General features: G+C 38.5%; 11 protein-coding genes, 1 non-coding gene and 1 pseudogene across 15 annotated transcripts; 5 read left to right on the forward strand and 8 right to left on the reverse strand.

Annotated features, from left to right (window-relative positions):
- The first annotated feature begins 5,355 nt into the window (after positions 1-5,355).
- LOC121053928 (proline-rich protein 36-like) lies at positions 5,356-7,245 on the forward strand. Its single transcript, XM_040522510.1, has one exon. It carries the CDS (start codon positions 5,585-5,587, stop codon positions 6,437-6,439), a length of 855 nt encoding a protein of 284 aa, XP_040378444.1. The 5' UTR covers positions 5,356-5,584; the 3' UTR covers positions 6,440-7,245.
- A 22,745-nt stretch (positions 7,246-29,990) lies between these two features.
- LOC102708135 lies at positions 29,991-32,850 on the forward strand. The gene is made up of 5 exons (XM_040522169.1): positions 29,991-30,259; positions 30,379-30,452; positions 30,654-30,780; positions 31,865-32,137; positions 32,220-32,850. The coding sequence occupies exons 1-5, from the start codon at positions 30,125-30,127 to the stop codon at positions 32,487-32,489; spliced, it is 879 nt and encodes a 292-aa protein (XP_040378103.1). The 5' UTR covers positions 29,991-30,124; the 3' UTR covers positions 32,490-32,850.
- Positions 32,851-42,257: 9,407 nt separating this feature from the next.
- Positions 42,258-47,655, forward strand: LOC102708420 (protein LNK1-like). 3 transcript variants are annotated; one of them, XM_006650086.2, is made up of 12 exons: positions 42,259-42,472; positions 42,985-43,016; positions 43,317-43,429; positions 43,982-44,436; positions 44,544-44,823; positions 44,908-44,979; positions 45,450-45,519; positions 45,613-45,666; positions 45,771-46,042; positions 46,353-46,501; positions 47,002-47,128; positions 47,225-47,655. In XM_006650086.2, the coding sequence occupies exons 3-12, from the start codon at positions 43,406-43,408 to the stop codon at positions 47,336-47,338; spliced, it is 1,617 nt and encodes a 538-aa protein (XP_006650149.1). In that variant the 5' UTR covers positions 42,259-42,472; positions 42,985-43,016; positions 43,317-43,405; the 3' UTR covers positions 47,339-47,655. The 3 variants fall into 3 exon arrangements, with proteins under 3 accessions (XP_015690850.1, XP_006650149.1, XP_006650148.1); XM_015835364.1 differs by having other exon boundaries at positions 42,258-42,472; positions 44,547-44,823; positions 45,450-45,666; XM_006650085.2 differs by having other exon boundaries at positions 45,450-45,666.
- Positions 47,656-48,980: 1,325 nt separating this feature from the next.
- LOC102700418 lies at positions 48,981-52,323 on the reverse strand (annotated as a pseudogene).
- A 96-nt stretch (positions 52,324-52,419) lies between these two features.
- On the reverse strand, positions 52,420-54,288 carry LOC121053804 (copper-transporting ATPase PAA1, chloroplastic-like; the record flags this gene model as incomplete). The annotated part of the gene is made up of 4 exons (XM_040521623.1): positions 52,420-52,704; positions 52,978-53,131; positions 54,002-54,055; positions 54,166-54,288. Coding segments are annotated over 4 exons (366 nt in total), but the record flags the coding sequence as incomplete, so codon positions are not given.
- A 5,589-nt stretch (positions 54,289-59,877) lies between these two features.
- Positions 59,878-62,177, reverse strand: LOC102700697 (chloride channel protein CLC-f-like). The gene is made up of 3 exons (XM_006651391.3): positions 61,654-62,177; positions 60,575-60,972; positions 59,878-60,280 (listed from the first exon to the last, which is right to left on the reverse strand). Exons 1-3 carry the CDS (start codon positions 61,960-61,962, stop codon positions 60,274-60,276), a joined length of 714 nt encoding a protein of 237 aa, XP_006651454.2. The 5' UTR covers positions 61,963-62,177; the 3' UTR covers positions 59,878-60,273.
- A 5,995-nt stretch (positions 62,178-68,172) lies between these two features.
- LOC102708878 (calmodulin-binding transcription activator 3-like) lies at positions 68,173-76,731 on the forward strand. Of its 2 annotated transcripts, XM_015835367.2 has the most exons (14): positions 68,173-68,440; positions 68,932-69,051; positions 70,547-70,662; positions 71,049-71,137; positions 71,272-71,314; positions 71,799-71,970; positions 72,084-72,200; positions 72,277-72,548; positions 72,926-73,264; positions 73,428-74,110; positions 74,321-74,900; positions 75,587-75,910; positions 76,171-76,219; positions 76,371-76,731. In XM_015835367.2, exons 1-13 carry the CDS (start codon positions 68,398-68,400, stop codon positions 76,180-76,182), a joined length of 2,910 nt encoding a protein of 969 aa, XP_015690853.2. In that variant the 5' UTR covers positions 68,173-68,397; the 3' UTR covers positions 76,183-76,219; positions 76,371-76,731. The 2 variants fall into 2 exon arrangements, with proteins under 2 accessions (XP_015690853.2, XP_006650150.3); XM_006650087.3 differs by lacking the exon at positions 76,171-76,219 and having other exon boundaries at positions 68,174-68,440.
- A 5,745-nt stretch (positions 76,732-82,476) lies between these two features.
- On the reverse strand, positions 82,477-84,106 carry LOC102700977 (transcription factor MYB41-like). The gene is made up of 3 exons (XM_040522850.1): positions 83,948-84,106; positions 83,705-83,834; positions 82,477-83,382 (listed from the first exon to the last, which is right to left on the reverse strand). The coding sequence occupies exons 1-3, from the start codon at positions 84,084-84,086 to the stop codon at positions 82,683-82,685; spliced, it is 969 nt and encodes a 322-aa protein (XP_040378784.1). The 5' UTR covers positions 84,087-84,106; the 3' UTR covers positions 82,477-82,682.
- A 17,810-nt stretch (positions 84,107-101,916) lies between these two features.
- On the forward strand, positions 101,917-104,269 carry LOC102709158 (2-hydroxy-6-oxononadienedioate/2-hydroxy-6-oxononatrienedioate hydrolase). The gene is made up of 5 exons (XM_006650088.3): positions 101,917-102,691; positions 103,199-103,291; positions 103,389-103,456; positions 103,598-103,728; positions 104,006-104,269. The coding sequence occupies exons 1-5, from the start codon at positions 101,996-101,998 to the stop codon at positions 104,059-104,061; spliced, it is 1,044 nt and encodes a 347-aa protein (XP_006650151.2). The 5' UTR covers positions 101,917-101,995; the 3' UTR covers positions 104,062-104,269.
- A 1,092-nt stretch (positions 104,270-105,361) lies between these two features.
- Positions 105,362-107,061, reverse strand: LOC102701251 (metacaspase-1-like). The gene is made up of 4 exons (XM_040522157.1): positions 106,607-107,061; positions 106,058-106,506; positions 105,775-105,966; positions 105,362-105,689 (listed from the first exon to the last, which is right to left on the reverse strand). Exons 1-4 carry the CDS (start codon positions 106,959-106,961, stop codon positions 105,630-105,632), a joined length of 1,056 nt encoding a protein of 351 aa, XP_040378091.1. The 5' UTR covers positions 106,962-107,061; the 3' UTR covers positions 105,362-105,629.
- Positions 107,062-118,561: 11,500 nt separating this feature from the next.
- On the reverse strand, positions 118,562-120,177 carry LOC102701529 (metacaspase-1-like). Its single transcript, XM_006651393.3, has 4 exons — positions 119,860-120,177; positions 119,310-119,767; positions 118,999-119,211; positions 118,562-118,902 (listed from the first exon to the last, which is right to left on the reverse strand). The coding sequence occupies exons 1-4, from the start codon at positions 120,161-120,163 to the stop codon at positions 118,843-118,845; spliced, it is 1,035 nt and encodes a 344-aa protein (XP_006651456.2). The 5' UTR covers positions 120,164-120,177; the 3' UTR covers positions 118,562-118,842.
- Positions 120,178-122,677: 2,500 nt separating this feature from the next.
- On the reverse strand, positions 122,678-124,635 carry LOC102709444 (metacaspase-1-like). The gene is made up of 4 exons (XM_040522404.1): positions 124,056-124,635; positions 123,498-123,949; positions 123,218-123,412; positions 122,678-123,089 (listed from the first exon to the last, which is right to left on the reverse strand). Exons 1-4 carry the CDS (start codon positions 124,462-124,464, stop codon positions 123,030-123,032), a joined length of 1,116 nt encoding a protein of 371 aa, XP_040378338.1. The 5' UTR covers positions 124,465-124,635; the 3' UTR covers positions 122,678-123,029.
- A 5,083-nt stretch (positions 124,636-129,718) lies between these two features.
- Positions 129,719-129,805, reverse strand: TRNAM-CAU. Its single transcript is given in 2 exon segments — positions 129,719-129,754; positions 129,768-129,805. It is a non-coding gene; the product is annotated as a tRNA-Met (tRNA).
- Between the last annotated feature and the right edge of the window lie 14,374 nt (positions 129,806-144,179).

A 144,179-nucleotide genomic window follows, 5' to 3' on the forward strand; every position in this document is an offset into this window, starting at 1 on the left:
AAGCCCGACAAATGACTGCCAAAAACATGCATGATCGTTGGGTTCGGCATCGAAGTCGAAGAAGCCTTCACCACTAGCATCTACTCATGACATGTTCACTATGCTCCAAGGAAGATGGTTCCACATTTGTGTTCTTTTGTTGTACATACGCCAACGTTGGATTTCAAGTAGCATAATGAAAAAAATTGTTATGTGTTGAATACGTTAGTGATGTTATTACTTATGTTTTTAAGTAGTGGCTTTCACTATGAAAATCCATCAGTCCTTTTGTTGTACATACGCAACATGAACAGTGAGGTCAAGCAACAATCTAGCATGGGGAAATTGTAGTGGTCTCACTATAATAAATTAATGATGTTAGTGTTATGCGAATCAGGGTCCTCATATTGTGGCTTGTGACACCTAAGGACTCAAACTCGCCTCCCTCGGAAGGGGTCAGGCCTAGGACGGGATCCCTTCAGAGCCTGGGTGTGCCCCCTTCATGAGGGGTTGGGTTTTCCCTGACCTTTCCACCCTAAATAATCTGGGCAATCTAGTGCACAACGACTACCATCATAGCGCTATCCTTGGATCCCAATATGGGGCCCACCTTGAAGGCCCTCTAGGGCCTTCGATCTACTCATCTATCATGTTTAATGGTGTATGTGCATCATGTTAGGAACGAATAGTGTTTGACATGCTCTGTTCCACGCAACTACATTAAACGTGATTAAAAGATGCTTGTCATTTCCTTGAGCCGACATAAAAACAGGGAAACCCCGTCCAGTCACATCAACCTCGTCAATGTTACCACCCCACCCATGATGGATATAGACCCCATGGACCACCAGCCGACTATCGGCACTATCAATTGTGTCACCTATCTTTTCCTAGAAGACTAAGACATATTTATCAGTCTCCCGTGGCCATACTCCCTCTCAATGGTGTTGTGGTATCCACTTAAGATTTTAAGATTATAAAATGAGTGTTTGACTAACATGGGAACCCCTGATCCAAGCGAAAAATAGCAGACACACATCGAAAAGTGAGAACTTGAGCTCTGATCTCTATCTTGTGTTCCACCAAAAATCCATAAGAATTCCACATGAGTAGGGTATTACACCTACACGTGGTCCGAACTAGTATAACTGCTTTGTTCATAAGATCTCTTCCACATATCGACCTCCTTCTTCACCATCTCACTGAAGCCGCATCGCGGCTTCCCCATGCTCCCTAGGCCAAACACAACAAGGGATTATTTCAACCCCTAGAGAAGTTCATCCTCCGAAAAAATGGCTCCTGAATGGTATGAATTAACTGTCTCCTACCATAAATTCAATGTCTCTTAAGACTCAATATGATGCATTCAATTTTTTGTCAATACAAGTAGGCAAGTAATATGAAGAAATCTTCAGAAATTTTTCTGGCAACTGACTTCTTTTTATAACATTAATGAGTTAAACAAATTAATTCTACCATTGATACTCTCTAGTAGATTATTTCAATAATATATCATCATATATGTTCTTTTGACCGAAAATGTCACCGTATATTACTCCCGCCAACTTTGCATCCAAGATATATCTTCACGTCACCCTGAAAATCTGCAAAACCCCACATAAATCGTGTTGCACTTTGGAAAGAAAATCTAAACTATACAAAATCACGCAAATATGATCGGTACCACGTAAACCAGTGCCATACAGTACCTTTGGTATCACTTATAGTATTGGCACGGTTTCTTTTACAATTTCTAGGCTTACCCTTGCATACAATTATATTTTTACTCTTGACACCTAAGTACTCCTAATATATTTATATAATACATCTTATCGTGGATCGTCATATCTTTATCCTTTTTCAGAATGCAAACAACGAAAAAGATTTCTTTAATGATTTATCACTGTTTTACGAAATAGTTCATTTATTTTATTTATAGCGTGATATATCCTTTATTTTGTTTTTGCGAAAGAATTAACCTAACCTGCATCGAGCTAGCCAGTCCTTGTTGAATTAAAGCTATTAGCACAGTACACTATAAATATAACAGATACCATACGTGCACATCAAATGCCTAGCTTTATTCCATCAGAAAACCAAATACACATATTTTTTTGAAAGAATAAAACAGTAAAGTATTTAAGCAATTTTACAGTCCAACAAAAAGTACCTCGAGATACCAGTACCTCGCGGTACCAAATCGCTTCTGATCATTGGATCTAACAGCACGCATCCTGCTCAGATAGATCCAAAAGTGAGAAATGATTCGGTACCTCGAGGTAACAGTACCTCGAGGTACTTTTTGTTGTACTGTAGCAAATCTTAAATTATTTATATCTTTGCGCCATTCATGCATGCATGCATTGCTGGCTAAATAAATTCACTTTGTGTCGATCGTGTAGTACGCAGCACATTTCATTCGGACTTTATACTATACAACTATATATATTGTTACTAGTGATATCATGTACTGCCAGCTCACAAGACATACCACTATTCTTCACGAACCGTGACATATATGTCACCGGTGTATTGGGGTGTACGTACTATCTATATACGGTGTGTGATTAATTATGGACCGTATTCTTCTTCGTACTTGGCAGCAGCTGTTGCTGGACGTACTGAGCGTACATATACGCTCATTTTTGTTGACTAATCTGTTTGGACCGTACGTGTAAAAACTTGAATGTAATGTTGTCTACTCTTTTGCGCTGAATTGTTGAATGGTTGAATGATGCATATGGATGAATTAATCAACTATATATTGTAAAGTTGAAATGGATTTAAAATATTGTTTTTTCTAAGGAATCCATATATATATATATATAATGTTTTTTTGCGCAAAAATCACACTATTTGAGAGATCAACAACTGTGTCGAGGTTCCATCTCATTCCATTAGGAGGAAATGGAACTAGAGGAATTAGTTTAGTTCAATTAATTGCTTGAGATCTAATTTAAATGGGTCAACGTTACATCAGTTCGATCTGAATCTATTCCAAAATATAAAGGATATATATAAACACATCTAGAAATGTTTATATTATTTAAACAGGGGAGTAACGAATAAAACTTAGAAGGATAACCAAAGCAACTTATGCTTATAAGCTAAAATTTGAATTTTAAAATATAAATTTGGAATCTATTTTGGGGTATTTTTATTGTAATTTATTTTCTATCCTTTGGTTTTAAACGGCTAGGAGCACGTCCATAGATAGGTTACCCATAAATTATTTTTAAACGTTAATAAATTATTTTGTTTATGCTTATTAAAGGTAAAATGACAGGGCTGAAAATATATTCTAGCTGAAAGATACATTTTTATTGAAAAAAAAAAGTAAAAATGTACCGGGGAGCTAGCTGCCGAACATTTTTTTATATAATATCCATGGATATAGAGAGGCGGCTAGACCTATGCCGAGTTCGTTATGGAGAGAATATGATAACTTATCCCGCGCGAAAAACATAGTAATAGATTAATATGTGATTAATTAATTAATTATTAATTATTAATTATTAAAAAAATATGAAATAGACTAATATGATTTTTTAAAACAACTTTCCTATAGAAATTTTTTTAAAAAATACACCATTTAACAGTTTGGGAAGCATGCGCGCGGAAAACGAGAGAAATAAGATACCTTGTCTGGCTGCCGAACGCAGCCCTAATAAGCTAGCTAGAAGAAAATCACTGATGCTGTGCAGCAAATCAGCTACTCCCTCCGTCCCAAAATAAACCAATATTTCACTTTTTTCTACAATGTCTGACGCTTCATCTTATTCAAAACAATTTACGATTAATATTTTTGGGTTTATTAGATAATAAATCATAAATAATACTTTATGGATAATCAAACGCTAGACACAGGTGATGAAAAGTTTGTCTTGTTTTGGGACGGAGAGAGTAATGTGTGAGGGATAGAGGCAGAATTTATCTCTGCAAGCTAATTTAGCCATAGGTACTACCCTCGCCGTCCTAATCGTGCTATCCATCACCTTTTATTTTCTCGTATGATCGATCGGTTGTCATGAACTATGACATTTTGTTATTTTTCACATGCCTGAACACGTAACACACATGTTTTTTTTATTTATCAGTTAAGTAGGCAATATTAATTAATACAAGTCATGAAAAAAAATCATACATATCATATAGCACATAAATCAGACCATCCTGACCCTTTTTCAGCATAGCAAATAAATGAGTAAATTTAACACGACTACATATTTGATCAAACTATCAAAAACACAGATTTAAGGCTGCATATCCCAAAACTACTATTTAAAATCATAATTTTCACCGAAATATAAATTTAATATATTATTTCACAAACTACATATTTAACATTAATTTTATCACAAAACTATAACTTTTGTAACTTAAAAAATAATAATAGAACTCTCAAACTTCGATAACTTCGCCACTAAACCTGTAGTTTTGTAATATATACAAGATCTTAAATTTATGATTTTCTAACAAATTTGGTGTTCAATCTATATATAGTTTTGTGATATCCAAACTCCAATACGAAGTTTTGGGATAATTTGTTGAAATACACGTAGTTTGTAAAAAAAATTACTCCAAATTAATTGTTGGCTCCGTGTTGACATAGGATGTATGGATGTTAATATAGACGGATCATTTATTGACCACATTATATAAAATTATTTTTAATCGCGGGGATTAATTGCAACAGATTTTAAATACACGACTTCTTCAAATAACTTTCAGCATCAACATTATGTTTAGATCACTTATTGTGAGCTACTACGTCCGTGTTAGTTTTATTATTTATAATATTTAATGAATTTCTCCCTGTAAACAGTAGATCATTCATTAACATGTCATCCGAAAAGAACATCCAAGACGATTCATCCATAAATTTATTTCTAAAGAAATTATCTTTACTACCATAAATATTGCTAGTGGTAGTGATACTTATATACTCTATTTTAAAAGAAAAAATAATGGTGGATTCCATATATTAATTACTGTTCTCACTGACTCAACTTATTATGAGAAGAAAAAACAGTGACATTAATAGACTCATATGTCAATAACAAATATATATATATATATAACAATTAAAATATGAAACATAAAAAAATTAATGTTAATAGTATGTTATGATATTTTTTTAAATTAAATCTTGTTGCAACGAACAGGTAGGATGCACATAAAACATCAACCCGAGTTTTGTTTTTGAAAAAAAAGTGTTGATAGAGAAATTTAAAGAATAGTCTAGTACATGATTATTACTGCCCTAGGTAATTTGAATCCATACCACCGTAGCTAGATTCACCACAACTACTCTGAAAGGCAAAAGAAAAGTAGATGCAAAAGGAAAAGGAGAAGTTGGCAGCTTCTCCTCTCCCACATTTCTTCCAAGCCCTCATCAACCTCACCTCTCCCCCTCCCACCCTCTAGCTTCTTCATCAAATCACCAATCCACCCACACCAACATCAAGATCAACCCTAAAATATAGATACATAGATAGATCACCACCTCCTTCGCACACCAAACCCTATCTCTCACCTTTCTTTCTCCATTGTTGCACCTTCTTTTTCTTACTCTGTAGTTTAGCTGAGCAGCCGATACAACGTCATGGCGTCCACCAGCGACAGCCTCCCTAGCTCGCCGTCGCTCCCCGCCACGGCCGGCCTCGACTCCGGCGCCGACCAGGAATTCACCTCGCACCACCACGGCCACGGCCTCTTCCTGCCCTCCTCCTCTTCCTCCTACCTTGATTCCCCCTTCCACGGCCTCCTCCCCAGCTCGCCCTCCGCCGCCGTCATGTCCCCCTCGCAGGGGGCGGCGCCGCCGCCGCACCCTCCGCCTCCGGCTCCGTCGTCCAAGCCGCCCAAGAAACGCCCGAGGGCGTCGCGCCGCCCGCCCACCACGGTGCTCACCACCGACACCTCCAACTTCCGCGCCATGGTGCAGGAGTTCACCGGCTTCCCGGCCCCGCCCTTCGTCGCCGCGCCGCCGCCAAGCGTCCGCCCACGCCTCCTGGGCGGCGGCGTCGGTGGCACCTCCGCCGTCCTCCCGCCCTTCTTGCTCCGCCCCTCCCCACTCAAGTACACGCACAGCCCCGCGCCGCCGCTGCCCAGCGGCCTCCTCGGCAACGCGCCAGGCCCAGGCGCCGCCGCCGTCACCAGCACGAGCTCCCTGGTGGACGCGCTCGCGCTGTTCGCCAAGAGCAACGTCATGGCCGGCGGCGCGGCGCCACCAACCGCCGCCACCGCCTCGTCCGGCGCCGGATCAGGCGCCGCCGATCAGTACCACCACCACCACCACCACGGCGGCATGATGGGCGGGCTGTTCAACCCGTTCGACGACTACGATGCTGCGGCCGCCGCCGCCGAAGGCGACAAGGTGCACGGCGGGGCCGGCGCCACCGGCCATGGCGGCTTCTTCTCCCCCTTGGGCGCCGGCGACAAGTACGACGACCGGCACTAGCCCCACCACGACGCACGCCGCGTCGCCGCGTGTACGTATCTCCCCCTCTCTCTCTCCCACTATACCTCTGCGTCTGCGTGTGTGTAGAGAGAGAGAGAGAGAGAAGCATAGCTAAGCTAGCTCTAGCAAAATGAAGCTGATGACGAAGCTTCTACTACTTGGCCACTGCAACTGTTTGGCATTTGTTGTGAGATTCACTTAATTTTTCTTGTTTGGTTTTGAGATGATGATGATCCGACGCATGTACATAAATTTATTTAATTTGGATCTTCTTTGTTTTGCTTCCTCCAAACGCTTTGATTAATTTTTGTATGTTTTTTTTTCTAATTAAGTGGTCAAAAATGTTTGGTGCAATTATGTTCATTTGAATTAAACGGGATTAATTAAGCTAGCAAGCAAAGCAGGCTAGGTTCGATCGATGCATGCATTGCACTGATCTATCGAGCGTTTCAAAGATTACTCGTAGAAAATATTCAGACTTTGGAAAGGCACATATTGTGTTCGGTTTCCATCGCTAGCGAGAGCTTAGCTAGCTAACAAGAGTGTACGTCCTTTTCGAGATGAGATGAAACCATATCCAACTCCTCCTTTAGTTTCTTCCCTTCCATTTCTATCGGTTTTTTTTTTTTGGATGGATGTATGCACGCCGTACCTTCTGTGAAAGGTACGGTTATTGTTAGCCAAGATTAATTTGTGCTTTGTCTTGGCTATTATTCTAATTTTATCTCACACACAGTTCATTGGCTCATGAGACATGTGTATTTGTTGCTACGTGCAAGTTGCAATTAATTCATGTGTAAACTGTTGTGGAAGTGAGAAATGTATTGTGCATCTGAGTTGCTTTCTAACATTCTCTCATCTTCGCTGGTAAATGGTACAGCTGGTTAATTAATTATTGATCAATATGAATTTCATGCTTGTGTTCTATTGAAATTTCAGTTTGCGTGTGCCGATTGGTGATTTGGTGTTTATGATAGAAATGCGGATTGAATCAAGATTAATTTTGTTCAATATTGGAGGCTTGACCACAATATATAATATGTAAAACATGTCCGAGAAAAAATATTTTAAGACATTAACATGCAAACTTTATTTATTAAGTGTAAAACTCAAAATTAACCAATTGAGCGCATTAGAATTTGGGCCACAATGTTGTCTACAGAATTACTTGATCACTAGTTTCTGCAGATTCAGGTGATCTGCGTATTATCTATATTACAACTGATAATACGTACCTGAAAAAGCTGTTAATTTTTCAATGCACGCAGTATTAATTATCAATATAATCATTGGTCGTTATGTTGGTTTTAAAATTCTGTACGTGTCTCTGGCCTATTAGGACTAATATATTATATGAGTCTCATTAATTTTGACACAGCTCTTTGAGTTAGCTTTGCTTAATCGCATACATAAATTAGACATCAATAATCTTAGCTTCCAAAAGAACGAATTGAGCAAGGGGTGCATTCGGATTGGATATGGAGACCGGCTTTTAATCCATTTTTCTAAAAGGAGAATGAAGAAGAGAAAATTCAATTAGATAAAATGCAGCGGGATGATTATTTCCATTAATTTAATTATTAGGTGTATATTGGAGTTATTTTTGTTACTTCAATATATGCCTCACAAATCGGGCATTGTTACGGTACATTCGGTAGGAAGGATAGTAGTGTAGTAAAATTTAAATCTAACCATATATTTTTATAAGTATATTAAATATTTTATTTGAAATTTTGTTAAGATATACTTAGCAATTTATCTATTTTAATATAAAATATTATACATAAATTTATTGCAATGTTATATATTTTAATTCTAATTTTACCCCTATAAAATTTTTACTACACTATTACACAGCGTAGTATAAAAAAATTAGATCCGTTGGATCTAAAGTAACAGAGTACCTAAAAAAATCCCACAAATCAACCTTCATATATTTTCTCTTATTTTTTATTAGCTCTGACAGTGTTGTGATCCTAGCTTTATCTATCCACTGTTCTTATCTGATCTTCTTTATTCTCACTTACTGTCTTTGAATCGTGTCTTAACATTGATGAAACTAATAATTGCTCAATCTGATCTTGATTTGAGAGCTGTCCGTGTAAAACTAACTAGTTTAATTCAAAAGGAAATCAGTGGAAAACACTTGAAAACTCCCTTTGAAATAACCACCGGTACTGGAGCACATTTAATATATAAATTACTGTGATCATCTAGAAACTAACACAGCAAGTTATCATCATTTATTCATATATGTACTTGAAAGAAATTCAATACTAACATACTGTTCTCCTATTGAAATGTTTACTAGCTATACAATACAATGTACTTGTGCCATCACGTGTGCATACGCAAAATTATTTAAGAGTAGATGTACGCATACAGTACCATTACTAGCCTATCTCTTTCTCGTTGTTTATAACATATGTGTATATATATATATATATATATATATATATATATATAATACTAGAAATTAAAAGCTTTGCACGAAAAAACGCCTAAAAAATATTCCGCCTTCCTCCTTTTGTTAAATAAAATGTTTGGTATCCTGAAAAATTTTGTTTTTTTTAAATTTTCAGTGCCAACGTTAATGTACTAGCTAGCTAGCTCTGTTGCGATCGACGAGCCAAGTGAACGACATGATATTTGTAGTTTTGTACTCTGAAATGATGAAACTGTTGTCTTGAGCTGGAGAACACAAAGGAACAAATGGATGAAACGTGATGGCATCTTTTCTTTCTTTCTATATATATATATATATATATATATATATATATATATATATAATCGATCTAATTTTCATATATATATATACACACACATGTACACACAAGTTTATTTTAAATATTTTTTGTGTGCATGTGTATATATACACTCGCAAAAATCGAATTTTTCAAGACCAATATGCATATACTTTACTACTTTTGATTGATATATATCTGTTAAAACAGATATATCAGAATGCATGATCCACATATATATATATATATATATATACACACACACACATATATATATATACATATATAGATATACATATATACATATATATATATATATATATATATATATATATATATATGAACCTGATCAAACTAATTAACCAAGAGAATATACACAGGCCGGCCACGTCCATATATGCATGCCAAACATACATAACTTGAATACAAAGAAGCCGGTGATGTAACACGTACCCGCTGCCAAACAGGCCGCTGTTAATAATTAGTACTACCTCCAACTCTAAATATCATTAACTTTTCTATGCACATTTGACCATTCGTCTTATTCAAAAATTTATATAATTATTAATTATTTTTATATCATTTTATTTATTGTTAAGTATATTTTTATGTATATATATAACTTTACATATTTTATAAAAAATTTTAAATAAGACAAATGGTTAAACGTGTATAAAAAAATAAATGGCGTCAAATATTTAGGAACGAAGGGAGTATTATCTATCATCAATATTGACTTCAAACAAATTGAATGGCTTACTTTTTGTTTGCCTAGCTAGCTAGTCCCAGAACGATCAGCTGGTCGGTTACTTTTCATGAGCTATCAGTGCATACATATATACACTCATCATGCACATATATATCTATGCATGTTGCCATGGAACTGTGGGTCTGGAAAGGCTTTACCTGAAGATATGCATGATTGCACCATCTAACATTGTTTGCCATCCATTGTTGTCTGATGAGATATATATATATATATATATATATATATATATATATATATATATATATATATATATATATATATATATATATATATATATAGCTTGATACATACACACACATGCATGGAGATTAATTTATATGTGGTCTTCCCTACCCAATCTACTCTCATCCGGCCATGAGAGAAATGAAATATCCAAACTAAAGTACTGCATGCAGGACTCCTACCGTAGCTGCATTTTACCTACCGCAGAAAGGACCGATGTTCCATGGCTGAGCAGCTCCCCCTTTCATATGTAACACATAAAGTAAATGTTGAAACACTTCATGCACATATATACAATTCGTCATCACTTCAAGTGATGCTAAAATTTCAAGGGACCTTACGTAACTATATATTTTAATTATCATTTATAACTAAGTAGTGATCCAAGTAGCACCCAATTAGGTTCATGGGTTCAAATCTCATAGGAGTATGAATTTCATATTGGATTATTTGAGGGGCTAAGTTCTCTATTTGGGCTAAGCCCAAATTTTTAAAAAAAAATTGGTTACATATATCCAACTGAATAGAGGCTAGGTAAAATACTCTTCTCTAAAAAAAAGGCAGTTCACCAATTTAATCAGTCATTTCAGGGAATTGTGTAGCATTTAGTTTTTTATGATTTTGTTGGAATGCTGCAACGTTATACATCTAATTGGTTGGGGCCAATCATAAAAAAACACACATAATTACTCATGCCACTAAACTTGTATGCAGGGTGGAGCTACAGAGTATGCATGCCAAGCATGCCCTGGTATACCCTGCATTGTATACCTATAGTATATATCGATATATAATATATATATATATAGAGGCATTTAAAAAAACTCATGAATATATGTTAGTTAGTGCATATATATTAAATCATGTTATTAATTTTATAATTATTACCGATTTGCTAAATAGATTTGTCGTATTGTATATGACAATTTTTAGTTGAATCTAGGTCCGCCATTGTTTGTATGTCATACACATACCACAATTTTATGATAACTAGCAGCATACATGTGCATTAGAAAAGTCCATTCAACTAAGAATAGTCCATGTCCCATGAGTGGGCCATGTGATTGAGAATAGGCCAGAACCAGCAGTGTGGATCTAGTAGAAGGATATAATAATTTTTAACCACCGCTTAGTTTTCTATTTACTTGATTTTTGTTATGTTTTCTCCTGAAGGGCACAATTTTTTTCGGTTTTCTTCATAAGGTGCACTACACGAGCAAGGAGGCGAGACGGAGGATGGACGATTGTACTTTCAAGTAGTTACAAAACCATCCTTTATCATCATTGTTTGTGATTATACGAATGGTCTGACTAATGTTGCAAAAAAATAGAACTGATAGTTTGTTTAAGAAACAGTTGTAGTTTTAGGAAAATTTATCTAATGTTGTAGTAAGAAACCTAAACCTAGCATATGGAAGTTAATTTTAGTACCGAAGGATCTACTGATCTATCTAAGTACTTTCTTTGATTTTTAATGTTTAACTTCGTTGATTTTCAAGACATACGTTTGACCATTATTATCTTATTCAAAGCTTGGTAAAAATATAAAACATGCTTAAATTTGTATAATTTTACAAACAAATCATAATAAAATAAATAATAATTGTGTTTTTTTAAAGAAGACAAATGACCAAACAAAAGGCAATGACGTCAAAGTTAAAAAACCGAAGAGAGTACAACCATTCTACTAGCTAAAAACTCAAACCCTAATACATGTGCATGGCTAATGACGAGTCGGTAAGTAGCTAGCTAGTGCTAGAGGTACTTACTTATTAGAGAGGGATATATATATATAGAGAGAGAGAGAGATGTCTGAATGAGTACGTACATGCAGATCGACGGCCCATGGGTTTGCACGTACAGTGGTAATTAATATAATCAAGCCGAGATCGATATTAATTAGATTGAGGCCGGATAATATCGATGGATGGCATGCAGATGCAAGACAAGAAGATCCATCGATCTATCGGAAAAGCAGCGCACCTAATAAAAATCCCTGAGAAAAAGGCAGGCGCCTTTTCCACCACCTGGCCAAGTTGTTGCACCAACCAACCAGCCATCCACACACTCACACACACACACACCCATCGATCTGCAGTGCAGTTCAGGTTATAGTAAGCTAGTGGAGGAACAAATCGATTGCAAGGAGGAGCAAAGGAGAGTTTGGTGGGGGTCCATATACATATGCAAAAGATGCAGGCAGCTCTTCCTACTGGGTATAGAGCTGTACTACGTGCTTGTGTTTTCTGTGATGATGGCCTCGCCTACCACTACTGCTCTCTAGGGCCGGCCGGTGTGTCCTGAGACGAGTTCAATCATATAGGCAGCTACTTACTCTAATTTATCTATAGTAAATTTAATAGCTAATTTATATAATACTTATCTACAAAATATTAATACATGGTCTCACATATTATACCCACACAACGTCTTGGAGCCCGTGCTATAGTTGGCTACAAATTAGTAGCTCACTACTCTTTTCTCTCCTTTCTTATCTCTTTAAAATATGTTTATTGCTGGCTTATAACCTGCTATTGTACCTGCTCTGGACACCCCCGCTACCTAGATTAGAGGTTGTTTGGGGGAGATTTAAATTCTGGAAAGCAGCTGTTAGGTAGCTAGCTTCTGAGAATCTGAAAAGGCTCTGAAACTTAACTTCTCTAGCTTCTGGCTTCTTAGTTTATTTTTCAGAATCTGTAACTACAGATTCTCAAAACCTATGAACCATTTAGGACAGCTTCTTGCAGAAACAACTTTAGAAAAAAATTGTAGCGGGGAAAAGCTCCTCCAAACAAGCCCTAGCCCTAGAGAAGAGAGAAGAGAGATCCAAACTAGCTAGCATGCATGCACTGCTCACCGGCCGGGAGCATATGCAGCTAGCTGAGCTACAAGACGATCGATGATCATGATGATGGTGGTGGTGGTGCCTCTTTGCTTGGCATATATATTTGGGCCATCATTAGCCCATTTGGCGTTGCATGATTGTATTCTGCATATTTGTACATGCCACCAACAAATCACAGGCATGTATGGCATGCAATTGTGTGGCGTCCTAGGTTAAAAGAAAACAAACACCACTATTAGTGATGACCATATTTCATGTTTTGTGCTCGTGGATAGATAGGCGTCACGACGAGATAGAAAAAATGCTACATATACGATATTTTATTCTAATCTTGATACGATTAAAAATATTGGTGTGGATAACAAATGAGAAACGTAACGGTGCTTATGGACCATAAAAGTCCAATTAAGATTAAAAACGTTTTATCGTATAAAAATCATCGTCCGTACAGCAGCTCTGTGGTGAGATATATCCATGTTAGATTTTGCTTCCCTGATAGGCGGCCTACCGTATTGTTCACTCGTGGATCCTATTAATAACCGTGTAAAAATTAAATGTGTTTATTTAGTTTTTAAGGGGATTGATTGAGTTAAAAGTTATCCGTGACCAAGTCGGCGACAGCAAGAGTATATGGTGCAGTAGTGGCACTTTATCTGGTGTCCACCACTCACATGCACGCCTCCAAACCTCGATCCCCTCATGTCTGCTGCCTCCCACTCTCCACACCACTGTAAGAGCAAGTTACTGCTATCTCCAATTTATCTATAATCAATCTAATAGTTAATTTATACAATACTCCCTCTATATTTTTTTATATGACACCGTTGATTTTTAGGTCCATATTTGACCATTCGTCTTATTAAAAAAATATAATTATTAATTATTTTGTTATAATATAATTTATTATTATAGAAACTTTAATTATACATTATAATTTTACATATTTGGATATAAATTTTGAATAAGACGAATGGTCAAACATGATTCTAAAAGTCAACAGTGTCATACATAAAAATATGGAGGGAGTAGTTACCTACAAAGTATTAATCCATGGTTCCACGTATTATACACACTGTGTCTTGGAGTCCGTGCTGCAGCTGACTATAAATTAATAGCTCACTACTCTTCTCTCTACTCTTTAATCTCTAGCTTATAACCTACTATTATACCTGCTCTAGCTAGGGTGTGAATAACCACCAATACTCCATCTCAATAGATAACCCCAAAACTAAACCTACCATCATTCATGTTAGTCACAATTATTTCTCGTCCGACCTTTTCGGTCAAACTCAAACAAGCAAGATATTCGCATCCATATATGCATGCATAGATCATCTCCCTGACTAATCTATTGTCCTTCTAAAGTTCTTTTACTTGTTTTCAAGATATGGTAGTACCATGTTTGTTCTATGACAATGATTATGCATGCTCATGTTGGGGGTTAAAGAAACATGTATGCTTATATATACGCAGCACTCGCTAGGATAAAGAACGAGGATTGAGAGCTTCGCACCTTATATACTTACTCCCTATGTCACGTCGTTAACTTCTTAATACACGTTTAACTATTTGTCTTATTCAAAACTTTTATATAATTATTAATTATTTTTATATCATTTTATTTGTTGTTAAATATACTTTTATGTATATACATACCTTTACATATTTTACAAAATAATTTGAATAAAACGAACAGTCAAACATGGGTCGGCATCAAATATTTAGGGACGGAGGTAGTATATGTTTGCGGTAAAAAAATACGAAATTCTGGCAAGCCCATGCATGGGTAGGAAGCACATATACTAGTTCATGAATTTTTCTAATATATTTTAGCCCTTTCAGTAAATCTTGTTTTATGAATAAACTCTTAAAAACCTTATTTCAGGAATTAACATTTTCTTAGGTTGGTGCCAAATTTATCTACGCCGGGTAAGCCTGCCAGTGGATTGGTGCCAAATTTATCTACGCCGGGTAAGCCTGCCAGTGGATTGTAATCCAATCTAAATCCGCTTTAATCCATTTCTTTGCTAATTAGTCTAACAAACCAACCCACACCAATTATTCTTCATTGGAATCCAATCCAAATCAATCCAACTTTAAATTTAGCCCAACCCGCACCAACCCATTTGGTTAAAATATATTCAACCCACTCTTGTAAAATAGATGCACCATTTGATATGTATAAACTAGGACCTAAAATTTTAAAACTCGCGTTCACACTATAAAAGTTTATCAAATTTGACTGAAATTTAGTGGGATGATCTGTTATGTATAAAAGCAATTTTATGCAAATTTTGGTCGATTTCTACAGTGGGCCCCACGTATGTCTATTATCTTATCCATTAGCTATCCAATTAAAGGATCCATTTACCCTCCACGGGTTAAATCCATTTATAACCTAAAATAAACTAACCAAATCCAGTCCATACCAATCCATTTGTCTTTTTAACCCAATCCAATCCAGACCAATTGAAGTTACAATCCATTTGCACCCAACCAAACACAATCTAAATTAAAACCAACCCATTTAACCTATTTCCATCCAACCCATTAGCAGGCCTAACATCGGGATCCAACATCTCAACACCAATAATACTAGCATTGGTGCCCTCATCCCCATGACTGCTCACATGAAGGGGTGGTGTCAATTAGATTGGTGCTAACTACTGTACCTTTTTTAAATAACTTATTTTATTAAATAGGTCCTCTGCACCTATGGCACTACGCTGAGGATCTATTTGTCAGATAAGTAATTTATGTTTTGACCCTTTTAAGGCATATTTTTAAACAAATTTATTTACAAATAAGTCTTCGACACTAGTTTAATTCTTTAGCATTAACTGCTCCACGTCAGCAGCGAGCATGTGGCTTGGCTGATAGGGGGTCAGGAACTTTGGACGTTCGCATCAACGCTTTTGGCACTAAGACGTTAATTAGACTTCAGCGCCAATTACCCTTGCACAAGGAAAAAGATCCATTTTTTAACTATGTTTTTTTCTAAACTTTGTAAAATATTATCTATGTTTCATATTATAAGATGATTTTAGCCCTCCCTTGATTTATGTAGCTATTAATAAATCTATATATATATAACATATTATTAATCTATGGATAAATATAAAATATAGCTAAGGCTAACATATGTTACAGTATAAAATGGAGCGAGTAAGTTAATAGAACGAGTCAAAATATAAAAGATCAACCATATGTATATTACTAATGCTACCATATGTATGCATATACTTAATTTCTACCGTATGTAAATGGTTAAGGTACGATATAAAACTTTCTAGTCTTATCTATATCATATAGATACCAATTAATATAGATAAATATATAAATTAAATATATTTATCAATTAATTGATCTAGATAAAACTTAAATAGGCTTACGATATAAACGAAGGTTGCAATATAAACAAGAACAACCTATGCACGTATGCAACCTGAACTGTCAAAAGCTCAAGAAAAGTTTGCAGGTGTGTCTAGTCTAACACATCAGGTGTCCCTTCACAAGGTTTGGCGCCTCTGCTAATTACCTTGGTGCAGGATATATAGGTTATGGTTGACAGGTGGGCCCAGATGTATGTGCAATATTCGCTTGCCAGCCACTCCGGGCACACATGTTCGGTGACACATAAGCACATGGCTAACCCTAATCTAAGCTACCCCCAACACTCTTAGCTACTGGGGCCTCTCTTGGTGTTCTTCTCTTTTATTTTTCCCAGCAAAAAGGTGCAGTCCAAAAGATACGGTCGGTCAGATATATTCTTATGGTTTTGAAAGACATGGTGGGGTTGTCCATGAACCATATTGAACAGGAAATATATCACTCACATAGAAATTTGCTTAATTTTCACACCATTTACAAAGGCAAAATTGATTCTATAGTACTTGTAAGTTTTGTAGCATCGAACACTCTGCTCCCCTCCATATGGATATATAAAACTATGTTCAATTTATCCCTTTTGTGTCCACTTAGGCACCATTCATCCTCGAGTGAAAGAAAGTAAAAGAAGAAAAACTCCCGTGGTTTCGTTTGATCATGCTTACTGAACAGCTAAATGGTGTGTTTTTTCTATGCAATACATATATAAGTTGCTTTAAATGATCGTATCAATCTATTTGCGAAGTTTGCGATAGCTAATACTCCCTGTACTTTTACAATGTAAGACTTTCTAATCTTGTGGAGATTCATATCGATACTAATGATCTAGGCACATATACAAACCATATACATTGATTATGGATGAATCAATGGCTGCAGAGTTAGTAAGTCTTCTATTCCAATATATAACAAAGATAGTACTTAACGTATCATTCACTGGTGATATACCTTGTTTACGTATCATCTATTTCTTCATCTCTCTATGCTCTCAAATTCATCCTTAGACTGTAGTTATCCCTCCCTCCCTTTTAGTTTCAACCTTATCCTTCGTTACAAACTACATGGTCGGGATCATCACAGGCCGACGATGATGAGTAGACCAACACGAACAGGGAAGAACCAGGTGATAGCACCGAACATCCTCCACTAATGAGCACGGTGGCGGTAGCCAGTGGCTAGTGCATAGGACAAGTAAAATACGAGGAGGAATGAGGAAAGTAAATACGGATGGGCTAGTGGTGAGGACAACTAGGGATGCCAACAGAGGAGGTGTGGCAAGGTCACTGATTAGCAACCATCACGATGAGGACAGACGAGATGAGTCCAACATGAAGGGAGGCCGATAGAGGAGGTGTGGCAAGGTCACAGGTTAGCAACAATCACAGTGAGGAGGACGAGATGAGTTCAACATGGAGGTAGTGAAGGGCAAGATAGGAACTTAATTTGAGAGAGAGATGAGTCAATGACAATCAAGGTGGATGGAGAGATCAGGAGAAAGTTCATAAGAATAGCATATATATATATATGGAGGAGAAGGGAAGGATATTTTGTTCATACAAAAGTAAACCGCAAATTTTCAGTATAGAATACATGGAAAGAAATTTCAGATGCTCTAGAACCAAATTTGCTTGTATTAAAATACAATTTCAGTGACCTCTCTTTTTTTCCATGGCCTTTCTTTTTTGCTAACTCAGGCAGATAACCACCCCTTCCATCTTATATATGCTGATAGCCTCAAGTCAACTCCTCACATAACATTGGTCACCTTAGAATTCTCATGTAATTAAGTTGGTTCACCGTCTTCTCTGACTCTACCTTCATAGATTATGCGTATATAACATGCTTTCTTTTCTATGGCTTCATATCATCCTAACGACATCATCGGCAGTAAAAAGGAAAATAAGAGTCAATATAGATCATGGCAATTTTCTATGACACCACATAGGAATCAAACAATTTAACTTAAATTATGTTCCCGACAAATTAAAGTGAGTCGATTTTTTAATATAATCCAATGTTTCTATATAGTTACAACCGACCATATGCAATTATTCCTATAAAGGGGCACATTAGTGAGGCCACGTAATCGAGAAGCTGAGCCAATAGATTTTGGTATGTATGGTTCCTGTTCATTCCTGCCTACCGACGTCCGTAGATTTGATTTAAACGAGATTATTAATGTTTCGTTCTCTGTGTTCTACGCTGTACAAAATATTTGAATAAATCCATAGAATAATTAGCAAATATTTTAACAGGTTATTTAATACTATCTCTGTCCCTAAATGTTTGACGCAGATAACTTTTTTATACACGTTTGACCATTCGTTTTATTCAATTTTTTTAAAATAGATAAAGCCATATATATGCATAAAAGTATATTTAATAATAAATAAAATAATATAAAATAATTAATAATTATGTAAATTTTTAAATAAGATAAATGGTCAAATATGTATAAAAAATCAATAGCGTCAAACGTTTAGGACGGATGGAGTATTATTACAACAGCCATTCATGATATTGATTTATGAAAACATACTCACTACGTTTTGAAATGTATGTTCTGGTTATAAATATGAAGCAGGAAGTATTTCCTACATGCAATGAGATGTTTTTTTGTCGTTTGTTTGTCGGATCTTAATATTTGATATGTCAATTAATATACAGTGGCTGGAGATCAGCTTTCTAGCTTTGAGTGCGATCTCTCTTGCACAGATGATGATTAAGCCTACGCCTGCGGCCATAACACTTATGCCATCCATGCGTGTGTAGCCTCACTGTAGGAGTTTACCATGGTTTTGCTTGATAAGCCATATCGGGCGGCGACAGAACGTTCGAAACACCAGTGCCGTGTGGATGTGGCCCCTTGATGCTTCCAAAGGGTAAAGTTGCCACACCAACCTACTCCTATTTGGCAATGACTTGCATTATGCGCTTAGGTCATTTACAGTGCTTACTGTCTCAAATCTCAGCCTCATATTCCAATCATTTACGAGACCACAAGCTTCCCAGTACACTATAGTATCGACGCCCTCGATCCGGCGATGGTGATGGGAAGATGGGCTCGGCGGCATTGGATCCGACGGCGCAAAGCCCCGGTGGCGTGGACCTCGTGGATCCGGCGGCGCACTGTGAATGGCTTTAGCGATTACTTCCTCGGTTTATAAAATATAGATATTCCTAGCTATGAATTTAGACGGAAGACAAATATAAGCAATAGCAGAAGTCCAAATTCATGATCTAGATACTACTCGCTCTAGATATAGGAAGTTTTACGGTAGATGTACGGGTGTTAAGAAGGTAGAATTCAATGAGAAATATTGTGATTGGTTGATAATAGAAACTTGGCGAGAAGCTTTAATAGTGAAAGTTTATTATTGGTTAGAAAGAAAATGTATACGTAAAAGTTGTTTTATTTTGGCATCAATTTTGAATTGTAAAAATTGTTACTTTTTGGGATGGGGGAGCACATTAGATCATGTAATAATTTGGCTGAAAGATTCTTTTGTGTGTGACATTGGTTTTATAGCAATCATTATGTTAGTTATATATTACCAAAAACCACCGGTTCACTTCAGCGTACACCCAAATTTCATTTCGATTTGCCCTGTACTCCATTGCATTTCAGTCGCCCATAATTATATACGCGAGGTAATCTTTAATCAATTCTTCATGGGCCCAAGAACACTGGGTTTCCTTCTGGACAATGTTCATTTTCTTCATAGGCTGGAAGTTCTTTGGACCCACAATTTGCTTCATGGGCCTGAATTTAAGTTGAATATGATGATATGATGAAATTTGTCATTGTCGTTCTGCTTTTCACGGAGAGTTTGAGCCGCTATATACGTACAAGATTAATTACGAACACGATGCTTCCCTGTAAAGTCTTGAAGATCCAATATCAGCGTGTCATCCACGCAGTACCTACTGCACCTGCTACCTATCTAACCCTCTCGAACACAACTATGGTATACTTTAGTCGTGTATGGGTGATTATTTGGTTTATTCTACGAAAAAAAGCTAACCGGCATGTTTATAAATTTAAAAAAAATTATGTATAAAACTTCTATATACGTGTTCTTGGCAATCTAGGTACCCGTCTTTTTCCTCATAGCATAGAGTTATAAACGAAATAAATTGGTGAATAAAACTTTTATACGTGTTGTTGACGATCTAAAATCCAAGGTTAGGAAATAAGCTACGAGCCTATGATAAAGAAACTTAAAATCAACTCCAAATTTAAGGTTGAGAATTCAATTTTGATTTATAACTATAAGCAGAAGCGAAAATATAGGGTTGGTAGTGTATTTTCAATCTATTCATGTTTAGTTTAGGTATATACATGTCTTGATTTTACTCACATGAGATGGTTATGTCCACGATCTATTTATGAAATAAATTAAAATCTGTATACGTTCATATTTCAATAAGGTGGTTTGCTCGTATTGCATGGTTTAGTGTCCTTATTTCAAACGTCTCATAACTGTCTCAAAATAATAAATGAAAAAAGAATTTCAAAGGGAGTGAGGAAAATTGTTATTTTATTCTTTGAAGTTTCGGTAGCTAGCAAACCAAACATTTCATAAAAAGTTTTGCTAATCCTAGCATTACCTACTTCTTGTCTCCTATTGATTGAAATTGACTAAACCAAACGTGTCTTTCATCAATTCTATTCCAGGAATATAAGTTTTGCTAGTCTTTCATCAATTCTCTTCTCTTATTGGTTGAAATTGGCACTAAACCAATAATGTCTTTATCAATTATCTATCATTCCTAATTGATTTTAGTAATACGAAATCTTTCCTTCAAACCAAGAATAACTCGGTACAATGTTACAACTCGATCTTTCCTACCAGAACTATTGGTTTCCGATATACTACCTCTGCTTCAAAGCATAAGTATGTTGGTGTGTTTTTCAAAATATATCTAGACATCCCTTAGTCTATATCATTTCGAAAAACATGTAGAATTATATATTTTAGAATGGATGGAGTATGTTGGTATATCTTATTCGGATAGTTCCAATCCCAACGTCATGGTAATTCCAAACTTCCCTGTATCATTCTTATTTTCATCTCTATATTTTTCAATATTGTTTCATATTTTTTCCGAAACAAGAAGTAAATATATATTACCTTGGTTTCATATCATGAGATATTCATATTCGCTACGAATGTTAATAAATCATATAAGAATTAGGTGGAATCAAAGCATCTGAACTGAACGGGAAGCGTATCAATGTGGTTTATGCCCGAGGTAGCTTTCCGGACCGAGCCAGTTTTACGCCGTGGGCCTGCATGCCGGTGAGCCCAGCCGAGTCGCTACAGTAATGGGCCCATCAGTCAACGGGCCCGATGTGACGTGCCGAAAGGAAGCCACCCCTTTCTGCGGCCCGTGATCCAAAAGCTTGCTAGTCTTGGAATTACCTACTTGTTCTCTTATTGATTGAAATTGGCACTACCAATAATGTCTTTATCAATTGTCTATCCTTCCTAATTGATTTTAGTAATAGAAAATCTTTCCTTCTAATCAAGAATGACTCGGTACAATGTTACAACTCGATCTTTCCTACCAGAACTATTGGTTTTCGATATACTGTCTCCGTTCCAAACCATTAGTACTGCCTCCATATCAAAAAGAAACATTAATTTTTTTTTCTATGTCCAACGTTTGATCTTATGTCTTATTTAAATAATTTATTAAAAACTTTTTATAAAAATAGTCACATATAAAATAGTATTCATGTTTTATCATCTAATAATAATAAAAATATTAATCGTAAAAAATTCAAATAAAACGAAGAGTCAAATATTGTTTCTAAAAACTGAAAAATGTACTTATTTTGAGACAAAGAAAGTATGTTGGTGTGTTTTTCAAAATGTATCTAGACATCTCTTAGTCTAGATCATTTCGAAAAATGTGTGGAAATATATATATATTAGAACAGATGAAGTATGTTGGTATATTTTCTTCCCATAGTTCTAATCCCAACATCCCTATAATTCCAAACTTCCCAGTATCAGTCTTATTTTCATCTCTATATTTTTAATATTGTTCCCAAGAAGTAAACATATGTATTTTTTTGAAACAATAAGTAAATATGTATTACCTTTGTTTCATATCATGAGATATTCATATTCGCTACGAATGCTAATAAATATACCCTTATAGATAAAAACATATATTTTATTTGATAGGTGAATGAATTAGGTGGAATCAAAGCATGGGAAGAGTGTCAATGTGGTTTATACCCGAGGTAGCCTTCCGATCATTTTCTGGACCGAACCAGTTTTATGCCGTGGGCCTGCATGCCGGTGAGCCCATCCGGGTCGCTACAGTGGTGGGCCCATCAGTCAACGGGCCCGATGTGACGTGACGAAAGGAAGCCACCCCCTTTCTGCGGCCCATGATCTAAAAGCTTAGCTCCGTACGGTACGCGGCTGGACCACCGCATCGCACTCCGCGGCCGCGGGCCTGAATCTGGGCCTGGGCCTGTCTGGGTCCCCGGGGGGTTGGCTTCTCAACTGCTCCCGACCGGTCGGATCGGACGGACGGACGCTGTCGCTGAGGCGTCGCGCTCGCGTTTCCGCGGCGAATCCCGGCCGTCCGCGTCGTACGCGGAGCGATGCGATTGGAGTGGATGGATCCGTCCGTGCGTGAGTGGGATCCTCCACCTTCCGAGTCAAACTACGGGTACAGCCCATATTTCTTTTGGCTTAATATAATATATTATTACGAGACAATAGTAAATCTGATGATCCTACTTAAAAGACGAACTAGCTTTAAAAACAAATCAGCTGAGTGATCCTGCTGCGTGAAAGCCATTTAACAGAGGACGATTTGACTAATATGCCCTTGCTGTTTTGACCCTATTATTTGTTAACTTTTAGGAAATATATGTAAATATTTATTTAGAAACGTTAGAATAAAGATTGAAATATATTTGATAGATTTGATGTTAGTTTGATATATATTTGATAGATTTGAGGTTATTTATATATAATTCTAAATTTGATAAATTTGAATGTAAATTAATATACTTCAAAATTTCATTTTTATTTGATAGATTTGAGATTAATTTGATATATAATTTCAAATTCGATTATTTAAACTTAAATTAAAAAATTCGAAATTATTGATGATTTGAAATAGATGAATGTAAGATGATAGCACAAGAAGAAGCTCTGGCAGCGGGGCATCGACCTGGCCACCGACAAGCCGCTCAACGCCGACGGCCAGCAGCAGCAACACCCACCGGACGAGGAATGCTTCGCCATCGGCTTCGACGCACCGGCGCTGATCTGCACGACGAGAGGCAGCAGCAGCAGCAGCACCCGCCGGGAGCGACTCGCTCGCGCACCGCACTCCCCGCCTCCCCGGCCGTCAGCTTCGACCCGCTCTGCGGCTACGGCGGTAGCGGCATCGTCGACGTCGTCTCCGACGTGGGCACGTACAGCGCATACATCGGCGACAGCAACAACAACAACACGTCTCCGAAGCCGACGCTGACGCCTCCTCCCCACACTGCCCGACGCCGCCGGTGCCGCCTCCTCCCCCACGGACCGAAGCCGAAGCCGCCGCCTCCTTCCCCACAGCCGACGCCACCGCTGGCGCTGTCTCCCCCACAGCGCGACCGCCGCCTCCGCCCACGGCTCAGCTCGCTCGGCCGGCTTCCAGATCTGGTTGAAACAGTGAGTAGAGAGAGGATAGAATATATGACTGAGGGGTAAAATAGTCCCTTCATAATTTCAATTTAATTTTTTTTATTTCATTTACTCTGCACCTTAACGGCGAGTATCAACTAGGGTAAGACGGTTTGTTCGCTTTTGAAAACGAGAGTCAAATTTGCAAAGTTGAAAAAGAAGGGTCAGATCTATAGTTAGCATTCGAACTTGGGTCAAATATGCAATTATCTCTATTATTATAATGTAGATTATTGAGTTAGATTATAATAAGTTGTAAGTTGTTTCTTTTCTAGATTATTAAAGTCTAGATTATTGATTTGTAAGTCTAAAGAGAAAGTGGGATGGCACGGTGGATAATTTTTTATCCAATAATCTAGAAAAAGCTCACCTAAATGAACTTATCATATTATAATAAGGTAAGCTCCAGATTATAATAAGCTACTTTAACAAGTTGTATATTTTTTTAGCTTACTCTCAATAATCTGGATTATAATAATTCTAAGATGAAAAAAACATGTCTAAAACTAGCTGAGAATCCTTGCAAATGCAAAAAATAATAATAATTTTACTTTGAAATGCATTTGTTGTTAGATCGACATTGATGGGATAAGTGCCTCGTTTTAGACACTGGCCTGCAACCAACTAGGTGCCCAAAACTCATGTCACCAGCTACCAACAGTCCAGCCTCAGCAGATAATTCCATGCATACATTTTCGTTCCAATGAATATTTCCATAAAAGAATAAATTATTTTTAAATAAACATGGTAAACAATTCCACGCCGGATATATTAAAGAACAGAATATATTGCAATTCCTTTATTATGAGAATAAACCAGCGGAGACTGTGGGTCGAAACAAAACTCCACGTTATGTAATGTTGCACGAATACGAGCAAACGATAGAGCGCAGCCACGACATTGAGTCAATGACCAATTAAGTATGGCTTGGAAAAATAATGCATATCAAAAGAAGTGTTCACCACCATCATCGTTCAATAGCCATTTGATGCCATCGAACAAGTCGGTCACCTACTCCCTCTGGCCAAAAAAAATAATTCTCCGGTTTCCGTGTTCGACCGTCCGTTTTATTTGAAACTTTTTCAGGAAGCTAAAAAAAATTAGTCACATGTAAAATACTATTTATTTATGATTTATCGTCTAATAACAGTAAAAATATTAATTACAAAAAAATTTAAATAAGACAAAGAATCAAAATTATCTGTAAAAAATAAAAAATTGGTTTATTTTGGAACGCAGGGAGTAGATTACAAAGCTGGCACCGAAAATTTTATATCATCAATAACATAAGAGACCGACCTTTCTAGTACTAGGATATATCTGTTGAGAACCAGCTACCAATAGAGAGGTAGAAAATGCAAGGACTCGATCTACATAATTCTAACTCAATAACTATCATAGAAAATAGGAATAATCTCTTTATACCCCTAAAATTTTAGCTAATCTGTTCTGTGCCTTTGAATTTTGCTTACTTCCTGCTACACCTCCAAAATTTGATTTTTATTCCTTTCATGCCCCTCCCGTCAGTTGACCGTCTAATTTTTAGAAAATTGATCATTTTGCCATTTTGATGGACATAGAATTTATGAATTATATTATTAAAAATGTAAAAGTTTATCACGTAAGACTATTAATAGTTATGATTTTGTTGTGCGATACATTTTTGTGACAAAATTTATTTTTAGATAATAAAATAAAAGGTGTATTTATTTTATTTTTTAAAAGTCATAAAAATGAGGCGCGTATATACAAAGATAGGTTTACCATGCTCACGATTTTTTCTAAGTGATCTCGATAAAAAAATCCATTGTCCTATTAAATTTCAAAAAATAATAAATTATTATATTGTTTTATTTCTAAAATTTATGTCACAATTTTCTGCACTAATTATTTAGTCTCATTAGTTACATAAAATGCACATACTACGCACTCAAACAAAATTTTCAATCGTTTTTCAAACTTATATTCAAACCTAAATCATCAAGAACATTAAAGACATTTGTCACAAACTTAATAGTGAAATGAAGGAAAATGAAATGTCATGGGCATGGAAGAGATCAAGTTAAAATTTAGGGGTATAGAAGGGATCAGGTAAATTTTAGGGTATATAAGGGATTGAGCGTGTTTTTAGGGGTATATAGGGAATTCACCCTTGAATGAACCCTAAGCTCCACGATAACTTTAAAATTTTTTTATTAAATAAATCTTTCTAACAAGTAATTTTATTACTAAACCACCAGGCAAAATTTTTTTCAAAACTAAACCTTTTAGCCATGTCAGTGTTAGTGACGTGGCAAGACAACGCTACCATGCAACCTAGTTGGCGTAGCATGGTGTGACAGTCTTGCCACGCTAATGTCAGTGGTGTGACAAGACAATGCTGCCATGCCACCGACAATAGTGTGGCAAGTCGTTTCACCAAGCCAATGTTGGTGGCATGGCCAAAAGGTTCATGCAGTGAAAATATTTTCCCTAGAGGTTTAGTAATAAAATTGTTTGTTAAAAAGGTTTAAAAAATAAAAAAAATTCATAACTTTACATCTGAAAAATACTTTAGGAAGGAAACCTTAAAACCCTACTAGCTAGACACGGGCAAGAGGGGCCCTCTCCCTGCTCATCTCCAATGAGGATGCTAAAGATGGGGAGAAATTGGCTAGAAGGCGCGGCTGCTAGTGAGACCTATAGCTCAGCGCAATCCTACGATGAATACCTTTCTTTCCTTAGAGGAACAAACACTCCTATCTCCTTCAAAAGCTAGATGTGTGCCGACACATGGCCAAAGAGGACTAAGGAGAAGAGATGACATACTAATAAACTGGCTTGGTGACTTTCTGATCACGGGTTTCATTTGAAAAATCCCAACACAATCGCTTACACGAGTTGTTTAGAGCTTTGTCCCTACCGTAGTAGTTGCACTGGCTAGATTGGTGTCCTTCGTCTCAAAGAGTTGAGATTATATATTTAATATGTTCATCTTTTGATGTTGGAGGTGGCAGGAACACTTATTTGAGAGCATCGATTTCTCTTGGTGGAATAAAGAATTGAATGAGACGAGCAAGGAAACAAAATATAGAACATCCATCAGATAATAGAAACTCACTAGTCATTTTACAAAACCCTATCATTACACTAATAAATTTTTCAAGAGGTTCATGGAAATAAAGCCTCTTCTAGCTTCAAAACCATTCAAAAATTCTACGATGATTGTACTATAACTTGTAAACAAAAGAATACTATAGCTTAGGAAATTACTCCTTTATTTTTTTAATATATGGAGTTTGTTAATTTATTTTTAAAAGAACTAAAACTATTAGTGCGCCCACGTAAATAGGGATGAATTTGATTAGGACAGTTTTTGTGATTCAGACATTTGTTTCGGAAAACAAATAGCGTCAGATGTGTACTTTTTTAGTCAATTATCCATGTGCCGCTAAAATTTTATGTGATCCTTTCTATGACCCTAAGATATATGTGATCCCTGGTATACCCTAATTTTGTATTTAGATTCCTTACATGCTTATTCTATTAGTTGGCCATTAGTTGACTGCTAATTTTTTTTAGAAGGACCTCATTGCCCATGGCATATTTCTAAAGGTTAAAAATGTTTCACACATAAATTATTTGGGTTTTGAAAAATATTAAAGGATAAATTTCTAAAAAATTGTGTTTTATTTCAAAAAGTGTGAATATTGTTTCATTTAAATTATAAAAAAATCAAACTTTGTATCAAATTTGAAAATTGTTTTTAAACGAATATGCATTGGAAAAATATTTATTTGTATAAAACAAAAGGGAAATAAATTATTTGATAAAAAGTAAAAAAACTTAAATTTCTGTAATAAAGTTTAAATAAAATTTGATGAATTGTTTACAATATTTTCTCCAAGTTTGAAACCCAAATAACAAATAATGTTGAAATTAGTATATGTATTTAATCACAATTTAGTTAAAAATATAGTTTCTGAATTTGACATTGAATGGTCCTATTTTATTTTTATTATAAATTAATTGTTTTCACATTAGGATTTATGGAATAGGTAGCACGCAAGTATGAGATAGAGATAACATGGTCATCTTAGGAAAACTCAGGAGCATATAATAGATAAGTAAAAATTTAGGGGTATATAAGATATTGAGCAAATTTGCCGGGTTGCACATGGAATTCTATCATATGTTTTAAATATAATTTTAAAAACAAATTCAAATATTTTTCCTCGAAAACAAATACATTAAGTCTACACCTCTTATCGTTTCACAGTTGTTTTATAAGCCAAAATGTAAATTTTAAAACTTAATTTTTGTGTTTTTATTGTGGTTTAATTCACAACTTCTACTTTGAGTTGCTATGGACACATTTATAAAAACTTTACCCATAATTATTTTTTATTTATAAAAACGTGATTTCACTTTTTTTTCTTCCGGAAAGCGAAACGATAGGAGCCTAGTCTCCATCGAAAATAGGAATAGGTTAAAACTATCGAGATATTTTACCAGATGTTTATAGATGAAGCCATAGCCTAATCCTTGGTCCATATTCACTAAATTGGCCCAAATAGATGTGCGTAGCCCATGATCCATCATCCATCCAAGTTAATTAACCTATTTAACCTTGTTGTGTAAGTGGATGAACTACTATTGTAGTAATGAACTAAGTTTGTGTGCTTGTTATGTTATGTATTGTGCACTTGTACTTTACATGTGACAATCGTTGTCCTGGTCATGTGAATTTTGTCCTGATGATTAATGAGTAGTTGGCAATGGTACATGAATTTCCAGTGTTCCTAAAAAGTAAAGTGTACTAGTGGTACTAGTTGCTAAAATTTAAAAATTATTTTAGGAAAAAATAACGAACTACACTATAGCCCCGTTCGTTTGCCCCTCTTATTCGCAGTTTCTCTCGTTTTTTCGCGCACATGTATCCCGAACTGCTAAACGGTGGTTTATGTAAAAATTTTCTATAGGAATGTTGCTTTAAAAGTTCGGATTAGTCCTTTTTTATTTTTTATATTTAATAATTAATTAATCATGTACTAGTCTATTATCGTATTTTGCGCGCCAACTAATAAGCCAACTGCCGAACGCAACCTATGTCGTGTATGTTTATTTAGGAAGATGGTTTGAGGGATTTTCTATTCCATTAATATATCTTATTCTTGCCTACTGCTCCTCCCGTTTCAAACATCTTACATTATTAAACGGAGGTAGTATATATTTAATTTAATTATGCATCCATATCGAGGGTTTCAAAAGAAATGAGATAGAGATAACACGGTCATCTAATTCAGTGGTACACAAGATATTGAGCAAATTTGCAGGGTTGCACATGGAATTCTATCATATGTTCTAAATATAATTTTAAAAACAAAAATAAATTCAGACATTTTTCCTCGAAAACAAATACATTTAATTTAATTATGTATCCATATCGTGGATTTCAAAAGAAATGAAAACGAATAAGTTTTCATGTATTCCTGATTTATAGATCAGAAAGTTGTTAAGCTTAAGTAACTCAGTCTCGTTGACTCAATATGAAAAGTAAAAAAGAAATGTACAAATGCACTTATCAATTCATACGAAACGAATTTCTTCGAGAGGTTAGAGTGGAGTTAAATTCCCATGTGTTTTTTCCGATACAACTTGCAAAAAAAAGTAAAATTTTTGTTTGGTTCTCCTACGATTCATTCATGCCATCCAAATACTTTTCGTAGAAATTAATTCTTAAGAATTAATGAGTGAGTCTTTTGTTTTTTTCTCTCCGAATACCATCCAAATACATGTCAGCGGGCGACAGAATCCCCGCGTCCGGACGGCCATCAGCAGCACGCAGAGGAGAGACTGGGACACCTCACCCTCCTCTTCCTCCTCTTCTTCCTCCTCCTCTACTACTACTAGTACTGTGCTGCCTCTGCTCTCCACGAGCCCCACGCACGCCTCCCTCCCCTTTCCTAGAGAGAGAAACGCCACCTAGAGAGAGAGAGAGGGAGGGGGAGAGCACCGTGGGCCGGGGACGCTGCGATGGACAGGGCGGCGCCGGTGAGGAAGTCCCACACCTCCACGGCCGACCTGCTCGCCTGGCCGCAGCAGCAGCAGCACAACCCCGCCGCCGACGGCCCCGCCTCCACGCCTTCCCCCGCCCGCCGCCCCCACCAGGTGACCATCTTTTTTTTTTCCTTTTGCTTTTTCGAGTTTGCTGTTGCTGTTGCTGCTGCTGAGCTCACGCATCCTCGGCTGATTGATTCGCTTGGGGATCGGGGTCGCGCGGGCGCCAGCCGTCGGAGGCGCTCCGGAAGGTGGTGTTCGGGGGCCAGGTCACGGAGGAGGAGGCCGAGAGCCTCAACAAGAGGTGAGCGCCGCGCCGCCGTCTTGATCCGCCGGGGATGGGAATGGATGGGATTTCCCATCTCGTCTTGATGGACTCCCCCGTCGTCGTCTTGATCCAGATCAAGCGTGATCCCGACCCTCTTGCCCTTTTTTTTTCTCTAATTGTTGCTGCTGCTGCTGCTGCTGCCTGTCGCCGCGCCCCCGCGCGTGTGCGTTTTTCCAGGAAGCCATGCTCCGCGCCCAAGTGGAAGGAGATGACCGGGAGCGGCATTTTCGCTGCCGGGGCCAACGGGGAGGCAGAGGAGCCCGCCGCCGCGCCACCCGCCCGTGCCGCCCCGCGCAATTACCAGGTGATGGCTTAGGAAGTCAAATCCATCAGATTGGATCCAATATTGTTTGGTTTTACCATGCTCCGTAATCCTAGAGAGTATAGATTATGGTTGGGACGGGAGTTGCATAATTTGACATGCTGGCCGCGTTATTTTGCAATGTTGCTACTTCTTGTTAGCATCAATGCAATGAAAAAGAAAAAAAAAAAGAAAAGCTTCGGCATTGTTAATGCACATTTAGCTTTTCTATTGAACAATCCAATTTCGAAATTTATGGGTTTAGCAAAACCTATTGCTCCAAGTTGTGCTAATTGTGTGATCTGAGAGTTGCTTAGCCTTTCCTTTCCTATGTTGCTCTACCTACTTCAAATTCAGCAGTATGAGTGTATGACCAACATGTATTTGGTCTGATTATGAGGTAAAAGTTCCATCTGGCCTACCGTAGGGTTAACTTGTTGAAACAATGAACGTTGGTGCATTATACTTACTTTTTTTATGACGGATTGCTGTTGCTGCCATCATGTCTTGATTCTCGCTCCATTGTAAGGCACCCTTTGTTTGGAAGGGAAAGAAAGAAAACTACCCTCTTTGTGAGCATACTTTCCAAATTGCTAAACTGTGTGTGTGTTTTGCAAAAAAAGTATCTAAAGTTTCTCTAAAAATCATATTAATTAATTTTTCAAGTTTGAAATATCTAATACTTTATTTATCATTCACTAACAATATATCTTGTTTTGCGTGATCTTTTGCTCTCACTCTCAAACTCACCCTTAAGTCATTTTAGTTTTGTCATAAATCAAACTTCTCATCTTTTGACCGAGTTTATAGAAAATGTACCAACATCTGAATAGCAAATAAATACATTATCAAGACATATGTCATGATGTTTAATTTAATGTTATATATGTTGGTGCATTTTTCTATAAAGTCAGAAACTTACAATATGGAAAGGATGGAGTAGTTTTTTTTCCCAATAAAGGGGAACCAAGGAGGGGCAAGAGTAATGTATAACATGACTTAGGTTCACTGTTTTACTTCAGATGGACCCATAGTAATCAAAGTGAATGATATGCCAAGAGATTAAAACTGATTTTCATAACTGCAGCCGGTTACTGTGAGCCACATTTCATTTGCTGAGGATGGAAGTGATCCTCCCAAAAAGCCAACTTCGGTAGCTGAGGTGGCAAAGCAGCGTGAGCTTAGTGGTACTCTGCAGAGCGAAGCAGACAGTAAGATGAAGAAGCAGGTTTCAAATGCAAAATCAAAGGAACTCAGTGGGCATGGTCTATTTGCTGAGCCTCAAGATGTAAGGCCTAATGGGGCAAGGAGCACATCAAATGGCAGCGCTGCCACGCACACACCTGTGAGAAATGCAAATGTACTGCTACCTGCCTGTTCCTTCATTGAACTTATGTGTCCTGAAATGCTATCTAACAAATACCATTCTCCTCCTTAAACAGGCCAGCAGCTTCTCGTTTGGAGAGGCCAACACTGACAGTGTGACGAAAACTGCAAAGAAGATAACCGGGAAGAAATTCACTGATCTCACAGGCAACAACATATTCAAAGGAGACGAGGCCCCCGCGTCCGCAGAGAAGCATCTGAGCACTGCCAAACTGAAAGAGATGACTGGCAGCAACATATTTGCAGAAGGACAGGCACCAACCCGAGAGTACCACAGCGGGAACCGCAAGCCTCCTGGTGGCGAGAGCAGCATTGCGCTGATCTAGCATTCCGATGGGCACCGTTGTTGTGTTTTCCTCTCTTTAGGATGAAAAATCATAGGAGTCGTTCTATCAGCAGATTGAACTGTCAGTTTGCTTTCCTGTTTCGACGGTTAGGCATAAGTCTGCTTCCTGCTGATGTGGGTGCAACAGGCTATGCTTTCTCGTAGCAGCATAACATTGTTGTGTCCATGTAGTTTGGTTTGGTCAGTCACCTTGTTGTGACGTACTCAATGGAACAGCCTAATGGTGTGCACTCTCAGTGTCTGTGACTGAAGATGCCGTTGGTTGGTGTCTCTTTTTTTCGTCGTGTACGCCGGATCTGTACTGTTGACATATAATAAATTGGTTGGTATGTTGCCTAAAATGAAATTATCCTCAGTTTCATGATGTAGCGGTGAGCCCTCCCTAGATTCATACAAAACTATTTCTATTTGTTAATTATTTGATTGCTTGTAATATTTTCTTCGTCCAATCTGCATCGTTCATTGTCCATTCCTCTTCTCTTCGGCCATGGCCAACACTAGGCACGCTCTGCACTGCTCCGGTGTCAGGTCCGGCGCGCTGGACGTGGTGGTGGTGAGGGACGCCATAGCCAAGGGCGATTAGTATAATTTAATCACAGTTCGTCGATAAAAATAAATCAATATTACGGATCAAATTCTAGTGTCGGTAAAATATATCGAAGTCAGCCCAAAACTTATACATCGATCTATAGATTAATCTAGATAAGATCAAAATGTTTTTATAATATTAAAGATATAAACGGAAACATACATGCGACAAGCACAAGCGAGGCTTCCGGTGCGGAGTTAGCGCGGTCATGAATTTATCTGCCTTTGGTCACTTGAGGGCTTGTTTAAGCAAGTGTATTCGTGCAGTTAAAAGAGAATGCAACTACGAAATATAGGCCATGTTTAGTTCTAAAAATTTTCCCCTAAAACATCATATCAAATTTTTAGATACCTAAATAGAGCATTAAATATAGATAAAACGAAAAACTAATTATAAGTTATGTGAGAAACCGTGAGGCGAATCTTTTGAGCGTAATTAGTCCATAATTAGCCATAAATGATACGGTACCTACCTATGCTAATGATGGATTAATTAGGCTCAAAAGATTCGTCTCGCGGTTTATAGGCGAGCCATGAAATTAGTTTCTTTCATTTATGTCGAAAACCCCTTCCGACATCCGATCAAACGTCTGACGTGACATCTAAAATTTTTCATTTCCCCAACTAAACACTCCCTAACTTTTACACGACGATTTGGGTGAGCAGTAGGAAACAAGTCAACAACTCTTCTGTCTTTTAGGATTTGAGGTGCATGTTGTGATCACGGTTCCTCTTCTGGCTCTAACCGTAAAGAGGGCAGTTCGGCACTAAATCGTGCTGATGCATTAACTCGGCCCACCCTAATGGCCTATAATGGCAGCTTTATATATACTGCGAGTTTTATTTGAATTATTTCACGTTCAAAATCGAACCGGGCCAAACAAATCTACCGGAGAGGATAAATGATATGGAAAATCAAAACCCAAAAATCTTTTGTAGAATAAAAAATTACCTCTACCAAAAACCTTACCGAGGCTGCCGATCTCACTACTCCTATGCCATCGATACGTAGTCTGGCCGATCAGACTGCCCGTATACCTTCGGTCAGACCGCAGCTATCCCACTGGTTAGACTGTCCCCTTGCTTGCGATTAGACCGTCGGGATCATGTAAAAACACCAGTTGACGAAACTCAAAGATGTAGACTGAAACTCTCTATTTTATTACATTAACTAGAGTTTACAAAGTGCACCAACCGAACTCCTATTAAAACTTTCGATTTAAAATTCAAATCTAGTCTAAAACCGTAATGTCCTCTCATCTATGTCTCACAAAAGTACACCGGAGGTATATCCATCGGTATCTATTTATATCCTCAACGTGGTTATGTAAAGCCACGTACCTAGCACGAATTAGGACTCCCAGTCTTTTGGAAAATATTTTCTTATCCGTATCAAACATATCTTTATTCTCTAACGCAACTAATCTTCCCATATTCGAACTCCTTTCTGAATTTAACTTCTCATTACCATACACATAATCTCTCTCATATGCCATATGAAAACTTAATCTCCATATGCATTATCCTCTAGCCTTTAGTATTATGCATGATCTTGTGGTTTCTGACGTCAACTACTTCCTAGCCAACTCCAATCCATCACCGGTAATACTCTCTCGAGGCTTCAAGTGATACCTACCAGGGTTTGCAAAACCGTGAAAACCGCGGCGGTTACCGCGGTAACCGTGCTCTCCGCGGAGGCACGGTTTCGGTAAGCCGTGGTAACCGAGTTTAAATTTGAGGAGAATTTAAAAAATTTGAGAAAATTTAATGAAAAAAATATATGTGGTATATGTTGATATATAGTGAGTTTTGACAAAGAAATTAATGAAAAAATGTATTCCCAGCGTAATTAAAAATCATAAATGAGTATTTCGAGAAACAAAATTAAAAAATAGCCTATTGCAAGTAATATTTCATAGAAAGATGTCAAGAATATTTTGTGTTGAGTCATTATTAATTTACACTAGACACAAGGGCACTTAATGTTGAAATACAAATATACAACGATGGATATATGGAAAATATGTATAGAGAAAAATTATACATTACGTACATAATAGTTTTATTCGTAATAATGGTTAGTAGGTATAGTTGTGACGTAACAATAAAAATGAAGTTGTTATTACTTGTTATTGGAGTGAATTATTTGGTGAAGGGTGATATGCCGGTGTATATTTGTATGTTGCAATATTAAGAATTTAGAAAAGGTCATGTGAAAATTTTCTTGTTTTCCCTATAACATGTCCTATTGTCATAAATATAGTCACAAAATATTTTTCCTATTTTTCATGTATTTTTTTAGATTTTTTAAAGTTTTTTTTGCATTTGACATCATATCCGCAGTCTCTTTGCGGTAACCGCGGTTTTCTCGCGGTAACCGCGGTTTCGGCTACAAAAACCGCACGGTAAGTCGTGGTAACCGTCGTTCTTATGTGTTGTTCCAGCAAGTAGGTACCGCGGTTTTCGTGGCTTACCACGCGGTAACCGCGGCAAACCGCGCGGTAAGCCGTGAAAACTGCGGGAGTTTAAATTCAATTTTTTTGGATTCAAATTCATCCCGGTTTTCGCGGTTTTTGCGGTTACCGTGCGGGATCCGCGGGAGCGCGGTACCGCGGTTTTGGCGGCTTGCGCGGTAAAAGAAACCCTGATACCTACAAATGCAACAATAAAGAGATCATATTTCAAGCACAACTTTGTTCCAACTTGACTCTCATTAGCGTAACAACGGTACCCATATGTGTAGAAACCATATAGAAGTCAAAATTACAAATAACAAATCCGAAAACGACAAGATCATCCAAAACTGAAACCGTTGGTCAGGCCTGGTGGTTTAACCGCACACATACCTCTGGTCGCTCGAGTCCCAGCAGTGTGACTGCCCGATCAATTTATCAGAAAAATACTTATTCATAAACATAAGTTCATCATCAAAACTTATTGATCAACTCCTTAATCTTACCATCTCCCTCTTGATGTATATATTGGAAAACATTTCAAAATTTGTTTGTTGTTTTTATGAAGTAAATCCAAAGCATTCAAAAAGTTAGGTGGATTTGTTCAGAATATTTTAACAATGGTCGAATGTTTGTGCTATACTATAATTGGATTTGTGAACCATCCGTAACTATGCAGGGCCCAGACAAAAAATAATAACAATCATGCACGACCTTCTTAAGACTAGCACAAAATTGTGTATCCCTAGCTTCCCAAGAGACTTGGGAAAAAGATTGTGATCCCAAATAATTATTATGCAGCAATTGATGCCATAATCCACCGGCCGTAAGTAACTTAACAACATAATTTTTTTTTCATCCAACATATTTTTTTTTCATCTCCAAATTAAATCATGAATTCCTAGTTCCCCTTGGTCGTTGGGTGGCAAATGATATCCCATTTGGCTAGCTGATATTTCTTATGTCATCACCTTGCCAATAGAACCTAGACCGAAAATAATCAAATTTCTTGATAACTCTATTAGGAATGGCAAGAGAAGACATCATATAAATTAATCATTGTAAGATGTCCATCCAAAGAGAAGAAGTTCTCATTTCCAATTACTAAGTCTTAAAAAATGCTCTATGACTTGTTTCCGATCTCCATTTTTTTTTAATTTCCAATAATGAATATGAATGCCACAACTAAAAAGTTCAATATACTGATCTTTAAAAGCTTGAGCCTCACTATTTTTTTTTATGAAACTGATCTTGAGGCTAGACAGTTGCTCGAAAGCATTGAGCACAATTTTTAAATCTGTGACCTTTTCTTATATCATGATCCACAAAAAGAACTGCATTGTCTGCATATTAAAAATAGACAAACAATCATCAATCAGATACCGAACTACTCCATCCATTTGCCCTCGTGCTTTGTCCCTGTTGATCAATGTGGCTAGCATGTCAACTATGATATTGAAAGAGCGAAGTGCACCAGCGGTCTATAAACTTATGTGCATGTGTCATCTAGGTTCTCGAACTCTCCAAATGCATTTTTAGGTCCCTGAACTTGTCCGGAGGTGTCATATAGGTCCAAACGGGCTCCGACTCACTTCATCCGCTGACATGGCATGCCACGGTGGCGCCTACGTGTTGGTGGGACCATGTGGGTCTCACATGTCAGTATTTCTCTCCTCCTTATTCTTTTCTCTCCCTTCTCGTAGGTGCCACCGTGACATGACACGTCAGTGAATGGAGAGGAGCAGAGCTCGTTTGGACCTATATGACATCCCCGGACAAGTTCGGGGACCAAAAATGCATTTTGAGAGTTCAGGGAACTAGATGACACATGCACACAAGTTTAAGGACCGCTGGTACATTTCACTCATATTGAAAAGTACGGGAGAAAGCAAATCTCCTTATCGAAGGAAGTTCTTATGCCGTGTTCGGCATCTGGACAAGTTATTTAAATCTCTCAGTTTTTCGCGCGCACGCTTTCCAAACGGTTAAACGGTATATTTTTTAAAAAATTTTCTATAGAAAAGTTGTTTTAAAAATCATATTAATTTATTTTATAATTTTTTATAATTAATAATTAATTAATCATGTATTAATTTTTCGTGCCGGATAACTAACCAATTAAAGACGGCCTAGTCTGAAAAAACTACCCAACATTATCACTGACTTCACTTCTACACTACCACCCAAGATGAAACCTTGAATACAAGAAATCCATTTGGACGAGAATCCTTTCGTACGAAGATTAATACGGTTTATAGCCACCTTCGTAAAAGTCTTATATATAGCTAACAATTAACAGGGACATAACTAGGGCTGGATAACGAGCTAGCTCGGCTCGGCTCGGTTCAGCTCGTTAAGATAACGAGCTGGCTCGGCTCGACTAGTTATCGTAACGAGCTAAAAATCCAGCTCGGCTCGGCTCGTTATAAAGCTCGAGCTGGCTCGTTAGGCTCGTGAGTCATGCATAAAAAGTTAACATAAACAATTTTTCAATAGGTTATACAAGCAAATTTTCATTTTAAACATGCAAATCATATGAAATTGTATTTAAATATTAAAGTTTGAACCAACAAATCACATGGTGAACCTATTAAGTACTGAACACATGCATTCCAATGTAAAATCAATGAACACCGGTGAATCTTGTGTCTTTAGTCTAGCTCGTTAGGCTCGTGAGCAGCTCACGAGCCAGCTCGAGCTGACTCATTATCTCTAAGGAGCTAAAATGCTAGCTCGGCTCGTTAGAAAAATGAAACGAGCCGAGTTTGTCACGAGTCGAGCGAGCTAACGAGCCACGAGCTTTATAAAAGTGTCACGAGTTTGTCACGAGTCCACCCCTAGACATAACCCTCGAAAATATAAAAGTGGGCATTACATCTCTTAAGTATAAAAAAATGGTTTAAACAATATGGTTTCGTACGCAGTTCTGTTACATATATGACAATGTAACCATGAAATTGCTTAAGTTGTATGCACATTACAATACTTTATTCAAGCTGATCCAACATCTCCATTTTCTATAATAAGTAAACCATGATCCAAAAAATTATAATTCCGTTGACGATCTGATCGACAGTGAACTACGGGGTGACGAACGGGGCACATAAATCAATGGTAAGTAGTATGCAATGGGTTACGCAGGTTCAGGCTCTCGATATACGAGATATTAGCCTACTTGTGCTTAGATGTTGTATTTTGATGGAGACTAGATTAACAATCAACTCTCTAATCTACTATATCATGCCCCTTTGCTGACTCCCTACCTCTTATATATCGAAGTGATAGAGTTACGGTCCTAATTTGATAAGATTAAATCTATCCAGCCTGGATATGATATAACTTGACAATCCAAGGATACAATTCGAATGTTTGACAAACTCCTAACCAACCGGGTACAAGATTACATTGTCTTCCTTTATTCGGCACTCCTTCCCTATACGGATACGTACATGTTATGGATATCGCATATGCAGGTATCCCACAAATCTAAATACTAATTTTCTTATAAATTCAAAATGTCCCAATTGTTCGAAAAAGATATTGAACTCAGTACATCGCTGTACTGTTATCTTTTTTTTTAATGAACATGATATATCATTATCCGAGTAACCTCTGTGGTCAAAACATGGTAGAGAACTACTTTATGGGATTATTAGAACCGGCTGTCAGTTGGTCATACTTTAGAGTAGAATATCCTTTCATACTTCAAGTGTTAAGTACTCCCTCCGTTTCATAATATAAGATGTTTGATTTTTTGATTGCAATGTTTAACCATTTATCTTATTCAAAAAATTATGAAAATATCATTTATGACTTACTTTATTATCAAAAGAATTTTAATCACGACTTGTCATTTTTTATATTTGTACTAAATTTTTGAATAAGATGAATGGTCATACGTTATAACAAAAATAGTCAAACATCTTACTTATGAAACGGAGGTAGTAGCGTTTATCTTCGTTTATTACTAGCACAATAAAATGATCATAGTCATAGACATCACAATTTTTTTTAAGAAAAGATCAGGAAAAAAACAATGATAACTTTAAAACCCACAACAACAACTAATTGGCTACACGTATGGAATCATCTCTCCAGGTGTGTGAAGATTTATAAATTAGTTCATCGCTCGTTGTCAGGTCAATGTGGGCTATATCTTTCCAGCCTCATGTTTTCGCTTTTGTTGATATTTATAAGCCAAAATTTAAATTTTAACTTAAATTTTGAATAGATTTTAGGATTTTTCTTTGTAGTTTATTTTTCAGCCTTGATTTTTAGATCGCCGAGAACACTTATATAAAAGTTCATTTCTAAATTATTTTTATTTGCAAATATGACGTTTGATTTTTCCTAAAAAACCAAATAACCACCACTTTGTGAATAGATAGAGAAGAACACTAGGGGGTGATCGTTTGCCTTTTTCATGAAAAAATCAAACGATATATTTACAAAGAAAAAATAATTTGTGAATAAATATTTTATATACATGTTCTTAACGATTAAAAGCTAAGGCCGAACGATAAAAGCGCCAAAATCAACTCCAAATTAAAGGTTAATAATTCAAATTTTAAATTATATGTATAAGGAGAAGCAAAAAGATAAGAACACACGTAACTTGGTTTTATACTCCATTATAGTGCTATTTAGAATGGAGCCATGTGGAAAAAGAACATGAAATAAGTAAGAAAATACCCTTGATCATAATATCCTGACACTTGTGATCTTACTTGAATAAAAACCTAGGAATTTTTCAAATAAGTCGTTTAAATACTCTATGTAAATTAATAAGAACTTTTAAGACAAATTATTGTTAGAATATAGATGAGAGGAGACATGACTTCTGAAAGAAAATGAAAGCCTTGTAGTTTGAGCTCATGTCTGAAATCCTAAAAGAAAGGAAAGGAGCGATTTGTTATGAAAATTTTGAAGCCAAATTCTTTAAAACCAAAGGGTTTCAGTTGTAAATACTACTTGAATCCTACAAAGTTCATAAGAAAATCATTTGTTCCGAAGGAACTCCTGAACACACCGAGCGATCGAGATGTTTAATGTTTTATTTTTCATTCATGGTATGGTATAGACACATCAGCAAATAGATCTAAGTTTCCTTTGAATTAAAATGGAAAAAAACTGTAATTCGTATTTTAGTAGTATAGTTGTTATGAAAACCAAGAAAAAAAATTAAATACGTTTTGTGGTAGCCGATGTAAAAGTCACGTGAATAGCCGGTGTTGTGATAAAGATTTTTTAAAAAAATCGACAGTGTCAACCACAACTGCACATTTACACCAAACCAAAAAAGCAAAAAACCACACCACAGCAGAGCGGCATCGGCGAAGGGAGAAAAGTCGGCAGTGGACTGATGGCCACATCAACAAGCAAGCTTGGGCCTCCTTTCCTTTCAAATGAAAAATGAAGAAAATTGTAAGATGCTGCGACAGTAGTTGTTAAAATAGCATGAAAAATTTGAACGGGGGCACTATTGTGTCTGAGTAAAAGATCTCACAAAAACCATCCGGCTCAGGGCGAACGAAAAAGATTTCAAGGCAACTCGCGTTATCACGAAACCAAAATCCGCACCGCAGTATAGGGGGTTTGTGCGCGTACGTTCTTAGGGGAGAGTGTCTGTGCGTTGTGAGCGTCTACGTTATACTGTGTTCTCATAAAAAATCCGCACTGCAGCAGGGTGAACGAGGGGAAGGAAAGCTTGATTGAGGGGATGTTTGAATCCAGATATTTTTTTAAGTTCATGTCATATCATTTTAAGTTCATGTCATATCATATGTTTGGATGTTAATTAGGAGTATTGACTATAAACTGATAATAAAACTAATTGTATAAATAAAGACTATTTTATTAGACATATTTTTAAGCCTAATTAATCCACGGTTAACAAATATTTACAGTAGCATCACATTCGCTAATCATGGACTAATTAGCCTTAATGAATTCGTCTCCTAAAATAGTCCAGAGTATAGGGTGGATTTTATTAATAGCCTATATTTAATACTTCTAATTAGTATGCAAACATTCAACGTGACATGGACTAGAAATAAATTCGGTCCGAGTATTTTTTAAATATTTTTAAGAAATAATTTTATTACTAAATCTTCGGGAAAATATTTTCACTGTATGAACCTTTTGGTTATGCCACCAATATTGGCGTGGTCAAACGGCTTGCCCTCAATGTCAGTGGACATGAACTGCCACGTCGATTAGTGTTGTCTTGCTATGTCATCAGTATTGGCGTGGTCAAACGGCTTGCCACGCCAATGTCAGTGGACATGGACTACCACGTCGATTAGCGTTGTCTTGCTACGCCATCAGCATTGGCGTGGCCAAAAGGTTTAGTTTCGAAAAATTTTTGACGGTGATTCAGCAATAAAATTAGTTGCTGAAAATATTTATTTAATAAAAAAATTTCCTGAGTCGTAGGCAAGCGGGCCACGGCATCACAGGCCCCATCACGTGCGTTGCGTCCATCGGGTGGGGGTGGTTCGAGAACCATCCGACTGCCTGGCGGGCCCCACCACCCGGGGGGCCAATCGGCGGCGAGCAACTGATCGGATCGCGGGCGGCCGCCCGCGTCCACTACTTCCCCACCGCCTGGGCCCCACCTCGCCCCCTCCCAGCCGCTACTCCTCCCCCCAAATCCCCACCCCCACCCCCACCCAAAAATAAATAACAAAATCAATTTATTTATTTTCCTTCTTGCACTCCACGCCCTCATCCCCTACTGCCGCCACGCCCCACACCAGCGCTACCCAAAAATTAAAATCCGGCCAAAAACAAACCCAAAAAAAATTACTGCCCACGGCGAGGGAGGAGGAGATTCCTGGAAGCCTCTAGACACACCGCGAAGCGCAAGGGGGGAGGAGGAGCTGAGCTCAGCGGAGGCGCCGCCGCTTCTCTCGGGACTCCGGTTCGTCTGCTTCCCTTCCTCCTTCCCTCCCTCTTCGTCTTCTCCTCCCTTCCTCGCTCGTCCGGTGTTTTTCTTTCTTTTGTTTTTGTGTTTTGTTTTGTGGGTGCTGTTCGTTCCTGCTGCTTCTGTTCGGTGTGGTGTGGTGGTTTTCGTGTGGTTTGGTTGGTGTGGTTGGGGGGGGGGGGGGGGGGGTTAGTTCTTCGCCCTTGCTTGGATGGACCACAGATGCTTTACTTCTTCTTTCGGATTTGCTTGCCCGTTCTCATCTTCCGTTCTTCGAGATTGCGTTTGCTCCTTAATTTTTTGATGATGGATTTGAGCTGCTTCGGTACCTGTCTCTTTCTTAATTTTGGTGGATTTTTTTTTCGCGGTAGAGCATCTGGATCTTCCTTCCCCCTGAGTTGGGTTTTTGTTTCCACTTCCTTTCTGGCTGGAGTTCCGTCAGAAATTAGCTTCTAACTGGGCTTTGGAATTTGATTCTCTTGTGCTCTCCTCTCCTCCCTCTCTTGCAGGTTTCGATCCAGAGCGTTTGGGTTTGGAAAAGGTGAGTAATTTTCTCAGCTTCGCCTTTCTTCAACCTTGAGTAGTAGATTCATGCTGTTTTCATCCATGTCGCCAAGGCTACTTACCGTACCTCAGTACTCAATACAGAACAATTAAAGGTTTTTTTTACTTGTTCATCATGGTGTACGATGAGATGAGAAATTTGCCTTTTTTTTCCTTATTACTTTTTTCTTAATCTTTTTTTAACAGTTTGACCTAGTCCAACGTCCTCAGGGATTGTCTTTTCAGATTATTGTACCTAACCTCTCTCTCTCCCTCTCTCTGATTATCTGATTTGCAGGATTGATCAAGAACTGGCGATCCTGAGTTGAATATGATATCAAATCCGGCGGATTGGTACAGTTTCGGCCCTGGATAGAATTTGTAGTGATGCCAGATTGGAGGGTGGGCGAGGTAATCTATTGATTTTGATCATTTTCTTGTCTTCTTGATGTATATGGCCATATGGCATGGTGGCAGTTTTTGTATGCTTGATGGATAGCCACCGTACAGTGTCAAATGTGAAGCACCTGTGACACCGTCTATGTGATCTAGCTCAGGGAAAAAATTGAAACTAGTAAGGTAAACTATAGTGAATATTTCTGGCATGGGGTAAAAAGAAAGAAAACAGAATAAGTCTAGGGAATTATACTCGGTTTGCTTTTGAAGAATATGAACTTCCAAGTGGTACGTCTCAAGAAATTAATCGGAGTCTGCCGAGATTCTTTATTCCCCTTTTTAGTCTGCCAAAATGGGTGGTATTAATTTAATCGTGTAGAGTATGTGTATATATGGTACCATCTGTTGTGCAACGAATATACCAGTATATTCTGGGTTGGAGCTAATTTTGGATTCAACAGTAGCTAATGGTTTTACTTGAAGTCTTTTCCCTCTTCTTGGGTAACTTAAATTGCAGGCTAGCTTTGTTTACTCCTTACAAATACATAACATGTTGTGTTTCTACAGTTTCAAGGTAAGCTCAAGGATGAATTTGCTCTGAGCAATAACAAGGAACATGAAAATGGAGTCGGGACTGAGAGTATATCCAGCAAGAAGTTGAAGCATGGGGTTGCAATTGAAAAAAGCCCCCATGTTGACATCTCTGGAGTAAATGGTTCAGCTGCGCAGAAATGTAATTCAGAGCAAATCCATTCAGCCAATGGGACAGTACCCCAGGATCTCAATAATCATCACATAGGAAACTGCAAAGTTGAATCAAATGCTTTTCCTATGAATACTATATCTGAAACAAGATATCCAACAGACAATTGGAACAGTTGTCAGTTCACACTGAGCAATGGTTCACCTCTTCTCAATAATCAGAGTGCTCCACAAACTGGGCATGGCTATGGAGATAATGATCTAACCTACATTGATTGGCATGGTATTGATAATTTCGAGGATGTCGACAACTTATTCAGGTATTCAGAATGTGTTCCTTGCTAGATGCTAAAATCTTAAGACAGGAACTCTAGTCGGTAGTAAAACACAATCTAATCCCTTTTAATATACGTTGTTTTCATGGAAGGAGGTGTGATTCCACGTATGGTCAGCAGCAACTGCAGAACACAGATGAACTGTCATGGATACCTTCTTCGGATGCCATGTACTCTTCTGATGTTGCTCTTCAGCCAGGGTTTGAATCCTCATATTCGGATTATGGTATCCTGGATGACCTCTCAGCATTTAATTGTACCGAAGATAAATCCCTGCCAACAGCTGATCCTTCAGCCGCTGAATGTGACAATCAATTTGATGACACTTATCTGTTCAATGATCAAAAAGCCAAAGATGTTTATGGCGAACAGGCAAGTAGAATGATTGCTATGTTCAATTGACTGGCACAAAGAATTATACTTCCATTTCATTTTATCTTTCTTTTTCTACCACAGGGTTACCAAGGGGATGCAATGGAATTGTTGTCCAGTGACCAGATATGCAGTGGACATGAAAACCTAGATATGGTAATTTGAGCTTTTCAATTGAATTAAATAATTATCACAGTACAATCTGTATTTTGTAATTGTGCATTTTGAATAGTAGTGATTGACCTCTGTAGCTAATGTTTCATATTAAGTTCCAACTTCCTCTATCTGCAACCATTCTTCTTGCAAGATTGGAACCAAAAAGTGATTGACCTCTTTAGTTTAGCATTCACCTCTTCCCTTTTTTTTTTATTTATGTCCTAGTTTCACTTCTGTCCAGAAGCCACTTAAATAACTAGCTAACTGCATTAGTTGTCATAAATATTCATAATGCATTGGGATCGTTTCTATGGTGGTAAGCACTTCAGAGATACGAATAAGCCTGTAACATAACCTATTACTGTTAGTCAACTTTCTCTCTGTAGAATGGTGATCATTGGGACAGATTTTTTTTACCTGTTAATCATGAATTTTGTCTCTGCTGATTTACTGTCATGATCCTTATGCAGATTGGAAATCAATATTCATCAGAAAATGCCATGGAACAGCCTGAAGATCAGAAGTTTTCTACAGCTTCAGGTTCTCAACTAAGCTCTTCTCATAATTTATTGAAGCAAAAGAACCACTTGGATTCAACTTCACCAAGTAACATAACTTCCGAGTCCTATCCAGAAAGAAGTTGCCAGTTCATTCCATCCGGAGCTTCCTTTCCAGAGAAATTGAAGGGTACTATATGTGCAGAATTGTCATATGGGATGCTTTCTAGTATGTTGTCCTTCCTTGTGGTATAATTATCTTATTTAACGTTTAAAACTCTCTATTGAGTGCAGTCCAGCAGAAAATGGCCAGTTCGGCATCAGGACAGCTTATTAGCGATAATTTGGCTGAACATCCTGGTCATCAAACATTGACAAGAAGAGCTTCATATCCTTGTGAGAATTATGAAATTGGAAAGAGAGCCTTAGGAAAGAGAGGTTTGGGTCATTCTGATGTTACAGTGGGCACCTCAATGGTAGTTGATGGATCCTTTGTATCGTCTATTTCTTCTGATAACTCAGTTGAAGAGAACAGTTTTCGGCAGCTTCAGGATGCAGTTAGTCAGGTACAGCAGTTTATTTTCTGCTCTCTGATCCATTTTATAGTTGTGCATCAAGTAGATATTTGATATATCTTGCCTCCAGCTCGTATTTATTCCCGCAATCTTTTCTCCTTGATGTTCGCACTCCCACGGTCCCACCTCCTTATGTCTTCACATTCTAGTTCTCTTGAAAACAATAATAGCTTTGTGATCGCTTTAATTCATGGTCTGTCGTAGAGCCAACTAAAGATCATATTTGTACCTGCCTCATGAATACAAGCAATTCTTTTTCTTTTTTGCGTTATTGAGCTCTCCTCTTTCTTTGTTGTTTCAGTTGGACGTGAAAACAAAACTGTGCATTCGAGATGGGTTATATCGCCTGGCGAGAAGTGCACAAAATAGGCAAGTCTTCCCAAATACAATGAACAGCAATGGAGATAGCCATGATATTAAGGACATGCAAAATCCAGAGACTTCGGGAAAGTACGTTGATTTCTCAGAAATACACTCTTTGTACCTCAAGTATTAAAGATATTTGTGGCTTTAATTGCACTGGCATTTTCCAGTGATATACATTTCTCGTATCGTTTTTAACCTGCAAACTTATCTGTGATATCCAAATATTTCTACTTACCAATGTTTAACAACCAGCTGTCCCATTGAAAAAACCCAGCTAGCTTTATATATCATTCTGCAATGTTGAATCTTATTTAATTGGAATATATATTTGATTCATATTGAGGATTGATTGTTTCATGGTGTTTTTTTAAGAAAAAAAACTATTTTAATAATTCTACAGAAACGCAACCTTTGACCATTTAGGTGAGCTCTAGTTTTTCGAATTCACCTGTATTAGATGTTATTGTTCTTCTGTTATTCTGGTTGAAGATTATTCGTTGTTTACATTACTTCAAATTTAACCGAGGCAAGAAGGCTGCTTTGTCGATATGTTGCCTTTCCACTTTGATGTTCCTGTTCTGTAGGTTTGTTGTTGATCCTGAGAGCATCGAGACACAGACAAATCCAATTGATCGGTCTATAGCTCTGTTGCTTTTCCATCAACCATCAGAGCATGGAGCTGTCGATGACGCGGCATCACTAAAGTCTCATGTTAGTTTATGTTCCCTTTTTAACTCACTACTAGGATTTATTTACCTTTATACTTCGAATGGCTAACTAAGTTACGAGTTATTTGTAACCATGCAGAATGATAACCACCAGGCCGCCGCTAAAAACCAGAGAGTGATGCATGCTTCATCTGTACATTCACCAAGGGGGCAGGCAGACCCCATGGATGCAAAATCTCGCAGAAATAACTGAGTGGCATATCGTGAAGCTTCGACAACCGCGACTGTTAATATTATACTGTTGCTGCATACATTTTTCTCCGTTTTGATCTGGGCATGCAGTTAGCAGCTGATAAATGTAGTGTGTACTACTCTAGTCGATAGTCAGGTACAGGCAAAGAAACTTGTACACCAACAATTTAACAAGTTTTAGATTGGCTTTGACCATAGCTTTGTATCTTAATTATTGCGAAGGGCACATTTTGTGTAATCTCAGAACATAGATTTTTGTCTGTTTTACAGCTAACTATTTTTTTATTTTCTGGATGACACCATTCTCAGCTTTGTTCACAAGCTCAGCCTCTACTTTTGTACTGCTAGCAAGTGGCAACGTGCTGCCCTATTTTTTACGATTGTTGGGAGGGTGTGTGTGGGGGTAGTAGTACATGTCAGTGCCTGTGTGTCGGCTGGATGGGCTTGGATGATGGAAATGGTCGGTCCAATAATGTCGTCTCCAAGTTGGCCTTGATTAGCTTAGGAGGGGTACTGGTTGGGATATACATTGGATAAAGCATAGATTTCTCAGTTTATTATTAGCTCGACCAATTACATTGGACATCGTTGGCCAGTGTTACACAGTACGTCACACGTCTTCAACTTTTTCTTGAACTGTATGATACTATTAACGAAAGAAAGTAGAGATAAACCGACCGGTTTTTGGTCTTGTGGGGGTCTAACAACCAGTTTCTTTTATGTACTGTGTTTTTTCTGGTTTTTTGAGGAGATCTTCGTGAGCATGGCTGTCGTGTGGTGCCTGTGCAAGTGCAGCTAACAGATTGCCAATCAAGGCTAATCAGAACACTGCACCCTCCCTTCAAGATTACAATGTTGTGTCGTGTGTAATAATACTCGTTTCAAAAGAGATGAACTAATCTAGGTTATAGTACTATATCCAAATCATATTCCTATTGGTATTGCACTTGTTACATGCATGTTCTATAATCCCTCCGTTTCATAATGTAAAATGTTTAACTTTTTTGCTTAATCATTTATCTTATTTAAAAAATTATGAAAATATCATTTATTTTGCTTGTGACTTGCTTTATTATCAGAAGAACTTTAAGCATGACATGTCATTTTTTATATTTATACAAATTTTAAATAAGACGAATGGTCGAACGTTGTATTTAAAAAAGTTAAACATCTTACACTATATGTGCAAACCATCATTCAGATCAGGGCGCTGCTGGAAACGAGGCAACAATATCCTGAACATGTTCTAAGTAACATGGAACATGGAACAGGCACCACACGATGAATCTTTGGATATCTAAGTGAAGCATTAAACATAGATGAAAAAAAAACTAATTACAAGGTTAGAGGAAAATCGTGAGACAAATCTTTTGAGCCTAATTAGTCTATAATTAGCCATAAGAGCTACAGTAACCACATGTGCTAATAACAGATTAATTAGTCTCAAAAGATTCATCTCGCGATTTCCCGACGAGCTATGAAATTTATTTTATCATTCATGTCTCTATGTACTCCACTAGATCATCCATATATGACATTCTCTATATCTCTTTATAGGATGGAGAGAGATCATTCAAATATGAAGGTTCTCTTTTAATATAGATGACATCTAAAAATAGATGATAGGATAGTCGTTCTGTTGAAGCTCAATTTGTAGTTTTCATCCTCTATTTTCAGGATAGAGAATAAGATAGATGAGCTGTTGGGGATGCTCTAAGCAGGCTAATGCCATTACTGCTGTGTGACGATAATCTCTTTCTTGATACCTCTTACGTTCATACCTCTCTGCACTTCTGCTTCGGCTTCTCCTGTAGTCTGTGTCCCGATAAGTCACTTTGATACCTTCACAAACAACGAGCACCATCACAAAGCAGCAATAGCAACATAAAATATTTAAAAATTTGAAAAAGAACCCATCCAAATTCGATAACTTTGTCTAGTAACTCAAAGTATAGCACATGAGTTAATGTTCCAACTGAAGAGACACAGAACAACTGTAATTTTAATTACTGTATATATTCATGGGAATTGATAGAATGAATTCAGATTGTCGTGACTGTACGAATATATCCAAAGTCACCATGATCCCAGGGTTGATCAGGCCAAGGGGCAAGGACTTGGGATGCAGGACTTAAAGCATGAGAAATTAATGGATAGTGTCCTTCACAAGCGGTAGTTTGTACCCCATAGGACATAATACTGATAAATCTGGGTCAATTAACTAATTACAAAGATATATATTAGAGACGGTTTAACTATATCAAGCACGCATTTAGAAACCATGTGGCATGTGTCTAGCCCAATAGACAGGTCAACTACCTAAAAAAGAGCCCATCCTATTGACAATTTGTAAGATCCAGATAAACTGCTGTCTGCTTTATATAATTTACCTCCGTTTCAGACTAGGGCTTCTGGATCGGCCTCTTGCCTTTGGAATCTCTTCTACAATCCTCCCATTGTGACTGCAAAAACATAAAGGCAAATGGATTTAAGTGTCTCATACATTTGCACATTCTTGTGTAGAACTCTATACCAATAAGTTTGTAGGACTTCTTTTTGGAAGAAAGAAGTAACCATGGAAAATGGATTCTAATCCCTCCAGGAGCGGTCTCTTTATTTTTGCATGTCATCAAAATAGTTATAAAAAAATCAACAAGATAGATTAATACGTGATGTCAGTCCAGAAACATGAAATTTCAAATTCAACCTCTACAAGTTGTAACAAAACAAACAAATTAAACTCTGATACACACACACATAGAGAGAGAGAGAGTTATATTGTTTTTTTTTGTTGCGACTTGAAGAAGTTAAATTTAATCTTATATATATCACACATTAATCTATCTTACCATTTTTTTAAATTTTTTTATAACTATTTAGATGACATGCAAGAAACGAGAGATGTCCCCTCTCAAGGGTTTAAAAGAGTTTTCTGCATGCTTAATTTAGTGTAAGCTGTTATATATATTGCTCTGAACTGATCCTTCTTGACCAGATTGATATGTTGCAGGGCACCCCAATTTTCGTTGTACTATTTTTGTTTCAAGCAGAGACCAAGTATAAAATATAAAACTTGTCTTCCTGAAAAAATGGTAAAAAGAAAGTATTAAAGCTGATGAGAAATGACCAAAAGCTGAGAAAAGACTCCATAAGATAGGACCAGCAACTAAATCACACTAGGCATGAAGTTTAACATCTGACTATAGTCATAGAAACATCCAAATGCAGCAAACTTCTTACTTGCAACATTATATGCTATACATGCTTAAGCTACTTCTTTGATCAACTGCAGGAAATTAGGAAATCTGTTGCCATTGCTGAGCAACACTTGTCTATCCAACTAAAAACTACTAGTAACGACGCTTCACAAATAATAGTGATTGCTACTCTATGCAATTGAGAACTAATAACTGTCGCAGGATTAGAAGCACCAGCCAGGCAGCCAGCAAAACTGAAGCAACACAAAGGCTCACAGATTCAACAAGCAATAGCATAACTGACACACGGACAAAAAGGATGGGAAATTCCTACATTCTTTCAGCATTTGGGCCATATTTGGCGAACTGCACCACGATATCCCTCCCATCCGATGTCCTCCCTGAACGAAAAAAAGAAAAATTCGCGTTGAAACACCCTAGTACCAGAACGATCTCACGCACAGAAACCAAACATAGCGATGATTTCTCATTCTCTCACCACCCAGCCTGTCTCACAGCCTTCTTCTGAGCTTCGTCCTCATACTTGTACCTCACAAATGCGAACCCTCGTGAATCCCCAGTCCTGCAAACACAGATGCGAAGGAAAAAAGATGCGTAGGCCATCAGCAAAATTCATCACCAAAGGCCTCACAAAACGGTAGTCCCTCCATAGAAGATTATAGTTCTATTTTGTATTTGTATAAAAAGTCCTTAAGACAAAGACTTCGACCATTGATTACACATGAAAATAAATTTATGGTAACTATTGAACCGATGTTTCATGAAAGCTCCTTGAAAGATGATTATATTGTTGCAATTTCTATGCACTAAACAAACTTATAATTTGACTGATTATTGGTGAAAAATCTACAAAGATCGACTTTTCAATATATTATTATTAATAATTGTTTTTGTACGGATGGGGTACCTCCCATTCCCAACTGGAGAGGTCGAGGCGGTTGGTGTGTTCACCGGCGATCGCGGGGAATGTATATGTCGGTGACCTCGCCGCAGCTGTCGAATAGCGGGAGGAGGTCGTCGGCCGCCGTCCCTGCGGCATGGGCGCATACATGAGCAAAAGCTTTTTGGGGCAGGGAGGACGAGAAGGGAACAAACACAGTGCTGCCGCTTACGGAAGGAGACGTTGAGGACGAGGAGGGAGTCGGAGTTCGCGGATCGCCGGTGGGCCGGACGGAGCGCAGCATCTTCTCGGGCTCCGGTGCTGCGCCGCGGCGGCGGCGGACGGCAACCGGAAGCGGCGGCGCCGGGGGCAGCACGGCGGCTTTGCTGCGTGCTCCGGTTGGGCCTTGGGCCTGGTTGGTTGGCTCCTTTTCGATATTCTTGTTGGGCCTTGCTTTTTGTTGGGCCGGCTCCATTTCCTCTATGTTGTCTTTTTTTTTTCTCCTCAAATTTCGTCAGCAACTGTTGATCAAAAGTTAATCTAACCATTTTAACTTCTGATCTATAGGTCATACATCCTAACCATGTTAATAATGGAAATTTCGTATATCAAATCCAAAAATATTTTCTTTTGCCAGTCCGGTGCGTAACCTTGACTATCTAATTGAAATCCAAAAGTACCTGTTTTGTCTAATACATAGTTACTTTTGTCATGTGTTTAAGCACATGCATTGGTCAGTCATTATAAGCCTCTGGTCACTTAAAAGGTGGGGTAGGGAAAGCATTGTAAGAAAATATCATCACAAATTCACAACTTCTTAAAATTTTGGGACAGGTCAAAGGCTTTGTGGTGAAAGCAGCTCATCAGAAGAGTAAATATACTTTGTTTTTTTTCAGACATACCTCTAGCATCACACACATGCTACATGCTTACGCATGAAACGACTAGATGGATATCTTGTTGGATTTGAAAAGATGCGATATCTGATCGAAATTTCTACTGCTGTATTTGAACCTTAGATCCGAATGAAATTTCTCAATTTCCCATATGAGAATTTGAACATAATCTCTACGCTCTGTAGTTGTCCGTGGCTGTATTCAAGAACAAAAATGTGATTATGAGACCTATAAAACTCTCGAACAAAATGTACTCTTTTAGAGCCGATATACAACTTCCACAAGGGTAAGTAGGTACTGCTCTCAAGGACCCTCAGGTTGTAAAATTGCAAGGGTTCTCATTGTTGAGATCCAGAATCAGGTTCGTCTTCATCTGCAAACAGGAAACAGACCTACTTGAATTTGCAAGATCAAGCCATATTTTGTGTGTTTATATGAGCTGATATTTTTCAATGATATGTTTACATCTTCTGATGGTGTGGTTCCCTTTTTATATTTTTTCGGTGTAATAATGCAGCTATTCAGATCCACAAGGGAGTATACTGCAAAATAAAATTGCTACCTGTGGGCTGTGGCACCAGGACCTTGTAAAATTAAATTAGTATGCCTAGACTAAAACTTGAGAAATGAAAATGCAGTCGCTTACCAAGCAGATGAGACTGAAATCCGGAAGCGCTCAAGTGATGTGCAAGCTTTTCGCCCAGTTGCTTCTGCCAGTCTTTTGTTGCTTTGGCTTCAGGTGTTGCCCACACCGCAGCAGTTTTTCTCTCAAAGTCGACTGTGGCAGAGGTAACCTCAGGCTGCAAAAGTAAGTAATTAAATGTGAGTTACATACCAGGGTCAACTTTAGAGTGTTTAGAAGAAAATCCAAACGACATGATTACAAACAGAAAATAATTTGCGAATAAAATTTTTATATACGTATTCATAGCAATCTAAAAGCCAAAACTAGAAAATAAACTTCGGTGAGAAAACCTCAAAATCAACTCTAAATTTAAGGTTAAAAATTTAAATCTTGGGTTATAACCCAAAGCCAAAGCCAAAAGATGACCCTGATGTAACTGAAATATGTAATGGAGACAAGACAGGTTGTAAAAAAGTGAAGGGCGTGTCATGCATAATAGATATGAGTACAAATATGGAGTACACTAATAATACAAAGAGTTTAGTAACAAATATCTACTTCTGAGTTCCGAATTAAGCAAATTAAAAATCGACTCGTCCAAAGAGCATGTCTCTTCGTCAAGTACAGCAAACAGCGTGTGCAACTTGTTAATTCACAACAGCTAATATGCATTGCACAATCCAGAAGGACCAGAACCCAAGACAGGCAAGGCAACAGCTGCTCCGTTTTAAGCAAAGCACAGATTCCTGCAGCGATACATTTCATTGATCAATAGTTCAAAGATGGGTATGTACATAACTAACTTTGTTAAAGATTCCTGCAGTGTGCATGAACAATTTGCACAATTGCATTACACAAACGCTGAGTGTTGGTTCTTGTTACTGGGCTTCGATTAACCTGATGAACATATTCAATATTTTCGTTCATTTGGCCGGACAGTAATCTGCAATCGCTGTGCCACTAATCTGTTGAGACACAAAATCTGCATTCGTTGGTGTACTAGGAAACCCATGTGGGGAGATGAAGGATGAGGATCTCGTCGAACCTGGCTCTCGAGAATCCGCTTGACGGCGGCGGCGCATCCACCACACGACATCCCCTGCAACCAAATTAACCAATCCATTTTTACTTCCCAGAGTGAGGGACGCAGATGCGATGCATGCGAGAGTGAACCAACCGAACGAGCATGGAGCATGGATCGTTACGCACCCCGACGCGGAGCAGGATGACGTCTCCGTCCGCCGCCTCGGTCTCCTCGAGAGCGGCTGCCGCCGCGACGGCGGCGGCGGCCGCAGCATCGCCATCACCGCCACCGCCGCCGCCGCCGCCCCCGCTGCCGCCGGAGAAGCTGCCTCCACCGGAGGAGGAGGAGGAGGGAGGGAAGGAGACGGAGGCGAAGCCGCGGCGAGGACACGTGCGGACGGGCATCGCAGCCGCCGGGAGGGGGACGGCGGCCGCCGCCCTCGTAATCGCCGGCGGCTGAGGCTCCATGCTGCGACCAACCGCGCGCTCGCTTTGCGTGTGGCTGTGGCGGCCCACGTCATCCGGGGCGGGGTGAAGTAGCTCAGCTCGACTCGGTGGCGGGGCTAAACTTTGTTGTCTGGTGTCGTATCGGATGATTAGACATATAAACTAATAAAAAAACTAATTTTATAAACTAATAAAAAAACTAATTTCATAAATGAGGATTAACCTGCTAGACGGATTTTTTAAGCCTAATTAATCCATAATTAGAACATGTTTACTGTAGCATTATATAGGCTAATTATGGATTAATTAGGCTCATTATATTCGTCTCGCAAATTAGTCCAAGATTATATATGGATTTTATTTATAGACTACATTTACTATTTATAATAAGCGTCTAAACATTTGATGGGACAAGGAACTCCCTTGTCCCAAACACCACTAATAAGATTAACAGTGCAATGGTTGAATCACACGTATCACATCAAGCTGAATTATTTCATCAACGGTTAACCTATATGCCGTTCCATCTATGTGCCTGTAGCTTTACTCAATGGGATTACATTTACATATATAATTATTGTTTCAGCATGAAAAACAACTAAAATAAGTAGCCTATGCGTTCGAGATAATAAGTAGCCTAATTAACTACGCATCGCACACACCATTGGCACGCGCCGGCCGTCACCAAATTGTTTCCACCGAGCTCTATTACTACATACTGTAATAATAAAGGGATGTACGGATTATTTAATTTTTTTATAGCTACTTGAAGATATAAAGGACTAAATTAACTACTAAAAATTTTGTTTAAAAAGATCAGATAAGAAGGTTTTGTGTAGAGAATTTTAAAACAGTTGGTTGAAAATCCATAATTGTATTAGAACACATGTCTCACGCGGAGCCCAACCAGATAGATCCTCATGGCTGGTTGGCGGTGCTCGGCAAGAGGCGTGTGCCAGGTTTTGAGAGGAGAGCGTTTGGACCCCAGAGACAGCTATTAGGCTGGACCCAGACTTGACAAATTTAGAGCATCCTCAACAGCTCATCTAAATTTGGTCATCTATATTTTTATTTGGATGATCATCTAAAATACTTTCATCCTTCATATCCCTTTGTACTCCAGCAGATCATCTATATATGCATCATCTATATCTATTTAGAGTATTAGAGAGAACATCTAAATATAGAGTTTCTCTCTCCTAATATGGATGACATCCAAAAATAGATGATGAGATAGATGATCTGCTGGAACTCAACTTTTACTCTTCATCCTCTATTTCTAGAATAGAGGATGGGATGGATAAGCTGTTGGGATGCTCTTTGATCCAAAATAACATCCGTAATGGCCTCATGTGTGGGCTTTATGGTTCGTTTTTAAAATCATAATTTTGTGCGCAACGTTCGTTGGAGTAGGTTGTTCTGTGGAATTGAATTCTAAAATGAATTAAGAGACTTTGGTCATAGAAGTAGCACCCCGATCTTTTCACATATGCTTCTATTTATAAGTCAAAATTTAAATTTTAACCTTAAATTTAGAGTAGTTTTTGGGGAGGTTTGTCTTAGTTTATTTATCAGTCTTTGTTTTTAGATCGCTAAAAACACATATATATAAATGATTTATTCAAAAAATATTTTTCATTTGTAAATATGTCATTTGTCTTTTCTCTGAAAAAACCTAAACAATCACACCGTAGAGCTTCAAATTCAATTTAATGTTTGTTTAGATGAAACTCGCAAATAAAATTGGCATTTAAAAGGCTTCGTTCAAAGATTTATTCTTCTTGGCTTAGCTTCAATTCAAAATCAGAGCCTAAATTTGATTTAAAAAAAGAAATAGGAAAAAACTTGCATTCTAAAATTGACATTCAACTTCGACTGCATAGGTTAAGCCAAACACAGAATCAGATACTCTGTCATTGCATGTTAATGACAGAAAAAACAGTGCGGTAACATTGGAAATCTCAACCATTGGTTTCAAGATGGACAGCTATAGATTCATCTGCTATAGTGACCAGCTACAGTCAGGGTTCTCCTTACCGTGTCTACTGTCTGTGCCATGGCTCGGCGGACCATACACCGTGAAAACCGTGACAAATTTGAATTTAAAGTTTGCGATTACCGTGGTTTTTGTGGTCAAAACTGTGCGGTTTTAATCAAAAACTGCGGCTAGTGCAAACCGAGGAAATTGCAAATTAATTTTTTGAAAAATCTGTAAAAATATAAGAAAAATAGGAAAATAATATGTAGTTATATTTATGACATTTAGGACATGTTATAGGAAAAAACATGAAATTTTGGCATGATTTTTTCTAAAATTTTTAACACTGCAACAAATATAGACAAGACAAATAATATTTCATAATAATTGCACAACATAAGTGATACTCCAATCACATTTCACATCATAACAACGAAGAAATACATAAATAGCTAATGCAATACAAAAATCTGCCTCATATATCAAGTTTTAACTACATAGGCCGCGTTCGGCGAGATTGTAACTTATCCAGATTCTCCTTTTTTCCGTGTGCATACTTACCAAACTGCTAAACGGTGTGTTTTTTGTGAGAATTTTCTATAGGAAAGTTGATTTTAAAAAATCATATTAATCTATTTTATAATTTTTTATAACTAATAATTAATTAATCATGTACTAATCTATTATATGTTTTCTGCGCCAGATAATTAAACCCCATATTGCTTATGCCGAACGCGGCCGTAGTCAACTAAATACTGCAAACATTCAAATACGTGTTTCAAATACATACTCAACTAGATGCCGTGGACATTCAAAACATGCAAATAATGGTTAGCCAATCAATGTCCTACATTCAACACTAAGTTGGCCGATGGTTTAATACAAGAAACTCGCAAAATCACCACGGTACCGTGGTTTTGCAGGTGATTACCACGGCTATTACAACTAAAAAAACTAAAAAAGGTAAGAAACCGAAGCGGTTACCTCCTGATTTTTTATTCATTCATAAATTTAGGTGTTTTAATCAATTTTTTACCAGATGTCATTACAAATCAATCGCTACATCATATATTTTTTCTATAAAATTCCTTAATTTTTTTGAATTTGATCAAATTCATATGCGAAACCATGCCAAGCCGAAGCCGCACCTCGGCAGGGAGCCCAGCAGCGGTAACCGCGGTAACGGGACCCTGTCTACGGTACAAAACAATAATTTACTACTGTTTTGTCTTTAGTGATTTGGTACAGTATATACAGTGCATATGATACAGTGTCCTGCCAGCATCTCTGTATGTTTTATCGTGGTAGTCTGCCATTTCTTAACAATATCAGGTGATTCCGCATCCACCAAACACCTATAAAGGAGAAAAAGATATGTAGTCTAGTGGTTACAATAACCTTAGTAGTATTTGAGGTCCTAGGTTCGACTCTTTGTTGGAACGAATATTTCAGGATTCAAACGTCTTTGTGCTTTGACGTACTCGTTGACAGCAAGGCGTCTGTGGTAAATTCGTCAATCTTACGAGCGTAACATCTAAATGAAGCATTAAATATATATAAACATTAAAACTAATTACACATTTATGAAGGAAATAGTGAGACGAATCTTTTGAGTTTAATTAGAACCTGATTAGCCATAAGCGCTACAGTAACCAATATGTGCTAATGACGGATTAATTAGACTCAAAAGATTCATCTCGCGGTTTTCAGGCGGAATCTGAAATTTGTTTTGTAATTAGACTAAGTTTAATACTTCAAATGTGTGTTTAAATTTTTGATGTGATGTTTTTGCAAAAAAAAATTTTGCAAACTAAACAACCCCATTATAATCCCAACCATATAATTTTGCCTTAAAAGAAACATGACAATGTATTGTGGTCAATTTACGCTACAGGGGTCACCTTTTGCTGGTCATCGCTTGCGGTCCAAGTGCATTTATGTGTCAATTACGACTTTACCATCGACATTATTCTTGCATGGCCCCAGGACTGCAAGCTCTTACTGCCTCCATTGCAATAATATAACCATTTTATTTCTATATTGTCCTGTAACCTGTATAGACGAGAAGATATTAAACGAGTTTTTAAGTCAATAGATTATAGTTTCTTTCTAAGTATCTGGTTGGTGAAGTGTCTGAAATCATATGAATTAGCACATAATGGTAATATTGTGATACAAAATTTTAATCTCAAAAATGTTTATATTTTGGAATGAGGGTATTGTTTAATATTCTTCATATCAAATCTTTCTAATAAAAAAATCATTTTAATATACTGTGATACCTCAACGGCATATGGTCCATATCGAAGACTGTTATTTAGTACTATTTTATGACTGCAATATATAATCCTTTTGGGTAAGAAAACCTGACATTTATTTTTTCGATAAACCTTTTGAAACTTCAACAGTGAAGGGATTTTAGAAGAAACTTGTCTTGAGGGAGTATAAGCTAGGCTTATCATTTGTTTAAAAGAAAATATCATCCCATCTTGTCGCTTATGTTTATAATCCCATCTTTTCGCTTATGTTTATAATTAAGCCAAAATTTAAATTTCTAACTTTAAATTTGGAGTTGATTTTGAGGATTTTTAACAAAAGTTTATTTTTCAGCCTTGGTTTTTAGATTGATAGGAATACATATATAAAATTTTTATTCATGAATTATTTTTCATTTGTAAATATATCGCCCCTCAGAAAATCATAATTCCTTAAGATGTAATAAATATGAAAAACAAGATTGTAAACGAGGACCACCTATTTTACAATGGCTGTCCATTGTTTGTTAAGACAAACATTTATTAGGAACTAGTAATCGTTAGGAACCAGTAATCGTGCACGTGCAATGCAAGTTCCATAATATTTATCATTCTAGGTCTATGAACCTGCTATATATAATATATAATATAGTATTACATGAAATAAATATATACATACGTCACTAATACAGTGTGAAACAATTATAGTTTGTTCGTATCAAGGTACCAAACAAACTCTCCCTCTGCCTACCGACTTTCCGTTGCAACTGCCTCGTTAGCTCTTTATCAAACATTTTTTTATTTTATTGTACCACCAACAAAATATCAATTAATCTCTGTGAGAAGAAATAGAGGCCTACAACTTTTCATCTGTTAGTACTAATCAAGTTGTTGAAAACTTACAGTTAGTATGGGTTAAAAATATCAATTTTTTCATATTTTCATAAACAATGCTCCTTAATCAATACCAAAATGTATTAGAAAAAGTATATCAAGTATAACTTGTATTAGTATAGAAAGACATAGTCATACTGGAACTGCACCAAAGATGCATCTAGACAAATAGAAATATAACAAAATAGCACAAGAAAAATCCATATCTTTGAACAGTTAAGAACAAAGTTTATTGTATTTTAACAACCGTCAATGGCTTTATGAAAATAATTAAAGTAAAATAAGTGATAGTAACTATCAAAAGTGAATAAAAAAGCATTCAACATTTCCGTTAATTTTATGTTATGGAAGCATATGTGTTTCTTGGTATATGTCACCGTTACACAAGCTAACAAAACATTTCTATGACATCTAGCCCTTAGGAGTTCTTATAATAAATAACTAATGTATATGAAGGGAAATAGAGAGAAGAATTAAAAAGGCTTCCACTCAGGTCAGTAATACAAAATTTGATCAGAATAAGATAAAATACCAGCAGCAGATTTTAGTTCATACGTCGGGACAATAAAAGTTGCCTTCTCCCCTAGCAAAACATTCGACACAATTGATGATATAACTGATGCCAGCATAATCATAGCATTGGTAAATGGTGGTGAGTTCTCTGCTCGAAGTGGCCTCGGTACTGTTTTAATAGCAAAAAAACATCTAGCAACTGTAGCATTAAAACCTAAAGACAAAGCAACACAAGCGTCAGGAGAGAATAAAGAAATCCATTGGCCTGAAGATAATGGTTCAGTAAAGAGATGACATAGAAAAGATATGCTTCTACTGTAGTACAATAAAGATGTGTAGTATTATTAGAAGTTATTTGTAGTTCCAGTTGCTTGCAGAATTAGTTTATCTAACTTTTTGGCTTGTACAACATTTTAGAATGCTAAAAGGCAGTAGGAAACGATTCCTGTCTATTGCAATTGTCAGATGAATACATGACAACAAACAGATGATAACTATTTAAAATTACCTGAAGCAATCCCAGCAGCTGATCCAGCTGCGAGTAATTTCCCGTTCCCTATTGTCCTCCATCATTTCAGCATACCCATTTGCACAAGATTTACCAATATCAACACTTGGCCCTTCTGGCCCCAGTGAACATCCTGTCCCTAGAGTAATTGTAGCTTGTATTGCTTTGACTGTAGGAAAGATCGTAGCCATGAAATCAATGCCTTCGCTTTGAGATGATAATGACTGCCTTATCTGCTCAAATATCTCCAGTAATCCGTGCATCATACGAACAACAACTCCACCGGTCACTGGAATTAATAATATCCGATGCCATGTATCAGCAAGTCTATGGAGGCAAAGCCAAGAAGCTCCCTCTGTGAGAGTGCCTGCCCATGCCCATTCATGTATGACGTGCACCTGAAAAGAATGGCTAGTCACTATTGAACAAGAAGATTGGGATTTGAGAAAGGTTCAGATAGAAAACTTTCGGTTTTAAAATTAGCTTTAACACAGTAAGACTTGGCTAGGCTACTGCCTGGTTAATCCAGATTTATCAACTACTCAAAAAAAACACAAAAAGATCACCAAAGTTACCACCAAAAGATAGAATTGTGTAAACCAGAAACATCATCACTCAGCAGATTGCAATACCGTGCAAAACCTTTTTCTCATCTAATAGCACCAGAAGTCTAGAACTCATGCTCCAAGAGGAATGCTTAAACCAGAAAAGTCCATGCTTGTATCAGCTACCGTCGTTGCATCAAATTTGACATGAAGATAGCACGTTATCATTTCCACACAAATCAAACAATAAATCCACCAAAACAATGTGCACCTACTACCTACATACAGGAGGGTACCATATACAACATTACGTTTATTCATTGCAACCCAAACTATTCACTGGAAATCCCATTCTCACCATCTCATCGCAACATATACCAAGCAAGCAATCTACTTAAAGATATTTATCTAGGGGCAAAACCATCTTAACCAGACCTATATAGATCTCACAAAATGCCAGAGTTCTCCTAGTGCGTTCGAATAATTAAGCTATTTTCCTCTTTGCAACTTTACACGGGCAGATCTCCTACTTACCCCGTGATTAAACTCGGCGACGCAGACGCCAGTGGCGAGTCTAAGCAGGCACCCGACGAGCAGCAGCGCCCACTCGGGCGGCGCCCCGTCCCCGAGCTCATCGCTGTCCTCCTGCCCCCTCGCCGACTCGGGATACCCACCTCTGGGTGACGCCGCCGCACCGTCCTCCGCCGCGTGGTGGTGGTGCTGGTGCCGCCCCCGGCTGGACAGCCGCAGCAGCTCGCGCACCCGTCTCCTCCTAGGGGTCGACGGCGAGTCCGAGTCCGCCGCCGACGGCAGCGGCTCCAGGTCGCTCTGTTGCGCCATCATGCTCCAGTCCAGGAGGGGATCCCGAGCTAAGATGGAGGCGATCTCATAGTGATAGGGAGGATCTCGCGGCAGATCCAGTGGGGATCTCTTCCTCCTCGCCTTGGCCTCCTCGATCTCATCGGCGGTTGGTGCGATGGGCGATGGCGAGGCGGTGGCGGCTTGCGACGGGCGGCGGTGGCGGCTTATTGGAGGGATCAATGGAGAGGGTCGCGATTTTGATGGAAGAGTCAGGAGGTACGGAGAAGTTAGTGGGTGAGTAGCTGTTTCGGATCATTCTGGACCATTGGATACGTACATCTAACGGTAGAAAATGGTAGAAAATAGATCAAGTAAAATCATGTGTATATTTGTTGGTGTGGTCATAAAAATTACAACTCCTCATTTTTATATTAGTATAGATGTGCTCATCAGTGCAATTGTTTCAATAATTATGCCACTATTAAATTCTCTATTTACCAAGTGGATGCAGAATGTTTATTAGTAGTTTTCTTTTGTGTAAAAATGTTTTTTGCATTGCTATTTTAACTACTATCTACAATAGCTCGAGCTAAGAGCCTAAGTGAAACTAAAGCCACATTTTTTTCATAAACATGTAATACTACTAAATGAGAAGAACATGATTATAAACTAGGACCACCGGTTTTCAAGTCAATGTTAGTGAGGAGTATGCTCACTGACAATTTTTTATTCGTTGTACGACTTAAATTTTCTAGTACCAAGGTTGTCTTTTCATCTAGCTAATCAGACGCGAGCCCCTCCTTGGGCGGATTTCTCCTTTTGCTCCTCAGCCTACGGGGTATTAGCAACCGTTTCCAGGTGTTGTTTCCCTCCCAAGGGCAGGTTCTTACGCGTTACTCACCCGTTCGCCACTGGAAACACCACTTCCCGTTCGATTATCTAATTATTTATAGTTATTTAATGGTATAAACGATAAAATTAACTATTGGTAAATAACTTTTATAAGTGTGAGATGATGTTATATATAGAAACTTTTTCAGAAAAATTATACCGTTTAATAGTTCAACAAACATGGTGAGAAAAAATGATAATAAATTTTAAAAACACAACCTAAGTGCACGTGATGGGTACAAAGAGGCTCATATGTACCGCCTGTCTCCAAAGATAGTAATATATATTTTTCCTCTAACATATTATAGGTTATTACAGTCATATTTTATAAATTTATGATTGATGTAAAAAATTATATGTTTCTAAGAATACCTTTTAAAATCAATTTCGTAATATTTTATCCATCCGTTGATACCAAAAGAGTTGGTCTTAGTGCTTCACTGGTCTATACATACACCTATCTCAAATGTAGAGGGTACCACTTCAACTATATTTAACTTTTTTCTTTGTATACACTCAACCATGATGTGTTAAACATGTGAGTAGTGAGTTACTCCCTCCGTTCCAAAATAAATCAATTTTATTTTTTTACGATTGATATTTTTGTTTTTATTAGATGATAAATCATGAATAGTACTTTACGTGTGCTATTTTTTTCTAATTTTCTGAAAATTTTTCAAATAAGACGGATGGTCAAACGTTGGATACGGAAACCGGAGAATTCGTTTTTTTGGAACAGAGGGAGGATGTGGCAAGGAAGGATTTGGAGCAAATAGTTTGGTGTTGCTTAGGATTATTGCAAAACATGCAGTTGATGTAGTGAGGCTTCCGGGATGCTGGTTAGCGCTTTGGCAATGAGTGGAAGGCCGTGGCATCATTCCATGAAACAATTACAACCATGAACTGACCTCCCAACATATTTCCCTTGCTGAAAGAAAAGACAACACTTTAAGACAAGATTAATCTGAGTGAGGTCATATAGGCCGCGTTCGGCGTCGGGTATAAGTTAACTAATTTATGACACAGAAAATATAGTAACAGATTAGTACACGATTAATTAATTATTAAAAAAATATAAAATAGATTAATATGATTTTTTAAACAACTTTCCTATAGAATTTTTTTACAAAAAAGTACGCTTTGGGAAGCGTGTGCATGGAATACGAGGGAGATAACTAACGGGGCCGCTGCCGCCATACTCATAGCTTTTCACTAGTTAGGACTTAGGAATACTCTACTGCTATAGACATGTTTAGTTGCTCAATACTAAAGGAACCCAAGATTTTTTTTAAGTCTATTTTGAAATATAAAGTTAAAATCTGATACAGGCTGCGTTCGACATCCTGAATAAGATACCTAACTCCACTCGTTTTCCACACGCACGCTTCCCGAATACTAAACGGTGTATGTTTTAAAAAAAAATTTATTAAAAAGTTGTTTAAAAAATCATTAATTAATAATTAATTAATTATATACTAATCGATTACTACGTTTCCGCAACCAACCCCTCCTCCGAGTCGAACATGGCCATAGTCAGCAACACAATCTACCTAGAGCCTGCTCTTTTCTACTCACTAACCAATAACCCATGTGCTGCAATGGTAACATCACATACATGATCATATATGCTACATTCTACATACATCCTCTCTCTCTATATATATATGGGGTTTTCCATCGGTTGATGTTGTTAAATATCTTGTTAGATTAGATGCACTCACAAAGTTATATGCTTTGAAGAGAATATAATATATCTCAAGATTCGACGGTTGCATATATGATAAAAAAACCTTAAATTTTACAATACTATAGTTATTTTGACCAAATAATCATAAAACTACATATCTTAAGGTTGTGTATTACAAAGTTACATATTTAGTATTAAATTTCTCAGGAAATTACATATTTAAGGTCATGCATTACAAAACTATATATTTAGCAGCGAAACTATTAGAGATATATTTTTCTCTTTTTTAAGTTATAAAAGCTAAATTTTATGATAAAAATGATGTGAAATATTTAACTACATGATACAGTACCTTAAATCTTTAGTTTTATGATTCATATAATTAAATCTATAGTCTTATGATAGGTTAATCTAAAATTTACTCAAAAATTTATGACGATGAGGGCGGTTGAGAGGCCCATGCCAGATTGTGGCAACGCAAGGAAGGAGCTCGGCTGCTCGGAAAGGATTACTTCCAGGATATTGTCAGCCTTCGTTGGTTGATGAATTTAGGTACGACTGTACGAGTGAAACTACTTCTTAATAATTAGCAATACTTTATTGGTAATATACACATATATATTTTGGAAAGTAAAAGATGAAAAACAATCTATGAATGAAAAAAAACCTAAAATCAATTCTGAATTTAATTCTTAAAATTTTAAATTTAGTTTATGTAAGTACAACCATAAAAATAAGGAAGCAATTGAGCCGTCGTTGTAGATCATGGTCCAAAAGAGATCGGCTTGAGAATGTTTTAATTTCCCCCGTATCATTTAGTTTTTTTTTCTCGAGCTTATTAGTGATTGGCGATAGGTAAGGTGGACTGTGATGGTAAAAGATATGTAATTTTTGTACACCGTAGAGTCTGCTTCACCGTCACCACCGTGTGCTTAAATAGAATAGATCCCCTGGATTAATGAAATACTAGATTATTTACTCACCGCTTCAAAAAAAAAAGTTTTTCTCCAGTACACTGCCCGCTGTAATAATCCACTCAATTACCTGAGGCCCAGTTTAGGCGAAAAGGAAATTTTTGGTGTCACGCCGAACATTGGACCAGATGTCGATCGGAAGTGGTTTTCGGACACGAATGAAAAAACGAATTTCACAGCTCACCTGGAAACTGCGAGATGAATCTTTTAAGCCTAATTAATCTGGTATTAGCACATGTAAGTTATTGTAGCGCTTATGGCTAATCACAGACTAATTAGGTTTAAAAGATTCGTCTTAGGATTTCCCTCCTACCTATATAATTGCTTTTTATTTTACATCTATATTTAATGTTCCATTTAAACGTTTAAAGATTCGATGCGATGTTTTCGTGAGCTAAAAAGACCATGAATCAAACAAGGCCTCGGTGCCCTGCCATACCCGCCACCGTCACTGTTCATCACCAGTTCGCACTCTTCCCCAGTCCCCCGTATATGCATACAGCCATAGCTAATTAAGGGAATTGTTGTCCTATTCGCAGTGTAATGTAAGCACATGGTCACTAGGGTCCAATAAGAAACATTTACTGCTGCAGAATCTGCTCCATGAGTTTTAAAATATGATTACACATAGGGTTTAAACTTCATTATATAAATAAACACTGTTAGTACTATTTACAACGTCCCATCAGTCTATTTGTACATAAATTTGAAAACCGAGGAAGGCAAGCGATTTTATATCACTTGAAATGGCGGCATTGAAGTACTCAAGTCCCTGAATATTGAGAGAATATTATTTTTCCCGTATCTTGCAAAATAAATTTTTGATAGGATGTATATTTCTAACGCTATTTAAAGTATTATTTATTTTTAATAGGATGTATATTTCTAACGCTATTTAAAGTATTATTTGTCCGGTGAATAGTTTACTATATAAAATTATTTAAATTTTATCATCGCCCATCTTCCCACCTCCATCCATTACTTATTCCTTAAGAGGCATCACTGTTTTCTCTACTCAATCTTCATCCGTGCCAAACAACCTAAAAATAATTATACTCTCTCCGTCTCAAAAAAAATAAAGGGTGATTTGCAAATAAAAATAATTTATAAATAAAACTTTTACATATATATTCTTAGTGATCTAAAAGACAACACTGAAAAATAAACTAGGTGAAAAAACCAAAAGATAGGAGTGTATATGAAAGTATAATTATTTTCATGAAAAGATAACAATCTATAAACATGAATATAAGTGAAAGCATGAATATAAATGAAAAGATATGACACATGTCAGGTTATCTAGCAGCGTTGAGATGGAGAATAAAAGAATATGGTACCCCGGTACGTGAGGGTAAAATATACTAGATAATTTTAAATAAGAAGTAATCAATGAGACAGGTATATCGTAATTAAATACTCCAGTACTGTGAAATTCTTAGGCCATGTTTAGATGACAAGAATTTTTGGAGGAAAGAGCAAATCGATCGTTTGACCGGATGTTAAAAGGAGTTTTTGGACATGAATGAAAAAACGAATTTCACAGCTCGGCTGGAAACCGCGAGACGAATTTTTTGAGCCTAATTAAGCCGTCATTAGCACATGTTAGTTACTGTAGTATTTATGACTAATCATGAAGTAATTAGGACTAATCATGAAGTAAGGGCTCAAAAGATTCGTCTCAAGATTTCTCATATAGCTGTGCAATTAGTTTTTTGTTTCTTGTATGTTTAATGCTCCATTTAAATATCTAAAATTTCGATACGATGTTTTTGGAGAAATTTTTTGGGAACTAAACAAGTACTTAGGGTGTTTAGATTAAGAAAATTTTTGGGAGAAGTATCACATCATATGTTTGACCGAATGTCGGAAGGAGTTTTCAGACACGAATGAAAAAACGAATTTCATGGCTACCCTGGAAACCGCGGTACGAATCTTTTGAGCTTAATTAATCCGTCGTTACCACATGTTGGTCACTGTAGCACTTATGCCTAATCATGGACTAATTAGGCTCAAAAAATTCGTCTCAACATTTCTTCCGTAACTGTGCAATTAGTTTTTTGGTTCATCTATATTTAATGCTTTATTTAGGTGTCTAAAAATTTGATGTGATGTTTTTGGAAAAAAATTTTGAAACTAAACAAGACCTTAGGACTCGTTTAGTTTGCAAAATTGTTTTGCAAAAGCATCACATCAAATATTTAGACACGCATTTAGATTATTAATCGTAGTCTAATTAAAAAAAAATTTCAGATTCCGTCTAGAAACCACGAGAGAATCTTTTGAATCTAATTAATTCATCATTAGCACATGTTGGTTACTATAGCACTTATGGCTAACTATGTCCTAATTAGGCTTAAAAGGTTTGTCTCACGATTTCATTCATAACTGTATGATTAGTTTTAGTATTTATATATATTTAATGTTTTATTTAGATATCCAAAAATTTGATGTGATGTTTTTAGAAAATATTTTTGGAACTAAAGGTGGCCTTAGTTCCAAATTGTAGAATGTAAATCAGCAGCAAATCCGAAACAATTTCTTTTGGAGGGTATATTCCGTTCCACGTCCATGTGGCCAAAAAGGTCCAAGCGTGCAACAGCGAGCGACGACAAAAAGCGCGCCCCCGACCCACCTCGTCCCTTCCTACGCAGGGGCATCCCCGTCTTTCCCCCGCGCCTCCGCTTTTTCCTCGCGTTCACATCACACCCACACCCAGAGAGAGAGAGCGAGCTCCTTCCTTGTTCGTCGAACCTTCTTCGCTCGTCTCCCTTCGATTCCGTTTAAATCCTCGCCCGCTTCCCCCTCGCGGTTCGATCCCTCACACACCGGCGACCGGCGACCGAAGAGGAGGCGGCGGCGGCGGCGGCGGAGGAGTTTTTTTTTTTTGTTGGAGGGTTTTGGTTTTGGTCTGGTGTTGCTGCTGCCATGGCGGAGGCGCGCATGTTCCCGCGGCCTAACCAGCCCCCAGGTAGGCGGATCTGGGTCCCTGTCTGGTCGCCGTGGGGGGGGGGGGGGTTGGGGGTTAGGGTTTCTGCTCGGTGCCGCGCGGGTGGAAAAAATTACGGGATTTTGGTTGCGTTTTCTTCCTGTCATGGGGTGCGTGTGCTGTTTTAGGTTGCTCACGCCGTTCGGATTTTTTTTGGGGGGATTTTACGGCATGATGAACTCCTGTCACGCAAGCAATTCTGCTATCCATATAAGAAATTTGGAATTTTTTTTGGGTTTTGTTGCTGGGTTTGCTTCCGGGCACTAAACATCTTGCAGAAGCAAGCTTGGACTGGACTGGGCACCTCTCGCTAGAATTTTCTGGATTTGTTCTATTGACTTTTCAGCCCAATTATTAAGAACAGACAAAAAAAAAATTAAGGCGGCGTTGCAGGGTGTGGACAGCAGGGTTGGAGTGGTTGTCGACGTTGACTAACTGATGACTAATTCCTGATTATTATTGTTATTTTGCAGATATTTCGCAGATGGTGCTGGAGGCTCAGAAGCGATGGTTGCGACCCACTGAAATATGCGAAATACTCTCAAATTACAGGAGTTTTTCTCTCTCACCCGAGCCACCAAACAGGCCCGAAAGTATGGTTCCTTTTCATCTCATTTATATCTAAGATTTCCACCCATTAGTGGTCTAAATCTTTTTGCGTAATCGGACAGTTGCTTCACTTTTGGATAAACTCCTAAGCGAAGCGACAAGGCATAATTAGCGCGGCGGAGCTCTTCCGAGCCTCCGTGAGGGATTATATGATGGCATGATGGGGATTGAGCCGGTGAGAGGGGACGAAGTAGTTGTGTAGATGGGGAGAATGGCACTCATTGGATCTTAATCCACCATCTTCAGATTCAACTGATATGGGGAGAAGAAAACACTGAATTGTCATGGTACAGTCTCTCTGAATAGTATTCTATCCTTATTTTCAGCTGGTAACTGGGAAAAATGATATCATTAGAAGTGCTTCACGTTGGGAATTTGATTGCTGTCAATTTGATGGAAATGGTAGTGTGTTGTTTGCACATCATATGGCAACCTTGCCACCTCCCTTTCTTCCACCCCATTGGCAATGGCCGCCATTGTCCTCCCATTTGGTTAGTTCCTATTTGGGACACATAACAAACCTAGGAATGGTGAAAACACACGAATGAAATATATATACACTGGCAGAGAATAATTATGCAGAATACAAGGTAAGAGTGCTAAAGTTTTCTATGAGGTTTGAGCTCATTTTCCCCCACCAATATGGAAAATGAAGAATGCTTTGTTCCTCCAATCCAAACAGGGCTTAGTGGCAACTACGATGGATAGTTTGTGGGCAGGGGCCGCAGGGCTAAGGTGGGGTCATGAGCCCAATCAGTTATATTAGTCGGGTGGATGCTAGGATGTGGTGGCGGTAGGAAAGATGCAGAGAGGGCACCATTGAATGTGAATGGTAGCAACACATCAGGCAGTTGAGAGTACTATGGGTGTGGGCAGGGATTGGTGGTGGAGGGTGTGGGGTTCTCTGGTTGCAGTTGATTGACAGGGCAGAAATTGATTTATCAAGGTCAGTCGGTGTATACTTGCTTCCCCCAGCATAATGTAAAAGGAAATGATATTCAAATTACACTCCAATTAAGGTACACATAACGTTATCCCTGAGTAATAGCCACCTGTTTACTAATGTGCTATCTCATGCACTAACCTAGTTGATATCTGGACACTTCTACAAAGCATATGATCTCAGCTCTCCAAATCCACCCTTGTCTTAACAATTTCACTAATGAACTTTAATGTTTAGCCCCCTTCATCCTTTCTGAGAGTCTGAGGAATGAGGATGGTAGCTGAATATTTGAATAGCAATCAGATTCAGTACAATGAGTTGTCCTGCCCACTGTATCACAAGGGGAATACCTTCTCACAAGCAATTGCCCTTGCCTCCTGAACAGAAAAAAAAGCAGTGGTTTGCTCTGAAGATAAAGATATGCTTCAGGCTGTTGCTTTGCTGTTGTCATTGTTGTCTGAACCTTGTATTCAATTTCGTTAATATTTACCACTGATTCTTGTCTTCTATACTTAATTTGCGTATCATTGCTGTAGGTGGTTCTCTTTTTCTATTTGATCGCAAAACATTAAGATACTTCAGAAAGGATGGGCATAACTGGAGGAAGAAAAAAGATGGGAAGACCGTTAAAGAAGCTCATGAGAAACTAAAAGTAAGTAAATATGAGTTTTTCAGTTACAAGGAACCAATCTTTGCAAGTTTGCCTATGTGTGTTTGTTTTTGTGCTTAAGGGTGTATAAATTTTGAGGATTGATCTTATATGCTTTTACCCTCTGTCCTTTCCATCAGACTTAGTAGCGATACCTATACCCCTTCCCTACAAACACACCAAAATGTACTTCACAAGTTTGGATACAACTTTGATCCGGAAATGAACAAATGAAAATGTTTGTTCCATACTACTGATAACAGAACCTGGTTTTTGTGCTCAATCTACCTGAAGCTTTTTTTTTGTCCAATGACGCCCACACGTTTTTTGTTTCAACTCTTTTGGTCTTTGTCTTCACTAGTTCACTAAACTGAAGCTTGTTACTTTAGGCTGGCAGCATTGATGTTCTACACTGCTACTATGCTCATGGGGAGGAAAACGAGAACTTTCAAAGAAGAACTTATTGGCTATTGGAAGAGTAAGTGCAGGATATTGTGCTGTGTTTATGTTTTATAGTGCAACCATAGACTCATTTGGATGGTACTGATAGTTGAACTGATATTCAGAGGAAAGCATACACTGTGTAATAAAATGAATTTTCTTACTTTTCAGGGATTTCACACACATTGTTCTTGTACACTATCTTGAAGTCAAGGTTTGGTTTTTTTCCATACTGTATACTCTAATCATCTGTGCTCTCACTTTTTCCTCCTTTTCTTTTTTTGCTTATCATCAAGTGGATGCGAAACTAAAACAGTTGTTCCTATATCTGTTATATAAGCGGAAATAGTTATTCACCATCTATATTAGGCACACTCTTGCGGTGTCCGTGGTACACTGAACAGTCTTGGTTATCTATGATTTAAACTTCAGCTTTCCTTCTATCTCATTCTACAGCTCATGCATCCTCTGCATCTATGCCTCTTCATCTAGACACTTTATTGTTAGACACCTTTTGACAGAGCACAGATAAAATTATTATCCTAAAGTAAATTAATTTTTTAATAACAGATTCTTTTGTTCCACTGAGTAAATATTGTTTCCATGCAGACAATACCTTTATAACCATAATTTTATCTGATCAGTGTGTATAAATAGGATGTCTTATATTTCTTGTTCATTTACTATTAATTTTCCAGGGTTCAAAGCAAATTAGTCGTGCTAAAGAAGAGATTATGCAGTTGTCCGGTGCTGATAGTCCATCGTGTTCAAATTCTATTACTAGTCAGAACCAGATGACCCCACAGATCATGGATGCAGCTGAAAGCCCAATTAGTGGGCAGATTTCAGAGTATGAGGGTGCTGAACCAGGTATCTCCATTTCTGTTACTTTCTTCTGCATCATCTACTCTAAGTATAGATTTACTGATGCATATTCAATTATGCACCTTCTTTCAGTGTATCTAAAGCGAAATTCGGTGCAGCAGATAATTGCCGAGCAAGCTCCAGATACCACCCTTTCATTGAGATGCAGCAGCCTATGGATGGAATCGTGATGGATGACATTTTATACCCTTCTGCTTCAGCCATCTGTAACCAAGGTAAGGTACTGACCTCTACATCTGAAATTCCTAATACTGGCTTTAAACTGACCTTCTCTTTTGCAAACGGTTTCAGGTTATCATGGTGATTTGCTGCCAGGAACATCTAATCTAAACAGCCATTCATTTACTCACAGTGACATAGCTAGAATGTTTGATGAGCCTTTCTCAGGATATGCCAATGGATTCACGGAGCCAACTCTTCATTCTTCATTTTCCATGATAGAGGCTAACAATCTGGAGGATAGCTCTCTTCTGGAGACATTTACATCTGAAGCTCTTTACACTAACAACCTTAGCCAGAAGGAAGCTGATGCACTGAGTTTTGCAGGCATACAATCGTCACAGGTACTTCATTGCTGACTTGTGAATTTCCTTGATATCTTAAGAGGGATATGGTATCTTCTTAGCATGTTTGTCAACCCCATGAGTGTAACCACTCCAAAATAGTTTGTATAGCAACTCTGGCTATTTATTTTTCCCTAAGTTTGAATTATCAATTCAAATCATGAACAGCTGCTATGGCAAAAGCAGTGTAGTACATCCATTCAAAGGTACTTGAATTGACAACAATATGCATTAAAATAAAAGAAAACTACAATGTAACAACATGCTATCGAAACCAATGCATATCTAATGCTACGGCAAAAAGAATATCAATTTTTCTGGGTACAAAAAGTATCAACATATAGTAGTCTGCTATATCACTTGTATGAAATTTTCAGGTCAATGGTAATAAATATACTGAAGGAAGCACCAAACATTCACTCCTGAAGCAATTGTCAGTAGATCTATTTAAGATCGAGTCTACTGGTTTAAAGAAACATGACAGCTTTTCAAGGTGGATGAGTAAAGAACTTGGAGAGGTGGTTGATTTGGATATCAAATCAAGTTCTGATGCATTCTGGAGTAGCAGTGAGATTGTGAACGCTGCTGATGGTCCTAGTGCTCCAACTAACGGACAGCTAGATGCGTATGTAGTGAGCCCTTCACTTGCGCAAGACCAACTATTCAGCATTCTTGACATTTCACCAAACTGCTCATATATTGGTTCAAAGACAAAGGTATGCAAATCATTTTACGTGTCTAATTATTGTCAACCCTGGGTTATCCACAGTTCGAGTCTCTTGTGGCCTTTGTAAATTGATAATATTATGGGTACTTAATCAGCAATCTACAGTAACCACTTATCCTTTTGTGATTTATTAAATTATGTTAACTTTCCAGGTTTTGGTTACTGGTACATTCTTGGCAGAGAATGTGGAAAATTGCAAGTGGTCATGCATGTTTGGGGATGTTGAAGTACCAGCTGAGGTTTTAGCTGATGGTGCCCTACGCTGCTATGCACCAGAACATCAATCTGGAAGAGTTCCCTTTTATGTGACATGCTCAAACAGGATCGCTTGTAGTGAAGTGCGGGAATTCGAGTACCGGGATTCTGATGCTCAGTACACAGAGGCATCCGCATCACATTCTCAAGCCAATGTTATAAATGAAATGCATCTACAAATTCGTCTTGAGAAGCTACTCTCTTTGGGACCAAATGACAATCAACTGCTTGTTTGTGGAAATGAGAAACATGAGTTAATCAATGCTATAAACTCCCTAATGCTAGATGAGAAATGGTCAGACCAGGAATCACCGTCTGGCTTGACAGATGATCTCACTACAACGAACCAAAGTTTAAAGAAATTGGTGAAAGAAAAGCTTCATTGCTGGCTTATTTGTAAAATAAGCAATAGTGAGAAGGGCCCAAATGTGCTTGGGAAGGAGGGGCAGGGTGTAATTCATCTGGCGGCTGCCCTGGGTTATGATTGGGCTATAAGACCGATACTTGTTTCTGGTGTCAATATAAACTTTCGGGATGCTCATGGATGGACTGCACTTCATTGGGCTGCATCTTGTGGAAGGTACTTTCAGATAACTAGAGATGTTTCTAATAGCTAATGGTTATGGTGTACAAACATTTAATGTAAAAAGAGATTCCTTTCCACTTGCATCTTCCTACTTAAATAGGGAGAAAGGGAGGTAGAATATTTCTAAATTGCATGAAAGCAAATGTCTCTAGCTATTACTTTTTTTTGTCCTTTTGAACTCATTTTTTTGGTATTGCTTTGTAGAGAGCGGACAATAGGCGTCCTTATAGCAAACGGAGCTGCAGCAGGTGCATTAACAGATCCTACTTCTGAATTTCCTTCTGGAAGAACTCCAGCCGATTTAGCCTCTACAAATGGACACAAGGGAATTGCTGGTTTTCTTGCGGAATCTGCTTTGACAAGCCATCTATCAGCACTTAGCATAAAGGACTCAAAAGATAGCAGTGTGGGAGAAGCTTGTGGATTAACTATTGCTGAAGATTTCCCTCAAACTAGTTATGCTCAGCTTGCTGTAGAGGATTCTCATGCTGATCCATTAAAGGATTCGTTAAGTGCTGTTCGTAAATCCACTCAAGCTGCTGCTAGGATATTCCAAGCCTTCAGGGTGGAATCATTCCACAGAAAGAAGGTTGTGGAATATGGAGATGAGGACTGTGGGTTATCTGATGAACACACACTTTCACTTATATCTCTTGGAAATGCCAAACAAGGGCAACATGATACACATTTGCATTCTGCTGCTGTCCGTATCCAAAACAAGTTCCGAGGATGGAAAGGAAGAAAGGAGTTTATGATCATTCGCCAAAGAATCGTCAAACTACAGGTACTCTTGATAACCTTTTTCTCCTAATCTTCCTTATGAGTACGTCTGCTGAATTACTAATAGGAATTCTGTGATAAGAATTCGATAAGAATTGAGTTACTATGATTATATAGGGCTGCAAAAGTGCAAATAGTTCCATTTAGTAGATCTAAAATTTTCATATTCTTGCAAAGAAACCTACAACAGGAAACCTTGTGCTCTAGTTCCTTAAAATGGGTTAATCACAGGTTTCGGTTTAAGAATAAATCATTCACATTGAATACTATAGAATGTTGCCATCGAATCATAGTGCGTACTGCGAACACCATTACTTTATCAGCTTTATGATGTTATTTAAAAAAGGTTCTGCGCACTGCACCAATGCAGGAATGTGTTCTTTTGTTGCGCTTGGGTAATTGGCCCAGATGCAGCCTTGACGCTTAATGTTTGTTCTTGTATTCTATTTATTTCATTCGGTTAAGGTGGCATATATCCTACTTTAAAGTCAGTAACTTTGATATGTATTACTTGTAGATGTTATATGCATGATGCATTCACAAGACTTTAGTTATGCAAGTAGGCAATGCTTATTGTACTGACAAGTTGTAATATCTTTAGTTTCTTCTGATTTAATGTAATGCCATATTAGCTATCTTATCGAATGCTCCTGTTCAATCATGGTATTGATTCCATCTTTTTATCATTAGGCTCATGTACGGGGACATCAAGTGAGGAGAAACTATAAAAAAGTAGTCTGGTCAGTTGGTATTGTTGAGAAAGTTATACTGAGATGGAGGAGAAAGAGACCTGGCTTGCGTGCCTTTCGACTTGAGAAACAGTTAGAAAGCCAGTCACAAATCCAACCTGCAAAAACAGAGGATGAATACGATTTCTTGCAGGATGGCAGAAGGCAGGCTGAAGCCAGACTACAAAGAGCACTGGAACGTGTGCGCTCTATGACTCAATACCCAGAAGCAAGAGAACAGTACCACAGGCTTACAACTTGTGTTGCTGAAATGCAACAGTCCAGGGTATGGTTACCAGATAGTCACTATTCCACGGTGACGCTAATAGGAAGCAAAAAGGGTCCTATTTACTATTGCCTCTATCTTGCTTTTAAACATTTGTTCCCCTTTTTTTCAGTAATGACAAACTGATATCCGCCCTCAGCTAGACAAAATAAAAAGGCTTCATTTGCTAATAATCATCAATGAATTATTTGATTTCCAAGGCTAGTTGTTTATAATCATCTCTGTTAAGGCCGAGTCTAAAAGTGTACTTTGATAACCAGGTACTACACTAGCAAGCACCAATTTTGTCCATAGATGTTACAATAAGAGGTCTGTTCAGAGCTTTTTGAAAAATAAAAGCAAACCAAAGAAAGACTTCCATTACTTCAGTTAGCCCTTTTCTTGTTTTTCCACAACAGCCTATATATCTGTAATCTGTTTGACCTTCGAATTTTGCTTAGCCGCTGGTGATTTTGGACAGGTGATGCAGGACGAGATGCTAAGTGAGGCAGCTGGTGCTGATGGAAGTGATTTCATGCTGGACTAGAGGACTTGATATGCAGAGACGATTCCCAGATGTCTGCCATTTGGTGATATTGAAGTTGTTAGATCAGTTAGGCTGATCATTGCCATATTAGCCTTGTAAATTCTTCCGTGGTAGTTCACTCATTGCTTAATATCTAGCTCTCATGCTGTTAGTACTATATAACTCCCTGCACTGATCATAAATAGAATATTTTTCCTCCTGTATATTACCGGCAGGCTGTGCTCCAGTTGTTCAGTTTACTTGGTATGCATTATCTGGACAATGGAATATAAGAATTTTTATTTGTTTTTTTAAATACACTCTTTGTCTAGATATGTTTGGAAAAACAAACAGAGTTCCTCATATGTTGGAACGGCAGGAGTATTCGTTTTTCTTGGTTATTTGGGAAAACAGAGAGATCCTCATATGTTGGAAAAATAATTTATGAGTAAAACTTTCAAATATGTATCCTTAACGATTAGAAAGCAATTATTGTAAAACAAAACTATGACAAGAAAAATCATAAAATCAGCTTTAAATTAAGTATCAACTTAAATTTTAGCTTATAAAGAGAATCAAACGCGAAATGATAGAAGCCTAGACAGCTGCTATCTACTTATCGTTTTACATCAAATCTAAAATGCACATGTATAGCTCATACGATATGTCATTTATCTAGCTATCTACAATGACTTAGGAGGTTATTGTTTCACCGTTTTCTTAAAAAAACTAACTATATATTTATAGACAAAAAATAATTTGTTAATATTACTTTTATATATGTGTTTCTAGTAAACAAAAAAGTAAAGACTGACAAATAAACTATAATAAAAATGAAAAGACCCTAAAATCAACTTTAAATTTAAGGTTAACAATTCAATTCTTGGCTTATAAGCATAAGGCTTATAAGCATAAGTATAAGAAAAAAAATATAAGAGTGTTAATATTATTAATAATTTGATTATACAGAGACAGCATAAACAATGATATGCAATAAGCTATTTATTAGATTATTTGGCAATTAATAGACGGCACCTCATCAGCAGTGGGTTCTCGTGCAAACGATTGGACTGTTACATCGAGCCATACGTATATAAATCGCAACTTTACTAGGTTAATCCAAACATGTAATGATGTAAAGCAGTTAGTTAGTTCACAGTAGCTCTGCACCGGTTCCTATCTCAATCGATTGTAGTTGTTACTTCATTTATTTTTTCTCTCTTCTTAATTAGCGATCAAATTCAAGTTGTTCATGTCCCATCTCAAAATACTGCAAGGCAGGTTGGGAAAGGATATATAGCATGACAGTCACCAAAATCTATTCGATTCCTGTCTGTGGAAAAATCTAACGAAATTGCTCATATATTAATTTTGAATGCTTTCTTTATCTTCATTTGGCTCTGCATACGACTCACAGCGACGTTTGCTGATGCAAAATGTTAACTGCTGAAACATATATATCTATCTAGTGCTACTGGCTCCCCAATACAGGAACAACTGGGCAGGAAAAACATATCCAGTGCTACTAGCTCCCGGAGATAAGAAGGCCTTGTGGCTGGTAGATATATTTAATTTCAGCAGATTATGGTGACTGTGGAAAATGATCTTCATGTCGAATTTTTGTCCAGATTCATATGTTTGAGTTAATTTGGAACAAAAAAATGACAGCTAATTTTTCCTCAGCCGTGTTTTCTCTCGTACGTTTATCTCTATGGTTGTATTCCGTACACTTCAAGTGTGTGGTAAATTTATCCCGTTATAATCTAAACATGTAATGTTTATGCACGACAATTGAATGTGATGATATGGACAAAGGCCTCTTTACAACAGCAGCAAAAGGTTATCATAGGAGATGGGATGGAAAGCTAGCTTGTAGGAATCAAGCCATATATCTTAATTTACTCTTATGTTTAAGTTAAATTCAAATTTTAGCACACAAATTTAGAGTTTTTTTTGGGAGGGGGGGTTGTTCATCTTATCAGCCCTTGCCTCTTATACCATTAGAAACACATATATAAAACTTTTACCTATAAATTAATTTTTATTATTAATAAGTCACTTCATTTATGCTTAATATAAGTGAAAAGATGGAGACAAAATTGGATAGGAAACCATCTGCTAAAGCAAGTAGCGCCCAAACCTGTACCAACACTCCAGGAGGAGGACAAAGAACGGTCCATCAGGTGTAACCGAACACAAATAGATTGATGAATTGCACACATGGCACATTTTCTCTCTTTCTTTTATTTGATCTCTATGCTTGTATTTCATACACTTCTAATCTATACGGTTATAATCTAAATATTTAACGTTATATGTCTGTACACCAATAAAATATGACGATATGGACAAATGCCTCTTTATAGCAGTAACAAAGGTTACCATAAGAGATGAGAGGAAAGCTAGCTTAGTCCTATATCTTTTCCCTTGTGCTTATAAGTCAAAACTTTAATTTTTAAAACTTAAATTTAGAGTTTATTTTGGGTGGGGTGGGGGGTTTCATTTTATCAGCTTTTGCTCTTAGATCACTAAGATTACGTATATAAAAATTTTACCTATAAATTATTTTTTAATTGTTAAGAAGTTATTTTTTTATACTTAATATAAGTGAAAAGACAGAGACGAAATTGGATAGAAAACCATACGCTGATGCAACTGCCGCCAAACCTGAACAAACTTAACGCTCCAGGAGGACAAGAACGGTTCGACAGACGTTATCCGAAGCGAGACAGATTGATGACTTGCACACAGGCTTACCAACCAATCTCCTAACTGAACAGTACTTTGCTACACGGTTGGTGCTATTGGATAAGGAAATTGCCATGGTTGAAGAAACAGAAACTACCATCAGATGGAAGTTGTCAGCATTGGGATGCTATACGACAAAGAGCTTACAGAGCACATAGGGAGAACATCATCAGCACTAGGAAACTTAATAAAAACATAGGCACCGTCAAGCCTCAAACTCTTTGCCTGGCTGCGACTCTCTCCATTCTATACTATCAGATTTTCTAACTCCAGATTACTAAATCGGAACCGTGTAGTGGCACTTGCTGAGAAATTTTTTTATTTTTTAAATATTTTTAATAAATAATTTTATTACTAAACTCCGGGGAAAAATATTTCCACCGTATGAATCTTTTGGCTACGCCACCGACATTGGCATGACAAAACAAAGTTGTCACGTAGAGCTTTTGGCGTGGCAGGTTTGCCACGCAATTATTGGTGGCATGAGCATGACAACATTGTTTTGCCACTGAAGTGACGTGACAATGTTATCTTGTCACGTCACCGACATTGGCGTGGCCAAAATATTCATACGGTGAAAATATTTTTTTTCAAGATTTAATAATAAAATTTATTAAAAAGATTTAAAAAATAAAAAAATTTCACCTGTTGACCCCGCTAAGGATGCAAGGGGTAACATATGAGGAAGACCTGAGGCTGTTCCGTGGTACGAAATTATTGCTATCATAATTGAGACCTAAAAGATTGATTGCATAATGTGTGCAGAAAGATTAAAAAACTGTTTGTGGACTATTATGGGTGTACACAACAGAAGAAAATTGATTTACTTTTAAAATTTGTCACAAAAATTAGATTAGAGAGTAATACTCGTATTATCTATATATGCTATTGTTCGATCTAGATTATCCTATATTGAGCGGAGGACACCATGACTGTGGCATAGAGTACCTTTATTATGTATCTTCATATTTTTTGGAGAGACTTTTGAGTAACTTCCATCATAGATCATGTAGACTACTAGATTTTTGGGCTCACATAACACATAGGATAGTGCCCACCACTGTGAATGCTCTAAATGCTCTAACTGCTTAAGTATGGAGAAGCTAAAGACAAAGAAAGTACAATACCAGAGGTGAGTCTAGGATTTTAAGATTGGATATTCAAAATATGATGAGTATCAACAATTATTTTTCTAGCTAAAAGCCTAAATTTGGCATGTATGAAATTATTCTCGATTTTACGTTAGTCATATATTCCTTGAACTCGTCATAACTTAGGAATTGTTCTAAAAATACATCCACATTCTGGTCTTCTCAGCAATTTGGAGAGAGCCGTGTTTTTACATAGGAAGAAGATAAGCCTCACCAAAGTTATGAAGAAAATCTAGGAGGAAATGGGAATTTGGCGAGTGGCAGGGGCAAAAAGGAAGCGAGAATACAACCTCGACGGTTTTTTATGCGGTTATAGAGGATCAGTCTTGCCAAAAAGGACGCTCTCGGCTTCTTTTCTTTTTCTTTTTTATTTATGTTTGTGACATTAGATTATATTAGGTATTGAGCAGTGATACTAGCTCCTGCAGTTTAATTTTAACAAATTATATTTGCATGCTGACTGCTGAAAATGTTTATACTGTCGAATTTACTCTAGATTCAAATATTTTAAGCACTGAGAGTTCCACGTGGTGTTGTAAGTTTATCCAACTATTTAGGCATTTTCGATCCCTTTATCAATGGAGATCCCAAGTGCCATATTTATCTTTTACGTTTTCTCATGCACTATCAAATTATCAGCCTTTTTTTCACGTTTCAATTCCTTTTAAATATATTTTTCCATTTTTTTTTCAAAATTGCAAACCAAAATCGGAAAGCTTGTTCCTAACGCAAGGGCAGTCTAAGTACCAAGCATGCAGGCTTCACAAACAGTTTGACACTAGATATTTTTAGTTTATATATTATGCCAAGCGGTCACAAATTTTCCTTATCAACCAATCCCTTGTATGAAGACTGCAATATAGTTTTGTACTAAATTATATATTTTTTCTATATTGGTTAAAATGAGCTACATGTTTTGCAAATTCAGATGACTAATAAATAAGAAAATAATCACACCACTAATAAATAGCAAAAAATGTTTTTTCTGTTATATATGTAGATTGCATATATATGATGTTGATTAATAAAAAGTCATCTAATATTATACGAGTTATCTTCATCTATTCTAATTATATTATGTTTGGTGTTTTTAAAAGATACTCATTCCATCCTAAATTAAAATATATTGCTTTAAACTATATAGTTAGCTATATTTTGGAATATAGGGAGTACAAAATTTACGTGTCCACTGATAAAAGCCGAAGATGTAAACGATTTTCATCGTAAAAAAATCAAATGGGTGCATTGCATTACGTATCCATAGAAGTTGAACTTCATTGATTCTCTCATTTTCATTAAAGATAGCCAGACAATTAATTATTAGTGTGAGTAACTTAACTAGTCAGGTTTCTTGTGGTGGAACCTGTCTATCCAGGTTTAAGTTCTAGACTTAACACAAATACTCGGCTACTCATGTTTATAGTTCATTATTCTTTAGTGCTAACTGGTAAGTGATATACCGATCGACACCACCGTCAACTTTAGAGCAATTTTACCATCCTCGAGAATGTAACACTGTTTTCTACCTAAAATTAGATATCTTAGATACTAAAAGGTACCAAATTTTACATAGAAAATACTGATACCTCATGATATCTCCTCAAGGATGGAAAAACTATTCTTAATTTTAATAGAGTGAAGTGCATCAGTGGTCCCTAAACTTGTATGCATATGTCATCTAGGTCACTGAACTCTCAAAATGTATTTTGGGTCCCAGAACTTGTCCGGGGGTGTCATGTAGGTCCAAACTGGCTCTGACCCGCTCCATCCGCTGACGTGGCATGTCACGGTGGCGCCTACGAGAGGGAGAGAAAAGAATAAGGAGGAGAGCGAGAAACTGACATGTGGGACCCATATGGCACCACCAACACGTAGGCGTCACCGTGGCATGCCACATCAGCGGATGGAGCAGGTTGGAGCTCGTTTGGAGCTATATGACACTCCCGGACAAGTTTGGAGATCCAAAAATACATTTTAAGAGTTTAGAGAACTAGATAACACATATATATACAAGTTTAGCGACCGCTGGTGCACTTCACTTGTTTTAATATATGCCAACTCAATCTAGAGAGACCCTCGTAGGAGGCAAAGTGTACGTACGTGTTTGAACTCGTAAAGATGAGTACACGCATGTTATGAGCGCATGGATATGCACTATATTTCGAAAAAAAAAAGGTTAATTACCACACGCCTCCGATCGATTACATATGACTTGCATGAATTTCTACCAAATTTAAAAATATCATCCACAGTGTGCTTTCATGTACAGGGCAGGGGCGCCAGTCACCATCACTTGCACGTACTCTCGACTCGATCAATGTCTGATGATTACGACGTCTTAATCTTCTAATTAATCACCCTAATCGCATCAGAAATCTAGATTACAGGACTGCAGATCGACGCCGGCATTCGCACTGCACAGCAGCGCCGTCAAGTCGGAGTGCAGAAACATGTCGCCGCCGCCGCCGGAGAAGCTGAGATGATCAGGCGACGCGCCGCCGTCCCCGTGGCCCGCCATGAGAGGAGGCGGCGACACGGCGCCATGGTCGCCGCCGCCGCCGCTGCTGAGCAGCTGACCTTGCCATCGTTTCAGCTCGTGAGCCTGCTGGCTGGTAGTGGTAGCCGCCATGAGAGGAGGGAGAGGTGGGGCTGCGGCGTAGGACGCGACGGCTTGGGTCAGGAAGCTGCTCCCCGCCGTGTTCATGTCCGGGTGGCCGCCGCCGCCGCCGCCGCTCGTCGCCGAGGTGGCCGGCGTCGGTTGCTGCGGCTGGAGGAGGAGGTGCTGGAGGCACTGCAGCTGCGCCACCGCCGCCGCGTCGGCCTGCAGGTAGTCGGCGGCCCACGTGCCGGCGTGGTGGCCGACGGCGAGGTCGACCGCCAGGCTGGCGAGCGCCACCAGCTGCGGGAGCGCGGTGGCGAGGTCGCCGGGCGCCGGCGCCCGCGGCCGCGCCCGGTGGGTGGCCGGGTCGATGCCCGCGCCGATGAGCCTCTTCTTGAGGCGCGTGTTCCAGTAGTTCTTGATCTCGTTGTCCGTGCGCCCTGGCAGCCGTGTTGCGATCGTCGACCACCTGCACAACACACACCTAGCTTATTCAGTAAACTCAAATGTATCATACGTAATTGTTGGCTTTTCGAAAGACAGATTAACAAACAAGAAATAATTTGTAAATAAAAATTTTTATATGCGCGCTCGCTGAAAAATAAACTACGATGAAAAACCTTAGAATAAATTCTAAATTAAAAATTAAAAATTAAAAATTTAACTTATAAGTATAAACATAAGCGAAATGATGAGAGTGGTAGATAGATTCCGACATATGTTTGACATGAAAACTAGCTAGGATCCGAGACGGTGGGGTAAAAGCTCGAGAGATTTTGTGCAGCACATACTTGTTGCCGAGGACGGAGTGCAGGGTAATGATGGCTTGCTCTTCCTCGGGAGTGAAGTTGCCCCTCTTGATGTCGGGTCTCAGGTAGTTTATCCATCGCAGCCGGCAGCTCTTGCAGCACCTGTTCAGCCCTGCACAAACACACACGTACAGATTCAGTCACTCTCTACGTGTTAATGTTCATCCTTTTCTCTTTCTAGTTCAAAAGACGAATTTATTTTGAGACGAAGGCGGTAGTAATTACCGGCTCGCTTGGGGAGAGACCTCCAGCTGCCATGGCCGTGCTGCTCGACGTAGGCGACGAGCTTCTCGTCCTCCTCGCGGGTCCACGGCCCCTTCTTCACGCTGCTCTCGTCGCAGCACGGCGGCCTCAGTCTCCCCATCGACCTACCTGATCGATCGATCTTGTTCCAAATTCTGATCGATTTAGCTCAAGTTTGAATCGATCGGTTTGGGGAATTTGGGTGGTGCAACTTAGTGTTAATCCGCTAATTAATCTCTCTGCTGTCTCGCCTGAATTAATGTCTGCTGTACGTCTGATGCATATGCTGGAGGTATATATAGCATGGAAGACAGGCAGCGGTCACACCCCGGCCATAATTCTAATGCAAGTACCGACCTGCTCTAAAAAAATTTAAACACATCTCATTAGTGTTTAAATTAATGAACACTAGTACGATGATGATGCTCATACACATGTGATTCACATACATGTATGCTGGATGGATATATATGTGTGCTAAGCTGTAATGCGCCGTGCTAGCTCAAGCTAGCTAGAGATATTATCATATTAATATTTAATTTACCAAGGTAATTAACAGCAAGAAGAGGAATAGATGGATTTTTTCAGAATATTTTGACAAATGCTGATTATTCATGGGTCCCTTGCTTCAAACGTAAGTGAGATTGCCGTGCATATACGTAGGATGGATAAACCTCTGCTATAATAACACTGGCACCTATAAAGCATTTTTCGTCCTTCCAATCCTTCTACATGGGTCTAAAATTTTAAACTGTCACCTATAACATATTATACGTAATGGTTCTTGTTGCGGGCTCCTTCAAAGCATAGGCACACATAACACGTTATATATGATAATTTATAATTTCATTGATACTAATAATAAATCAACCCGTGCCTAGGGGTATAATGAGCCTAACCATTATGAATATAAAATTTAAGGGCCGGGTTCGAAACGAATTAAAAATAAAATTATATACAGTTTTTAGTTAATTTTTTTAAGAATTAAATAGGGTTGTAAAAGAACTCACGGGCCTTGGCCCATTTCCACCCCTATGGCCCTACCCGTGCCGAGCCAATATCGGCATCAACAAAAAAACTATTCCCTCCTTTCCTTGCCTCTCACCATCCACCTCAATCTTACTCTTCCCCTCTCCACCCCCCTCCCATTGACGGCGGTGACTTAAGGTGGCAACTCAGTCTTTCTCCTCCTTCTGCCGTTGGCTATGGTCTTGACGAGTAACGAACGAGGACATAATAACGACCAACCCTCCACTTCTTCCGCTGGCCTAGTCAGAGGATTTATTGATCTAGAGGCCAGGGGGTTGCCAGATCTAGCTGCCCTAAAGCCAGGGACCGCCATATTTAGTTGCATCCGACCTTACGATGTACAACAACGATAATAGGTTGAAAGTGCAGAATTATCGTTGGGTTGAAGATGTGGCAACATTGGCGGTCAATGGTTTCACTCCGTTTTAGTCTTACGTTTATGTTTATTTATATATGTTCTCGTGTTGATCCTAAAGATCTAAAGATCTAGATGTACGTGTTCATCTATTGAAATAAGTATATAACGATTAATGATTGTTGTTCATGTGTTCATGTGTTCTTTATATGTTCAAATTTTTGGGGTTCTGGGGCATCTTACGGATATGTAGGCTCAATTCGAGCCAGCCGAGAGCCGTCTTTCTTTTCTTTGGCTCTTGGAAAACCAAAGGCGACAAGTTTAAATTTGTTATCGGTGCGGATTTTTCATCCGACACAGATGGAGGATCTGGAATATGTGCCTATCCGTGAGAGCCCCCTCCAATCCATTGGTTACAACTTTTCTAATTGGAGGACGTTATATATTCTTTCTATATTTTTATTAAAGATAACGGCTAGGCTTCTCTGCCTGCTAGTAAGCAATTTCAATTAAAAAAGGTAATTAACAGCAACCCGATCAGAAAAGTAATTAGCCTGAGACTGATGAGAGCCTGTGCAGGGGTCAGCTAGCTACCACCAACTAACATCTCGATCTCTTTCACAACTTTTTTTTTTAAAAAAAAATTCTACCTCTCGATCATGTCCTCCTATCTTCTCTGGCTGCTGTGAATGATACATATCGCCGGCCTAAAAAAAAAAAGAAAAACCCAAAATACAATCGATCGAGTCATAATCTTAATACAGTATTTATGTTAGCTCTTTCGAACAAAAGAAACTATTTAATGCAACTTATATATATGTCTCACAATCACAGGTCACTTAATTGCAGTCAATTAATTAGCTACAGCTCTCCTACTGCATATATACGTTCATCGAAACAGTTACTTAGCTAGGGACGCAATTACCAGCTGTATATACAAGATTAATTAGTTCTCAGTTAGCTGTCGTTTGATGTTCATGGCTTACTACAACATGACATAGACATGAACGTATGTGCTTAGTTTGGTCCAATAATATATAAAACATGTACTGTGCGTTGAAATTAGGTGACCTTGCTTGCTTCGATGGAGAACGATCGAGAATCTTCCCCTCCTTTTCTAATTTTCACAAGCTGTCACACTGTGATTAGAGTTGGTCAGTTGTTAATTTAGAGTAACCCTTAAATGGTATGTATACATGCATATATATGCAGAGACCACACACACAGCATGATCAGCAAGGCTTTGGTCCTGTTTATCATATTGTAGATGATCCATCGATCTGTGGCGAAGTGAAACAGCTACCATGCACTACTCTGCTTTGGTTGAGATGCATGCACGACACAACGTGTTGGAGTTTGCTACGTGACAGTAGGTTCATAAATATTACTTTTTTTCAGCTAATCAAGATAAAAATGTTTCAATCATGAAACTGTATGAATATATAAAAAAACATATGATATACTTCCTCTGTTTTTATTTTACGCCGTTGACTTTTGAATTTATATTTGACTATTCGTCCTATTGATCATTTTTTTTGCAAATATAAAAATAATACGTCACGCTTAGTAGTAAATTAAATCATAACAAAATAATTAATAATTACATGATTGTTTTTGCATATAATAAATAGTCAAATGTAGACTCAAAGGTAAATGACATCAAATAAAAAACAAAATGAGTATATTGAATAATATTTGTTCTAGGTTTTTGATTTTCAAGGGGACTATATATAGAGATCATATATATATAAGGGGTCATGTAACAAAAGAGTGAAAGACTAGACATACTATATAATATTATTGAAACTTATGACGATGAATTACTGAATATATATGTACTCGACTTGCACCAAGCTAGTCAATTTAATTTTGGCTTGTTTGGTAGATATCACATTCTTTTTTCAAGTTGGTAGATCATCGTACAATGCTTAGACCATTACATGCACTTTCATGCATGCGCATCCATTTAATTTACTAAGGGTAAATTTGATGACATAATGATATCGTATACAACTGTACAAGCCTAACTTGGACAATATATATACCATGGCAATGAAATTGCAGAGAAAATATACCATTTAATCATTTTAGGGTGGTACTATACCGTCTAATTTCTCTCTTTTTTTTTTGTGCGCAATGGCATTTTGCTAGTACATGTCAGTGCTGTGGAAAATATATGGTCGTACCGGCCATTTTGTTGGTTGAGTATATACTACAGAAATGGTAAGAAAACTGTTCCATTAATGTGATACGGGCTACAATTAATTATCATTCATGAACACCAAAACTTTTTTTTGGTGATTAAACGGACGTGCATTTTGTTTATTCATGTGAATAATCGTCCGTATATTTATCTAGATGATTATTTAATTAAAAAATACATTTATCTTCTGTAATCTTATTTAGTGTTGCTTATGTCTTATCTTATCCAATATGAAACAAATCCTGTCACCATTTGGTGTGCAGTTGTGAGTGTCGGAAGCTATGTTTTTGTATTGATGCCAAGTTGTTATTTAATTGAACACAACATCATGACCATATCCAATTTATATAGTTGTTTATATTTAAATATCCAAAGTTGAATATAATATTATAAAATATGTTCATATATTTATCAACGCTAAATTTTTGTATAATTCTGATTATTCATCTATATTTTGATTAATTATTGAGCGGTACCTTCTCCATCCGACAACCGCATTTATTCCGTTTTCCACAACGCTTTATGATGGTATTTTTCTAATGAATTTCACTTTTGTTTATGATAACTCATTAACTAACCCCTATTAATTTTAGCAACGACATACTAGAAAATTTCAAACACATTTCTTCTGCATCGATCTGCATGCGTGTATATTTTTCCTAGATCTTGCTTGCATGAGCGGTCGATCGAACTATACATATAAATATGAGCTACATATGCGTGCATTGCATTGCCCCGGCCGTGTGATGCATGCACCTGTTCCCAACTTGGCTTAAATCTAATGTTGGACTGGCACGCAGCTGCAGCTGCTGCTGCATGCTGAGGTGATTGACTACGCTTGCATCTCTTAATTAATTAATTAATCAACGTTAATTTTATTTCTATGTGCCCCAGGTTGTTAATTGTCATCGGCTCAATCGTGTAGACATAATCTTGTCTCTACTCACAATTAATGATTGGCTCCTCCATTATTTTGGTGCTAATTATTTAAAACTGACCTGACTAACCTAGCTCTTGTTGCTTGCTACGGCCAGCAAGCAAGCAAACAATCAAAATCTTGATGTCCGATAGATCGAAGCAGAAAGTTGTGATTAAAAAAAATGTATCAATCAGTTTCAGTTTTTTTTTTTGCCTGTGTAGTTTCAACTTGCAATAAGTGTATCTCAGATGTTGATTCTTTTGACTTTGACAGCAATACCATAGCAGGTAGCTCGCATGAGTCTACGGCCATATCAAATCAGCTTGTATTGGTCTTTTCTGGCTCCATTTAAATTAAGTAGCGTTACAAGGGACGATTATGATGCATTTTACTGGTACTATAATTTGGATGGATGCGATTAAATTATAGTACTAATAATATTAGGTGTAGAATAAATTTAAATGGATAATATCGTCCTTTTTATTATGATCTTTATTGTAAAAAATATAAAATTACAAAATACTGCTAATCAAGTAATTAACAAAATAAAAAAATACCTTTTTTAAAATATATCGGAGAGTTGTCCAGCGCTACATATTTTCGAAGGAATTTTAGAAGAAAAGATGAAATATCGAAGCGGAAGATTTCGATTTTTTTTTTCACGATTACATCGAAGATGGATACACATGCACAGTACACTTAATGCTGTCACACGCTTGAATAGAAGTAGATTAGCGAATGTTCCTCGCTACTATGAAAACGGTTTTCGAAGGCATCTTAATTTTATTTTTACAAACGAACCAAAAGGAGATGCATATGTAAAAATGGATTAGATTTCTCGGTTAAAACCCGTACAGGTATTATAAGAGATCCACATGAAAAAAAAATTATAACGTCCAAAACCACGAGGTACTACCGTCGGATAGTGCTTCACGGTCAATGTACTCCCAGGGAGAGAGGACCAATGTCATACTGCTGTTTTCTTTTTTCTTTTTTTTTTGAGAATGTGTATTACAGAAGGCTATGGTATTCATAACACCAAAAATATATAAGAAACCAAAGAAGTTAATTGTATTTTTTTATTTTTATTTTGGATTTCCTCAAAATTAATTTCATATATTGAACACACACACACATATATATATATATATATATAAGCCTCTGTACTATTTATATCCTTTTCTAAAAGTGTAAGATTATTATAATTTTGGTAAAAACATACTTATAGCGTGCCATGTAAAAACAGTTTATTTGTAAAATATTGTTAATAAAAATTTGAGAAACATTGTTGGTTATATTCTAAGATGTATAAAATATCTATATCTAATAATTGATGTGGTAAGACATCAATTATATTTAAATTCTATCAAATGAACTTGTTGTAGTCTAATAGGGAATGCATGCAACAATGGTTCCTCTATTTGAGTAATAAATTCAAAATACTAAAATACCAAATAACATGTTGCATTTTGAATTAAAATTTCTACATCCAAATTATAACTTAAACTTATTATGTTTGTAATCAAAGTCTACTTCAAGATTCAGAATTACATATAATTTAGAAAACAATCTTGTTTTTTTTTTCAAATAAGGATGAGTACGAGAAATTAAACATATCAAATATTGAAAAATCATATCTATCTATACATCATGAATAGAATTTAAAGTATGTGTTCAAATCCGTATAATTTAAATTTACCATCAAATGTCAATGTTTCCAAATATTTTGGAATTGAAAACATATTTTAATTTTATTTCTTATATATCAAAATATGTAATATAAAAACATTTATTTATTTTTTCACATTTCTTGCATGCATGACTGAAATCTGGAAAGAGTAAGTATGGGTTATTAATGCTCCTTTTTATCCTCTGATTTATTTATTAAAATCTAAAAATCTAAAATAAATTAATAATTCAATGGCCAAGATTGATTCTTAGCTCTTACCTCTTGAGGGATAAGAATATAAGATGGAGCACTCTAAAGAGCTGATAATTATATATATGGCTGAAAAGCTAGCAAAACAAATGGATGTGCAGATAATTAATTAATCAATTCAAACATCCCATTTTCCAGACTTTAACATCTCTTTTTTAAGAAACCCATTCTGCACACAGAATTTTCAGGAAGATAAGCAAGAGCTGTTTCTTGGTGAATACTCCTATATAAACCATATAAGATGCACATGAATTCCAACGTACGAAGACTTCATCGAGAACACATGTACTAACCACCTATGTTGTCATATGCATGCATGATGTAATTCAACAGAAAAAAGGTTGATGATTTTGATAAACATCCATCGATCAATCGATCTGTCCAACTTATCTGCCTACGTTTGGAGATCGACACGCAGAGAAAAAAATCGCACATCTTAATTTAATTACTTCGATTAATAATCCCTTCAAATTGAACTGATCAACATCGACACAAGTAGTATGTGTTAATGTGTATGCAATTTAATTTTTTTTTTCGAGTTTTTAGTGACGTATGGAGAGTGACAGTTGCTGATTGACCGTATGAACATCTCTGCTGCAGATTATTGAACCCGTACACTGTCGCCCATCACGTACGCAAATAACGTGTACAGACAGATTTCTCCCCCACATACAATACACCACTCCATCTTGACCTTAATTTTTTTTCCAAATAATTATTTTCCATTTCATTAACTATAGTTAATTCAGCAGATCGGCACACGATGACATGGTAGGAGAATGGAAAGGAAGATCTGGGTTTAATTAGTGAGAGTCAGTTAGTAGTTAATTGGGCATGCAGTCATAGCTCATACGTAAGGATGAGATGTACACACACATTGTGGCTTTGACCAGAAATGATGAGAGATCAATATAGTTTTATACTTTGGGACTGAGATACTGTTGATTAATTATTAAATCTAATCTGCAGAGAGACAGCAGTCGTGCACCTTCACGAGTAGTCTCTGAATATTTGCAGTTGCAGAGGAAAGAGGTTGGAAACCGTCGAAACCTGCCTCTGTGGGGGCGGTTTCGGAGCCCCTAGATTTCAACTGAACACACGAGAAATATGTAACGGTATCTACTGTATAACATATTGCAAAATGCAAGGTCATCTGAAGATACATAGCCATTATATATAGTTATATGTTTCACTTGATATGCAAGTTGTGAAATGTGAGAAAGGCAGGTTAACATATATACTCCTAGCTAGCTTTTGTGCAAGCATGGCCTTCTGTGATGGATTTTGAAGTAGTTAGGGAGTCTGGTTGTACTTAATTAATTAGCTTGTGTGCAATGCAGAGAACTAACTGATCTCCATTTTCATGAGTTTATTTGTCTCCTTTCAGTATTGCTATGAATATGTCCATGCATTGCAATGGGTCTAATGGGTTTATGGCCTTGGATGGGTTGGGTACGGCTATGTTTATTTCTCTTTGGATTGGAGGTGGAGAGTACGGAAAGAGCACGGCTATGTTTTTGCAGTCGCATATTATTGGTACAGGGTATGTCCCGAGAGCATGTCGACATATTATGCCTTGGTAGCATGCTGAGACAGGTTGTCTCGGTAGTATATTGAGACTATTCACCTCGGTAACATGTTGGGACAATTTGTCTCGGTAGCATGTTGAGGTACTGCGTCTCAGGAGTAGGATGAAGTAATATACCTTGATGGCATGTGGAAGTGATGTGCCGTAAGAGTGCTTTAGAACCATGGGTGTCAGGTGTATGTGTTAGAGTGCTGCAAAGGTGTCTTTGAGCCAAGATAGCAAGATCCCTCAAGGGAAGACTCGAATAAGACGGGAAGAAGCTTATCGAACAAGATATGAAAAAGCTTGTCAGTTACAACTCCCGGGCATATTCTTACTAGATGCCTAGGGACCAGCACTCAAGTACTTAGGATATTTGGCAAAGTGGTCCAAGAGAGCCAAAGACATTATGTTTGTACCCTTAGGCACTATGAGTAACCCACCCATGGGTATTACGGTAATTATACAAGTGGAGTCCAAGACTATAAAAGCACGTACCTCTACCCTGTAAAATTCAAGGTTAATGAAATGTATAGTGCCGATGTATTTAAGTATTTCCTACACTTGAGTTCTTTTCGTATGTGCAACTATTGCTCCACTTATTGCATATCTGCTTGTGCTCGTGACATAAAGTCATGACACACATATTGAACTGTAGCATACAATGAAAATATTAACATGTGTCGTGCAATCTCACATATTGTTCACCTCTTCAGTCATGTGAGAGTTTTATTTTTTACGTATTCATATTCTGTTTTTTTGAAATTATGGCGACACATTTTTCATTGGACTATAGTCAAATTTTAGGATGTTCGATTACTATAAGATGACAAAATTTGTTGAGACTAGGGGAGACAATAAATATAGTGTCACAACCAAGAAATAACACAAAAAAAAAGTGTGATTGTTTGTGGGACACCAAAGATAAATAATGTCTTTGGTGTCCCACAAACAATCACACCATTTTTATGTGTCTCTCAACGATGATACGATCTCGCGGTGTCCCAGAGTAATTACACAAATTTCTATAGCAAAATTTTCTTTATAGATATGTGTCGTCTACCTGCTTGCACTAGTTAGCTTTGTTTTTCTAGTGTCATTAAGCTATGTGCATAGATTATTGATTGATATTTCAACTATACTCTTTGCATAAAAGTCTTAGAGTTATACGCGAGCATTAAGAAAGTTGATAAAATGAAATAAAAATATTATGATTGGTTAGGAATAGTAAATAGGTGAGAAAATTTTAAAAGTTTACGATTGATTAAAAAGAGAATATAGAAATAGAAATTACATCTTAATTTGCATGCCACATTTTTACATGGAGAGAGAAAAAAAGTAATACACTATGCACCTGAGAAAAATTATAATTATAAATTATTACAGCTAGAGCTTTTTCCCTAAAATTATAGTGTAAGTGGAATGCAAGTTTTATTATCTCTTTGACCGTAGTTTTTTTTTCAAATATGAGCACATAAATATATCACATATTTCTCGAGAACTCCTATTGTGGTCAAAAATCATTTTACAACTTATTTTATTAAAATTACGTTGTAAGTCAAGTATATCTTTGTTAGTTTTGGTTTTGTAATTTTTATTGGTTTAGATTGTTACTTTCACCATTTCATATCATAAAACTTTATAGTTTTGTCTATATTCATTAATTGATGGTATATAACTTGTATATATGTCTAAATTTATTATTATTTATATTAAATTAGATAAGGCTAAAAAGTATTATGTTGTGAAATAGAGTGAGTACTCGAATTAGTTATGTAACAGAGTTACATGCATGCTCAAAAAGTTTGATTATAAAGTTATTTGAACTGTTTTCAATTGCGTGGTTAAAAATTGACTTTAAGATCAAATCTCACTATACCATAGAACATTCCAATTCTATTGTCATATATGTGTCAGTTGAGTAAAATCTAACACTAACAGAGGATTCCAACCCACCGACGCATCTATGTGCCGAGTACAACCAATTTATCGATGTTGGTTCATAATAAAAACTAGCGCTGATAAAACTTAGTTCCATTAGTATCGGTTTTTAATATAACCCTGTACTAATGAGTAGTCATCCGTGATAGTTTTCTTGGTGATTCGTGAACCAACACGACTTGATCTGACCACTCTTTAAGACCAACCACTTTCTTATTCCTTACTCTTGACATCTCACCTGATCCTCATTTTTTCTTTTCTCCATTCCCTCCCCGACTCCCCCTCTCTACCCATTAGACGACAATGGCGAAGCTTGGTGGATGACGGTAGTTGATCAACCACTCCTTCTCTCCCTGGTGGCTGACCTGCTAGATAGGCTCACTATTGGTGGCTACCCCTCGCTCTGGTGCTAGGCTACTAGATTCGGTGCCTGTGGTCATAGGACACCAGATCCAATAGCCTCTGCACTCACTGCTTTCATGGCCATCATCTTTGCCCTCTCTAGCCGCCTATGCATGACTATCCACTACAAGCTCATCGCCTCCATGGATGTCGCCTCTGCCCTCATTGCCCCATGGCTAACTCCTCTGCTTGAAGCATATAAGTAAGCTCGCCGCCTACGCCACCCCTAAGTGTTATCTATTATGCTACATATGGTGAGGGAAAGAAGGTTATGTTCCTTACCAGACTGCAGGGTTTCTTTAAGCAGTTACGTTGTCAGCCCATAAGTGCCAGCTCTGTTCTTTGCCTTAAGTCTCGAGATTTTGTATAATGTGGATGTGAACTTGTTTTTTTTTTCACTTGTTACAATAGTTTTTTATCTGTGATGTTTTTCTATTCTTGATGTGTGAATGTGGATCTGCGGGGCATGAGGTTGATTGGGTCTATGGAGGTGGACAGCAAGGGCTTGGGCTGCTCAATGAATTACGTTGTTAATCAGGCATGTATCTTCTATTATTTTGGTTCGTAAGATACATTAGTGTCGGGTTACTTGTGACAACACCAACGGCTCTCCTCACATCAGTGCTGATGTGGTAGTGTTAGTTCTAAAAACCGGCGATGATGGCTTTTTGAAACCAGTCCTAATGTGCATTTCTATGGTGTAATCTAGTCCTGGATAGAGATGGCATGCAATGGAGAATTCACTGTCGGGGGTCACCACCGTGTCCCCCTTTCGGTGCTGATAAAATTTTCCTTTCCCCGCTGCTGCCAACCACGACGGGGCTATATTTAACCCAACCCTGATCACCACACAGTGATTTTTTCCCATGGTTTCCTCATTGGCAAAGCTTCGGTTGGCTAGAGGCGCGACCATAGACGAAGTCAGAGGTGGCCAGAGTGTCACACTATCTGATAAGGCGGGTGGGCGGCCAGCATGCGCAGGAAGGCGGGCGTAGTCGGGCGGACGCATGTGGGTGGCACGTGGCGGCGGGGCCGCGCGTCGGCAGGATGCAGAGGGGCCGGCATGCGTTGGCGGGTCTCCACGCCTCCACGGTCTCTGGAAGCTGCTGGTGGTGGATTGGGTTGTTCAATGTTGTTTACTAGGGCTAGGCTTTATAATTCATGGTTATTGGGCTTTAATTTTTTTGGTCGAATATATAAAGTCTATATTTGGTCTCCCCATAGTGCAAATGGGTCACAACCGGGAGCGGGGACAGAAATTAGTGGTGCATTGTCCCCGCCCCCACATCCCAATGGGGATGAGTTTTGAACCATTTGATTCCTCATATATGGTAGATAACAGCCATCCCCATCCCTTAATGGATGAATTTACCATGGGAAATCAGATGTTGGTCCCGTTACTATCTCTAGTCCTGGAAGTAGCTTAGGGAGATCTTCGACGAGTTAACACAAAGAAGGTAAGTTAGCATTATGTCTATATCACCGAACTACAGAAAATTATGGCCCTAAATTCAAACCATAAACTACAAGACCATAAGACCATATGAAGGATGACTATCAAGACCAATGCTTGAAAAGCAGTAATATTAGCACCGAATGAGATGGACAGTACAAGTTGGATTTCTCAACTTATCATATAAGGTCATGCCTGAACTTTTTTTTGCCTGTCATAAATCATGGCCATTTAATTAGACCGAAGAGTAGTGTTGGAAATCTCGTTTGGTTTCCTATTTACGTGAGGAAAGATCAGTTTTTGCAATGTTCTCTTTTTCATGGAAGTCTACCAACAACTTTAAGCATGAATCAACAGCATGTGAATTTTATATAAAACAGTTTACTTCTAGATCCGGCACATAATTAATAAGAGAATATATTTATGTAACCTATGTCGCTGATGTAGCAACCTAATTAAGTATATAAAATGCTTTTTTATACTTCGGGAGAATCCTTGTCATGTGATATGGTTGCGAAATATCTCCCTCAGTTTTCCACTGCCCAAAAGGCAGTTTTGTTGCCTTGCCGCCGCCGTAGATGCCTCGTAGGTTTACTATCGCCATTCCAAAACACTCGTTTCATGTATTTTATTTAATGACGATGACTTTTTATATGTGTTGGATTATTTATGTTATTTAAAATTTTTATAAAAACATTTGATATTATATGTTATGTTTAAAGTAACTTTGATGATAGAAACATACACAATAAAAAATAGAAAAAATCAGAGGTAGCTAAGCATTTCTAGGTTTGTTTAGCATTGAGCTAAAAGATTCTCTTTAATTTAAACATTTAAGTGGTCCAATTTTGAAGTTTGAATTGCTTAGATTCCCTTTTTAAGCACCTAATTTGTGGAGTCTCTATATATATTAGAATAGTCATAGGAATCGATGCAACAATGTGCATATTTTAATATAAATTTTGGATCCTAAAAATATTTACATTTTGAGAAAAAGATATTTGGCAGTGCTTAATCCTACCGGCATTATATATATAAAAACAGCACCAGATCCATTTGGTCACTGCCTCTACCCAAGAACCAACGGCAATGAACGCATGGTCCTCCCCATGTTGGTCAAGTTGAGAGGGCATTGACGCCAGCTCGGATCCAGAAGCTGGGCTTTGGAGATTTGGAGGACGCCGTTGAGGGTCTACAAGTTGGGTGAGAATGCTGCCATCAAGATAACAGCCCTTCACTAATCTACCAAGATTTCGTTAATTTCTCTATTAGTTCTTTTGATATCTTTCAACTAATTTTTGTTTAAGATTCAACTCTCTATATTGACACTTGACAACCTGTGCAACTGTACAAGTGCATATGACCGCTATAGTTCATAAGAATATCTTTTAGGATATTGTCAGAGTCAATCGCTCGAGTTACGTGTACAAAGGGTGATAATAGGTTGACGACTGTGAGTCCATTCACAACCCGATTTAATGTTTAAATTTTTTTAGATAAAAAATCTATAAAATTTAACTCACCTTATGTTATATCCAATTCTTAAATTTTATAAGCAAAATGATCAATTACCACCCTTGAGATTGTACCACCGGTTCTTGTAAAACACAAGAATGATGAACATAGATGGACATGCATTTACTTGTACTAAAAAGTTACGTCAAACAGAAGATATGTGAGATGTACTATATCTGTTTTACGTTATCGCTAGCTTTGAGGATGTTCTAAATCAAATCTCTTTGAACTTAACTGAATTTATTTAAAATTAAATAAAATCTGCAGTAGCAAAATAGTTTCATTAAATCTATAATTGAATATAATTTACTACTCTATCCATGTTTTTATATGAATATAATTCATTACTCTATCCATGCTTTTTATTGGACGCCATTGACTTTTATGTTTACGTTTGACCATTCGTCTTATTCAAAAAATTATCAAATATGTGAAATTATAAGTCATACTTAAAGTTCCCATAACAATAAATCAAATTATAACAAAATAATAAATAATTATATATCTTTGTAATAAGATGATTAGTCAAGCATAAACATAAAAGTCAATGGCGTCATATAAAAAACATGGAGTTAGTATTATATTTATTTTGTGTTGAGAGTAATGATATTTTTCTATAAACTCGACCTAATTTAAAGATAATTGACTTAGGACAAAAGGTAAAGTAACTTATAATATATGACATGGATGGAGTAGTATGTCATCAGGGTTCTCCTTACCGCGCAAGCCGCCAAAACCGCGGTAGAGCACGGATCCCGCACGGTAACCCCAAAAACCGTGATGAATTTGAATCCAAAAAATTTGAATTTAAACTCGTGCGGTTTTCATGGCTTACCGCGTGGTTTGCCGCGGTTACCGCGGTAACTACATAATGTCATTATTGTAGGTAACAGGGTTCGCATTACCGCGGTTACCGTCACGGTAACCGCGCCCTCCGCCGAGGCACGACTTCGGTAAGCCGCGGTAACCGAGTTTAAACTTGAGGATAATTTAAAAAATTTGAGGAAATTTAATGAAAAAAATATATGTTGTATATGTTGATATACAGTGTAGTTTTGTCAAAGAAATTAATGAAAAAATGTATTCCTGGCGTAATTAAAAATCATAAACGAGTATTTCGGGAAACAAAATTAAAAAATAGCCTATTGCAAGTAATATTTTATAGGAAGATGGTCAAGAATATATTGTGCTGAGTCATTATTAATTTACACTAGACACTTAGGTACATAATGTTGAAATACAAATATACAACGATGAATATAGGAAAAATATATATAGAGAAAAATTATACGTGCATTTTAGTACATACATAATAGTTTTATTTGTAATAATGAGTAGTAGGTATAGTTGTGACGCAGCAATCAAAATGAAATTGTCGTTAGAGTGAATTATTTGGTGAAGGGTGATATGCCGGTGTATGTTTGTATGTTGTAATATCAAGAATTTAGAAAATGTCATGTGAAATTTTCTTGTTTTCCCTATAACATGTCCTATTATCATAAATATAGTCACAAAATATTTTCCTATTTTTCATGTATTTTTTTAGATTTTTTAAAGTTTTTTTTCATTTGACATCACATCCACGGTCTCTTCGCGGTAACCGCACGAGTTTAAATTCAAATTTTTTGGATTCAAATTCATCACGGTTTTTGCGGTTACCGTGCGGGATCTGCGGAAGCGCGGTACTGCGGTTTTGGTGGCTTACACGGTAAGGAGAACCTGGTAGGTAAACTTATTAAAAAAACCCGACCCTAGAAAACCATACAATAGGCTAGTCCTGGGTCTAGGTATGGAAGCCGGGAAGCCCAAAATTTATAAAAAATCTTGACAAGCCCGAATGGAAACCCAGGCCGGCACAAGAAATCCCAAGGGTCGGCTGCTTGGGCTTGGGCTTTTAAAGGCTTTTTTCAGGTCAGACCCGACCGGGGTTTGAACATGTCTAATTGTAGGTGGTTTGCAAATAAAATAAATGAATTAAACTAATGTGATCGTAAAAAGCATTTGCTAGCTAGCACCAATTAATAAGATGGTTCCCTGTGTTTCCACAATTGTATACGTGCTCTGCCTTTCGCAAACTGTAGCTTTATAAATTAGTCAAGCTTTATTACGTCAACAAATGATTTAGGTTGTGTACTCTTTTCTTCAAACCAAAATTTTTCAGCTTCTCTTAGCTTATGTTAATGTCTCACATCGGTGACAGCATCCAGAGAAAATGAAGTGATACCAGTTCAGGACCGAAAAAGTCCAATATGAAATAAAAACTCACTTGCAATAAAAGGACCAAAAAAGACATCTTTTTTGATGGGCCTCAATTTCGGCCCATTCAAGCAATGCAGTTATTCCTAATCATACAGAAACATACGAAAAAAAATATAGTTACACCTAGGGCTGAAAACGGAGCGGATAGTTTTCGTCCGCTCCGAAAAAAAAAAGATATGGAGGTAGCTCAGAACGGATATTTTCCGGATAATTGGAATACGGATACGAATACGGATAATTTTCTTCGGATACAAATACGAATATGGTATGACAACGGATACGGATATTCCGACGGATATCCGCAGATTGTAATGAGCGGATATCCGCGAACACCTAAAATCAGTTCAACCCGCTTGATTCCAGGTCTGGCCCATCAAGGCATCAATCAATTTACTACAAATTGCTTTTGTGCTATTAGACTATTAGTATTTGTTGAACTCATTATATGCTATCAGTATTTGTTGAACTCATTATATGCTATGGGGTGGACTTATGTCACTTATCTGTTACCCATGAAACTAAATGTAACATGTTTAATCTATGATGAGGCCTAACAGGACCACTATCTCGATTAAGTTAGCTATATATATATATATATATGTGTGTGTGGGGTGCTATTTGTCTTTACGAATGGTTTGACTGGTTTGTATGTTCCGAGAAATATTTGTTTTCGTATTCGTGTTCGACTACATCCGATCCTTATTCGTATTCAAGATAATTTCTATTTGTTTCCGTATCCGAGATATTCGTATCCGTTTCCGTATTTGCCTAAAAATATGGAAACAAATACGGTACGTGTATTATCCGTCCGTATTCGCTATGTTTTCAGCCCTAGTTACACCTGTATTATAAGAAGGAAGGGGGGACAGGGGACATAATGAACATCATATTACACATAAAAAGAGATTAATAAAAATAGATAATTCCCTTGTATGTTTTCATAATCCTGAGTCTGAACGGAATATTTGATTTTTTTACCACCACACACCTGATATCATACATAACAAATTAGTACTACCTCCGTCTAAAATGTTTAACGCTATTGATTTTTTTATACACGTTTGACTATTCGTCTTATTTAAAAAATTTACATAATTATTAATTATTTTATTTACTGCTAAATACTTTTATGCATATATATATTGTTTTACATATTAAAAAAATTGAATAAAACAAATAGTTAAATGTGTATAAAAGAGTCAACAGCGTCAAACATTTAGGACGGTGGAAGTATTATTTTTCTACTTTTGTTCCACCTGATAGCAAGGTAGACAGATAGCAATAATATTAGTAGAATCGGATGCATTTTTTTTTCAACAGCAGAAATTGATCCAGCCCTAGAATCAGATGCATGCTTTTCTAAAATGTTCAAAGTACGTGTACATTCCCCGCTCAGAGAGAGAGAGAGAGAGAGAGGAATTAAAAGTGTGATGAGAAGAGTACTCTCTACCAGCGAAGCATGGAATCTGACAGTTCTCACCGACAGCCGATGTAATCATGTTAATCAATTAGCTCTACTAATTAAGCTGTTCTTTATCACCAACATGTATAGGTGGCAAGCAGTTTGGCACAAGCTGCACCTCAAGGCAACAACAAGCACCTCTCTTTCAAAATTAATTACTATCTCCGTATTTTAAACGCTGACGACATTGATTTTTAGCATATATTTAATTATTTGTCTTATTAAAAAGCTTACATAGTTATCGATTATGACTTACCTATTTATATATTTATATTATATAAATTTTTTAAATAAGTCAAACGATTAAATATATGATAAAAAGTTAATAGCGTCGTTAGACTACGGAGTTCCTTCTTAATCAGCGAGGGTGCATGTGAACAACCTTATTTTACCTCTCACCTTCACACCGCTGCATCTTTCTACATCTATCCCGTTTGCCACGTAGGAAGCATACATTACTATACGCACAAACATCGCATTTCACGAGTCAATTAATAACTAAACTCCATTGCTAAAAACTATAAACAAATTATTTGGAACCCTACTTTTACCACAGACAGTTTAATGAAAAGGAATTATTCATCCTGCCAGCGTCTGATTTTACAGGACTTTAACATGAATTAGTTCCACGCTCGCAAAAACACCGGGTATATTTCATATTCATACTTTTATACTCAAAAATTTATACTATGATATTTCAAAGATACTTTGCTTCGTTTGGAGGGGAAAAAATTTATAATTTTTCATGGCTATCAAAAACACAGAATGTGTCACAATATATACATGTCTTAACTTAGTAATCCACGTGTCGCCGCTTGACAAGGCCGCGGGCCCACGGCCCACCAAAAATAGCAAGGCCCCCCATTTGAAGCCCCCCACCCCGCCACCAATCCTCGCCGCGCGCCGCCCGACCCAACGCCGCCGCGATTCGCCGGAGCCGGAAGCCGGAGGCCCCCACCTCCGCCGCGCCGTAGGTCGCGAGCCCAATGGCCTCCGAACCCACCGCGGCGGCGACGGGGGCTCCACAGCCAGCCGTAGGGCGGAGGCGGCCGCCGTGCGTCCTCAGCTTCTCGCTGGCGCGCGACCGCTTCCTCCGCCGCCGCTTCCTCTCCGCCGGCCTCCGCCCCTTCTCCGTCCGCCTACCGCATCCCACCGAAGCCGGAACCACCGTCCACGTCTGGGCCCCGCCGCGCCCGGCGCGCCGCCCCGTCCTCCTCCTCCACGGCTTCGGCGCCTCCGCCACGTGGCAGTGGGCATCCTACCTCCGCGAGCTCATCGCCGCCGGCTTCGACCCCATCGTCCCCGACCTCCTCTTCTTCGGGGACTCCTGCACGCCCGCCACCGACCGCTCCGAGACCTTCCAGGCGGCGGCCATCAAGGCCGCCATGGACGGCATGGGCGTGAGGCGGTTCGACGTGGTCGGCGTCAGCTACGGCGGCTTCGTCGGGTACCGGATGGCCGCCATGTTCCCGGAGGCGGTGGAGCGGGCGGTCATGGTGTGCGCCGGGGTGTGCCTGGAGGAGAGCGACCTCGCCGCGGGCCTCTTCCCCGTCGCCGGCGTCGCCGAGGCGGCCGAGCTGCTGGTCCCGAGCCGGCCGGCCGACGTGCGGCGGCTCGTCAAGCTCACCTTCGTCCGGCCGCCGCCCATCATGCCGTCCTGCTTCCTGAGAGACTACATTAACGTCAGCCATTTCATCTCTTCTTTTATTTATCCCTTACTTGATCCCCATTTGTCCAGAGATGGGTTTTTCATCACTTCGGTTGGATATTTCATCTAAATAGTCATAAAAAGTTTTTAAAAAAAATGAACGAGACAGACTAACATGAGATATATCAATACACGAACATTGCAAGTTCAAAATCTTCTTTCTACAAGTTGTAACAAAAACAACAACTTTAGCTATGAAGGTATGTATACTAGTTTTGGTTTAATTTGTATTTTTCTTATAACTTGCAAAAGTCAAATTTGGATTTGCATGTTTATGAAATGATATGTCTCATATTAATCTATCTTGTTAAATTTTTTCAATAACTATTTAGATGACATTCAAGAAATGAGTGAATATCCAACCGAGTGATAGAAATATTTTCTCAATTTTTACCCTTGAATTTATCTCTATAATTACACGGTTGATCCTGTCATTGGCATGGATCAATCTTGTGTTAATTGTGATTGATGCACGTATCAGGTGATGGGATCAGATCACAACCAGGAGAAGACAGAGCTGTTGCATACTCTCATCAATGGCAGGAAGCTTTCAGATCTTCCAAAAATCAACCAGGTAATTGATTTTCTCGTTGCAAAGTTGCAACATGAATGATGTGATTGCTAGAACAGAGCTAATCACTGGCCACATGTTCTTCCACCTAATTATGCAGCCAACTCTGATAATTTGGGGGGAGCAGGACCAGGTGTTTCCAATGGAGCTTGCTCATAGATTGCAGAGGTTTGTTTGCTTGATGCTTTTCCTCTGAATTTTGGTAGAATCATTTACCAAACAGAGTTCCTGAATTCTGATAGAAGAGAAACATGTAACAAACAGAGTTCTTGTTGCTACTAATTATCGAACACTGGTATTGATCAACAGCCATCTTAAGGAGAATTCTCGATTGGTGGTTATCAAGAACGCTGGGCATGCAGTCAATCTTGAGAAATCAAAAGAGGTTTGCAGGAATATCATCGAGTATTTGCGAGAACCGGTTTCAATTGCTCCAAATGGTATGAATCTGTTCTTCTGCTTCCAGTTAATCACAAACATCATGCAGAACCAAATTTCCCTTTTCATGTTCCAGACGAATGCCAGCTACTGACACTTTGCCGTACCATGTTCTGAAGATTCGTTTCATATTTCCAGTTTCAACAATTAGCAAACTAACCAATCAAACTGTTGTTTAATTTTCGGACGATGAAATTTTACAGACTCTGTAATCTGGCATGAATGTTGGTAATGGTTGAAGCATTAACAAGCTTTGTTAAACTGAATCATGATGTGCAGCTGCATTAAAGGTGGACACTGCTGAGCTTGGGAATCACCATGAAGAGATTGCTTAAGAGGACTACAGATGTATGACGATCTTGTTAACTTGTAGAGCGGCTGCTGTAATGGAAATATGTAACCACGTGGACTGGGCTGGGGAAGGCACCTGTATATTTGTGAAAGGATGGGTTTACAGAAGGGAATTAAAGCTGGTTTTTAGCTCTGTTCTTGTGTCGGGTTACATCGTTTCTTCCTTTTTTTTTTTTGTGAGATCAAGCAGCATAACACCTGTTCATTACCAGACGAGGAAGTTTAAGGTACACCGAAACTATTTTGAACCATCCATGACAGGATGGATCTAATGGTCCATATTACTCTTACCTTCGTACTTTCCTTCCCTTAATAAAAATTACTCTTACCTTCTAGGAGGTAATTTTATTTATTACCATTAAAACTTTCTTAATACCATCATTATATTAGAATAAGGAAAGAAGTTTCCTTTTAACAGTATGCATAAATTCATATTGCTACAATGAACTTTGATGGTAAAATGCGAATTTTGAATGAAGTTTACCACAGTCAAAATAGAAGTCCTTTTTTTTGTTTCTTCCAATTTTTTAGTGGAAGATTTGAAACAGTTTCAAATATCGAGTCATATCTAACTTTTTATTAAGATATAGTAGTTTGGAAGATGAAGACACAACCAATTTTTTTTCTCTAGATCGTTGATTTATGTTAAATTTCATTAAACTTCCTATCAAAACTATGGCAAAATTATTTATATGTATGGCCTAATATTTGAATATGTTTACATTCTTGGGCAAATATTGAACGTGAATATAATATTAGGAAGGATAATTTTGTACTCCATTACCTTTCCATTCAGTCATTTATTAATAAAAATGTCAATGATTTTTTTACCTAGCAAAATAGATTATTTATAATCAAGGGTTAATTAGATCCATGCCATTATAAATTTGTCAGTTTTGAAATATGTCACTACATTCAACTAATTATAAGGATGTCACTATAACTTTAAAACTATTTCAGATATACCATTTTTGGACCAAATTGCCCTTTACATATGCCAAGGGCATAGTAAACAGCAGATGAGTAATATGGTCCAATTTTTTTTAAAAAAAATACACCGAAAGGGTATGGAGTGGCATATTTCTAATAGTTTTGAAATTATAATGACGTCCTTACAATTAGTCCAATTGTATTGGTATATTTCAAAACTAGCAAATTTATAATGGTATGAATCTAATTAACCCTATAATTCAATGGTTAAGATCTTTTCTAGCTTTCTTACCTCTAGAGAGGTCAGATGGTGCACTGAAAAATGACTCTTACCAGACAAGTAGACACAAGACACAATCACACACAAAACAACTTTATTATTACAGTGAGGATCAGGGAAGATACAATCCATGCAGGGATGAAAACCAACGAGAAGTTCAGAACCCTGTGAGAGGGAACCAGTCTCAGCTGACACATTTAACACAGCACAGTTTTCTCGCACAACACAAAAGCTATATAATAAGACGTACTATCATCGACCATTGATCGATTTTTAATTTATTTGACATCACAATTATGATCATCTATTATCGAGGGCGGCGAGCTAAGTACTATAGAAGCTTTACAGCAGGAACGGCTTGCGGTAGATGTCGAACATCTCAGAGCAAGACATGTTTGGCTCCTGCAAAAATAAATGGAACAAATTAATCAATTCAGAGGGAGACGACGACGACGACGAAGAAGAAGAAGAAGGGGCAGGTACGTACCTGAACGCCGCTGAAGTTGGCGACCTTGCGGATGGGGGCGCCGATGGGGCCCTGCAGGTTGCAGTTGACGCCGCCGTCGCGCATGATGGACCTCATGGAGGTGAGCATGCGGCCGTACGTGGAGCGCGGCTCGGACTCCACGGCCTTGATGAAGCTGTGCGTCATGGCTCCCACCGTCGAGGCCTCAGGCAGCTGCATGAACGAACGGCCATGGCGGCGGCGCGCGTCAGGGTAAAGAAAGAAATTAAAGATCGATGTCGAATGGTGGGGTGGGGTGGCTGACCAGGCTCATCTTGTTCTTGCCGTCGCTGCAGCCGCTGAAGAGCACGGCCTGGCCGCCGGTGGTGCCCTTGTAGGCGCCGGTGGGCGGGCGGTGGTCCTGCCACTGCCAGCTGCCGTTCCTGGAGAGGCGGCAGAGGAAGGGGAGGTCGAGCACGGTGGAGCTGTGCTCGGCGTCGACGACGGCGTGGAGCTTGGCGCCGTGCACCAGCGGGCGGACGATGGCCTCGTTGATCTCGTCGTCCAGGATGGGGCCCTGCTGGAACGAGTCCATGGGGCAGATCGCCTCGTCGTACCCGTCCACCTCGTCGCCGTCCTCGTCGGCGATCTGGGCGCCCAGCCCGGAGAAGTGGAACACCAGCGAGTCGCCGTAGCTGCACCCCTGCACCAGCCAGTGCATCGCCATCCGGATGTTCTCCTTCGTCGCCAACCTGCTCGGGTCCTTCTCCTCATCTACGCGCAACAAGCAAACCCAGTGATCGATCAGCTCCCCAAAACCATATGTACAGTCGCCATGGCCGGCGACGAACGAGGCTCGTCTCGTCTCATTCACCGGTGAGGATGAGGACGCAGTCGTTGGGGAAGCCGAAGCGCTCGCAGAGGAGGTACCGCATGCACTTGACGTCGTTGACGGGGCCCCTCAGCTGGCCGCGCCCGCGCCGCATCCCGGCGTACGTGATGCCGATCAGGACGGCGCGCTTGCTGCCCCGGGCGTGCGGGAAGAAGCCGCCCCCCGCCACGGGCATCATCGGCGGCTGCACCGCCGGGCGGCGCCGGCCGCCGACGCGCGTCACGCCGTTGCACTGCGCGCACTGGATGGCGCGGGCGCCAGGCATCACCGGGAGGGACGCGCTGCAGTACCTGCACCGCACCGCGCCGCCGCCGGGAAGCCGCCCGCCGAAGTTCATGGCCGCCGCCGCGCGCCGAGATGGGGAGCTAGCTCGAAGAAGCTGATAAGCAACTACGTTTAGTTTGCTCGCTTTCTCTTGCTTGAGCACCCATTGGGGCTGCACCCTTTTATAGAGCCACGCACACATGTTTCATTTCCTACCAGATTTTTCTCTAATTAACTTACATCTTATTCTACTGTGTATATAACAAAACTAATACTCCCTCCGGTCATTATTTTATTATATGACGTTTATTAAAAAAATGCTACTATATAACTACTCCCTCCAGACATAATTATACGTTGTTTCAGATACTCAAATTATAAAGGGAACATGCAAAATCATTTGTCTAAGGGAACAAATAAAATTGATCGGCATTAAGTCAATTTGGTTGTCCTAACCATCGTGTATTTAAAACTAGAGGTAGTATATTTTGGATCTTCATACGATCTTTAACGTGTTACTTTGACCAATAATATTTACACATATGAAATGTTTGTCCTCATTTTTTTTTCATGTGGTACACAGTAAAGCTAGACATGGTTAGGCCCTCCGGGTGTGTGCTTGGAGTAAAGCTAGGCATGGTAGAAAGGTAGTTAGGTCCTCCACGGTGTGTGATTGGAGTGATGCTTAAATAGGAAAGAGAAGGTTTAGACATCACTCCACACACCGTGGCAAGTGATGCCAACTTTAGATGATGCCAAAAAAATATGAGAACAGGGCATGTATATGCACTGGTGCTTAGAAATTTAATAACTATATATATTTACTGTAGAATGTATATAGAAGTTGAAATCTTACGCACACATCGTCAGGACAATATTATTTTATTTGCACGTAGCTCCCATGTCTTACAGATAGCTAGATGATTATTTTTTAACACATTGCAGCTGAAAGAGAGCTATGCTTATTTGCTGTGGTGGGGCCTACAAATTTAGTGGCTGCACTAGTACACTGTAGAGGACCTTATAGACTTACAGTAGCTTAGGACCCTCCCCTTCTATTACAGCAACAACAATTTGTATATCGTAAAAGTTAGTAATAGTGTGGTTGCGTGGGAATTATTTTAAGGTGGTAGTCGATAAGTGTGGCTCCACTGTATATATGGCAAGAATGAAGTACATAAGATGATCAAACCGTAAGAAAAAAAATCAACATTGCGATATGTTTCTATCCCCGTTTCTCTTCTATTTTTTAAGCATGCTCAATGTATATGGACAAATTACTTACATAGTCCATATAGATATATACACATATATAGTCTTTTGTTGTTTCAATTTACAGAATGTATATATATATAAGCTAGGACCCATAAATCATACCAATACTCCTAACTCTCTCACAAAAGAGGAAGAGAGAGGAGAGAAATAATGTATTTTAATTTATATGGATAGTACATATAGCTAAAGTTAACTCATCCTATTTTATCTCCTAATACCCCTTTCACAACGGTAAAATAGGTCATGCAAAGTTATAATAATGTATTTTTGGCTCATATTGTAGATGCCCCTAGTCCCTTAGTTACAAATAGTAGCAATGGGGGTGATTGATTGGTTTTTTCTTGAAAAAAGTCAAATGATATATTTACAAGCAAAAAATAATTTATGAATAAAAATTTTATATACGCATCTATAAAATAAACTTCGGTGAAAAAAATCTCAAAATCAACTCCAAATTTAGGTTTAAATTTCAAATTTTGACTTATAAACATTAAAAAATGAAAATATCTGGGTGAATATGATCAAGTATTTGTTACTTACTACTTCTATAACAGTTATTACCGTCTCTGTGCCATAATAAGTATAGCCATGTTGTTCCATTTAAACTACACAGATATGTTTATTATGGGGACGGAGGTAATACTATAGAGTATTTATCTTAAATTGTGGATGCCCTTAAATCACTGTACCAGACTTATTTTATTATTCTAATGTAAAGGATGGTGATCAACATGTATTGCCTGCAGGATAGCTTTTACCAATAGTGACAAATATTCGAGTGAGAAATCGGTAGATGTTGGGTAGACCTTTCTTCTTTTATGTCTTTTTCAAAAAAAAAAAAACTGAAGGGAATATAACCCATGTGATATTTCTTTTTCTTGATTGTGCTGTGATTCTTTTTATATTTTTAGAAAATGTTTTGGTTTTGTAGTAGAGCACACATGGTTTTCGATTTGCCTAACTCAGAATGCAATTCCTCCAGGTTGTATATGTACCAGACGTAATTCGTGCTAGCATATATATCTATCACTATTATGTCATCACAACACTTTTAACTTGTAGACTCAACTTTGATCATTCAATTCATCTTATTTAAAAAATTATTCCTAATATTCAAAAATACGTCATGCTTTAAATGATTCTAGGAATAAAACAAGTTATAACAAAATAAATAATGTTTTCGAAAAGAAATAAGACAACTAATAAAACTTCATGCCCTTAAATATGGAAGGGCCGGGGTATATCTCTACTCCTTGAAAAGGAGATGTTGCCCTCATGATTTGGTGTGTTTTACATACCCCAACTGATGCTATATGTTACCTTTGGGGTGCGTTGGTTTTTTTCAATTGAGCGGTTGACTTTTGGATACCCTTCGTCTTATTAAAATACATATAATTATTGATTATTTTGATATGATTTAATTTATTACTAAATTAACTTTAAGTATGATTTATAATTTTACATATTTGGTAAAAATTGAATAAGATGAAGAAGCAAACGTAAATTCAAAAGTCAACTACATCAATTAAAAAAATTCTACCATCAATTGGCTAATATTTGACATTTCCATTACTGTATATTTTATTTTTAAAAATTAAACCCAACAATATTTTTTAGACAAATTGCAACATATAAACGCACGGAAGATTTTTTTTCTCACGCCCGCATAAAGGAATATATATACTTCATTATACTTGAAATATACATCTCTATGATCGGACGTACCAACGGTAATATCTACTTGTCGGAATAGGATAGGAAAGTCACATTTGTAATTGGTTGTGAATTTTTTGAATCATTTTAAAAATCTCAAAATCAACTCTAAATTTAAATATTAGCTTATAGACAGAATCGGATAGATGATGGCCATAGTGCAAGAGATATGAGTATGAAATGAGGATATATTGTTGTCACCGGAACATTTTCTGCACTCCTTTAATTTCTTCCTTTCTCTTTTTCAGAAATCTAAAGGGGGTGTATGGTAATCTTAATTTTCTTTTGAGTAAAATGATTGTGCCATGTCTAATTCTCCTTTGATGAATATATGTTATCTGATTCTACGATATAGGCTCATATTAATTTGAGTATTTTTACCATATAATATCATGCCAATAACAATCTACTGCTTTTACCGAATGTGTGGATGAACTGGAATATATTCATTCAACCTTCATAAAAGATAAGTCCTATAAATTCTTTTCAGCCACACCTGTCGCCGAAAGGAAAATATTATAATTTTGTGAGAAATGCGCATAATCATCTATAAATAGGAGAAAGGAAACGAGAAACTATTGTCTTGTGAAATGAAGTAATCATCGCATAGTACTATTTTTTTAATGATATGAGATTTCTCCTATTACAAAAATATACCCCTCACATTAATTTAAAAATAAAAAACCTATAAATACTGCTATTATTTAAAGTACAAATTCTCAATTTAATTCAAAAGATGACAAAATTATATGTTCTCATCAATTAAATCTACTTCCATGATTATATATATATATATATATAATATTAAAAATAATTAAAACCCACTTGTATTGATTTTTTACTCTCAATTATAGTTTTAATAATTTTAAAATCAACAATTAATAAACATAGAGTTGTGCTTGTTTCAATGTGCTAATTATAGTGTGTGTGTGTATTAGTTTAATGAATTTAAAATTCAGAAGTATAAAACTTGTTAAGCAATTAATAATGAGTTCTAATTGATCATGAGTCGATCTTAGTAAGTTTCTAATGACTTAATAATTCAAAGTTAAAAATATATATATTTCCACATTTATAATATTTTCATAATCTAATAGTTGTACTATCCAAATTATTAAATTACAAATATAGAATTTTTTGGAACATGATCGATCTATTATAGGCATATTAAACGTTTCTAGTTCTTGATATATTACATTTAGAAGAATTAGAAAATTTGTGGAAAAACAAAGTTGCTCCACCTCAAGATTTTCTTACCTTTCCAAGGTAAAATGACGGCACCACAGTGACTGATGGATTTCAGGGACACCGGCTAACATTTCGATGAGAATAATAGAGGATTTTGTCCGTGGCTATCTAAGGTCGAGCCCACATATACATATCAACAGCCGACCAACCATGGTGATATATAGATTCCACTTGATAATTTCTCTCCGAAAAAGAAGAATATTCCGTACTGGATAAGAAGGCTGTGTGATCGAGCGAGAGAACAAGATGAGACTGGCGGCGACCGAATCACTTTCTCCGTTCTAAAATATAAGTAATCCTAAAATTTAAATTTTATATTATAATATAAGTATTTCTACATCGATTTCTATACACCGATTTCTACGCTTTTAATCATTATTTTTAATTATTTTAAAGCTAATCAGATGGTTAGAAATAAAATCTAATTAATTCAAAATTTAAAAATTAACCAGTTAAATGACTAATGAATTTTCATTTATCTTGTTAGTCTATACTAAATAATAAAAAAATATTTATATATTAAAACGGAGACAGTGCGGTATCCAGGGCTCGCGTGGCTGCAGCCTCCTCTCATTGATCGCGTTGAGCACCTCAAAGCGCCACGTACCCGTCGTCGGCGAGCGACGAGATAACAACATGCGCCTGCTTGGCCGGCTAGCTGAAGCATCTCATCTGCAGCCTCTCAAAGAGATACCGAATTTTACTACTAGTTGGCCGTCGAATGTTTGGCTGGCGAAAATAATTGGATGCTCGCGTTATGCCGGGGTCGTCGTGGATCACGCCTTGTGCCGTGTCCAGCGATGCTGCTGGCTCTTTTTTCTTGTACGGGACACCGCACTGAGCAAGCTTTATGCTCGTGTTTGCTTCCGTGTAGAATTGCAACTCTTTCGCGCTCGTTTGGGCGCGGAGGGTTTACCTTGCCGTCAGGGGCTGAGTTATCTTTAATAAATGTTATTAATTACTGCATGGTAACCGTGACGAAATTGACAAAAAAACTTATTTTTAATATTTGTTTGATCTTGGTGGGTTATCGTGCAGTAACTCTTGGTATGGTTACTCATGTTGGGGAGGCGCAAAATCTTGGCAAAAGGTAGTGAAATACTTCACGTATTGTTAACGCCATATTTTGGCAAATCGTCGTTATGAATTGAAACACAGCTAAAAGCCGAATCGGTCAAGAAAAGGGGAAATCGGCTAGGCGCAGGGAGCTGGGTGCGGTAAGGTTTCCAGCCGATGGAGCCCAGATCGGACATAAGGTAGAGATAGGATCGGATAAGGGTTGTGTGTCTGTGTAATTTGATTAGGTTTTATCTTAAATTCCGGTTGGGATTCTATTATCTGATTAGAGTCCGAGCCCTGTAAGGTAGTTAGTAACGGATTAGTATCCGGTTAGTTCCGGGGCTATAAATATAAGTGTCCGGGGTCCTTGTAAGATATCTCTAGATCAATTCAACTTGGCGCATCACCTCAAATCTTTGACTTGCTTGAGTTTTCGGCGTGGGGTTTGTTAGCTTCGCAATGGAAGTTCTAGTTCGTCAAAACCCGTCGATCAATTAAGACAGAAATGTCTCGGTTAAGTCCGACCTTCTGCTTAGTTGATCGGCGGGTTGGGTTCTGTCATTATTTTAATCTGTTTTAGCTTAAGGTAATGGCGGTTCTCGGTCAAGTCTTCGTAAGCTTTTCTGTCTGATCTGTTTGCATAGGTTTTGCTGATCTAGTTCTGTTTCGGTTTGGTCCGATCAATTGGGTTTGAGAAGTTCATGTTATCAGATTGGATTGGGGGCTTGCGAGGGCTTATCGCTGGAGTTTTAGCCAGCAGTATCTTGAGTAATTCATTGATTAGTTGGTTAAACCTGTTGATCTTGGTTATATCGTGCTAGACTGCATACTGTCTCGGTTAGATCTGATCTATGTATGTTTAGTGCGATCTGTCCGTAGAAGTATGTCCAATCGGCTGAGATTAATAAATTAGTTGGTGGATTACGCTGCTTTGCTATCTCGTTATTTGCATGCTATAATATTTATCTGATGTCATGCGTGGCTATGTTTAGATCTATACTGTCTCGATTAGGTTCGATCTTCTAGATCTGGATTGGGCACGTATGTTATTAGTGTTTATTGTTTTATGCGAGTAATTAGTGTAGCATTCCAGTTCACGTATAATTACATGCTTAGTCCTGTGTCGACTGATAAGTTTACGTGCGATAGATATTGGAGTGGTCCGATCGGCCGGTTAATCTTAAGACTATCTCAGTTAAGTTTGATCTTTTAAGATTAGCCTGCTGGTTGTCTTATTTAGTCTTTATCTTACTTCCGACTCGGCCGATTGGGCATATTTATAACTGTTATAACAAAATTCATGTAAATTCGACCGTTTAGTCTATCGGCTAGGGTCCTGGAACGGTATCGGTTGTCCGGTCGATAGCGATTTTGGGGTTAACTGTTTTCTATGTTATATCTTGTCAGTTACAGGATCAAACTGACCGACACGCTGTTGACGTCAAAATGTGAACGTTGACGCGTCACACACGAAGGCCTGGGAGTCAATCTTAGACAGCTCTAGTGTAGGACCTAAATTCTTAGAATGCGCGGGCGTGCCAGTCAGTTTGATCCTGCAACTGACAAGATAAATGGTAAAACAAGCCGATCGGCTATCGAACCGATAGGTGAATAAATAACTAGCCGATCAGACGTTGATGCTGCAGCGGTTAGCCGATAGGGTAAACGATCGACTGTAAAAACTTGGATCGGCTAGAAACACCAATAGAAATAGACTTAAAATAAATATTAGACCAACGTAATCCGCTAAGTTACTTATTAATCTTAGTTCATCGGACAAGCCCATATAACCAAATTGAACTAGACGTACAGAGATTGGATTTAACCAAGACAGTATGCAGTCGGGCACGATATGATTATAGGAAACATAAAGATCGATAAGGCTAACAAATAAACTGACGAATTACTTGGAATAAACAATGAATCACGTGTTACGATCGGCTAAACCCAACTTGCATGTAATTCTTGTAAGTCGATGCAACATAAATAACTGCCGATATAACTAAATCAAGTCGATTGGTATAGAAATAATGCAGTAAAGCAATCAGCTACTCTATTGACGTAAATATGACAAGCATGTAGATCGGCAAAAAATCATAGGCTATAGACGGCGGACAAACAACCAATATCCATAAACTACCTAGTCCAGATTGCTAAGAATAATCATAGAAGATCGGACCCAACCAAGACAGTTCAAGATTGAACCTAGCAATGTCAGGATAGACACTAAACATACCTAGATTGCTATTAAGCCAATAAGCCGATGACTGGTAACCTATCGGTTGTTAGTGCGATAAAACGATGAGTAAAATACATCAATCTGATATAAACTATCTGACAAACGCAATCTACTAGATCAGACCTAACCGAGACAGTACTAGATTGAATATGTCAAATAGCAAATATCAAACCAACATAGATCGCCCAAAGTGGTCGACCAGATCAACTCAAAACACGAAAGTGATCTAAGTTGAAACTGATACGATAACTAGCAATCGCGCAACTGGATTAGAAGATCAGACCGAACCGAGATAGTTCTAATCTAGCCGAACGATTACCATGGCCCGGCGGAACGTATGACTTACCCCTCCGTCGGAGATCGAGACGATGCAGCCCCACGTCAGGTGCCAAGTTCCGCCAGAGTTAAAAACCTCAGACAAGAGGGTGGCGATGCGCCGAAAGTATTTGATCTAATTGATTAGTAGATCTCTTACGATGACCCGTGGCATACATATTTATACCCTCGGGTGGGGCTAGGCCATGTTGAACACGACATATAACTCCTAATAAATAAAAAGAAATAACAAACTAGTCATATGCGGACTCTATCTCTAACTCCTACTAGATAAAACACACAAGTCCCGATCGGACTCTAATCTCTTAGAGATAAAATAAAATCCTAACTAATTCTAATTAATAGATAAATTTACGCCGCCAAGCCTTGGTCTTTACGATTCCCTGTTGGATTCGAACTCTTCCGAATAAAATTTCTATCGGCGATTGCACATTTTCTTATCTGAATCCAATACGGAAATTTACCAAATTTTGGTGTTAACACATGCCCCCCAGAGATATATGATATGTTTCTACATAAATAATCCATGAAGCCAAAGATATAATATTAAATATGCTATAACTTGTTGTGTATTTTAAGTCTCTACCTTGTAGATATCTACTACTACTATTTATATATAAAAGGAAGTAGTGGTAGTGGTGGTGGGTGGTGGTGAATCTGCCACCTATCCCACCACCAACTCTCTTCTATTTTTTAATAAAAAAAAGTTGAGACTTATATGTTAAACCAATTTTATTAACTATATTTTAATAAAATGCTAATGATATTTTTTAATAAGATCCCGTTGCAACGTATGAGTAATATGCTAGTATATATTACATATATGCACCCTACGAGCATATACCATTGATTATTAAGGTTTCTACAATATTTATGATTTTCACGGGGTTCACCTGACTCGGCCACCTGATTCGAGGATGCAGGTGATCTGGGTTGAGGGCAGAGGTGGAATCAAATCCAATGCAGTGTTGTTAACTAATATACGAGTCTGGAAACATGCAGAACTCACATATAAATAATTTTTTAAGTACTTGAGAAGGTACAGTAGCTATCAAAATTTTATATTAAAATTTTAATACCTACATGCTTAAGCTTCTCACGTATATATCAGTGAACAGTACCATCGGTCGTCAAGTGAACAATGTGCATGGTTGATGGCAATGGAGGTGACCTGAGGTCCTGAGCAGCTCTGGGCGGATGTGGAGGACAAATTAAGGTGATCAGGCAACCCGACTACCAGGCGTGGTGACAATTATGGACGTAACGACCCTAGATTAGTCGATATCATGTCCATCTTTTCATTGAAATTAAACATACACGTAGCAACCTGTTAACAATTGAAAAATAATTTACGTAAAACTTTTGTGTAAGTATTTTTACTGATATAAAATCAAATGGTAGAAATATAGTACGATAAAAAAATATTAAAATTAACACCAAATTTAAGTTGTAAATTTTAACTTTTAGCTTAAAAGAATAAGCATAAACATAAAGACAAGGGCTATTGGTTCTTTTCCTGGTCATCGAGTGCTACGGAGGCAAATGAAAAAGGCGCAAAAGAGATAAAAGAAAAGGTGCAGTGCTGTAAAAAGATGGCGTCGCAGTGAGTCACGGTGCATAAATTAATAGCCGATGCATTGTCCTCTCAGCCAAATAACATCTTTCGCTTATAATAATAAGTATAAGCCGTTATATGAGCAATTAAAATAATCTATGCCTAAAACTTTTGTACATGTGTTATTGTGTTCCTATTTTTTTGAGAAGTTAAATACTGTAAAATAAACTATGATGAAAAAATCATAAAATCTATTTTAAAATAAAGTTTAACATTAAAATTTGGGTTTACAAGAAAAATTTGGGTTTAAAATTTGTTTAGCTTAGTAGGAATAATCATATAAGATCGGACCCAACCGAGACAGTTCAAGATTAAATCTAGTAGTGTCAGGATAGATACTGAACAGATCTAGATTGCTATTAAGCCAATGAGCCGATGACTGGTAATCAATGAACAAAATGCGTCGATCTGATATAAACCATCTGACAAACGCAATCTACTAGATCGGACCTAACCGAGATAGTACTGGATTGAATATGTCAAACAACAAATATCAAACCCACGTAGATCGCTCAAAGCGGTCGACCAGATCAACTCAAAATACAGAAGTAACTAGAGTTGAAACTGATACGATAACTAGCAATCGCACAACCAAATTAAATGACCGGACCAAACCGAGACAGTCCTAATCTAGCAGATGTGATTACCATGGCCCGGCGGAACGATGGACTTACCCCTCCCCCGGAGATCGAAGCGATGCAGCCCCGCGTCAGGTGCCAAGTTCCGCCGGAGTTGAAACTTCAGAAGAGGGTGGCGATGCGCCGAAAGTAATTGATCTAACTGATGTGTAGATGATTTACAATGACCCCGGGCATACATATTTATACTCTCGGGTAGAAGCTAGTCCGTGTTGGACATGACATACAACTCTTAATAGATAAAAAGAAATAACAAACTCCTATTTAGATTCTATCCCTAACACACAACTCTCTATCGGACTCTAACAACCTTAGAGATAAAATAAAAATCCTAACTAATTCTAATTAATAGATAAATTTATGCCGCCAAGCCTTGATCCTCATGATTCCTTCTCGAATCCAGTCTCTTTTGGATAAGATTTTCATTTGCTATTTATGTCTTTTCTTAACCGAATCCATCAAGAAAATTTACTAAATTTTGGTGTTAACAGCTGTGTTATTTATACCAATCGGCTGGATTTAGTTAGATCGGTAGTTATTTATGTTGCATTGGCTTATGAGAATTACATACAAGTTGAGTTTAGCCGATCGTAGCAAATGATTCGTTGTTTATTCCAAGTAATTCGTCAGTTTATTTATTAGCCTTATTGATCTTCATGTTTCCTATAATCATATCGTGCCCGACTGCATACTGTCTTGGTTAAGTCCAAACTATGTATGTTTGGTTTGATCTGGTTATAGGGGTTCGTCCGATCGACTAAGATTAATAAGTAACTTGATGAATTACGTTGGTCTAATATTTAATTTATTTATTGAGTTTCTAGCCGATCTAATTTTTTTATAGCCGATTGCTTTGCCTATCGGCTAACCGCTGCTGCACCTACATCCGATCAGCTAGACTTTTAGTTACCTATCGGCTTGATAGCCGATCGGCTTGTTTTACTATTTATCTTGTCAGTTGCAGGATCAAACTGATTGGCATGCCCGCGCACCCTAAGATTTAGGTCCTGCACTGGAGTTGTCTAAGATTGACTCCCGGGCCTACGTGTGTGATCGTTGATTGTTATTTTCAGCATCGACAGATCGAAAATTCAATCATTTTCATAGGAGGGGCATTTCTAGATCCACCTATGATCTACAAGAAATTCGTTCGCGAAATCATATACTCCATCCGTTTCATAATGTAAGATGTTTGATTTTTTTTTGCAATGTTTGACCATTTGTCTTATCCAAAAAATTATAGAAATATTATTTATTTTGCTTATAACTTACTTTATTATCAAAAGAACTTTAAGCGTGACTTAACAATTTTTATATTTGTACCAAATTTTTGAATAAGGTGAATAATCAAACGTTGCAACCAAAAAAGTCAAACATTTTACGTTATGAAACGGAGGTACTACTTAGTACTGATATACATTTAACCTACTAATCTCCTACTATCGGAGGGGAGGACCGAAAAAACTGAAAAATTCTCAAGTTCTGGAAATTGCAATACGAAAATACTGAGCACTGTTGGCTCAGTAGTTGTACCGTAGATCTGTCCCCTTCTCACCGGTCGCCAGTAAAATCGTGATCGAATAGCTGCACATGCAACAAATCGGAACGGTCCCCCAATTTGTAATTTGTAACTTATATAAGAGTACATATATAAGTAGGCATGCGCTCATCTCGCATATATGCAACGAGGCCACAATTAACCACGCAGCACACTAAAGTAGATGATTCGATCCCCAGCGCTGAGAGGTTGATCTGGGCCGGCGTACGCATACGTGTTCATGTTCATGGCGGCTCAATTGTCATGTGGCGGGAGAAATTAAATCAGTGCACTTCACAGCAGAAACGGCTTCTTGTAGATGTCGAACACCTCCGACGAGCAGAGCTGCGGCTCCTGCATGCCATGCGTCGGCCATGGCACAAATTAATTAACCGTCAGTTCATGCGTCTTCTCCGAATCCATCGGAGCTCAGGTGATCGCGGCACTCACCTGCACGCTGCCGGAAGGGATCATCTTGCGGACGAACGAGCCGAGCCGGCCGGGGAGGAGCCGCCCGACGCCGCCGCCCCCTTGCCCCTCCCGGATCGTCGCCCGCATCGCGCTCAGCAGCCGCCCGTACGTCGTCCCGGGCTCCGACTCCACCGCCTTGATGAAGCTGTACGTCATGGCGCCGATCGCAGCCGCCTGCTCCGACGAGAACCCCTGCGCATATATATGTTCTTGCGAGGATTAATCAGAGAGTTGAAATCTTGACGAGGGAGAGGACGGAGAAGACGAAGCAGATCGACGGAGTTGCGCACGCTGCTATCCGCGGACTTCTGGTCGTCGCTGCAGCCGCTGATGGAGATGGCGATGCCGCCGCTGGTGCCCTTGGTCAGGTCCGGCCGCCGGCTGTAATTCTCCCACTGCCAGTAGCCGGTCCTCGACAGGCGGCAGAGGAAGGGGAGGTCGAGGATGGAGCCGCTGTGGCAGGTGTCGACGATGGCGTGGAGCTTCACGCCGGGGCCCAGCGGCCGGACGATGGTCTCGTTGATCTCGTCGTCCAGGATCTTGCCGCTCCGCTCGAAGTCCAGCGGGCAGAGCGCCTCGTTGTAGCCGTCCACCTCGTCGCCGGTCACGTCCAGCTTCTGCACGCCGTGGCCGGAGAAGTGGAACACCAGCGAGTCGCCGGCGTCGCACCCCTCCACCAGCCACCGCATCGCCGCAGCCAGGTTCGCCCTCGTCGGCAACCTGGACGGGTCGGCGTCGCCCAGATCCTCTGGGGAAGACGGCCAAGAACAGCATCGATCAAGCGGATCAAAGCATCGATCAAGCGGATCAAATACTGGCGTAATCATCGTCTTTAGTTACCGGTGAGCACGAGGATGGACTCGCCGGGGAAGCCGAAGCTGTCGCAGAGGAGGCGCCTCATGCAGTCGACGTCGTTCACCGTGCCCTGAAGCTCGTAGCTGGTGCCCCTGTAGCTGACGCCGACGAGGAGCGCGCGCTTCCGGCCGGGGGCGAACGGGTATCCCGCCGGCGGCGCCTCGCGCCTGACGGATCCAACGGAGGACGCCGCGTCCGCCCCGAGCCCCGCGCCGCCGCCTTCGCGCAGGTCACGGCCGCCACGCCGGTCGACGCGCGTCGTGCGGTGGCAGCACTCGTGTTGCCCCATGGCGGCGAGCCGGCGACGACGACGCGGCTGCAGCTGACAACAGCAAAATGTTCCTAGCCTTGTACAAGATGGCAAATGCGAACTAGACAAGTGGACGTGGGAAACTTGTTTAAGCACATAGGAACATTTTTGTGTCATCTAAATAATTATTAAGAAAATATAAAAATAATCATAATATGAGATATATCACTAAAAAATATGCAAGTTCAAATTTAACTTATATGAATTATAAAAAATAAACTAAATTGAAATTAGTACAGTGCACATTCATAGTTATTTTTTGTTACCGCTTATATAAGTTGAATTTGAACTTGCATAAATCTCATATTAACATATATTCTTAATTCTTTTTATGTTTTTTAATATACGTACTAAAAGTTGGTTTCCAAGTGGATGTCCATGCTGCGTTGAGAAGGGCAAACATGGATGCGAATCCACTGAGCTGGTAGGCACAAAAGCAGGCCTTTTTCTTTATTCCTAGAGTGACCAATGGGTTAACGGGTTCAGATAACCACTTGATTATTAGTACAAGCTTAGAACATTGTTAGCCATGGCAGCATATTTTTGTAAAAACGATTTTAAGTACACGGCCAGCGTCGGAGGCCGGTTTTGGCCGTACGATATCCATCGGATGGCTCGATGACGTGCGTGGGCGAGGTCTGCTCATTGCTGCCGCACTTGCTTGCTGCCACTGCATGCCGCTACATTTTTAACTGTTTATAGGCCAACATTTAAATCTTAGAACTTTATTTTGAACTTTATTTTATGGTTTTTTTCTAAGTTTTGTTTTGCACAATCGCTTTTAAATCGCTATGGACTATAAATTATTTTTTTTTACGAAAACATGATTCTATTTTCTTCTCTAGAAAGCAAAACTATGGAAGCCCTTGAGTTGGTGGCAGGGAAGTGCATGCAGTCACAGCCTCACAGGTGGAGCAATTTTAATATTTTTGATAAGATATCAGGAGGTATCACTGTTTTTATATAAAATTTAATATCTTCTAATATCTTAGATACTAGAAGATGAAAATAATGGTCCATAGTACAGGAAAAGCTCTCACAGGTGAATAAACCTGAAGTATCGCGTAGGAGATCTAATAGGCTGAGCAGGAAAATCAAGGCCCAACCTGAAGGATAGCGTTGGAGATTGGGCTTCTAGCTAGATCGTCAGCTTCGCCAGAAGGCCTGGGTTATAAATTGATTGTACGGTCAGAACCATCACAGCTACGTGGGCAATGAATGATACAAACGAACAACTAGCTCATCTTCTTCCTCGTGTTTCCTTCCTTTTTTTTTTTTTCCTCTGTTCTGGTCGTTCTCTCTTCTGCCTATGTACGTCTAGATTGGTGGCCAAAAATTGATTGGTTTTCTTTTTCGGGATAGAGGGTGATGACTTGCCAACACCAACGATGGTCCAGCGAACACACATGCAAACTCAAGATCGGGGTTTACGGAACCGTTGGGACGCCGTTACCGTCCTAGCGGTACTGGCGCTTACCATGCAATAAAATTTGCTCCCATCTAATAAAAAGTCTCTCGAGTTACTGGTACATAGAGGTACCGAATCGTTTCCTACCACTAGATCTAGCTGAGTAAGATGTGCACTGTTAGATCTAATGGTGAGAAATAATTTAATACCTCGAGATACTTTTTATTGAACCAGAGCAAATCTCCTACGCCAAACCCCGCGGTTTTGCCGCCAACCATGGTTATCGTAGGTTTTGAACTCAAACAATTTTATTTCAAATTCATTTTTCCACCGCACCTCTGCTGCTGGCGTATACTCCCTCCGTCCCAAAACAAATTAACTTTTCAGTTTTTAGATACAATGTTTAACTCTTCGTCTTATTAAAAAATTTATGATTAATAATTTAATCTTTATTAGATGATAAATCATGAATAGTATTTTATGTGTGAGTAATTTTTTTAAAATTTTTTGAAAATTAATCAAATAAGATAGATAGTCAAATGCTCAACACAAAAAACCGAGAAGTTGGTTTTTCGTGGGACGGAGGGAGTACGAAGTTCTCTGACGGTTTAAGGTAGCCTGATTATTAATGTAGAGCTGTTTCTAATCTAATATAAGACGCAACTAGTGCTAAGAGCAAGTATAATAGCAAGCTATACGCTGGCTAAATGCTTACGTGTAGGAAAGAAGGGATGAGAGAGAGTGTAAGCGGGCTGTAACCTTATAGCCAGCTCGGGCACAAGAACTAAGAACTCTGTGAGAATGACATATGGGTCCTGCATTAATCCTGAAGAGCTAACTAGTATATAAATGGGCTAAGAGCTGGCTATAAGACTTTTTATAGTCAGTTCGTTAGCTATATTATTAGTCTTGCTCTAAGGAATTAGTGAAACAGGTCAACATGCCACGAGGTCACTACCGGAGCGCGTCAAGTTCAAATGACCAGGGGCCAGCTCGGCATGGACCTTTAAAACTGATCGCCGTCGCCTTGGTGTCACAACTCAGAAATGTGCCACCTTTTTAGAGGAACAGAGATCAGCTGCAAACTGCACGATAACTGTCGGTATATATTTTTGATTCCATGGTCCACATTAATTCACTCTACTATACACCTAAAACAATAGTTCTCTGAATATGTATGATGCTAGTCTAAGGCTCGAAGGGCTCCTTTAGAGCACAAGGATGTTACATAATTTTAATATAAAATCATTCAATTCCTTCAAAATCCGGTTGAAATTCCTACGATCAAAATAGGCCTTACATGCGCCACTCAAAGTCTCGATATATTCCATTACATTGTGAATGTGTATATAGGCAACTAGTCTAATGCCTGACAAAGTGACAAGAGGCAAAGAAGCTGCAAATTAATGGATCGAAATCGACGAGAGATTAACACGATCACAGTAGGAATGGCTTCCTGTAGATGTCAAACGGTTCCGAGGCGCACAGCTGGGGCTCCTGAAATTGTTCGAATTTTTTTTTCTCAAGGTGAATCGATCTGTTGCAATATTAATTAATTCGATCGACATATATGGAGTGCACTGATGACTGATGAGAATCGCGTCGATGGCGACGGAGCGTCTCACCTGCGCGCAGCTGAAGGTGATGACCCGGCGGAAGAAGGCGCCGAGGGGCCCCGGGATGCCGAGGTCGCCGCCGTTGTCGCGGATGGTGGCGCGCATCGCGCTCAGCAGCCGCCCGTACGTCGTCCCGGGCTCCGTCTCCACCGCCTTGATGAAGCTGTACGTCATGGCGCCCGTCGACGTCGCGCCGGCGAGCGCCTGCATGCACGCGCCGCCGTCGTATTAGGACTTTGGACTCTCCTTGATGAAGGTTTGGTGTAGAGGTTTAGTGATGGCGAATCACCGTGGTGTCGGAGGAGTTCTGGCTGTCGCTGCAGCCGCTGATGGAGATGGCGAGGCCGCCGCTGGTCCCCTTGGCCAGCTCCGGCCGCCGGCTGTGGTTCTCCCACTGCCAGTAGCCGGTTCTCGACAGGCGGCAGAGGTAAGAGAGGTCGAGAATGGTGCCGCTGTGGCAGGTGTCGACGATGGCGTGGAGCTTCACGCCGGGGCCGAGCGGCCGGACGATGGTCTCGTTGATCTCGTCGTCCAGGATGACGCCTGCCTGCTCGAAGTCCACCGGGCAGAGCGCCTCGTCGTAGCCGTCCACCTCGTCGCCGTTGGTGTCCAGCTTCTGCAAGCCGTGGCCGGAGAAGTGGAGCACCAGGGAGTCGCCGGAGCTGCACCCTTCCACCAGCCACCGCATCGCCAGCAGCAGGTTCGCCCTCGTCGGCACCCTGTACGTGTCGCCGTCCTCCTCTATCCATCGATCGAAGACATCGTTAGCTCATCGCCGATCGAAATCGATCGATCAAAGAGGAATTAACGAACTATTTTTGATGGATTATTAATTTGTTATACGCACGCGTGAGGACGAGGATGGAGTCGGCGGGGAAGCCGAAGCGCTCGCGGAGGAGGAAGGACATGCAGTTGACGTCATTGACGGTGCCCCTGAGCTCGTACTTGGTGGCGGCGTAGCTGATGCCGACGAGCAGCGCGCGCTTCTTGCCGCGGAAGCGCGGGTAGCTCGCCGGCAGCGGCATCGTCGTCTGCTGTGCCCCCGCGCCGGCGAGCTGCCGCTGCGGGGAGGCGCCGAACGCGTTGATGAGGCCCTTGATGATGAAGCCCAGGCCGAGGGCGTGGCGGCGCTCGACGCGCGTGACGGCGTGGCAGAGCGCGCACCGCACGGAGCGCGCCCCCGCCGGCACGGCCAGGTAGGCGCCGCAGCCGCCGCACCACGTCGTCGCCCCCCGCGCCGGCCTCGCGCTCGCCATGGCAGGAGGCAGCACGTCGTAGGTCTCGCAGCACCTAGCTAACCAAGCGTTCTTGCATGGAGGGAGGTAGCAAGCTAGCTTGGCAGGTTAAGTGGCAGTGAGCAGCAAGCTAGGCTAGGGCATGGAATGTTCCGGCGGTGGCGTGTGGGGAAAGCGAAGAAGAAGGCTAATGCGCTGTGAGGGGGAAGAGAGTGGTGTGTTCGTCCAGTTTGGCCATGGCGTCTCTTGCTAGCTTTATTCGGATGAATGGATGGATGACATTTTTGCTGCTTTATTCTAAGCGATCGAGGCTAAGACAGAACCGGGTTCATGTTCTCTGCTTTTCTTTTTTATTCCTTTTTGTTTTTGGTTGCAAACATATGAGAGTGGCTTAAGAATAAAAACTTCTAAAGGTTAAGAAATTTGAGGGGAGATTCATTCGCGCATGTGAATTGCAACAGCACCAGCGGGGATAAAAAAAATTGTGAATGACTGATGCGCGTCTTTTCGTTTACCGTAATGCTCGAACGTTTTTTTATTTTTATATAATGCTTGGACTCTTCATCTTATTAAAAAAAATTTATGATTAATATCTTTATTGTTACTGGGTGATGGATCAGTACTTTATGTGTAACTAATTTTTTAAAGTTTTTTAATAATTTTTAAATAAGATGGATGGTCAAATGTTGGAGTGTAGAAATCGAAAAATAAAGTTATTATAGGATAGAGGTAGAAAATTTTAAGTTTAGAGTTGATTGTAAGTCTATTTCATTGTATTATATTTAAATCCCAAATAACACAAATCTAAAAGTTTTAATCACAAATTGTCATTGTACAAATAAGTTATTTCGTTTTTCCTTTCAAAAAACCGAAACTATGAAAAAAATGTGAACTACTATCTTCGTCCTATAATAACTTTATATTTCGTTGTTTCGTGTCCAACATTTGACCATTCGTCTTATTTGAAAAATTTGTAAAAAAACTTTAAAAAAATTAGTCACGCATAAAGTATCATTCATATTTTATCATTTAGTAACAGTAGAAATATTAATCGTAAAAAATTTAAGGTGAGTCAAAACAGTGTATCAACAAACTGAAAATAAAGTTATTATGAGACAGATGTACTCTGTGGGAACTATTGTTGCTCGGACAACAGGTTGTACTTACGCTAGGCACTAGGGGTTTCCGTCAAATCCTGCCACAGGGCCCACGTATCCACGACCGAGAGGCAACGGAAAACGGCCGTGTAGGAGCATCTCTAACAGCTCATTCATCCCATCCTCCATTCTAGAAATAGAGGATGCAGAGTAAAAGTTGAGCTCCAGCAGAACATCAATCTCATCATCTATTTTTGGATGACATCCATATTAGGAGAGAGAAACTCTATATTTAGATATTTTCTCTCCAATCCTTCAAATAGATATAGAGGATGTCATAAATAGATGATCTGCTAGAGTACAGAGGGATATGAAGGATGAAAGTGTTTTAGATGATCATCCAAATAAAGATATGAATGACCAAATTTAGATGAGCTATTGGGGATGCTTTAAGAGCATCTTCATAAGACAGCGCAAATCTTATTTTTTAAATATCTATTTGGTCACTCCCCATTTCATTTAGTCACTCAAATTCATCTTTTATTTCAACGGTCTCTCCATTTACACTCTTTAATCTGAGTCCATGACAGTTAGGCCCCACATGTCATCCTTCTCTCTGGCCACGTTCGTTCCCCCTAAAGTTAACATATACACTCTCGTTTTCCGCGTACACGCTTCCTAAACTGCTAAATGGTGTATTTTTTATAAAAATTTTCTATAGAAAAGTTGTTTTAAAGAACCATATTAATCTATTTTATATTTTTTAAAATAATTAATAATTAGTTAATTATATACTAATCTATTACTACGTTTTCCGTACCGAGTAAATTAACTTACCCTTGCCTCTAACGAACACGGCCTCTTTCGTTTTCTCACCCTCTTTCTCAATCTCCCTCTCCCTCTTTCCTTCTCTTTCTTTCTCGTTCTTTCTCTCTCCCAAGGGAGCAACAAAGGCAGGTGATGATGGATGGTGCAGGCAGCGGCCGTGGCCTGGGACAACGCGAGCGGTGACGGCGGCCGGGGATGGCGTGAGCGACGACGGCGGCCGGCTAGGGCCAGCGCCGGTGACGGGCATGGTGCGGCGGCGAGTCCTCTTCGTGCAATTGTGCTCTCTCTGCTATGCGAGTACAGAGATGGGTGGTGTGGGGTCTACTATTGGCCAGTCAAATAGAGTGGCCAAATTTAACAAGTGGATGGAGAGTTTTGGCCAGCCAAATGGCTTAGCCATCCGGTTGGAGAAGCTGTTGGAGCATGTTTTCTGTCTAGAATGGCTAAAATTTGGCTTGGAGAATGAGATAAGAAGGCTGTTAGAGATGCTCTGACAATGCAAGCGAATAAGCGACCGATGAGGTCTAATACAAGCAAATAAACGGCCATCGCCACGAATCCTTGTTTCCAGAGACAGATGTCGTACAAGCAACAACGGATTGATGGTGCGATGGCGACGAGGAAAAGATGGTGCTCCTGGCGACAGCCAGCACTTGGCCTAGCGATGTTGGGCAGGTGTCGGGTTGTAACAGCTCTAAATTTTTGCCAGTTGAGTTTAAAATAGATTGAAAATAAAATTATATAGATTTTAAACTTATTTTTTAATGATTAAATAGTGTTGGGAAAGAACAAAGGGTCTTGACCTATTATTATGATGACGGCGCTGCCGGTCAAAGCGGGTCGACGCATCAACCCACTTCGATGGATAAATAATGGATTTAACTATTTGAAAGTTCAAATACCTCTTAGAAAGATGAGACGGTGAACTTGTGTATATTTAAAAAAAATTATCATATTTAGAAAGTATGCGCGTAAAAACCAAAAAATAATATATATAAGAGAAGCACCCTATGGGTGTGTTTGCAAATATCAATAGGGGCTAATCTTTATAACTTTTTTCGTGCACATATTTGACAAAATAGTATGATTATTTGCTTACAAAATATATGTAAGTTGCTTAAAATCCAGATTACTCTATTTTCATGTTTATCGTAGCTAATACTTAATTAATCATATTTTAGTGATTTTTTTATTTTGCGTGTACTATTTAGTCAAACTGCAACATGCAGTTGCGAAAGACACCATATATATCTTTAGGTGTTCCATTACAAAATTTTTTCCTTGGACTTCTAAGAGTAAATGTAGTGTGAAATGCTCATTTGTTTTGATGGGATTAGCTAGAATCAACTCTTTTCAATTCTACCGTCTTACTCCGATCTATAAATTTGACCAATAAAATCGGGAAAAAAATTAAAATTAAGGGAATAGGAGGAGGAGAAGTTACCTTACGATTTCACAAAAAAAGAGAAACAAAACGATGTGGTATTGAGGGGATTTAGGAAGAATTTGTGATAGTGGGGAGAGAGGAGGAAGGCTACTGCCTCGGGCTGGAGAGGAGGAAGAAAGAATGAGGGGAGAGGGAGAAGGGAGGGTGGGGGAGGGGAAAGTGGCGCGGCCCCACTGCCAGGGGTTGGCGCCGGAGGCATGGTGCCGTCCCCTGGGCCTCCTCCATGTCAGTGCCACATCGACCTCACGCGACCCCGGTCAACAGACGTCGGCGCCATCTGACATGGCACTGTGATGTACAAATTCAGCGCCACGATGCGTGACGCTGAGCTCAATGTTTATTTCTGAAATATGTTTCACAAATGGTCCATTTGTAGAATATGTTTCTAAAAAGGAATAAGTTTATCCCAGGTTTCTCAACTTAACATTAATTCTATCTAAGATCCTTTAATCGTAAAACCATAAATGTATACCCGTAAACTCGTATAAACCCTTCAAAAAAGGTCCCTCAGCAGTATTGACTTAATTTTTTTGTCCGATTTTACTGACGTGGTATTTAATGAGCCTCATATGTCAGGATATTTTTTTCTTTTTTTCTTTTCTTTTTTTCTTCAATCTTTTCTACCGATCTCTCCTCTCTCTCTTCTTCCTCTCTTCTCCCTCAGGCCGGGCCCGGGGCACAGGCGACGGCAGGCCACGCGGCGGCGGCGTGCGGCGGCTGGGACGCGGGCAGCGGCGATGGCTTGCGGCGGCCCTCCAGCCCGCGTGCAACGTCTCCTGCCGGAGACCCATGTAGCGGTGGCCCGCTTGGTTGAGCTTCCCGTCGGCGTCGACGAGGTGGGCGTGGGAGCGTCACATGTTGCCCTACATGAACTCCCACAGCATGATGCCCTCCACGGCCGGGTATGCGAACGCCTCCCGGAGCACGATCTCCAGGTCGTCGGCACGCACCGCCTCGTCCGCATGCAAGCCGCCGTCACGCGGCTCAGCCCTCCAGCCCACGTCGGCCGTCGGCGTGCCGCTGCCTGCACCCCAGCCCGAGAGAGAAGAGATGCCTCCTTCACCGCCGTCTGCGCGCTAGCTGCTGCAAGCACGCACAGATCGATTAATTAGCTAGTTAGTGACTGCATGCATATCGATTTATTAGCTAGTTAGTTAGTTAGCGCTAGTGAATCCAGTGGGTTGCATGAGTCTTTTGGCCAGTAGCTAGTGCATGTGTTGCATGAACTTACATGCGACTAGCTAGTGCGGCCCTAGTGGCTGCCGGGTGGGATGGGTGGCCTGGTGCCTGGGCGGCGGGTGGGGCATGGCAAGCTCCTCGGCAGTGTGGACACGAGGTTTAGCGGCGACTACGACGAGGGAAGATGAGGAGCGCTAGCTCTGCTGCCTGCTGGTGGGGCTGTCGTGCTCGAGCTTGTCGACGCTTCGGCCGGGGATGCGCGCGGGAGTGCAGATACTGATCGGCGAGGAAACCCGTTGGTCGTGCCGACGAGGCAGAGAAGAGGGGAGAGAGAGAGTGGAAGAAAAAAATGAAAAGAAGAAAAAAAAAGAAAAACCTCCTGACATGTGGGGCCACCAAGTCTAGTTCAGCGAAACCGGTCAAAAAGATTAGTCAATACTGCTAAGGGACATTTTTCAAATGATTTATACAAGTTTAGAGATACACATTTCTAGTTTTGAGGTAAAGGGACCTTAAATAAATTTGATGTTTTTCAAATGATTTATACAAGTTTAGAGATACACATTTCTAGTTTTGAGGTAAAGGGACCTTAAATAAACTCGATGTTAAGTTGAGAGACATATTCCTCCCAAAAATGACCATATTATGCAAAAGGTTATGTGAACTGTGAAAGCAATAGGAAAAGGATAATACCAGTGGTGATAATTAGAGGGGCAAAAGTAATTGGGGTGAGAGAGGCTCGAACTCTCGACCTCAGGATCACTCGCTTTAGCTATGAGACCTACGCGCTAGCCAACTGCGCCACCACCCCATTTGTGCTGATTTCAATATTCGAATATATCGATCTTTTGTTGGGCCGCAGCGTTGGATGAGCTATTGGTGGTCTACAAAACATAATTATAGTTTAATCACAATATAACTTTGTTGTAAATAAATTTTGAATTTTATATAACTTGCACATATTAAAAAAAGTGCAACGTTATGATTATTTTTCCTTCTCCATGCAATAGCCTCGATGAAAACTAACGGTTTTGATACAATCCGGTTACAGTATAGTTGGTGTACTCCACCCGTTCCATATTTAGATTTGACAATTTATATATCAATGTATGTTTTATATATGTGCTCAAATTTATTAGCACCTAAATGAATCTATGCTAGACTAGAAAGTATTATAATGTGAAACATGAGAAATAGTATAATTGAATCTGATAGATGTTTTTTTATGAGAGGAACCTGACTAACATATTTCACATTAAATAATGAGTAACAAGTGCACCGCTAAATAAGTGACTCCAAAAACCACCAGGTATATGCTAGCATATACCCCCTATTTTAATATATGATGATCTTATTTTTGGCACACGCTAGCTTTGACCATTGTTCTTATTTAAAAAAATATTTAATATTATTTATTTTATTATGATTGAATTTATTACTAAATATATTTTAATTATAACCTAAAATTCTACATATATTTATATAAAATTTTTTAAATAAGATAAATGGTCATACGTGTATCATAAATCAATGTCATCATCCATAAAATATGTAGGGACTGTAAAGTTAGCATGTATAACAGACAGCCACTAGTTTAACCCAATTACACTAAAACAGCGAGTACAATGTCTACGGGGTGATCATTTGGTTTCTTAGGAAAAAAACAAAACTGTATGTTTAAAAACAAAAAAAATTATGAATGAAATTTTTATATACATATTATTAGAAATCTAAAAACCAAGTCCTAAAATTAACTACGATAAAAAAACTTAAAATCAATTTAAAATTTAAAATTTAGCTTATACAAAAGACACGAGAACTTTTGTTTACTCGTTCAAAAACAATTACTGTGAGTGGCAATATATTCCATGTCCCGTACGTGCATGTGTGCACCAGGATGAAACCGTGAGACACATGTGCAGGCATATGCATGGCATTTTGTTTGGATCCTTTTGCTTTTGAGGCTCAACTGGCTGCATAGGGAGGAATATTCCTTGAGAAAAGTTCCACGGCTCTTCTTTAGTTAATTTAATTTAATCACTTCATAATATATCGATCCATGGCGGATCTAGAACAAATTCAAACAGTACCAAGTCATGCATGCATGTGCACCTTAATTAGTTACAAGCAACATATGCGTGCACTTACAACACGTGTGGAGTTACACAGAAAATTGGTAACTTTTTCTTTTTCAAAAACCTCGAATACTACTTTACAGTGCGACAATTTTTTTACGGAATTTGGAACGAAAAGCATCTTGCAACTCTAAGCTGTCGCGATTCTGTACAATTATTTATGTACCTCAGCACGAACGAGGCCGGTACCACACACTATATATTGCAAGTATATATTGCCACGGTCTCACGGGATGCGTAGCCAAAAGTTGTTACTACGAAAATATAAGAATTTCTGTGTATTTTTTAAAACGTACGTTGATATAGAGATATCAATAAATGTTTATATTATATATATATATATATATATATTGAGATGAATAGAGTATATTTTAAAAGTGCTCATGTACTGAAATGCGGCAGACAGCTAGCTGCCAGTCAAGTGAGTCAAACGATTCAACAAGAAAGCGAAATGATTTTTCTTCAAACGTCAGATTATTTCAAGTGTGTCGAGGACAATAATTGTGATGAAATCGGTGATAAATTTGAGAGCTATGTTGGCCATGGTGTGTCAATCTCAATTCAGCCTGATCTCGATCTCGTTAAGCACCACTACTTAGGAGTACTTCGTTCAATTGGACACTTGACACGTGACTATGGCATGCATGCTTTTTTGACATGTCTTAAATCACACCCAGTTTTGAATTTTAGAAATTATTTTAGCATGCAATTCCCTATTTTCATCGCTCATAGCCTTATCCTTTTTTTAACCACACTAAGAATAGGATTTATTTAAAGTTATTTATCTATCTTCCTGCCTACGTGCGCTTATAAATCGCAAAGCATAGATTTGGAAGGAATTTCAATTTGTGGTTTATAAGGGTATGTTCAAAGGTAGAGCTCATTATCGACTCTTATCTAATCTACGTCAGCAACAAGAACTTATTTTGTAATCAAAGGTACAGTCAAGTGTGGTTTTTTCATTAATGCAATAAAATATTTTTTTATTACACTAGTTTTCTTTTTATCCACCCTCATGTAAGAAAGTTTCCTTTAATAAACACTGCAAGTCGACTCTAAGTTGTTACCATGCATGACAACGGTTTTTCTCTGTTATTCCCCCTCTTTCCTCCACGTCACTAAACTTACTTACGTCACCTAATAAGCACATTTGTACATGCAGACATGCTCTAACAATAGGCTAGTAGATAATAAATAACCATAAATAAATTACTCCCTTCAATCTCATATTACTTACCATTTTGATAAAGACATGGTCTTCGAAAAATAACTTTTACAACCATTTTCTATATTGTAATATATATATATATAGCAATTTCGTTTTTGCCCCTGTTTTAGGTTCTAATACTGATTTTGCCATTTCATTGTAGGGTTTTCGTTTTTGCCCTTACTTTTTTGAATTGAACCAACCGGTTGCCCCTCCTTTGGATGGAAGGACTAACTGTATTAAATGACTATTTTACCCCTGCACGAGAATATCATCTTGATATGTTTTTTTTGTCATTTGTGTTGTTACCCTCTATTCTAAATCATAGCTGTGAGGACGTCCCAAAGCCTAGGTGGTGCGATGCTCCGAGACATGTCAGCGCGAAATATCTAGATGGATGGGGTCTCAAATTAAACCCAAATAATTACGGTAACCATCCAACCTCATCGCAGACCCCGACATGTCTTGAAGAGGGCACTGCAAAGGCTCTAAGCCATCGGATATGAAATAGAAGACATAACCATTGGAATAGCCACGCCAGTCATCTACGTCATACGCTCGTCAACCACTCGATGGTGGCAACCAAAAGCGTACCCCAGAGACTCGATCTCAACAAAGGCATATTCCTTGGTTATCTCAACCATTTCAAACCCATCCTCATGTGGGACTAGTTGCCCAGGAATGCAACATAGTCTCACATAACTCATCTCAAGCACGATATCCGAATCATAAGTGGTTCTAAGCATAAAGCATAATAGTCTTAATAAGTTCTAAGTAGTACTTGGCGACAAGCCATACATATTGGTTCATGCGGTAAGCGTGCTACCCAAAAGCCCATAGGCAAACCGGCTAGGGTAAATCCCTAGTTAGAACCATCCTGGAAATCACAAGCTGCATCAAACTCCTCATCCAAACAGTCAATACCTGCAGCAGGGTCTGAACCAAAAACAAGTAAAAGAAAGCAAGAAATCAGTACATTAATCAAATTAATGTACTGGCAAGTTGGTGACAACCCTAGCATACTACATGTTGGCCGTATTCAAGGATAAGCTGTGTATAGGTTAATTTGCATAAATGCCAGTTTTAGTTCATAACATTTTCTCAACGGAATTTTTTTTTAACAATAGTATAGAGTTAGTAAAACTTGTAATGTAAATGAATAAATAACACGCGTCTACCCCTCAAGGTAGATCATCACCACTTACCATCATATCATCACCATTCACCGAACTTTACCCAAGTTCACCAACAAAACATTCCAACCATTTTTCAAGCTCACAAAGAGTTTATCAAAATCACAAACTATACTCATGACACTTCACCATGCCGCTCATGACCGTGAGCACGGCTAATCGATTAGTTTTAGACTCTGCAGAGTTTGTACAACTTTTAAGCCCACATGATATGGTTCGCTCTAGTTTGTCCGATACCCGTCGGTATCACCACATTCTACACATTGAGTGTGATCTAGAGGTCATAACAAAACCGTTACATTGTTTATTGTCTAGCCTTGCACCAGCACGATGTGTGTTTTACCCACGCTACTAGCAAAGTAGCGCCACTAGGTAGCGGGCCCACGCTTTAACCTAGCGCCGTAAGGAACCCTACCCGGAATCCCCCACGAGGCACGGCACCGTTGTATTGGACAGACTGCCCGCTCAAATCATCACATACCACATGTCATTAACCAATCTCAACAAATCACAAGCCATAGGAAGTTCCGATAAGTTACCAAAACCCGGTAACTCGTACTCTTCGGCCTACCAAGATGCAAGGCTAAACTCTAAACAACTTAATAGGTTAAGGCCAGCCCATACTTAGCACATGTGGTTTGTACTGTTTTCATTAGTTGGTGACATAGAGTGAGGTCCTTAATCGACCCGGGCGAACGCTCCCCCTATCGGTGCACATCTACTACCATATGTACACCACTCGCCGCCCAAGTCTAAAAACAAGTTTTCTCCATTTTCTATTCACAATACTCACACATTAAAATTCTGTCCAGCAGCATCAAAATAACCTTTTTCACATATAACATTTATCAAAAAGAGTAATTTGTAAGGCGGTAACCGAATATATAAGCATATAGCGGCAATATAAGCATAGCATAATCCCAAATAACACAATATTTGTATCCAAGAGCACCCTATGGTTACAACCAGCAAGGATTCAATATTTCAAGGTAGGTTATGCCGCAATTTGGTCATATCTACCATTCCCACATTTATATAATTTCTTTTACTAAAATTAATACTAGCTAACGTATGCATGTTTGCAATAGAATCATTTAGCCCAATAAAACATAGGATCAAAGTGGTCAAAGGAGGGGCTGACTTGCCTTCGTCCGCAAACACCTGAACCTGGTCTTCAACAAACTCACCCTCTTCTTCTTCGACGTATTCTTCCTCTATTCAAAATACGCGTATACGATAAATACAAAAATGCATAAAAACCAAAAATGCATGAAAATGCATGAGACTTATGCAGTGAGTGTGTGCTGGTCTCAGGTGGCCTCTAGTGAAGAAATTTTTTATTTTATCACTTTGTTTTACAGAGATATGCATTTAATAATTAAAAAGGTTTAAAAAGGGCTAAGTTTTATTAAGCAACATTTTTTTACAGAAGTGAAGAAAATTACTTTTACAAAGTTACAGAGCATGATTTTAGAAAATTAACAGAAGTGGTTTCACAATTTTTAGAGCTATTTTCAATTTGTTATGGATTTAACAAGCTCTAGGAGATATTTAGGGCAAAACAAAAATAAAGGAAAAGTTTGTACAAAAAGTACCAAGTTTTATATTTTTCTAAAATAGTTCACAGCTCCACAGATCTAACAAAACTGGTTTCACAATTTTCGGAGTTAAAATGAATTTTCTACAAAATTTTGAAGTTCTGCTCATTCTCAGCTTTAAAAAAAATAGAAATCAGTTTTCAAAATTTAATTTCAGCCGGGCCCACATGTCAGTGAATGGCGTTTTCTGAAGTGAGGGGCGTTTTGCAGAAAGGCCCTCGTAAGATAGGAAATCAACCCGCACTCCCTTGCTACAGTAATATGTGTCTATCCAGTTTTCGGATAGGACCCTAGCTTTAGTCGAATTCTCCGAAGGAGGTCCCTGGTCGGCTCAAACAAGGGGCAGCCATGGGTGAGTTGGATTTTCAGCTCACCGGCGACGATCGGTGGCTCGAATCAATTCGAGCGCAAAAGAGAAAATGTAGAGGGGGTCCTTGTGCATCCGTGAGTGGTGGTGGTGAGGGAAATGGTGGTCCGTAGCCCATGGAACACGAGCAACAGCGACGACATGTCTAGGTATGCCCATGCATGTGCTTGCAATAGCTTGTTTAGTGCATGCAAGGGCTCGGTTAGTGCAAAAGAGTTAGTGCACGAGCTGTCCCAAGGTACCAGGGTGCTCACCAAGCGAAGAAAAGGAGGAAGCGAGGTCCACGGGAGCGGTGAAGATGGTGGCCGGCGGCGAGGTCGGTGGCGCCCACCACGTGTTCGATAGATTGCTTCTTGGGCAAAAGAGGCACGAATGAGCTCGGCGTGATACGTAGATCACGTTCCATAGGAAGAAAGTGAGAGGGACTCGCCGGGGATGAAGAACGACGACGCCTAAGTTATCGGTGCCGGGAAAGACGGCCGAGCTCCGGGCAATCTGGGCATGGTATGCGTTTGCTCGGGCTTGGAACGCGATGTGGGGAGGATGCCCTTGCTACTGGCGCGCTGGCTTGTGAAATAAGCGAGAGTGAAGTGGGGGGAGTGAGAGAGAGAGGGGTGGCTAGTGAAATCATGGGGTTTCTTGGGCTCCCATTGGGCATGGAGGGCGGTGGAGGCTGTGAGGAGAGAGTGGGAGGCTGCCATGTGGGTCCTAGGGGTGTGAAGCCCACTTGCAAGTGAAAGAGATTTGAAATCTGGCTTGGAGGCTAAGTCATGGAAGGTTGTCTGCCAAGGATCTTTGGAGGGGATTGAAGGGAGATTTTGTGCAGCAACAAGCGTGTACTAGTGGTCCTCTTGGTCGGGGGTGATATGGAGAGTGAAAGGGCTGAAGTGGTTTTGGTTAGAAGTCTTTGGTTTAGGCTTAATAAAGGGATGAACATGGGTTGACAGCATGATTAGCAGCCGTTGACAGTGCAGTTAGTAGCTGATTCGATTTTTGGAGGGAGAGAAGAAAGGGTTAAAGAGTGATCCACGGTGTGCCACTCCTTGTAGTGTGAGAGGAAAGTTAGTAGAAGACTTTGGCTGAAACAAAACTTCAAAAAGAGGTTTTTAAATAAATTTTACCAAGAGAGCAAGTTTGAATCTACTAAGCAGTTTTTCAGGTTTTTGGAGAGATTAAAATAAATCAAAGAGTTATCAAAACTTAATTAAAAATTATGAAAATTTGTGGGTTGGTTTCTGACATATCAAGGTATTTTTCAGAATTTTTGCAGAATTTTTGGATGCACATAAATACCAAATTAATTATTTTTGTGACTCTAGGTCTATTATTGCATATGATGATGAGATGATTAAGATCCAAAAACAATTAAAATCACTCCCAACCACATGATGCATTTAAGTTAAATTTAGTTCTCGGGTTTACGGGCTTGGGTATGTTACAATAGAAATATACAAAAGCAATAAATTATTAATTCAAATGACATGTTTAAAACTTATAATTTTTTTAAAAAAGTTATAAGTTTCATAGAAATATACAAAAGCAATATATTATTAACTCAAATGTTTAAAAACTTATAATTTTTAAACAGGGATAATTTTGCTATTAATTATTTTGGAAATTAAATCTTTTATTTTTTAAAATAAATATATTAGTCAACTAACGGTCAACATAATTTTCATCAGAAATAGAGGCAAACAGTTTATTCGGTTAAAAAAAGAGAGGCAAAAATGAAAACCCAAAAAAAGGTAAAATCAATATTAGACTTGAAAATCAGGGAAAAAACGAAATTATACAATATATATAATATATATAATGTCAAGTGTCAACCACCCGGTTTTTTAAAAATAATAAACTAATTGTGCATATTGAGAGAATAGGCAACCAACGGAGTGATGTCCTTTGTATTTGTCGTAGGAACAGACCACCTTGGTACGCCGGAAACAACGTCTTTTTATTGTTCAATGGAAGTGGACGGGGTAGTTGTTATTTCCCACGTGTGAATAATACATTTAGGTCTCCTTTTATTTGAAGAAAAAAGCAAAGAAATCTTGTAAGATTTTAATCCAATGGTATTATTATTCTACATGATCTTATGAATAAAAGACAAGATACTATTAAATCTTATGAAATTCATATAAAATATCTCATTTTGTATAAGTTTTAGAGGAAGGTTAGCACGAGGTCCAACCTTATAAAAAAATTCCTTTAAATCAATTTACCTCCTCTAATTTACGTGATTTTTCTATTTTCTATTGAAACAATCATTCACATAGTATTTTCTATATGCAAATACATTCAGTACGTCGTAATTTTTTTTATATCCATGTGTTTTACAAATCATTTGTTTCACATGTGTCATGCTATACGTACGCACGAGCGACGTGGTCAACACTTGTGCACGAACAACTTGTTGGGTACGTATATATATACGCTCGTGTACGTGTCTTCACTGTGTAGGACAAAAAAACGACAGGATAATTAAATCGGCCTTCTAGCGACATACATTGGCGTGCATGCATGAACCAAGTTAAACAATTTAGATAATTAAATGTCCTCTTACTGTGCTGCGTCCTAATCAATTATATTCATCTTAAGATTTGAACATGTCCCTGTGAGTGAGTTGGTTAGGCTAGCTACACAGGCACAGCTACCCCAGCAGATCATGCAGATAGATCAGTAGTAGGCCACCGGTGGTTATTATATCAGACTATAACTAGATAAAACCCCACGCGTTATAGTGAGAGAATATTCTTATTAATAGTGGTATTTAACGTGGTAAACAAATTGTGCTAAAAAAAATACTATCTCTGCTTCATATTATAAGACTTTCTAGCCTTTTCTAAATTCATCCATTGATAAATGTATATAATTTATATATATATGTCTAGATTTATTAGCATCCATGTAAATCGATCAAGGCAATGCTATAAAGTATTACATTGTGAAACAGAGAAAGTACTTTATTATTTTTTATTTATAAATATGGCGTTTGACTTTTTCAAATAACCACCTCGTTCATTTCTAATTCATGGAACATTAATTCAAATTTTATTGCATCACCGTACCTATAGTCGTCAGATGGTATATCCAATCCACCCCCACTTTACGTCATGCACTTGCTAACCATAGCAACATATATCCCAAAATATGTATTTATTTTAAGACGTAGGGAATATATAACATATTTAGCTGCCTCTATTTAATTAATTAAGTAGCACTCATACGGACAGTGATGAAGCTGCTAGTATGAAAGGGGTTCCTAGGAACCCTTTCGAAAAAAGTTTTAACTAAAGTTTATGAATTTTCACCATATATTCATTACTCTCATTCAAATTCAAATACACGTAGCACCCCTCTATTTCGCTCTAGCTTCGCCTCTGCGTACAGAACACCATAATACCCAACTTGCAGAGCTGCATACCATCTGGTGATCTGGTCAAAGAGATAGTAGGAACGACGTGCCAGCTGAGAGACCGGACCGAAGCTTCCTTGAATTCGTGGTCGTCAACTATCTGCGACATGTTCAAGTTCATGCCGGCCGGCGACACTTTGGCGTAGACTGTTCCTACAGCCGTCTCTTACCCGTGAAAATTCAGAATCTCCTCTTTTAAAACATTAATAATATAAATATATCATTTTTTCTCGTCGAAGACAAAACGTGTTCATCATTTTTAATTTTGCTACATGTGCACGTGCTTAATCGGTACCCTTCCCGTTATAACTTTTGACATGGGTTTTTTCTTATCATACTTAAAAAGTTTCCTTAGATACTAAAAATTTTAGTGCAAAATTCTGCTACCTTAGATAACTAATGATACTTAATTTTTTACACTTAAAAATATGTTAGCTCGAGATACTTTTGAAGAAGGTAAAAAAAACCTCTTTGACATACTGTGTACTCACCTATATAAATATGTACAGATGTAATATATATATATATATATATATAATATATATATGTGTGTGTATATATATAATATGTGATTAAATTACATTGAATAATAAACAAATCACAACGTGATAAACAGTTGTTAGTATTTTTAATGAGATAAATAATTAAATATTAAATTAAGTATATAAAATATTTATGACCGTAAGTAATATTTGCATGGGCTAGGTAGGAAGTTTTCCATCCGTGTCATGTACGCAAGTGTGATAATTCCACCACTCTGTATCGTAAGACTTTCCATATCTATCCAAATTTGTAGGGATACTTATAAGCATACATATACAAGCATATATATTAATTTATAAATAAATATAGATATACCTAAAATATCTCATAATATAAAATTGAGGCTATAACTATAGCATGCGGCTACTTCACAATCATAGCTAACCAGAAATATTTGGGTCGAGGCAAGGACGTAGTTAGAGATGGTTCAGGTAGACGGATGACACCCTAATTTTGGTCCACGGAGAGTCAGAGACCTCTCTGCATTATTTTTTATTTGTATTATGTTTTAATTAAAATTATACTCGTATTTATAATTTACCGTCTTTAAAAATTTAGATACTCGATTTAGCTTGTAATATAGGACTATCCAAAAAAAATCAAGCTACACACCACCCTTAAGGCTTTTTATACCGTCCAGAAAATCCATCCACGCCCAGGTAGGTACATACGTAAACCGGTACATATTAAGCACTGTTGTATTTTTCAATTGACAGCTTAATTACGAGATCTTTCTTTCTCTCCTCTATTTCCGAAGAAAATTAAGATCAATAGTTGATCGAGCCTGGGGAGATCGAAGGAAGGTTGGTGCAGAGTTCGCGTTTGCGTTGGGGTTGGTGAGTTTTCTGGCGTCTTCTACTGAGAGCAAAAGCACCCAGAAATTCAGAGAGAAAAGATAGAGACAGATGAGATGCATCGTGCATGCACCTGACCTGAGCCCTCGTTTGGAATGGCAACGCAGGTGGTGGAGATCGATCGGAGGCGGCGACCGGGGGAAGATCTGGTGCCTCGTCTCCACCCGCTCATGTGTTTGCCGGCCCATGAATGACAAATCGATGAGACGACGACTAACCTGGCTGCGTTTCGTGGGCACATCCTTAACGCCTGCCTTTTTGCTTCGATCGAGCTGTTCGATCGCAGGAGGGATGCCGGCAACTGTATCTTCTACTCCCTCCATATTTTTTTATATGACACCGTTGACTTTTAGATCTACGTTTGATCATTCGTCTTATTAAAAAAAATTATATAATTATTAATTATTTTGTTATAATATGATTTATTATTATAGAAATTTTAAGTATGCATTGTAATTTTGCATATTTGGATATATATTTTGAATAAAACAAATGGTTAAACGTAATCTAAAAGTTAACGATGTCATATATAAATAAAAAATATGGAGGGAGTAGTAAATTAAGTTTGGTCTGATCGGAGTAGAAGAGAGACCTGCATGCTAGCTACCATGTAAACACATTTCTGGAGTTGCAAGAAGGTACAGAATGTTTTGACTGTTTGAGAAAAGTTGGTGAAGAAATTAAATAAGAGATTAGTTATGATTAGTACTGAGATGAGATAGATAGCAATTTATTACACGTAATACCTCATGGCTCAATAGTAAATTCCGGAGGAATAACTAGAAAACAGGCATGAAAAATTAAATTTCTCAACGTTGTTCAGATGGACGAGCAGAAATTTGTGGTTACGTTAACCACAGAACTTATCAACTAGTGCAAAATAAACTATAAACTTATGTCAAGTCAATATGGACCTTTGGTTTTATTTTGTCTTTTTTTCCCTTTAAATAAAATCTCACGGTAGAAAAAGAAGAGAGAGAGAGAGAGGGAGAGATCTATTAAAAGCCTGATGTTCTGCATCTTCTTCCCTCCGTCTCAAACTCACGTGGTGGGGTTTACTACCGTCGATGATTGTGTTGTTGTGGTAGGATGGAAGGCTATGGGTGAAGCCCCCTGTGATGACAATACTCTTTGGGGAATCATGAAAGTGTTCTTGCCTTCTTTAAACAAACTTTAGGCTAAAAACCTAGATCCAATATGGATCTGTCAATAATGGCATCTTGGATGTAATTTTTTCTTCTTGGAGGAATTGCTTTGAAGGTTTCTAGACTAGCAATGGTTTATCAATGACAAGTGCTTTTGGTACAACATTGTTGGTGGTGGTGTTTCTACCGGATTAGCTTTGATGGTTATTGCGGTGGTAGAATCTACACAAATAGCTGATCTACAACTCAGTTACTCTTCGATATTTATCATCCATTTTAGTTTCACCGTTAGTCGTTGGTGGTGATATAAGCATCAATCAACACAATGGTTAGTCATTATTTTCACGGATCGGATTTGTTGGTCCGAGGAATATAGCGGCTACATTTAGCTTATAAGTCGTTGTGGAAAAACAATTATATATATATATATATAAAGATGATTTTCTAAGTACTTTTCTTGATTTTGAAAGCTAGTGTTTTGTAATTTGTAGTTATTTGTCCTATAGCTTTTTTAATAATTGGTTATACCTTCTTTGAAGGAAAGTTTGACTGGAATTTTATTGTCTAAAAAGAATAAAGTTTTCAGGTTTGTAAAAAGAACTTATCTCATACTCAGTAAATTCAATTATAGAGATGGTTTCTCATGCATAATGGCTCCTGCTTAAACCACGGAGAGTCATGCATAATAGAGTGGATAAGAACTTATCTCATACTCAATAACTTCAATTGCATGGGTGGCTGCCCATACATAACGGTTGTTCTAAAACCACGAAAAAACACGGATAATAGAGTGGATAAGAATGCCTAAAACCTCCATAAGACTATAACCAATGGATAGACATTGCCGAAAATTTCAGGTGCTCCTAGGTTGATTAAAACACATGCAAGTCTCTGGAAACATAAACAATAAGTATATGTTAAATATATTAATTAATACATTATACTTCATCGTCCTTCACATAAACTGAAATATAAAAACCTATATAAAATCTAAACACAGAGGAACAATTAAAAAAAAAATATTGTCGGTTTTTCCTTTCCATTCCAAATTTATCTGTTAGCAATATTTATAGATCATCATGCACCACGACTAGGCGCAGTCCAAGGGCAATTTTAGCATCAGAAGCTGGGAGCATGCGACGGCGGGACCGCGTCTATCGGGGACCTAGCTGTGGGACCCCGGTGGCCCCACAGTACAGTGACGTGGGCGTGGCTCCTGGTGGTTATAGCGGTTTCCTCCCCTGTGGGCCACCAACCAGCTGCTGGCTCTCGGCTCGGCTCGGCTCGGCTCGCGCGACCCAACCGGTTTCTTCTGGCCGGCTGGCTTGCTAGCTGCATGCGTCTCGGGCACTGCAAGTGGCTCACTACTAGTAGTGATTCATGAGCCATTTGTGTGAGAGAGTAGTGATTAATTAAGAGACCATTAGTGATTAGAGGTCCCCTCCTGATATAAAGCTAAAGTCATCTTAGTTGTGCCTCACCAACTACCACAGGAAGGTTAATTAGTCAAAGAAGCAGATAACACAAACCGGATTCGTAATCCCGCCGTACCTAATATTGCTTGTGCAATAGCTTCTACTTGCTGCTTAATATAATGTGTATTGATTCCTTCGTCTTAAAATAAATTATTTTTTAGCTAAAAAATTTATCTAAAAAATAAGTGGTTATTTTGGGACTTAGAATGAAAGAAATACGAGTAAATATGGGCAAGCACAATTATTACACCTGTTAGGAGTAACGTTAACACATTTTTCCACCGTTAAAAGAGTAAATAAGAGTGATGTGCATCAGCGGTCCCTAAACTTATGTGCATGTGTCATCTAGGTCCCTAAACTCTTAAAATACATTTTTGGATCCTCGAACTTATCTGAGGTGTCATATAGGTCCAAATAGCCTCTGACCCGCTCCATCCGTTGATGTGGCATGCCACGGTGGCACCTACGTGTTCGTGGGGCCATGTGGATCCCGCATGTCAGTATCTCTCCTTATTCTTTTCTCTCCATTCTCGATTCATCCACTCCTTTGTTGTGCTATCTCGTTCCCTTCTCACATATGCGCTCGTCCGAGCAGGAGACGGCTGACGCGTGATGGCGCAGGCGGCGGCCGAGCGATGTCAGCATCACGTAGGCAGCACCGTGGCATGCCACGTCAGCGAATGGAGCGGGTCAGAGCCCGTTTGGACCTATATGACACCCCAAACAAATTTAAAGACCGTTGGTGCAATAGGGGTATTATTAAGATTACTTTACTTAAGTACTATTTGTATTTGTCTGAAGTTGGTCAAGTAATTACTTATTTTAGGATGAAGTATTTACTTGGCTAAGTAAACAATTGTTCGGTAAAATAAATTGCACTTTAAAGATTTCATACATCGGGTGATTGGATCATATATTACCATATTCCAATTCCAATGGCATGTAAACCCTCCATTTCAATATAAATGGATTGTACATGATCAAATTTCACCGTATGCACATAAACAAATAACGAAAGGTGTGGTTTAATTGGAGGTGCTGTCTACGTTATGAGGGATTATAATTGTTGTATCGAATATATGTATTTGTTAGTCAATCAAAGAAGTAATGAAGGGTCATTGTTAATGTGTATATGCAGTCATGCATGATGTTTTGTTTCATAGATTACTAGGCTACTCATGGTGCTGATTTCATTTTAATAAATAAGATACCATGTCAGTAAAACTGGTGATATGGCATGAGATTTATGAGGAGAG

The sequence above is a fragment of the Oryza brachyantha genome, chromosome 3, assembly GCF_000231095.2.
Source record: "Oryza brachyantha chromosome 3, ObraRS2, whole genome shotgun sequence".
In the NCBI taxonomy this organism is placed as follows: Eukaryota; Viridiplantae; Streptophyta; class Magnoliopsida; order Poales; family Poaceae; genus Oryza; species Oryza brachyantha.

Bases quoted from the DNA above. Each gene is read 5' to 3' on its own strand.
- LOC121053928 (XM_040522510.1), top strand. From the start codon at position 5,585: ATGGCGTCCACCAGCGACAGCCTCCCTAGCTCGCCGTCGCTCCCCGCC.
- LOC102708135 (XM_040522169.1), top strand. From the start codon at position 30,125: ATGGACAGGGCGGCGCCGGTGAGGAAGTCCCACACCTCCACGGCCGAC. The intron at 30,781-31,864 runs GTGATGGCTTAG...TCATAACTGCAG, and splicing joins CCGCCCCGCGCAATTACCAG to CCGGTTACTGTGAGCCACAT. The intron at 32,138-32,219 runs GTACTGCTACCT...CTCCTTAAACAG, and splicing joins CACCTGTGAGAAATGCAAAT to GCCAGCAGCTTCTCGTTTGG.
- LOC102708420 (XM_006650085.2), top strand. From the start codon at position 43,406: ATGCCAGATTGGAGGGTGGGCGAG. The intron at 46,043-46,352 runs GTACAGCAGTTT...TTGTTGTTTCAG, and splicing joins TTCAGGATGCAGTTAGTCAG to TTGGACGTGAAAACAAAACT. The intron at 47,129-47,224 runs GTTAGTTTATGT...GTAACCATGCAG, and splicing joins CGGCATCACTAAAGTCTCAT to AATGATAACCACCAGGCCGC.
- LOC102700697 (XM_006651391.3), bottom strand. From the start codon at position 61,962: ATGATGGCGCAACAGAGCGACCTGGAGCCGCTGCCGTCGGCGGCGGAC. The intron at 60,973-61,653 runs GTAAGTAGGAGA...CATTCTTTTCAG, and splicing joins TCGCCGAGTTTAATCACGGG to GTGCACGTCATACATGAATG.
- LOC102708878 (XM_006650087.3), top strand. From the start codon at position 68,398: ATGGCGGAGGCGCGCATGTTCCCGCGGCCTAACCAGCCCCCAG. The intron at 68,441-68,931 runs GTAGGCGGATCT...GTTATTTTGCAG, and splicing joins GCGGCCTAACCAGCCCCCAG to ATATTTCGCAGATGGTGCTG. The intron at 71,315-71,798 runs GTTTGGTTTTTT...TTAATTTTCCAG, and splicing joins TACACTATCTTGAAGTCAAG to GGTTCAAAGCAAATTAGTCG.
- LOC102700977 (XM_040522850.1), bottom strand. From the start codon at position 84,086: ATGGGGAGACTGAGGCCGCCGTGCTGCGACGAGAGCAGCGTGAAGAAG. The intron at 83,835-83,947 runs GTAATTACTACC...GTGTTTGTGCAG, and splicing joins GTCTCTCCCCAAGCGAGCCG to GGCTGAACAGGTGCTGCAAG. The intron at 83,383-83,704 runs GTATGTGCTGCA...TGTGTTGTGCAG, and splicing joins CACTCCGTCCTCGGCAACAA to GTGGTCGACGATCGCAACAC.
- LOC102709158 (XM_006650088.3), top strand. From the start codon at position 101,996: ATGGCCTCCGAACCCACCGCGGCGGCGACGGGGGCTCCACAGCCAGCC. The intron at 102,692-103,198 runs GTCAGCCATTTC...TGCACGTATCAG, and splicing joins TCCTGAGAGACTACATTAAC to GTGATGGGATCAGATCACAA. The intron at 103,729-104,005 runs GTATGAATCTGT...CATGATGTGCAG, and splicing joins GGTTTCAATTGCTCCAAATG to CTGCATTAAAGGTGGACACT.
- LOC102701251 (XM_040522157.1), bottom strand. From the start codon at position 106,961: ATGAACTTCGGCGGGCGGCTTCCCGGCGGCGGCGCGGTGCGGTGCAGG. The intron at 105,967-106,057 runs GTCAGCCACCCC...TCGTTCATGCAG, and splicing joins GCAAGAACAAGATGAGCCTG to CTGCCTGAGGCCTCGACGGT. The intron at 105,690-105,774 runs GTACGTACCTGC...TTATTTTTGCAG, and splicing joins CCAACTTCAGCGGCGTTCAG to GAGCCAAACATGTCTTGCTC.
- LOC102701529 (XM_006651393.3), bottom strand. From the start codon at position 120,163: ATGGGGCAACACGAGTGCTGCCACCGCACGACGCGCGTCGACCGGCGT. The intron at 119,768-119,859 runs GTAACTAAAGAC...CGTCTTCCCCAG, and splicing joins GTCCATCCTCGTGCTCACCG to AGGATCTGGGCGACGCCGAC. The intron at 118,903-118,998 runs GTGAGTGCCGCG...CATGGCATGCAG, and splicing joins TCCCTTCCGGCAGCGTGCAG to GAGCCGCAGCTCTGCTCGTC.
- LOC102709444 (XM_040522404.1), bottom strand. From the start codon at position 124,464: ATGGCGAGCGCGAGGCCGGCGCGGGGGGCGACGACGTGGTGCGGCGGC. The intron at 123,413-123,497 runs GTGATTCGCCAT...GCGTGCATGCAG, and splicing joins AGAACTCCTCCGACACCACG to GCGCTCGCCGGCGCGACGTC. The intron at 123,090-123,217 runs GTGAGACGCTCC...GAACAATTTCAG, and splicing joins TCACCTTCAGCTGCGCGCAG to GAGCCCCAGCTGTGCGCCTC.